Raw genomic sequence first — 127,929 nt, 5'->3', positions numbered from 1 at the left:
TAGTTATTTTGAATATTCAAAGACATAAACGACGAATATGTATATAAACGAAGGAAGGAAAGTCATTTAAAGCAGTGAATCGTTAATATTTAGAATAGTTTGTTTTAATATAAGTACAAAGTATTCTCTGCTTTAACCTAACCTAACCTAACCTAACCTAACCTAAGTTTTTAAGTAAGGTCCTTTAGAGAAAATCTTTGAACTACGATAAATAAAAACTTGGAATGTCGAATAGATTACTACGTCATAGATAAACACGACTGTTCCTCATTTATAACTCTCCTATACCAACTATTCTCTGCTTTAATAAAAAAATATATTAATGATTCACTGCTTTAAATGATTTTCCTTTGTTCATACATATACTATTTTACATACACATTAGTAATTTATGCCCGATACCGTGTGTTCCGCCAATAATTGTAGTCAAAGGGTATGTCCTTGACAATATAAATTTAATGAAAATTCTTACCATGTACATGGTGTCCAATAATTACGTATAATTTGTAAGATTTATTTTGTTAATAACTTTTTAATGAACAGTGAGCGACGGCTAAAACTTGTTGCCTGTTACTCAGAAAGGTTACCTCTATAACATATGTCAAGGTCATTGACATTTGCGGGTGCTGACCATAAGTGAATATTTACCGAACAAAGTTCTTTAATAGATTTTTCCAAGATCTCGCCGAAAGAATCTAAAAATTCATGCATCCGTCATCGATGGCCTTATGTTTCGTGCCTAAATCCCTAGCATGTATAACGCGAGGAAGAAGGATACCGTTGAGCGGACGAATAGCGCGTGGAGCAAATGCACAAGGGACGGACATCGCGACGAACATGAAGAAACGTAATGATAGGCAACAGGACAGTAAGAGCGAGAAGAAGAAGAAGTCTAGGCCACTAGTGGTGAAAGCTCCCTCTCTTCCTCCCCCTTTTCGCCGTCTCGCTTTCCCTCTGCTTCTCTTTCTCTCGCTCTCTCGCTCTCTCGCTCTTACTGATTCATTCAGCACAGTTGCCTCTGTACGAGGCTCCTTTGCGGAGGTGGAAGCAAAACAACTCGAGTGGCCCTGAACTCCATAATGGCAGCGGTCCATTTTTTCTTCTATTGCACACTTTTCCGCGCATTGTTCGATGGGAAAAGGAGAGAAAGAGAGAGGGAGAGAGAGGAGTGGAGGAAGGGAGGGAATAAGACTTTTATCCAGTCTGTACTTCTTCCGTTCATCCTGCTGACCAACTTTAGCGCGAGTTCGTCTTGCTTCGCCCTTGCCTCGCTGATGGTCTAATCTTTTTGACCCTTTTTCTACTTTTTATCTCAATCCTTTCTCAATCTCGCGCTTATCGAGTCTTTATGAAAATAACGTTTTCGTTGACGAGGGCTGTTTTCAACTTACGCGTGTAAATATATTTTCTAGTTTATTTCGCCGCTCTTTTTTACTCGTGTGTGTGTGTGTGTGTGTGTGTGTGTGTGTGTGTGTGTAATATTATCTTTAATGCGTCGAATACTAGCGAAATCTTTGCTACATGGTTTACACACTGTTCAATTTGGAACGGAATTTGTATATCGAAGGATATCTTGTAAATGATTTCAAATTAGTGTCCAAATCTCGAGATTTTAGCGATTAAAATCGTTCCGGTTCGCGCCCTCAAAGTACGCTTCTTCAATCGTCGTTTCTCGATGACGATACGGATGAGCCGCGAGGCGCATTTGCATGCGTAACATTTCCATGCCAAAAGGGGAGGTTCCAGGGAGACGGGGTTAACTTTGCACAGTTAGTCACCGTCCACTGCCGTGGCTTCGGAGGTTGATGACATCTTTCCTCTTCTCTCCGTTTCGCTTCCTCTTGTTCGTGTATCCGCCCGCTTCTCTTTCCTCCGAGGCAGCTCCGAAAGCCGTCTCGTACGCAGGCGAAGCAAATCGGTCTCGTCGCTTGGCGTCAGCCTCGTTTAAATTTGCTCCGCAGAATGACTCCTCGAACCATTGTCGTTCGTCTTTAAATACTTTTAAATGGGACAGTCTGCGGGATAATGAAGCATTAAGGCACATGCGGAACAAAACGCCCGTTCAGTTTGATTTGCAGTAACGCTCTGAACGACATCTTGGGAACAACTTTCGTGAAACAGTCTTCACGAGCGAACCGAAATATAATATATGACGTACAGTCTCGTCTCGAGCTGTTCGAAACGCGAGGAAAGAAATAACGCGATTCGGTGGCCACGAAAGAGAAACGCGGGTAATTTTATCGAGTAACATCAAAATCGTGAGTACCGCTCGACAATTTATTGCTCCCCTTCGCGTCGTCCCAACCCCATTAGCCTGCTCTCTCTGGCCCGCGTCCGTACTCACCTCCTCCTCCTTTTCTCGTTTTCTTTGTTCCCCTACGGACTCGGTGCCGCTCCCTATCTATGCCCGATCACGCTGCCCGACGAGAAAAGTCGTATCGTTGCATGTTTGAAGAAGGTGCTATAGAGAGACGCTATACATCGGTTGTTGCTGCTACTGTTGCTGTTGCTGGTGCTACAGCTAGTCTACCTGCCGATGTCGATACCGACGTGATGATGCCAAATGCCGGTACCGATGCCGATGCCGGTACCGATGATGCTGATACCGATACCGATGCCGCCGCAAGAGCAGATATGCACTCTCCTCCTCGGAGTGCGCGCATGGTAAACAAAAACTCCGAGTCTGGCGACGTTGTCGGTTCTTCCCGCTTCGCGGGTCCAGGGACTTCCTCCCATTGGCCACTGCCGGATTTTTGTCCCTCTCTTTCGCTCAGCCTCACCCTCCCGCCTCATCCGCCCTTCCTCCTCCCTCGCCTCTCGCTGCATCGTTCCCTCTACTCCCTTCATCCACCTGCTACCGCTCTCGAAACGGCCGTACGGTTGTAAGCGGGGCGCGAGGGACAGAACGGAGTCGGGAGAGAGGACGGGAGCGAAGTAGTAGCGGGGAAAAGGGGTTTGCTGCGCTACGGACGGAGGAGACGGGGAGGAGGATAGCGAAGGAGGGAGGCACACAGGAATTCTCTCCCTCCCCTACTTTTCACCCGGTTTGCGGCGCATCGTCTCCGGCGCGCGCGCACGCACACACGTATGCATACGTATATATTATACGCAGCACACATTTATACATTCCAAGTCAGAGTAGTGCACGCATGCACGTGCGTGAGGCGATACACTCTTGCCTCGCGTGTCCTCTGCAACATGGACCGCACTGTGTGTGCATGGAAGTAACGCACGCGTGTGACCAACATGTGCACAAATTCATAGACGTACACAGATTGGTTCCACTGCGTCTCTCCCCGTTTCTTCTGCTCTCTCCTCTTTCTCTCGCATTGCTTTCCTTCTTTCTGAACCATCGTTCAGCATCTCTCTACCTCCTTGTCCTCCTTCTCTGCGGCGATCTCTCATCCCTCCATCCCTTCTTCTTTCCCCACTCTTTTACCTCATCTCGCGGCAGCAAGCACTCCCTCGCTAACCTACCGTACACTTTTGTATGCTTAAATTGGGTTGCGTTCTACACTCGCGCTTGGAGCGTTAACCGAATCCTTAATTACTATTCTGATTGCGTTTCACTGGGGGGAGGGGGGGATATCCCGATATCTCCCGGGTGGTGGTCCATCTTTTCACCCTTTTCTCCGTGGTATCTCGTTCCCCGAGAATTTTCACAGGAAGCTCTACAATGTCGTCAAACTCTCTCTCTCTCTCTCTCTTGCACGCGCGCGCGCGCGTACACGTGTATGTATAATAGTAATGATGAAATAGCTTTTTGCATCGGGAGCCATTTGATTTTTTCAATTACACACAACTGTTTTCGAATAGTAATCAAATGGTTTCAGCGACGTCCTGATTGTTACTATTTAAATTTATTTAAATCGCAACTGTTGAAATGTAGCAGTGAAATAACATACACTAGCTTTCGAAATGTCAAGTATTGTTTTCATGTATGGAAAGTCCAAGAGAGTTCAAGGCCCGATAAGACCTTACGCGCGAGTATGTTGTTCAGTGCGCGATTACAAGAATGATTACGCGGTATAACGCACGAATCTCCGCTTTTTATCATGAAACATCGTAAAACTAGCACGAGCCGAGAGCGATAGTTTTAGATTTATTATAGTGTGCGAGTCGACGGCGACGATTCACGTGTAACACATCCACATCCCATCCTTTCTCAAGTGGAATGTATCTTTGAAAAGAGCACTTTTGCGCTCACGCTTCGCAGTTTTTAGCGATCTTAGTCTCGCAACTCGAAGACTAGGATCATGATAACTCGTCATCTTTGATTTGACGGAAATCCCTTCTCTCAGGCGTTTCAGCGTAATGTAAGTATGTATGTTTACATAGTAAGTTCGCATAGATATTTGCGAAATATTCACGATGTAAAATTGTGACGCGCCGTTGCGCCGGCTCGACAATAGAGTGCCCGCTTCCCTTTGAAGCGACTTCGATGCGGAGTACCCTCCAGGAGTCCCCCGTCTTGATTTAAATGCGTGCGAGGACTTTGGTAGCGCGGCGCGTGCACTTGTATGCGTGTTACTAGAATAGCAATGCCAAGTTATTTTCAGGTGACACTTTGGAGAGGAGGATTCGTGCAGCGTAGTGTCACTCATAGACGTTTGCTCGCCGCGCGCGCACGGAGACATTTCTGTTTAAAAATGTCCTCTCATCATCTCTAATCGGAGACATTTCTTTACGGATCGTACAACCCTCAGAGACAAAGGATCGCACTTTTACATCAACGAATGCTCTTCAAGTTGAAGACATCATCCAGCAGCATCTTCATCTCATTGGTCATTGTTAAACGCAGCAAATTAACGAAATCGCATTCTTCCAGCTTTTAAGACTTACGTTCATCCAAATGCTTTGTTGAACGCTGGTTGGAACGATTGATCGAATCAGTCCATCTTGTTTCTTTTGCACAATTTCCTGAACGTGCATCGGAAATCATCGCGATACTATAATATGTGCGCGCGTGCGCACATTTACAGTTACGACACATGGACGGTGTGTTTACGGATGGACATTGAGACTGCGTCTCGCGTATACCGTGATCAAAAGCGGAAAAATATTTTACAAAACATTTCGCTTTTTGATCCCACGCGAAAAGGGGAACGAGTGCACACACAAACGCAGCGCAACGCAATGGGAGCAACAAGCGCAACGCGATTCAGGCACACAAGTATACCGTGGACCTGTTGCGCGCGTCATTCATTTCAGTACTGATTCGGTCAACGTCTGTTAAACCAGCAATCAGTCGGCGCACTGTCGATAAAGTTGACAGATATTAACGAGAATCAACGGGTATCAACGATGCGCCTGTAATCATTTCCGATCAGTGAAAAACGCAACGGATAACGACGACTAATTGTTGCACCGCTGTTACGCGATGCAACAATTTCGTTCACGCATCCAATCGGATTGCTTGGTCTTTACGACTCGCACGATGAACGAAAAGAAAGAGTTTATGGGTTTAGGCTGCTGATTATGTGGCGTCGAAATAGAATCAGTTAGACGATTGATTCGTGCGCGCAAACCTTAGACGCAGATTTTCCAAGTATCTCGAAAGGAATTTGACATCTTGAACCCCGTACTATGACGAGAAGGAAGACTATGCAGAGTATCGGAAGGTTTGGCAGTGGCTCATGGTCAGGCAATTTGAGAAAGAAAGTGCTACGAGATGGCGGATTGCCAGAGAGAGAGAGGGCTATATCCGTGACATTTTTCCATGAACTCCTTGCACGTAGCTTCCGTTAAAATGCCGAAATAAAACTGTAATTTCACAAGCTTGAGAAACCCGTTGCCGTGTCCGAATATCGCGAAGGAACGTTGCTAAAACGATGACGGATCATGCGTGAGTCACAAGAGTGACAATTAGCGGACGGAAACGACTTGGTTCACCAACGGAATTCATCGGGATACGTGAATTTCGGTAAAACCGATCGAGAGGCAAGTTGGCGTGGCGAAAGGGACAAACGGAAGGAAGAATCGTTTAATTCGCACGCTCCGCGCCCGGATATGTAAATTTAATAACGGCAATTTGGTGCGCGGGTGCACACACTTCTCGTGGCGCGCGAGGGACAGTTTACGTGTGCCGCCTGTGCATTATGCATACGTATTGTATACACCTGTTGCCCCAAATCACGGTTCGCCTCTCGCGGCAACCTAATACCGCATAATTGCGCTTTGAACGCGAACAAAGCGACGGGGCGGCGATGGCGACGTCGTGCAACGCTATGCAGCACGCGCGCGCGCGCGCGACCAAGCCAGACGGAAAAGGGTGAGAGTGCGCGAGAGAAACATAACTTTAAATTATCCTCCTCATGCGTTATTAATGAGGCTCATTTTCGCGAAACGCCTCTCCGCGCGCCAGACATTAAAATTCAAATTGTCATTAATTAACGCGACGCGCGCTCGCGCTCGTTCGCGAGGCTCGTTTTCCGATTTGCAGCAACGCGACGCAACATCCCTCCTGAACGAGTTGAGCGAGTTCAATGCGTATAGTACGCGCATAGGAAATCTACGCGTCAAGTACCACCGATCGATACTTTGAAGCGGATTAGCTCGCACCAAACGTGAAGGGCATGCCGACGTTTGGTGGCGTCCGACGAGCCGCGCGAATAACGAGTACACGCGTGAATGACGAATATGCCCGAAAACTTGGTCGGCTGTAGCCGACGTTTCACTCGCCGCCGATCTCACTTTAATTACAAGCGCAAAGCTTCCGCCTAATTGCGGCCTTCCGCGGGCGAGTAACCGACCGCTTACGATTAGCGCGGTGTCCTCGTCGCGATTCCAAGAGAGAGTTTATAACTAGCTCGCGAGAGGAAAATGAGAAAGCGCGCCGATCGACTAAGCTTCCGTCGAAATACGATGAAAACGTGCCGTTAAACCACGCCTCCTCATCCCGTACGATGCAACTTTTTGTCTCTTATCCGCGATCCGTGCTAAAAAATATCAGGGGGCAAAAAGAGGGAGAGATAGAGGAGAGAAGAATGTAGAAAGATGAGAAAAAGGAGAGACGCAGAAATGAAATGACAAAGAAAGAAAGAGTTTCCGCGAGTAGGTACCTCGGGGATTTTTGCCAATTGAGAATATAATATTCCTTGGATCGATCGTGAATTCGTGATCGACCGGCGACGGATAACCGATCCGCGATCCGAGACGCAACGCAATCGCGTCGACGGGCGTAACGCGCGCTTCGCATCGCGCTCTCGATTCGCAGCTCGCCGAAAGATATATCGCCCGCATGGAAAAGAGAGACGAGAGAAAGGAGCAAAGAGGAAAGAGAGGCGGTAAAGTTGGCTGGCAAGTCTTAGGAGCCGGTATTCGGACGTATGCGTGCATGCGCGCGAGCGAGCGAGCGTGTGCGCGCGACTATCTAGAATCTGGATGATGGCAGTGAGCTTGACCGAGTGGCGCTTCGCGAGGCCGGCCGACGCCCTTCCTCCTGCTTGCCCGCTCTTTGCTCTCTCTCTCTCTCTCTCTCTCTCTCTCTGTCTTTTTTTCCGCAATCTACCTACCTACAAACAACGCACTCGGCCATTCGCGATAGCATCCACACCTGAGTCCGAGCGCCATTACATTTCCCTACAGTTTGCCCGCGAACGTCCTCAGGCTGCCACCGCATCGGGTGAAGGAACCGACGCACCGCCGGCAAAGTCACGTCGCCGCGAGCAATGTTAGAGCCGCTCGCGCACACACGGAAGCATCGGCTTCATTCGCGCAGCTACCGAGAAAGAAAGAGAGAGAGAGAGAGGGCGCAGGAAAATCACTTTTCTTTTTTCAAGCTCCTTGAACCGGTATCCGGATGGTTACGTCGATTAGTCCTTTGACTCGCGCTTAAAACTTGACTAGAATCGACTCTATTTGATACCACGTGCCACATTTAGTAGTATTGGGTTGGCCAAAAAGTAATTGCGTTTTTTTTTATATAAATAAAAGGCGAATTTTTCATGGGAAACAAAAACTTTATTAAACAATATATTGTCCATTTTGTTTGATTATCTTTTGCCATTTTTCAGGCAACTTCATGATTCCGCGCTCAAAAAAGTTCTTATCTTTTTCAGCAAAAAACAATTCCAACAACGATTTTATATCCTCATCAGCAGTAAAGGTTTTACCATTCAAGGCGTTTTGCAAAGAACGAAACAAATGGCAATCTGATGGTGCCAGGTCTGGCGAATATGGTGGATGTGGTAACACATCCCATCCAAGCTGCAACAATTTTTCACGAGTGACCAAACTTGTACGTGGTCTAGCGTTATCATGGTGAAACACAACACCTTTGCGATTCACCAATTCTCGACGTTTCTGTTTGATGGCATCGTTTAATTTATCCAGTTGACGACAGTATACGTCTGAATTAATGGTTTGATTCCTTGAAAGCAGCTCAAAATACACAATACCTTTAAAGTCCCACCAGACTGACAGCATAATCTTTCTTTGGTGAATATCTGCTTTTCAAGTGCTTTCAGCAGGTTCATCACGCTTGCTCCACGATCTTTTTCGTTTGACGTTGTTGTAGACGATCCATTTTTCGTCGCCTGTTATCATACGTCTCAAAAATGGATCATTTTCCTCACGTTTCAAAAGAGAATCGCAGATGTCAATACGCTTAGTGAGATGAATTTCTTTGAGCTCATGTGGTACCCAAATATTGAGCTTACTAATGTATCCAAGTCGTTTTGAATGGTTTTCAACACTCGATTTCGATATGTTAAGATTCTCGGCAATCTCTTGTGTCGTTAAACGCCGATTCGAATCGATCAGTGCCTTTATTTTGTCATCATCAATTTCGATTGGCCTTCCTGAGCGTGGTGCATCTTTCACATTAAAATCTGCAGATCGAAATTTAGTAAACCAATTTTGACACTGCCGCAGTTTTAAAGCATCTTCGCCATATACATCAGATAACTTTTTATGAGCTTGCACATCTTTTTTCCCTTTTCGGAAGTAATAAAACAAAATATGAGGAAAATGTTCTTTTTGATTTTCCATTTTGAAATCGACGGCAAACAAACAATTGTTAACGAAATCGTGTACTTTCTTTTTGTAAAACAAGCTTGAACTGTGAGTTGTTAACCTACATAATGAATTTGCGGTTTAGAATGAAATTAGTTACATTTCAAGACATGTATGTCCATCTATTGGAAAAAACGCAATTACTTTTTGGCCAACCCAATATAAGCAGATTTGATAAAATTTAGTAATTCTTTTAGTACATCTTTTACTTTGATTACGTCGTGTCGTTATTTCATTATTGCCACATACGGATTACCGAGTAAAATTGTTTCTTGAAGGTAAAGGAGCAACAAGGAGGCCGCAAGTTTTCTTTGAAAAGTCTCTCGTGTCATACATCGTGAAAGATGATTAATATTCCAGCAGAAATGCAACGCTTTACCGTGCATGTGTACCAAGCGTCTCGGAAGGGTTAATTGTCCGGCGGCGCGCGTCCGTTTCGCATCCTTCGTGCGCGATGGCCGTACGATTAACTCTCGCGAGGCCTCGCGAGCCCGCGCGATCAGGCGGATACGCTCCTCTGGTATTTAGAACGTTCGGTTTACGCTGTAAAACCGTGGGTGGAGCCAATTCTCTTCCGGCTGAGATTAGTCCGACGACGACAACGACGTCTCCCCGTGCACCAATGGGTCGCCGGAGATTTAAGATCGTGGCGCGAGATATTCCGAGATCTTGGATTGCATTCCGACAAATCGATCCTCAATCGTTTGCATGCGGATTCTTTTCGGAAGAAGAGTTTTCGTATTTTGGACAAGCTTTTAATTACGTGTTTTCTTTCACGAGCAGATTAATCGCGATTCCAAACGATTAATCGGGGAGACAATTACAGCTGATATTCTTTCATACGCATACTTTGAATGAGGGAATTTATTACATTTGAGACCGCAATTAGGTTGCAACGTGACAAGCAAGTACTACCACGCGAATTGGACGGATAGTCGTCCGCTCCGCATCCTTGCAAGGACATGCCCTTCGGGGATCCCGCGGGCGGTGCCGCGAACAGGCCGGCGCGAGGCGCGAGGCGCTCGAGGATGGAAATTACAGCGAGTTCATTAACCATCGGTTACGCGCGCGCTTACGCACGCGATCCAACCCAGGCTCCGCGATCTGTTTCTCGGGAATCGAATGAAAAAAAGGCAGAAAAAAAGACACCGATAAGGGAAGACGAAGGCGCTACCGAGAGAGAGAGAGGGAGAAGAGAAAATTCAGACAGAGACGCTGCTTCGCGAGCACCATGAGGGGATATACAAGCGGGAAAATGAACGGACGCACACATGCGAAGCGTGCTGTAATCTAGGCGGCGAATACTCAGCCGTCCGTGTCGCGTCCGCCCGTTCTCCGGTGAATTTTTCCCGCTCCCTTTCTCCCGAGAGTTCTCCTCATCCCCCATCCCGGCCATCCATCTCTTTTCCTTCCTCCCTCTCTCCTTCCCCGCGCTGCCTCGCGGGTAGATCGGACTTTTTCTCTTTGCCAACCGCCACGCCGTAACCGTCGTAATTAGTAGCTATCCCGGTTTAAACGTCCGCGCAGAACTCGCGTGTGCGCGTACGCGCGTACGTACATGTGCCAGTGCAGTCGCTCGCGTTACCGTAGGGGAAAAGCAGCGGCGGCGGCGGCGGCGGTGGCGGCGGCGGCGGCAGCGGTGCGGGACATGGGAGGAGAATCGACTTACGACGAGGGTGACGGCGGGAGTGCAGGATGGACAACAGGGGGTAGCGGTGCAAACCGCACGCTGCCGTTGGTGCATAACTATACGCTTATTGCACTATTTTGCACCATGAGCCGATACACGTGTGCACCTTACCCCCGCTTCTTGCCGTGCACCGCCTCGTGCCCCTTCCGTGCTTCTTCCGTGACCGCTCGCCGCGATCAAACGGACGGGGGCCACGGGGGGCAAGAAATCGACAGACGCTCAAACAGCAGGGAGAAGGGATGAACATTGCCGAGTGGCATCGGGGAGAAGGAGTAGCTCGCACCAGGAGAAGCTCATCTCCTGGTCGAAAGATCAACAGGCGTTAACGCGCGTCGAGGACGCGTGCATGCGATTTGCCAAACGAGGCGATGGCAGGATGGATGACGCGATGGCAAAAGGGGCAGGAAGTAAGAGGAAGAAGGCTACTACTCCGTGCTCTTTACTCTGCATGCGCGTTACGCTCGCTATCCTCGAGTGGCTCGAATGCGATACTTGCTCGATGGTTTTGAATAGATAAGGTTGCTCATCGCGCGACATAATGAGAGAGAGTGAGAGAGAGACGAGAAGATCGTAGCGGAGAAAGACGCGTTACGATATCGGGAATACGCGATCCAAGTAATGTATTAGGAGTGTGATTTAGTTTTGAGGGTTTTGCAACAGATGGCTGTAGTGTCAGTTTGTTCCAATAGCTGTTTCCGATAACTGTTGTTTCTTAGTCTTGACATTATCCATCACATTTAGTAGCATTATAGCAATAGATGCAATAACAGTCGTGTTTGTATCATCGTAAAAATGCAACTTCCGAAACAGCATTTTCGACATGCGTTGCTTTTGTTTTTTAATCAAAAGAAAACTGCGGCTGACGGTTATAGAATTCTTGTGGAAACTTATGGTGATTCTGCCCCATCAATTAAGACGCGTGAATACTGGTTTAGACGCTTTAAAAGTGCTGATACTGATGCGAAGGACAAAGTACGCTCGGGACAACCAAGAAAGCTTGAAAATGCAGATTTGCAAGCATTATTGCACGAAAATCCAACAGAATCCACTTCAGAACTTGCCAGAGCATTAAATGTTGCTCGTACAACATTTACATGAAATGGGAAAAATTCAGAAAGAAGGGAAATGGGTTCGACATCAATTATCGGAAAGTGCCATTTGAACATTTGCATTTCGTTGATCGCCAGGCAAAAAAAGAAGAGTCTTTTGTCTCGGATTGTTACTGGGGATGAAAAGTGGATCTATTTTGATAATCCGAAACGCAGAAAATCATGGGTGGATCCAGGCGAACCATCAACATCCACTCCGAGACGCAATATTCACGGTTGAAAAGTAATGCTCTGTATTTGGTGGGATAGTGTACTATGAGCTGTTAAATCCGCATGAGACTGTCACGGCTGATCGTTATCGACGCCAATTGTACAAGTTGAAGCAAGCATTGGACGAAAAACGAGCACCAATTGCGAGTAAACGACGGAAAGTGATTCTTCTTCGTGACAACGCTCGACCTCACGTTGCGTTATCAGTGAAAGAAACACCATTAGAGCTTGAATGGGAAGTCTTACCGCACCGCGCGTATTCTCCGGACATTGCTCGATGCGATTATTATTTGTTCCGGTGGATGCAACACGCTTTAGAGGATACACACTTTGATAATTTGGAAGAAGTGCGAAAATTCGTCGACGAGTGGATGAACTGAAAAGAAGAGTGATTTTATCGTGGTGGAATCGATCTCTTGCCAGAAAGATGGGAAAAAGTTATAGAAAAGGAAGGAAAATATTTTGATTAAGGTATTCATTCATTATCATATTTAAACACATGCGTTTTTGAGCAAAGAAAACCCTCAAAACTAAATCACACCCCTAATACGACACGTTGATCCGCCAGGGTCCAGTCCAGACTCTTTCGGTAGACGTCGATCGAAAAATTGTTCGAGGAACAATTTCTTAGAGAAGACGGAGCAACGATTGACGACCGCTCTCTGCCGATTATCGTATCCCCGAAAAGAGATCCTCTCCTCGTGGCGAGTAGCAGAGTGGCGCACGTCGTTCTCCGCACTGTCGTGACTACTCTCCGATTAGTGGCGCGTGAAACACTCGAAATGTTTGGGAACGGAGCTCGGAAATGCGAATGCCGCCGTATCGTAACGAGCGACGGAGATTCGCGGCCGCTCAAAATCTTTGCACGAGAGCGAACGGACGGCCTCGAGAGATAACGGCTTATTCTTGTAGCTACTCGCAGCGCGGGCAGCATCGACGCCCGATTGCACAAGTTCATTAAACTCGGTAGGCGTGCCCGGAGCTAAGGCCAGATGACCGAAGCGTGCTAGATTTGACGTTGCATCGATGATCGGGGCGAATCGACGTTACCGAGAGACATCTTTCGCGGGAGCGTTTAGCGGCGTCGCGCGGTTCGCGCGAAACGAGTATAGGAGAAAGTAGGAATACGAGACACCCATTATATGCATCTGACCTATAAAATTAAACGCTTGGCAAAGCTGATTTATTTCAGCGATCCGACAACTATGCACACTCTTCCACTCGGATAGAATAATCGCTCGTTTAAGGGTGATTGTTGAACCACGTAGAGATGCGATGCGAATACTCTCTCCCCCTCTCTCGCTGATAAATGTATCCTGTTGCCCGTAAACTCTGTCATTTTCCGATCCGATTCTTGTTTAAATTTCATCATGCTCGAACAAATCACTCCCGCACCGCTCCTAATTTCATTGATCTCAGCGGCGAGTGCTTGCGCGCGCACACACCTTTTTGATAATCGGAAAAAAAAAGAAACGGCGAAATACGCGCGTAACTCGATTCCGTCTCGCCGAGATAGAAACTTATCTCGCGATACTCGTACGGGAGCTCAATCACCGTTCAATCACGACCCGCGGTCGATGGTTAATAATTTTCCATAGTAATATTCCGCGCGCGATAACTCTCTCGTCGCCGTTGGATAACGCTATCTCAATTCTAGGACCTAGTGGAGCGTACTGCCGGCAATTGGATATACACGTATAAAAAGCCGTGACCGCGTGTCTGCGTGCACACACCTCGCTGCTCGAGCGAGTGCGGCGCCGTGTCCGTGTCACGGACGCGTGTATGCATCCAGGATGACCGATCGTCGGCGTTTCTTTTCTTGCGCTCGCTTAACCGGCTCGCTATCCTGCACACCGGCACACCCGCCAACGAGTACCCGCTGGTACCCGGCTATTACTAGACCCAAGTCCCCTCCCCCGTGCACTCGTGCACTGGACGTGAATGATCGCGAATACCGAGCGAGATCCTCAAGGATGTCCGTTGCGCGCGAGCGCGGAAAATTGGAACGGACCGATGTAGGAAAGATCCGCCGCGATCACGAATCTTGTCTCGGATGTTGCAGTCGAAGTCGTAGAGTTTCATCGGAAAACGTAGGTAAGCTCAAAGGTATAAACAGTGTACATCTCGACATCTGATTATCTGGATTAAGGATCAAACGTATCCGTCGGCCAAGTCCAGTTATTTCTAACGCTATGTCAGTTCGCCCGCATCCGCACCGCGGATCATCAAATACTCTGAGAATCCCTCGCCATTGCCAACATTTTCTCAGGCATGCAGAAGGCGGCGAGGTAAACTGTTTTCCGTGTCGAAGCCGATTTCTACAGAAGGGAAGGCGAGACACCTTCGTCGTAACAGCAATTGATTTAATTGCAAATAATTCTCCGTTCCTCTCGCGGTGGAAAATGTCACCATTTACGCTCGAGCACTTCTGGCGAAAGGATACGCTTATCGTCTCTTTCCGCAATTATTTCCTGTCTAGAAAATTACTTTGCGCGTTTCGAACAAGCATAGATGAGCAATTATTTTTATCGTCGATTACTGGAAAAATTGTTTGGAAAAATTATCCGCAGAATGCGTCCGGAAAATCCGGACCCTGTATCGATTCAGGCACTGAATCGCTGTACGTGTACGTGCACTGTGTGTGTAATTGCAAAAATCATCTTTATTTCATATACATATGTATACACGTTGTGGTATCGTAAATGTATCGGATATCGAAGAGAGCATCGTTGTTGAACGATTACAATTGTCTCCTTTTCTTTCTTTTGCGTTCTTTAATCTAAAAGAGAGCGCGGAGACGTTGCGCAGAGTGGCCGTGTGGGTCCTCTCGCTGTGCTCCGCTCGGTCTCTCATAGATGACGGATGGGGACAGTTGCTGCATCGCCGTCGCTGCCAAGAATATCTCTCCGGTGACCACCCTTTCCCTCCTCTCCTTCCATCTTTATCTCGAAACGTCATTCTTCCGTCCTTCCCCGCGTGCCGTCGTTCCGTGCATCGTGCTTTCCTCTTCCTCTTCATCCTCTCCGCGCCGACGAACGTCTTTTCGTTTCGCGTTGCTCACCGTATCCTGCTGCCGCCACCGTCTTTACTGCTGCTGCTGCTGCTACTGCTGTTGGCAGAGTTTGTTAGCACGTCCCATAATCGCGTACGCGTATAATTGCGTATTTCTTGGTCACGAGTTGGTCAAGCGGAATTGATTGCTCTTTATGGACAGTTTCGGGACTTTGTACTTCGCAGGAATTTGAACCAGTCTGTAGCAGTGCTACGAACTGAGCAGATTGCGATTTAGTCAATGAAAATGCAAAGAGGCGAGGCAATTTCAATTTGCAATCCTCATAATAATAACGCTCATTTTGTGATTGACTTAAGGCTGTAATGGGAACAAACCAACGATTGGCGACGCTTAGTTATCTAAATGTGTAAATGAATACGTGTAAATTTCGTTGGAATAACCGACTTAGAAAATTGCTAATCAACGCGAGCGCAGCTCGCGGAAGGGAGTATACCGAAAGGCGTTTCACATCGAGGTGCGTCCGCCGCAGCATTAATAAGACGCCCTGGCTAGCGGCTCTCTACCCCGTATAGAAGCTGCTCTCCTGAATCTATATTGAGCGCTAGTACCATCTCTCTCCCTTCCCCCGTTCTCTCTCTTTCTCTCTCTCTCACTCTCTCTCTCTCTCTCTCGCGCGCGCGCGGTTACCATAGCCGGTCGAAGCTAACGGCTTCCCGATTTTTGTGGGATTTTATCAGGGAGCGGTAGTACGCCCGCCGATGCGTACACGCGGGAGCTTACACGCGGAAAGAGAGGCAGAATAAGAACGGTGAGCAAGAAAAAAAGAAAACGAGCGGAACAAGGTAAAAGAGAGTAAAGGGGGGAGCACAGTGCGCGGCGACTCGAAAACAAGAATCTGTGCGGCTATTGCGGCTTCCGTTATGCCGATGCTGCTGTCGACGACACGACGACGAAATCGAATACTAGCTCGAACCGGTTTCAAACTCACTCGTATAAAACGAATCACGTGCTTTTTGAGACGAACGCTTTGCCGCCCTCTTTTCGAATCGCGAAGCACCGGACCTCGATCGGATCGATCCGACTCGACAAATCTAACTCGACAAATCGTCTATGCACGCGTATCAAGATGACTTCTTTGTCATTCATTATCATCCAGACGAAAGTACTTTATAATCGTTCAATATTTTTCAAATGTTAGTACGTGCCATCGATTCCACGAGAGATTATAGGTTTGCTACGGGATGGATGAAAAATACCGGCGCGAAATGCCGGACGAGCGGCTACGCCAGAATTAACGGAACGCCGATAGATAGAGTTGGTAAGACACACTCGGGTGATTACCCCAATTATTATATATAAGTTCCGCGAGTCGAGATGCATGCGAGGCCGTTTATTAAAGGAAATATCTATCGCGATCACGCGCGAAAGCCGGTCCTCCTCTATCAATGGTGCGGATAGACGAGCATGTGTGTGTGCGTGTGTGTGCGTATGGCTGTCCGTCCGTTTTCGCGCGCAATCACGCTTCGTCGACGCGGTCGGTAGCTGGCAGTAAGTCATTTCGACGACGGGCCGCGCCGGGCTTTCTACGTAATTACCGCTATTGATCTCGGCGCATTAACGCCGGAAAAATGCCGGGTGTATATTACGTCGGGGCTCTGGTCCGCCCTGTTTCTCGCGTGCCGGATACTGCCGTCGAACGATTTGCGTTCAGAAATCGTAAGCAAGATCGAAATCTCGAGTACTCGAACGATAATATGATCGTCGACCTCTTTTGATTTTCATTCTCTTGCATCGGTGAGTAATCAAGTAACCCGTCACCCGTTTGACGAAACGAAAGAGTATATTCTGTACATCGTATGATCACGTCGCTTTGAGATATGCGTATGCTGGATCCGACATTGGGTGCACAGTAAAAAATAAAATGTTAATTTTAACATTTTTGGCATGTCCCAGAAAGTCCACTCTAAATTTTAAGTTAAAGTAACTCATTCGTCATATGTTACTTCTTGACAAACTAGAAATGTTAAGTAATTACCACAATACTTTACATTTATTTTTGTTATTGCAACTTTAAGTGTAATGTAAAAATAACATACAAAGTAATTGAAAACTACATGGAAGAGAAGTTACAATAACTCATCAGAAAAGTTGATAGAACATTTTCGTTCATACAATATGAACATTTACTTTTTATGTTATATTAACACATGGTAGTAATTATTTCAACTTAAATTATTTTTGATAGAAACATTAAATTTTAGTAAATTTGATTATTTTATATGTCAAAGTTCATGATTATTTGAAGATTTACTTTAACTTCTTTTAGAATGTTAAACTAACTTTGTGACATGTTGATTGTTTAAAATTATTGTGTTCAAAGCATTTCAAATAATATTCCATTTCTAAGAGACATACACAAAATGCTAAGTTATGAAGTTAACATTAATGTAACATATAAAATTGTTATAAAAATAATAACATATCAGTTGTATGTTAATTTTACATTGAAGTAGTAATCAAAACATGGCAACACAAAAAAATTTTAACATATGGACGCACAATTTTTAACGGTGTGTAACGTCACGCGCTCGTGTGATCTCTCCTCGAGAGGGTGAGATCGACGATAATCGACGATCGATGCTAGGTTCATCATCGGGGCGGTGCAGTATCATCCTCTTTGCGTACACACACACACGCAAGGTACGCAAACTGCGCGAGCGAGAGAAATTCTCTTGCCGGATGACGCTCCTCGCCTAAGCAACGCTCCAGATAATGATGCTGCGCATTGGTCCGCGCTACCACGCGGCGGTTGCCCGGACGCTTCCGCTGCAGCGCGGCGCGCCGTTACACGCACCCGGATTAAACTGAACGCGCGATGCGCTCGTATGCGTGCCACGTTATATGCGTACGCACCTCTAGATGTCCGAACTGACGTACCCGTAATCACGGCAATTACGTACACGAGGCCGGCCACGAGAGCCTCTTTGCTCCTTTTCTTCTTGTCCCTTCCGCCGCGAGTGACCACCGATCGTTTACCTTCGCGCGTTTTAATTATCGTAGCTCAAGCTTGCTCCGGAATTTCTTTCGTACTCTTCGACATCGGGAGTAGCCAAGACCTGCCTTTATAGATACAAAAGCCACGCGCGCGCGCGCGCGTGTGTCCAATATATCGCCACATCAATCTCGATAGCTTCAAATCTCGTTTTATGCTTCGTGCGTACGCGTTTAGAAGAAACAGCACTTGTGAGAAAATGCGTGCATAGCAGCACGAGAATGCGTCGCGAGCGAACCACTAAGAATAGTCCGACGTAGTTGAACCTGATTGCGGACTTAATAAGCGGTATTATGCAATCAGCGCTGGAACGAAGTAAAAATGCATGAATATTAAGGAACGCGCAATCGTAGGAGAAAATTAACGGTATCTCTGCACCTTAATCACGTCGCGGTTAGCAAACGTGCTCGAAATGAGGCGATGCGCGTTCGCGCAATAAATGAACAATGATTCATCCCTCGCGCGTTTGTAATAATCTAATTGACTTTTGCCCCCGCGAGAACCAAGTGGAGCATTAATAACGCTCGACAAAAACTCGGGCGGATAATGACGCCGTGTAATTGATATTCAAATAAAATGATGGTTAATAAAATCACGAGAGAGCCTCGTTGAGTGTGACCGTACGGTCAATTGATATTAAAATTGCGTTTCGCGTCGTCTGTTTGTAAAAGGAAAAAAGAGAAGGGGGAGGGCCGGGAGGGCCAATCGCCACGACGCAAACGCGGTAACCATTACGACGCGATATTACGATATTCGTGTAATCATTTCAGTTATACGCGTTACGCGGATACTCTTTCTCTCTCAACTCATCCGCTCACACTCTTATTTCGCAGCCCACGATTTTCCGGCACGCGGGGGTTATCGTCGTTTTGCTTTCTCCCCTTTTACACAATGTTACTTTTCACTAGCACACGCTTTAAATTCGTTCCGCGCCGGACCCGGCGAAACCGTTCCCGAGAGGTTCGTTCGTGGAGTCAAAAAACTCGCGAAAGAGCCGTGCCAAGCGAGGTCGGAGTCGGTGCAAGACACACGTGGCCCAGACGGGACGCAGACACGCGAAGCCGAAGGAGTCTAACCCGGCCCGTAGTTGGCCGTGCTTTCAACTTTATAACGTACCACACCGTACTTTTATGAAGAAGAAACGAAAATGTGTAATGTGCCATTTCCTCGCTGCGTTTGACATTAGAAACAACGTACCAGCACTTTTACGAGATGTCTGCTCCATTTCTCGGGGGATAAAGTGTATGGTCAATCTCGATCGATCGAGGAGAATCAGAAAACCAGCGAGGGAGAGCACTTGCTCACTAGAGAAGAGTATCGTATCGTCGATTTTAATGATCATTACTTGGCGTGGGCACACTGGAGATTGCACGTTGAATTATCAGTCACAGCGCATAATTATAACAGCGCGCAGAAACGCTAATACCTTTTATCCGGTAATAAGTTTGGAGTCATTGCACACACTGTCCCCACACTGTTATTACTGCCCTCGAGATCTATGTTGTGACCAATAATGAAATTCCGCGCTGCATTCCGTAAACGTTATCGAACAATTGCGCGCAGATATAATGACTTTTATCGAGGAAGCATCTTTATCGATAACGTGTTCCGGGCGAGAAAGAACCTCCGCGGATTGAATTTCTCAAGTCTTTGAAAATCAGGTTACTTGAAAAATATACTCACAAGAGAGCGACATTAAAGGAGTAATCATTGTTGTCTCTCGCGCGAATGATAAAACGCGAATGTATCAATGTTACACAATGTTATACTCGAGCGTTTATCGTGAGATGTAGAAAATGTGGTGGTTCGCTGCGACGCGAACGTGTTCAGAAGAATCAAATTATTTCATGAGGAGCAGTAAGTAAGAGGAGGCCCCTCGAGAAGCGAGACAGTCCTTTAACGCAGCTTTCGCGAGCATTTTCGGTGCGTTGCGAATGATGGAATGGCACGGGAATCAAGCGAGAAGAAGAAAAGAAAAAGGAGCGCGAGAGCAAATTCGGGCAATACACACTTTGCGCGAAATAACTCGCTTCGCCTCCCGATTCATCCCACTCCGGGAGCAACCCTCACCATTGCCACCGCCGCAACCCTCAGACCCGCTCCCGCTCCCGCTCTCGCTCCTGTTCCCGCTTCCGTTCCCGTCCTGGTCCTCGTCCCTCGCCGCTGAGCCCTCCGCCCGCCGTCACCGCCACCGCCACCGCCACTCTACCACCGTCGTCGTCTACCCCACTTTCGTACCTCCACCAATGTATTCCTGGCGTTTCGCACTGCAAGGTCAACAAACTTCTCCCCGATAAAAAATAAATGAAACGCAGAACTGTTTGAAATTGTAACAGTGGTAACCCGGAGGAGGGGTGGGATTGCTCCCAATAACTTTAAAGAGGTACGATTCCTTCGGGTCTCTCTCTCTCTCTCTCTCTCCCCCTTCTCATCCGAAAATCCGACGGAGTGGCCAGTTTTCTCCTCTTTTTTTCGGCCAAGCTTGCCGGGCGACGAAAATCCATTCTAAAAACTTATTGCCAGAGGGGAATTTAAGTATCGTTTCGTTTAGGCGGAGCTGTAAATTCGTCACTATATTGGACATTGACAGCTGCTAAATCCGCCATTTAAATTTATGTAACACGTCGGCGATTAATCATATTACCTACAATATGCCGCTCACGCATCGACAACGGCCGACATGCAGTTTCTTCATTGCGATCGATCCAAATACAACGAACGTTTATGGTTGTCGGATACGAGCCATTGCCCTTTCTTTGATCTCTCGTAATAAGTGCGACCGTTTAATTGCCCATAATCGAATACGTCAATTGCTGGAGAAATCTCCTCAATATTATCCAGGATGTATAGAATCGTGCGACTCGTAAATTGTAAACGTCGCACCGTTGTTGCCATAATCAGCGTGATTTGATTTTGCTTTCATTTCTGACATATAACAAATTGCCATTAAAAATGTCTCGAAACTGCGTGATCTTACACGCGTAATCCTCATGTACCAGATCATCATTGCTCGTTCGTGAATGGCATCGATCCGAGTAGGTACTCGATTCGATCAAAACAGCGATAAGAGCTCACCGCGCGATTTTTTAATTGGAGGATCGAGCGCAAAGATCGAGTACAAGAGTTGTCATGGGAATTTTCGTGCTTAGATTTACATCGTACACGCAACGTGACATTAGCGTGTACGAAATACGCTGCTGTAAAAAGTCACCATTAGCGTCACGCTACAGACACGTTACACTGGACCAGCGTGGTTTTCGCGCTTTCGTAACACGTTTCATTAACTACGCCCCGACTTGCGAAAATGACGGAATTTGTTTGTTGTTTCGCACGTAACCGATTCGAATGCGATAGCGACATGGCGAGCGCACGCGGAATTGCCGCCGCAGCTTCTTGCAAAGATTCGCGCAAAAACCTCGCGGAATCTAAGCCCTATCGGAAATTGCTATTATCCTGGATCCGCTAACGCCAACGTTAACGCGATATTTCTAGACCGGATTTAACGGCGTAACTGGGAGAATAGGAGCTCGAGAGAGAGAGAGAGAGAGAGAGAGAGAGAGAGAGAGAGAGAGAGAGAGAGAGAGAGAGAGAGAGAGAGTCGGGAGTCGGGGAGTGAGGAGGGTGAAGCGAAAAAAGTAAAAAGGTGCACGCGACGTGGCGATGCGCACGGAGAAGGATATTGCGCCGGACCAAACCGCAATCCATCGACCATTACTCGTCCCATCCTGCCCCGATCTCGATCGGTTTACCCGTTCGATCTAATTTCTCGGCGAGGCAAATGATCTCCGACGGCCGGTTGGGTGTTCGTCTCAAGAGCAGCTAGCGCTGTGGATAGTCTCGCTCGCCGTAAAACTGACATTTTCGCGCAGGCTCTCGCGCACCACGACGGAACCGAAACTCGTGCAGGGAGAGCAGGTCCGCGCGGTCGGCAAATCGGCGAGAAAAATCGGCGTATCGCTCCGGCGATTAGCCGGCGCTAGGCGTTAACGCCGCTGCATGGAGAGAGCAGGTTTGGCGGGGCCACGATGCGCGGCGAAGAGGAAAGAGAAGAGTGAGGAGGGAATGAGGGGAAGCAACAAAGACGGACAGATCGGGCGCGAGAGAGAAGGAGAGGAGCGGTCCCGGCAAACAAGAAGCGAGCCGCGATGCATTCGCTCTACTCGCTAGATATAAATACGCGACAGAAAAGAGAAAGAGAAGAAGAAGAGAAAGGGCAAGGAACCAACAACCACGCCTGCACCGGCAGCTACTGGCTAACGACACCGACACCGACACGCACACGCAGCCACTCATTGTGATAAAGCAGAAGAAGGCTGGAAGAAGCATGGAAGCTGCGTGCACGTGTGTGAGAAAGGAAGAAAGAAGGATATGGCGCGAGAGAAAGAGAAAGAGCGGGAGAAAAAGAGGTGCGCGCAAGCTGCTGCTGCTGCGAGTTCGTTCATGCGCTCATCCGTGCGTTACGAGTTGGGACGAATGTGGTCGAGTCTCTCCATCCCTCTCTTTCCCAAAGACACGACCAAAATATTGCATCGTCGGATAAATATAGGCGGCCGCGCACCGCGTGCAGTTACACCAACCCTAACGCGTACTTTTCTCTTCTCGCGCCTCGCTCTCGTCGGCCGTTTTCGGCCGGCTACCACTATGTACGCATCCGAGAAGAGGCGCGACTCTCGCTGCCGCGCATTCCTATCGCACGGCTTCTCTTTCCGTCGCTCTCTTCTCCTCCTGCCGCGCAAAACGATCGTTAAATCCGTTCTCCGCTCGTGGCCGAGAACTTGGTGATGATGATGATCGCCGTGTAGTTTGCACGCGATGCGCGATTTTCTCGAAAATCGGTCCTTTTCCTAGATCCTAGTCCTTTTCTTCTTCACATTTCTCGACGTTTGCAGGCCCTTGTAACATCGTGCCTTTGAATCGGTATCTTTGGATCGTCGACCGACGGCGACGACGAGACGGCAGGTGGAATTGACACATTGCCACTGCCACGTTCCGATTCATCTATGCTACAAAGAAATAACGAGGCGCAAACTCGAATCTCTCGCTCGACCCCTAGCTTGTGACTCTTCGAGCGGTTATCTCGCGACGCGTTATAGCACGCGATAAGTTGTCAGTAATCGGGTCAGTACAACGACGCATTGTAAAGCGTCGAACGAGACCGTCTTCTTTACGGCTCGTGACTTATCGCTCGTGTCCGCGGTTCGATGCGCGTACGAACGTACGCGTATTTCTACATAAGCTGAAAAGAAATTCACGTGGACCCGTACGAGTAGCAACCTCATGTGCATCGTCACGAGCGCAAACCTTTAGCACGCGGCCATGTCCGTTCCCTCTCGCGCGCGCTTTGTTTTCGCGCGGCGCGCGTCGCGAGAGCGAGCACGTGGCTGTGCAGCCGCGGGCATAGTCAGTGAAAATCATCGTGCGCGGACATTGGATGGCGGGAAACGTGCGTGATAGCTGCCGACTCGTTCCGGAGGAAGGGGGAGGCAAAGGGGAGGAGAAGGAGGAGACCCTAATCAACCCAGCGCGTGAACCTAACTCCACGCAAAAAGGGGGTGGGAATAGAAGGTGGCGAAGGAGAGGGAGGAGGTGGTTGAGGAGATGGGGTAAAGGGGACGAGGAGGAGAAGAGGCGGTGGGTGCGCTATGCCAGCGATCGGCGGCGGAACCGGGGACAGAGAGCGGAGACGGTTATCGCGGAAGTTCGGCAATTATAGGTGCCGAGTCGTCGTCGTTTTTTCCTTCTTCTTCTTTTTTCTTCCCTTTTTTTTCGACGAGTGATATTGATTTGGGAGAGGCAGTTCGTATTCGCGGCACGAGCGTACCTCGCGACTCGCGGAGGCGACGCCGCCGCCGGCGCGATGCATCACGGCGCAGCGCGCATCGAGGGGCACGACGTCGCCCGCTGGGGGGAACCGGCATGGGGTAAGGGCCAGGACGACGGTGGGACGGTGCGAGAGCCGGGAGAGGAGAAACGATCGGACGGTTTCCCCGTTGCACGCACGTCGGTCATTCCCCTACACCGAAAAGCCGCCCCACCTCACGACCCTCGTTCCCCGACGGCGTGGAACGTACCCCTACTGTACCCTTTCGTCGTAGGTAACTTCCTCGCTTCGCCTCCTCCCAATTCCTCCCCTTTCCCTTGCACCGCCGTCGGACCGTCGCTGGACGTCTCGTTCTCCACCACCGCCACCGCCACTACTGCCACCACCATCAACCTCGTCTCGCGCCAGGAACGAACGTCGTCTTTCGGTTGCCCGCGATTGTGCTCTCAATTTCGCGGGTGATTAAAATGGCAAGACTTCGAGCAGTTTCTCGAATCGGAGAACTCGATACCCAGAGATTGGTACTCGAAGATTCAAAGTTTACGCTTGGCATGACCTCAGGTATCCCCATGTACGTATGGCTAGTCAAACGCGACCCTTCCAGAAGTTGTAACGCCTTTGCGAGTCAGATCGCAGCAGAGATCCGCGATCAATGGTCAATCGTTATCACTCTTTGGGAGTGATTTCTCTTCTATCTAAATTCGCACTGAAGCGGTTCTTGAGATTCTCTCGTTAGTCCTTAGTACCTTTTGCCGCGTTCACCGTAAGACGTACTTTGTCAAACTAAAAAATCGACAAATCGTACGATCACCGGTACGATTGCACTGGAAAATTAAGAGCGCGAGAATTACAGGCCCGTAACACAAAACCGTTGGGCGTAATCGCAGGAGTGGAACGTGTCGCATACATTGTTCAGATTTCGACTCGAGTGTCGAGTGGATCAGTTTTATTCCCCCCGGCAATGTATCATCTTGACGGATCAGACAAATTGGAGTCGCAAAGCGAGAGACGCGTGCGGCGTCGCTCTCGTGAGCGTAGCCGCCCCTGCAACATCGCGTCTCCGCCGTCTGCCGCCGTCGCTACCGTCGCTGCCGTCGCTGCCGCCGCCACCACCACCATCAGCAACACCGCCACTACCATCACCGCCGCCACCACCCCGCCAACGCCACCACTACCACCTTCACCACCACCACCACTACCACTACCATCATCACTATCACCATATCACCGCCGCTCGTTCCACACGACACCTTCTCCGCTCTCGCCGTTCTCTCTCTCTCTTTCTCTCCCGATACTCTCTCCATCCCAAACCCAAACCAGTCCAGAAATCCCCACCCGGTTTGCGCGTGCACCGCGACGACGGAAGTGCGGCAACGCTGCAGAGCGCTCGCCAGTGTCTCGGTCTTGGCGAGTTACTCGGGGGGGCTCAGGCCGAGTCTACCGAGATTGTGTCCACCGGTGCGGGTAACCCGAAAGCGAGTGTGGCGAGGATTAAAATCGCGGGCCGCTTTCCGGCATGTGAGACCGTCTCGCTGCTGCCTGAAGGCCATACGGGAACGCACGAGAGACGGTGCGTAAACGATAAGAAAAGTTTCACGGTCGCGAGTCGAGAAGAGGAGGCACCAGAGGTGAGACGGAAGAGGAAAAAGAGCAGCAACGGCAGCAGAAGCCAGGAAAGAAAAGAGAAGAGGAGGAGATTGCTCGAGGAAGAGGAGGAGAAGGAGGAGAACGCATCGTCGCCGCGCGGTAGACGCAGCAAGAGGAGGAAAACCAGCCGACGAGACGGGCGCCGCGCGCTCGCACGTTGCCGCGCCGCGCTTTAACTATATCGCACCGCACGCGCGCCGTGATCCGCGTACGACGCGCGCGTGAGGAGGAATCACGGCACGTACGATATTACGTATTTATATGTATACACGGTGACCCGCGTGCGGAGATAATACAGTGTAAATGGCGCTCTCGGCGCAAAACCAGTCGACGTCGTACGTGAACTTGTACTATTCGATCGTCCAGCGCGCGGCGACGCGCTACTTTAAGGAATACTACAATTCCGGTGAGTAATACCCCTGTATGCACCCTGTACATACACACGGCCCGCGTTACCGCACGAGGAATCGCACGCGGCGTGCGAGCGAGCGTGCATCGAGACGAGTCGCGTTTAACTGCGCTCCCCCTGCACACCCCCTTGTCCCTCCCCGCTGCGTCATCTCGTTTATACTTGCCCTCTCGTCACCCACCCGCGAACATCGTCCCCGTGCACCGGCTGGCCACCTGCGTCCAGCACGTTTTGTCAAAACGCGATATCACGTCGCGCGCGATTTCGAATTTTCCCGCCGACCGCCCTTCTCCCGGTCTCGGCCTTCGTTTCCCCGTCGCGCTTCGCTCCAACAGACGTCTCTTCCCTCTTCCCGTCTTTCCGTTGCCTCGAGATCGACTTACCATGCCGATCACGTTGGCCTCTTGGAGATGTCGCAAACGCGGAAAATTAATTCGTTAATTTTACGAGCAAGGTAAACGTCGTACAGTATCGACACTCTGCGGACGATCATACGTGCGTACTTTTTAGCTCTGCGCTCATTGCGTCTTTCTTTCGCGTGTTCCATCTGTCTGAACGTTCCCTTTTTTCCTCTTTTATCCATTTTTTCTTCCCTTTCAATAATCACCGAGACAACCACAGGCGCGCAAGGCGGGCAAGATGTAACCGGCGACCGCGGCAAAAGTGTTATTCCGACTGCGATTAACTGTCGGCTGGACACGTGTTCCGTACGAAATTCGCGTGTGTCTGCGGTCCAACTGCTGGACAGGACTTGGTTGACGAGGACGAGTGTTTAACATGGTCGGAGACTGAAAAACAGTGGAGGAGTAGAGAAAGAAGGAAAGGGAAAATGTGATACGTAGGGTCAGACTAGAGACTGCTGTCAAGTAGGGAAAATATCAACGAGACATTGTGGAAGGCATTGTCGTGTTATCGGTCATTGTGCGGCACACGAAATTTCTCGACAGAGGGCAGAAACAGAGCGAGAAAAATCGCATGCTTGTCCTCCGCGATACTACCAAGCGAAAGCAGCAAGAGTACGTTAAAGACGCGGCAGGAGAAACGGGAATAATACGGCATAAATCTTACTAGAAGCGAGAAAGGGAGAAAAAGATAGCATTAACAAAATATGATAAAGTAACATGGTAAAAGTACGATGTATAAAGATATATAAGAAGCGATAAACGAGAACCTGACTGGTACAGACTGGCCGGCGTGATAGGCGGGATGCCGTGCCGCACACGTGAATGAAAACGTTAGAAATCATAACGTGATCAAGATGATTATGGAACCAATACCAGAGAAAAAAAGATTTAACGTTACCGACTGTAGTGGGATTTTTATTCATTGCGAATATTTTGCCGTTTGGAAAACAAACGTACAAGTTAAAATCGATTTGACGTATCATAATGTATAGCGACCGTCGCATAATTTACATGTGCACCAGCGATATCGTTTTCCCAAAGAAAGACGAAAAGAGAGTTGCGTGATGATGCGCGAGCGCAATCGCGTAATATCTGCCACGCCGTTTGGGTCATCTAATCGGCCCTCGAATTATCTCGGCGAGTAAAGTGACGAAACGCGCAGAGCGATAACAGTTTTCGGGCCATCCTCGTTCGACCGTTTCGGTAATCTTCTCGCAGATTTGCCCCATCCTAAGCAAACTCGATCCAAAGGGAGACAACCGAATCGTTTGGTTGATTGATCTTGTTTACGACTGAACAAGCACGAACCCACGATGAATATCTCCTTCGATTATGCAGTCGCACTTGCCGCGATGCACGTCTGCGACGGAGCGGCGTACCGATCCGATCCCGAGGCGCGTTCCTGGTCAAGGTGAGGCCGTCGTCGGCCGAGGACTCTCTCGTGATCGTGCTCTTTGTGACCGAGAGATACAACGCCAGCGACCGCGTAAGCGCGTCTACGGTTGCAGCGGCAGTTGCGCTAGCTCTAGCCGCCTGGAACGACAACGAAGGAAAAAGCTGATGACGGCAACGACCACGCTCGTCCGATCGTCCCGCGATCGACGGAATCGATTTCCTCTCGACTCCAGTTTTTCTTCAATTCGCGATCTGTGTCACTTGCCGATATTATTCTTATCGGTGTCTAAAAGATGGAAATGTACTTACTCCTCCGCGAGGAGAAGTAATTAGCGCGACAGTTCAATGCTAGCGAAAATGTGAGGACACCTCGTTCAAAGGGCGCGTACACGCGATGCCACTTTCAGAGTCTCGGCGAAAAACTCCTCGCACGACGGGGGTTGTGTCCCCGTGAGAAAGAAATATATTTAAATGTGTTTTCGAATACCGATAAAGGTTTTTGCATTTTTAACATATTTAGTTAGTAAACTTACACGTCTTACGAATTTCATTACTATCCGTCTCGCGAATCACGAGCGATGGTCCAAGTGATTCCCATTAATGTCTTTGCAACGTACTCGTATTATCGAAAATTTCATTTTGAAACACGGATAATCAGGACAAAACGATACTAAATAGCATTTAGTTGGAGATTTAGATTTGATTGAACCAAATTGATAATTATAACAAATCTATAGCCGCGCTAAAATATGCCAACAAATTGATGGACGATTGATGGAAAAGGGTTCCGTCGATAGTAACATCGATATCTTTAATGTCGACGATAATTGTTACGTTGTCCTAATGATTGCGTGAACATGTACATGTTAATCGGCCGATACACCTGGTATCGCGTTTAGTACCGCGATCATAATCGCGTGCTATCGTTCTATTCTATGCGGCGTTTACGCAGCATGGCTTATGCCGGGGAAATCAGCGTGCTTCTCCACGATTAACTGACTCGTAAAACAGTCATCGAAGTGTGGCGGAGTTACTCGCCGAGAGTACTGGCGTGATTATTTCCGTTATCGTTGCGCAAGCACGGATTCCAAATTCCTCGTGATTCGACTCGTCCTCGATCATTTCGATCGTCCAACCGCGGATTTTGAGACAGACACGGAAACGGCCTTTCTCTCGAACAATAATGCAACGTTCCGGGCGTAATCCCCCGCAAAGCTCCAGCGATGTACACGCTGTTATGACGGCAGTGTGCAGTTACGGGACGACATGACGCTCCAAGATCTAAGATCTCTCTCGGATAGAGTTTTACACAAAGTGCAAGTTGTAAAAGACGCTTGTAAATATTTGTATACGCGTCTCTCCGTGAGCCAACGTTTCAATTGGAGAACACGAGTTAGCGTGTGCGCGTTTATGTGCCAGGATTCAACCTTGACTCGATTCTCTCGGATAGAGCGATCGATCTCGCCGCGAGAGATGTAAAATGCACGAAATCTGAATGTTGCATTAAAATATATCGTCCGTATCGTGTGCTTGACGGCGCGTTTACCTGGGATTTCCAATTACAACGCTCAACACACGCACGCACGAATGCGCGGCACGAGAAAATACATTGTACAAAGATTGCGATTGTCCACCAAAGGCATCTCATAGCACGAATCACGCGGCTGATGGGTATGAGTCATTTTTATTGAATAACGAGAAGGGGGCTGCCGACGAGCGCAGCGTCGCGCGCGCATTCGGAAAATAAACCGCGAGTCGGCGAGTTTATCGTTTGACTCCGGGCGATAAAAGAGCGATCATTGCTCCGTATCATTCGTAATGTAAGAATTAATGCGGGCGAACGAGCTCGCGTATGCAGAAAATCCACGATCAAAACCGATTTCACCCGGCGCGGCGTAGACGTGCAATAATTTTACGCAGCGTTCCGCCTTCCATTCTCGTACAAATTGTGCGTTAACATTTCGGCAGAACGTGACAAGACTCGTGGTTAATTTCGGAGTCGCGACGTCCGTTCTGGCCGTTTCTGGCTTAAGCAAACTGCAAGTGCAGTCGACGAAAATTGGCTCGCGTCATTCTCGCTAGAATGGATTTCTGAAAATTGTACATGTTTATATTCCGTTATCTTCACGAGACCACGTCAGACTAACAAACTGTACATTAGCGATTCACCTATGAAACAATTGGCGATTTATTTGCGACATCCGGTTTGCTATTTTGAAATGCTCGTTCAAACATGCGAGCAGATATCGCAATAATTGAATAGGTATACGTAAATGTGTAAGTGCACAGCCGAGCTTCCAAACTCCATAAACCGTGTACTAATGGTCCAGTGAATGCAGTGAAAAAAAATGTTACAGGGGGTACTCGCGCGCGATTCGTGGTGTCGTCTTGCGTGGTATCATCATCGACTGTTTCGTAACTTGTTCGCTTAAGCGATTAATATCGCGGTACGCGGTACAACGAGATCGCGCGTAGAGCGCAATGGATGCATTCAAACGAAGCGTTTTGAATCGCATTTTCATTGTCGTCAGATTCGATCGCGAATTCTCTCTGTGGCGACAGGGCGCATCGGTATCACGCGCGCTCACAATGTTTGCGCAAATCCACGTCAGGGTCTTGGACGCGAGTGCGCCAATTGTTTTATAAGGTAGAAATAATACACCCTCGCTTCGCGCGAGTGCGTTCCGTCAAAAATATCGCGGTAACAATAGCGAAAGAAAAAAAGAGGACAAAAAAGGAAAAATAAAAAAGAGAGAGAGAGAGAGAAAAGAAAAAAGGTACATTCGACGTTTCGACTTCGTCAATGCGTGCACTGCGCCTCTCGAGCTAACAGCGGGGTGGGTGTTTCGTTTCTGTCTATTTTTCTGAAAACAAACATTCGATCTGACGAGCTGAATAACGCCAATGGAACACTAGGAAAGGACCACTCGTTTCTGGAGCACTCTTCGGAGCGCCATCGCGGAAAGTTATGTTTTTGTTGCACCCGTTTCGTGTTTTGCCACCCCCGCGCTCACATCCATCGTACGAGGGGAGGTGCCTCGAACGGCTCGATAGGAATATCGGCCGCAGGTATTTCCTCTGACATTCGATAAATAGCGGCCGGTATTTGTTCTCGCAAACGAATAATGCCCGGGGCCCCTTCCCATCTTTCGAGTACCGCATTTGAAATTCTTACCTTTCAATCCACGGTCTCATTGTCTCGTAGAGACCTGCCGTGTGCGCGGAAATTGCGGAAATCTAAATCTATACGGATGCGAGACTCGATTAACGAGCGCTAACGTATTCGCATAACATATTGCTGGAGGTAAAAGTCTCCTTGTCCAGTGATATCTTTGTCATCGGAGCGTCGTGTCTCCGATAGATCGACGTGATTGCCGAGTCAGATCAAAGTGCTTGGAACGGCCGATCGATAAGGTACAATCGCGACAAAGCAAGAGTCAATCTTCGTCTCTTCGTATTTGCAAAAGCGCATTGTCGAATCGCAGACGATCCTCATGAAAACTACGTCATCGTGAGTTTCGCCTGCAGCCATAATTACCGCTCGTCCTTTCGCTCACGCGAATTCATAAATTGACGAGTAATGTCGCTTAAATGTCGCGGCGGATGCCATGTGGAAGGAGAAGGAGAAAATTTGTTTATCGATATAACGTGGTATGTAGCACCGTACGTAGTGTGTACGGGATGATTTGACGAGAGACGCTTTGTTTTAGGCGCAGATGCAGATGCAGATTTGCGCGCAAAGTGTGCCGCGCGAATTCAGTCGGCCAATGCAAAACTCGTCTAATACTCGGCAGATCGGGTTTTCTCCTTCGAGATATTTTCTTTTATTGTACGCATATCGCAGACAGCGCCTTCACTTTGAGCCCACAAAGTCGCTTTCACCTGTTCAATTAAGTCCGCACTTTCGATCAAAGACACTCTAGTTGTATCGTAATTTTGCCAGCGTGAAACAGAGGAGGCCAGCCGTTTTCTTCCTCACTCGATTTTGTCTTTTCTCCAGTCTGATTTACGACACGACGTTAAGGCCGGCCGGAAGTCGCGGGGCGATTCGCGCGGAGCTAATCGCTCCGATTCCCGGAGTCGTTATGACGCCAGGCGTTATTCAGTTGGTTCGAATTCTCGCTCGTCGTTGACTGGAGGACCGATCACTTTGCGACGCACAAAGATCGCCAATGACTTCCCACCTTTTTCCTCGACGTAGCTTACCCCTGTGCGTGGTCGGACTGTGTGGTGTCGCAATGCTCAGACACTGCAGTCGACGAGCAGTCGATCGTAAAATGGCCAAATCAAAATTCGCTTGATGTCTAATTGTTAGTGCCACTACGAAAACAGATAAATAAACGCAAATAATAGATAGCGTCAATAGCGACGATTGGCGCAAGAGTTGACTTTGTTGCACACTTTCCTTTGCAGCTTCGGAAATTGATCTCATCGCGATTATACCGGTTTCGGATCCCCGTGGCGCGAGGCAAGTTTTTCGATTGTTTCCACGTCGAGCGTGGCGTCAATTCCCACCTCTCGGCGAGGAATCGACGGGATCGACCCGGCGCGACTTAAATCTGCGAGCCGCCCGCGGCAGGAAAAATCTTTAAAAATGCTAGCCCCGACGAAAAAAGCGCGCATGTGCAGCCACGAGCCATCTCCTCCTCTGGCTCCTCTCCCTCGCTTCCTACCGTGCCGATGCGCTATAGTTTCCATGGCTTGGCTTTACGCGTTTCTCGCAGCCAAAACAAATCGTAAAGACGTCCCCGCCGGGACGCAATCTCATGCTCGTTACCGAAAAATCAATGATATCAGATATCGGCACCTACGGCCGTTTGTCAAATGCAGAGTCGCCAAATTTGCTCAAAAATCTTGATGCCGTTCCTTTTTTTCTTTTCCTTCACATCTTAATTTCATTCCCGCGCGTATAATATTTCGATATTTTGTTTTGATAATTACTTGTTCCATTTTTCTCTCTTTCACTCGTACGCAGCCGTACGCGAATGTAATTTCTACCAAGATTTCTTTCCGATTTCTGTTGACACAAGTGTCGTGCGCGAGTCTATCCATGTGTCTCTCGATATCCATGCCTCAACTCCAAGTGAGACATTGATACCGAGGGAAATGTTGACTCACCCGAAGCAACGTAATGCTAACTAGAAAAGGTGCTACGGGAAAAAGTATTTTTATCCGAGATTATTTTAATCGGACGTCCCTCTTTCTTCTTCTCTCGGGCTTGGCGCGCCAGTCTCGTTCGCGAATGAGACGCGTTTTCCGCGCGACAATTATACTGTCAATCGAAAACCGCTTGTAACAGTCGTCGCAGTGGCGCGCTGGGACTTGCGACTCGTCCTAAGAACTCGAGCGATAAACCGGTCGCGACCAACAAAACAACGTCATTCAGTAGGGTTTCCTCTTCACCCCCTTATCGATATATGCACTCCTTGCTCCAACTGTACATATGCATAGTAATGCGATAATTTGCGCAATTTGCTCGAGCAAGTGCCACTAGATTTTTACTCGTTTGCTCGTCGACCGACACGCAAGGTGTGCGTCGAATCTCGAGCAAATTTTTCGATAAAATTCCTTTCTGGTGGAGAAATGGAAAGTTGACGCGATCTTTTAGCGATACGTCGTTGTTGTTCTTTACGTGATTTATGAAGCATAACGCGCATCTCATAAATTCACCGTCGCGATCTTACGACTGCTTAGTTGGCAAAGTTATAAGTGGGTCTCTCTCTCTCTCTCTCTATTAAAGCTTGGTTAGACTACGATGGAACTTGGAAGTTTGTATCAACGCTTATCGATGTTTATCCGCGCGAATACAAGGGAAATCGAAAGAACAACCCGGAGAGATTTCTTCAATGCAATTTATCATTAAGAACACTCGGTTACTTCTTCAACGACCTGACGCCGGAAAAGATTCTCGGGCAGGAAACTAATTTCTACTTTTGTTTCTTCGTTCTTAGAGTGTTAATCCTTCGTTCGAATTTAATGATTGGCTGCAGCTGAATCATCAAGCTGGTAATCGTGCATTACTGCCGTTGGTGTTGTCGTCACAGTTGTTATTGGGCAATTCGTTATGACAAAGTTGTATCGATTATGTAGACACGACTAACGTTCTTCTGCACCACGATCCTGAGTGTCGAATCAAATGCTGCTGAACGGATTAGTCAAGGATATTTTTATATTGACGTACTTTACTGATCGTTGCAAACGAACCGCGCGCAAAATACAAATTGAGTGACGAATCTGTCTGGCGAATAAAACAGCACGTAGAAAGTTGACGTAATTAGCCCGATAAGAGGAGGAATGCCTCGCGATATTGCATAACGTAAATTCCATAATCGCGGGGCGACTCGAGTCGTCTTATTCCGCGCGACATAATTGTGCGCGATAATTCAGATTGGGCGAGAGTCTCACATGTTTCAAATAACATAACGTGGCAGAGTTTAATTAAGAATCCCGCGTGATATGATTATCTTTTTTTTAGCCTCTTATTTTCGATTAATTATAGCCGTGCATCCGTCTTTTTATGTTAGCTGTACATTTCAACAAATTAACGAGCGCGAGAAAGAACGGATCGAAAAACGGACGTGCGATTGCATAAGAATCTTTGTCTTACTCGATCAATCAAGGGCGCAGTTTCTCAAGGATTCGGGATTTCAAGAAAGCAGACAACATGTCGAAACGACGTGAACCATACGTCTTATCGCCAAGGAACTGTAACGAAACCGTGTTCCACGTACTTCATTGGAGTTGTAAAGAAAAATCAACATATCGCTACTTAAAAATCAAGGTTAACAATAATTTGCGCTTTAGTATTAGTCAATTGCAATACTTACACAAGTAGAGTCGGTACCACGCCAGTATCAAGTACACTGCTAGAAAGAAAGACAATTTTCATGGTCGGTCAGGTGTTTTATTAGTTATCAGTAATCCGTATCACGTGCGTATTCCGTACGCTTTATATATGAGATTATCAGCACGATGTGCGATTCACAGGCTCGACCTGCATAACAGCGGTTGAACTTGTGAAGCGTGAACCGGACGTGTCTGATCATGCGTGACTAGGAACGTGGTCCGATTCGATATTCTGGAACACGTATTCTAGAATCCCAAAGAGACGTACCATCATCGATTCGATCGCAATTACAAATAAATATACCGATATCCTTAACTGTAATTAGATCCGCAATGCTCACCCGCGAAATTCAAATTTGCCTTGAGCGAACACTGTCTCGTGTTTTAGAAGTGCGATTTGTCCCAGTTATGTTTTTATCACTGCTTATTTGAGTGGTATAATAGAATACGATAATAAGATTAGCTCTCTTGCTTTACGGATGAAAGATCAATGTACAAATGAAACGTACAATGAAATGTACTTTCTACCTTTGTGAAAACGCGAGAATATGCTCATCGTGTTTGCATTGACATAATCGGAAATCCCCTTTTGTATTGTCTGCTTTCAGATACTGGCGCGCCTTACGTACTGTACAAAGATAACATGGAGAGACCCCAGGGTCAATGGGGCCCGGGGCCGGGATCTCTCCAGGACGGCGGACTGTACCCGCAGCAGCAGCAGCAGCAGCAGCAGCAACAACAGCAGCAGCAGCAACAACAACAACAGCAGCAGCAGCAGCAGCAACAGGGTTCGTCCTCGTCAGGAAGCCCGCAGCAGGCCTGCGGTCCTCCGGTCGAGGGCAACGAAAGCGGTCCTCCGCCCTCGTTAGCCTCGCCCGTGCCCTCGCCATATCCTTCGGCGCCTCCCGAGCCTCAATCACTGACTCCACCAGATGACGACATACAGTCGAGTCAGGCTACGTCCCAACAGCAACAACAGCAGCAGCAGCAGCAGCAGCAAACGCAACAACAGGTTCAGCAGCAGCAACAACAGCAACAACAGCAGCAAGTTCAGCAGCAAACTCAGCAACAGCAAACGCAACAGCAAGATCACTCGCCGCAGCAACAATTGACTCCGCACGCTGATGTAGACCGCAGCGACTGTTTTCCCGGTGCTGGAGAGCTGCAACAATATCCGCAACACTACTTCAAAGAGGCCCGGCCGCACCCCTCACCATCCGTACCACCTCACATGCTCACTCCCGGTGGATTCTCCGCGCTGCACTACCTCAAGCAACCCGGGGTGATGCTGACGTCCCTCGGCCAAGGTGACGGCGGGCCCAGTCTGGACACGCATCAGTACGCGAGCCCGGGCGCGCCGAACATGACGACTGGACTGCCCGACATCGTGCAGCAGAGTGGCAAGTCCAAGGCCGGTAACAGCGATCTCCGGCTGTTCAAGTGCTTGACCTGCGGCAAAGACTTTAAGCAGAAATCGACTCTGCTGCAGCACGAGCGGATCCACACGGACAGTCGGCCGTACGGGTGTCCGGAGTGCGGCAAGCGGTTCCGGCAACAATCTCATCTCACGCAGCACCTGCGCATACACGCGAACGAGAAGCCATACGCTTGCGTGTACTGCGAACGCACGTTCCGGCAGCGTGCCATCCTCAACCAGCATCTGCGCATCCACTCGGGTGAGAAGCCATACCAATGTCCGGAGTGCGGAAAACACTTCCGTCAGAAGGCGATCCTGAATCAGCACGTCCGCACACACCAAGGCGAGCATTTCTCTCTGCCTCCCAGACTCCCCAGAGGGCGTCCACCACAACCACACACTGACCCACCCACCGGTTCTCACTCATTACTATCGCAACCACCGTCGCAACCGCTGTCTCCGTCGGCATCATCGCCATCGCCGTCACCCTAATGATCACGCTCATTACCGCCGGCGGTACAATAACCCGCATACTAACGACTCGATTCTCATCCGTTCGTACCAGTGGCGGATCTACGGCATATTCGGCAAGCCTTCAATTAAACGACCACTTTGAACGCTGAATTGAGGCGGTTTTACCACGAATCCACCACTGGTCCGTACTCGTGACTCTCTCACCAGCCTATCGGAACGCATTTCAAAATTTTCGAGTGGTTCGATAGTGGATCTGATTCGTCGGAGACCGGTGTCACCGCGCGCGCGCGGCTTCGCCGCTAAGGCCAACCGAAGGGTAAGGACGGTTGAGCTGGACGCGAGAACGCTGGTGAGCTGTGAGATAGAGCAATTCCCCGCTCCTGATCCGCTGCGATCCGATTCATCATTCTCTCTCTTTCTCTTTGTTAATTAACCCTTTAGCGACTTTGCCCTCGAATAACTCTAGTTTCTCGCGTATTGCTTCATCAAGGTAAATCTTGGTATCTATCGCAAATTACATTGAGACTAGTGGACTTCTTCTCACACCATCCATCCGCTGTTGCTATTAACCTTTAGGGAGATAGGAATAAATTGGGTTATGGGTCATAGTAACTCTTCCCAACAGCACAAAGGTCCAAAAGACTAATGGCGTCTGAACGGGATCGGGATATCTCCCAGACATCTTTCGGACGTTTGTGCTGTCACGGTATCCGAGCAAACGCTCAGCTCGCGCTGCAATAATCGGTTTGCACGTTAGTTAGATTTTGCCTCGTCACGGAATCGTAGAATCCGGGCTACTACTAACGTTCCTCTCGCTCATTCCACACCGTGGAATACCGCCGATCAACGCAGGCCGTTCTCTCGTTATAGATGTGAGCCCGCATCTCATCTTCAAGAACGGAATGACACCGACGCTCTGGCCGCAGGATGTTCCCTTCCCGCCCGAGGAGGGTAAGGAAGAGGTGGCGTCGACGTTTGGCGACACGGACACGCAGTCGGGCGCGTTTAGTCCGGCGCCGGACGCCAATTCCATCCAGTATCCCGCTTACTTCAAGGACCCGAAAGGCGCTAATCACGCGGTTTTTGGCGCGGGTGGCTCGGGCAGCTTTGGCGCCCTGCAGTACATCAAGCAGCAGGGCGGCACCAAGTGCCTGCCCGACGTGATACAGCACGGACGTTCGGCCGGCATGCCGCTGTACGTGCGCTGCCCGATCTGTCAGAAGGAGTTCAAGCAAAAGTCCACGTTGTTGCAACACGGATGCATACACATCGAATCGCGGCCGTATCCGTGCCCGGAGTGCGGCAAACGATTTCGGCAACAGTCCCATCTCACGCAGCACCTGCGCATCCACACGAACGAGAAGCCGTATGGCTGCGTGTACTGCGGGCGCAACTTCCGCCAGCGCACGATCCTCAATCAGCATCTGCGCATCCACACCGGGGAGAAGCCGTACAAGTGCCAGCAGTGCGGCAAGGACTTTCGCCAAAAGGCGATCCTGGACCAGCACACGCGCACCCATCAGGGTGACCGGCCGTTCTGCTGTCCAATGCCGAATTGCAGGCGGCGTTTCGCCACCGAGCCCGAAGTGAAGAAGCACATTGATAATCACATGAACCCGCACGCGGCTAAGGTGCGCCGAAATTCGAGCGGTGACACGAAGCCGCCTGGCACGCCGGCGGGTCTCGGCCCGGTGCCCGTGCCGCGCGGTCTCACGCCCACCGTCGTCAAGCCGGAGCTGTACTTCCCGCAGTGTTACGCGCCCGCATTCAATCACCAGCCGCCAGTGTCCACCGCGCAGTTCCCCGGTGCTCAAGCGAACGGCGTGTCTGGCGTGACCGGTGAATTCAAGCCGCCAACCGGTCTGCCGCCGCAGTGACTAACCGTCCATCCTGCCGCCTACTAGCAAGCAGGAATCCCCGCGCTGAGATTTCAGCGTTGTTTCGGAGGCCCGGCCGCATTGGAGGCCGACGACGACACCGCCGTCGCTGCCGCCGCCGCCGTCGCATCGGGCACTGCCACCGCCGCCGCCGCTGCCGTCGCTGCCGCCGCCGCTGCCGCGGTTTCCCGATGTGGCCAGCAGCCGATCCAGCAACACTACCCGTGACATTTATCATGGTGCATTTACTATAGAGTCTCCCTTGTTCTCGTTGTTTCGTAAATCGCTCGCTCCTCTTGTTGCCATTGCCGCACGGCAGCTGGTCGGCCAGCTTGACGGTGAGAACGCTGGTGGGTTTCGTCGCGCGACTCGCCAACTCGAACAACGCGAACGTCGCGGCGAGGGTACGCCGCGAGAACAAACTCACTGCTTCCTTTTATCTCTTCCTAGATTGTAGCTGTTTACGTTAGCTGCAACGTGGACGGAGGGTACTGAGCGGCGTTCAAAAGAAATCAGAGATTGTTTGGTCACTTGCTTCTTTCCTCGACTCTTGCGCTGTTCGGCAAGTAAAGAGACCGCAACCGCCTTTTCTCCTGCACGCGGTGACGATTGCGGTGAGGACCGCAACGACGGCGACGGAAGGCGCGCCGTCTCTCGCGTATATTCAATGCGGAAAGATGATATCCCAAGTTGAGATCGCGTCACGTCGGTCTTGGGCATCTTAGGCATCTTAGGTATCGGTCACTCGTGACTCGTGAACGAGTTTGTAACAAGTTTGTGATACACGTTTTCTCCTTTGCGGCGCGAACCGTCCAACGATCATCATCGGATGACGTTGGTTACATCTCCGCGATCGTACGTTGCTCCTGGCGATAACGCATTATAGGATCGATATCCCTTAGGGTAGCACGGAACCGTGTATTTTTGACGGCATTTCATCCTCCCTCTCCGTTCATTCTCTTTGATGAATCCAGTACCGGTGCATACGCGCGAATACCGATTCCTCGTGTGAGTCATGCGACCCGAAAACCCGCCGATCCCGCGTAAAGGAGAAGAGTGGTCGCGGAAAGCTCGCAAAAGCTTCGTCCGTCGCTCTCACCGTCGAGCTTCCCGCTAGCTGAACCGAAAGTGATCAACGAAGAGTTTCGTCCGTTTCTCCGTTATTCTGTTTTTTTTTTGCAATTGATCGGTTGTCTACCAATTATATTGCATCTATTCACGCGTTTGTTTAATGGACGAGCGAATAGCGGGAGAAATTGGAGCGCGTGCTTCTGAAAAGGGGCAAATTCGGAAAAATTGACGGGGAACTCTCCTCTCGGAGTGAGTTCCTTCGAGTACGTGCACGCGCTATCCGCGGCGCCGCCATTCGAAACGCCGTATAGTATCGCCAACGGGTTGAAGATGTTCGATTTCGACCAGACTAAAATGAGATTGTGATATGATATATTTAACTTGCCTATGTTTTAAAAGTTTCGCGAAAGAGATAAGAAGGGTGATAAGAGGAAAAAGGATAGAGGGAAAGATATCATTGTGCTTCTTGAGGGGAGCGCTTGCACGACCACGAGAAGAACGCCTGTAAATATGTAAAGCTGTTCACTCGAAACGAAGAAGAAGAGGAAAAGGAAAAGGAAGAAGAGGGTGCAGAGGAAGAAGAAGCAAGAGGAAAATACAACGGAGAAAGGTGACGTATGCGAGTGCGTGCGAATGAGGCCGAGTGTGAATGAGACGAAAGAAAAAAGGTATGACTGAGCGGGTGAGCCAGGAGGTGGCGGAGAATACAGGAGGGAGGGGGTTGTAAAGAAAGAGTGGTTAGAAAAGGAAGGAAGGAGTTATGACGAGCGGAAAAAGAGGAAGATACGAGAGATTATAGGTGGAATTTAGGAGGACGACGTATCCTCCCACTGAGCCATAGCTTTCGGTAGATCGAGTCGACGACGACGACGACGACGACGAAGACGACGACGACGACGACGACGTATCGCAATAGCGCTGAGAGATGGGAGGGATGTGGTGGTTGACACGACTCTTGTATACTATAGTAATATTAAATGTATATTTATACGACAGGTTAGATTTATATTCTAACTATAATGACGATATTTTGAGTCGGTTTTAAAATCAGATTGGTGCTGATAAAAAGAAACTAGGTAAGCGAGTACGTAAGGAAGAAAAAGAAAAGAAACGAGGAGGGAACGTGGAAGAAGGCTGAGACATCGTAGAGATTAGCGTTTAAGTAGGATAGGTGATATAGTGTAGTAGCTCAAGGTGAAGAAAAGACTTTGAAAGGACCGCTCGTACCTCGGGGTCCGCTCACACATCTCGGAGAATTATCATCGTCACTCTTAAGAAAAAGAAAAGAAAAAAAAAGAAGAGAAAAGTTCGGAAGGGGAGAAGGAAATACTTTGTGGCAATACTTGAATAAAGCTGGAGAAGAGAAGGTGGAGGCGAGGGGACGAAGGCTTCGACGCGTACTAGAGATTAATCTTTGAAAATTTCTATATTAAGACGTGTGATCTCTCTAATTAGTGTACATTACGTCACGAGACGCGTTATAGCATAGTTATACGATTACGTACGTATTAGGCGTTCTACACAGTTAGTCTTTTATCTGATTTTAGAGACACAGAGATCTGAAGATGATAATTGTGCGGCCATATTCTCTGTGGCCTGTTTGTAGTGCCTCGGAATTGCTGCTCGTGCGGCAGCGATTTGACCGTAATTTAGGAAGGTATACTATATTATATATCGAGGAACCGCAATTATCGATACTCTTCAGTGCATATAGTACTGGAAAAAAAAATACGAGGAAACGGGGAGTCGCGTTAACAAAACGCTTCGTTAAATTATACTAACGAAAGGAAATCTACTTGTAATCTCGCGTGAGAGAACGAAACGACGACGGCGATATAATCGTGGTGGTTGTTTATCGTTGTTTTTGTTGTTCTTAATTATTTAGTTTCTTCCTCTCGTTCGTTACGTAAAAAACGTCAAGGTACGAAGAAAAAAAAAAGAAAAAGGAAGGCAGAAAGGAGAAGACGGGGAAAATATCGAACGCCGAGGATGGCAGGGTCCCTTCCGGTGGCCCCGTTCGTAATATTCACGAGTATTATTACTGACGTTAAAATCACTCTTTTGCATTTACCTACGTGCCCTTTTTAGGATATACTTTTAATCGTTCTTGCGGCGAAGAGAAAAAAGCGCAAGCAAACTCGTTAGATATTAAACGCTCCTCCTGCTCGAGTCGTACTCGAAACACATCGATTTCCGTATGCCTTCGTACGTACACGTGTGTTTGCACGAGAACCAAATACTTTAACTGTACTCGCGCGTTATTACGTTTCGCTGATGGAGACTTTCCGCGGTAGACGCGAAGTCCGATTCGCTTTAATGTCGTATCGGAAGGGGGGGATTTTCGAAACTGTCGATTGTCTCGCTTTTCTTATATCAGGATCATTTATTTCACCGAGACTGAGATAACCGAGATAATTGAGATCTCGTGACTCTCGACCGTTTGCCGTGTTTAAAATATCGCGCGGGGAATTCGCAACATCTCGCAATGTTTGAAACGATCGTTTATGACGTCGCTCGTGCACGGACATTGAAAGACTGCAGATACTGAACCAATCGTTAGCATATGTCTTTTTGAGATCTCCGCTTTAAGAGAGACAGGTTTTCGTACATTTTCATACAGGATTGTAACGTAACCGAAAGAAATGGACATTTCTTTCCTTCTTTTTCGTTTTTGTTGCTGTATAATCAACTGTTTTTTAATCGCACTGTAGTCGATTCTCAACTCGTACGACGGTAGTAATAATAGTAGTAGTAGTAGTAGTGGTAGTAGCTAGTAGCAATACGCCGGTAGTTCAAGTTTTCCTGTCAACATTTGTCCTCATTTACATGTTTCACTCGTTAAGACGGAATATTTTTACCGATCAGATAAGTGCCAATGTCCGGAATATGTGTGCTTCTCTCGTTTTCCGTGAATAATATATATCAGCCATGTTTTACTCTTTATCTTATCAATAATTCGATAAATATCGAAGCAATATAATGCATCTCTTTTTTTTCAAAAATAATTGTGACACAAATGTTTGCGACGCAAGCAGATTCGAGAAACTATCGAATCCGTTTGCATTGACGTTACAAATTTATTCCTGTAAAGAATATTAATCTTGCTTAATGTGACGTATGCATTTTGCAAAGTTATCTCGAGATTCCTTTTATGAAGCATTCCTATGCGAATACAATGTATTTCTTGCAAATGCCCCTTTTTTTCTTCTTTTTCTTTTTGGGCAGGCAACTTGCGGTTACACGTGTTCTTCGTCCAAAAATTGTTAATTGTTGTTTGCATGTACCTCACGAGACACGAAGATGTCATCCTGACCATTAATTTGTAACGCAAAGTTTATTTCCAAAGCGTTCCTTGATGTTTATTGCAAATTAATTTATTTATTACTGCTACTACATGTGTTTTCTGGGAAAAAGCAGAGGAATCGCGATAAAACAAGAAAGGAGCATGTGACAATATCTAGGATCTTGTACACGGCTCGGTTCATTGTACTTTTAGTCGAATTCGATATTTCGTGATAGCGAAACTCAGTTACACACGGTAGAGTTTGAAGAGAGGAGATGTGCACGCACAAATACACACATTTCCCGACGTGATCTTTTTTTCCCTCCAATTAGTCAGGACGTTATACATACGTATATCGGAGCAAGTTGGATTTCGACTACGTTTGAAAATCGTACAAGAACATGAAGCGTAAAGAAGATGATGACTGTTGTAAACAATGTGTAGATAAAAGGCAGATATTTGTTTTCATTATTATTATTATATATTATTATTATTATTGCTATTTTTACTCGACATGATTGTATCATTTCATATCTTATTACTATATTATTTTATTACTATTGATATTATATTACTATATTATATATATATATTATTATTATTATTATTATTATTATTAATTATTAAGTTTACAAGATATCGCGTACATATATGGTGCATTTTTCTAGTTAGTGTATTATTTTAGAGTTTGGATCACCTCTGTTTTTATTACGTAATACCCTATCGACTGTACGAATTTTTCTCACTCCGTTTTTATATCCGACATTACAGGAATCTCCTTTTTTTGTACACTGTTATCGATTATTACTGCTTATGCTTATTATAATCTAATCTCGCAGTCACAAAATCCGCCGTGTGATATAATAATACGTATACTCGATTGTCGCGAAGAAGAAGAAAAAGCGACGCCAGATTGGTGTTTTTAATCTTTTATATATATATAAATATGAATATTTTATATACATATTGCAAGAGAGATATGTAATTGTACTTTGCAAAGAGGAAGGCTCAGAGCTGTTTTCTGGTCGAATGATGTTACTCTTTATCTTAAGTTGTATACGCGCGAGACCGCGAAACTTGTCGCGAGAACGGCTGCAAAGCAGGGGCCGCGGGATCTGTACAAAAGATTCGATGCAACTGAATATCACCCCGGGTAATTGAAGAATATCAAAAAAGGCGTCAAACAACCTAATATTTCAAAGTATTTGTCAATCTTTCAGTTATCGATAGGAAAGATTAAAGAGTGCTAAAAGCTCTCGATGCTTTCCTGTCCTCGAAACATTAGCTATCGAAACTCGCCATCCGGCTGCCTCTGTACGAAACTGGTCGAGTGGTCAGACGACAATGTCGGAACCTTGCGCGGTGCCATTTCGATCGACGAGAAGAGAAAGGAAGAAAGAAGGAGAAGGAGAGAGCGAGCAAAATGTTCTATTAAGCGATATACCGTAATAACGCCTGCTAACTACGAACAGCATCCGCTTAATTTACACATTGGATCTTACTTTGGAATTGAAAACGCGTTAGTCGGACTGGAATGTCGCGATCATTTTGCATACTTGCTCGTCGATCGATCTACTATTTTGCGACAACGACTGTCGTCTATCACCTCGACGTCCGCAGCCTTGTCTTCTTTACATTCGTTTTCACTTGTTGCGTTTCGCATTGTCGGCAACGATGATGAAGATGAGGATTCTATAGGAATCCAGTCTAATCGGTTTTCATATGGACGCACATGCAAAGACATCCGTAAAATGAATAATTCGAAAATCTTTTTGGTTGTCCGATCGTTTGCAAAAATGGACTTGGCCAGACTCTATACGTTTCGCTAATGGTTAGTTCATGTAATAGAATCCACGGAAATCACGGGATAAGAACTCGCGACGAGTCTCGCGGTGTAAAGGCGCGATTCGTTTATCCGTATACGTAAAAGACAAAACAGCTATCTTGTTTCTCTTTTATCCTTCCTCTTTATATCTGTTTTCCTCTTTTATAGTCGGATGTGTGCTTTCAAAGTATGGAGAGAGGCAACGCGCTTATACAGGCTGCGTCACCCTCGTCGTTCACAGAATGCTCAACATAGATTAGGTTTAAGCTTTATATATTACCTAATGATACGATGTAATGTAAATTATTGTTTTCCCCTTCTTTTCTCGTAAGACTCAGGGCACGCGCCTCCAGACGGGCCGTGCCCCGTCGACAGGGTGGCGCATCCGACGTTCCGTACGTAGTTTCATTTTGTTTGTTTGTTTCTTTTTTTTTCATTTTTTGAAAATGTCCGAGTCCACAAGGAGGTGGATGGATTGAAGGAAATTGACGGGAACTCGTGTTCTATTTTACATTAAATGGCTATTAATTATTTTGTTTCATCTCTCTCATTTTGCTGCTACAAAAGTCTGGGTCGAACTCGCACCAATCGAACTGGTGACTTGACTTGGATACGAGGATAATCCCACTTGACTCTAGATGTTGATGTCGTTGCATCTGATTCCGAAAGCGATTACTTTGACTACTCATGAGAAATCGAATGACTTTAATTCAATGCACCGGAAACACGAGGGGGCAGAAAATAGTGGAAAAGCCCTAAATCGGTCCTGGATGAAAATAATTGGAGACAGAGTTTTACGAAGCGCGTTAGCGGACAATTTCCTTCAATCAATCAATTCTCTGTTAGGAGAGACAGAGAGAGAGAGAAAGAGAGAGATCGTTTGCGAATCTCCGAGAACGTTGATTCACACGGACGGAACGATACCGCGAATGGTACCGGTATTGGGTTGCGTTTTCCCGTCACGTGAGATCTCGCTTTCAAAATTTAGCTTTAAAATGAAAGAAGAAAAATCCTCGGATGAGCGGACGCCGACGCAGGTGCAATACGTTTCGCAGATGCGCACAAGTATACTTAGGAACGTGCGACGATGCGTCGAGAATGTCAGAATATGTGAATTAAACGGTGCCGTTTAACGCGGGTGGCGTGGCGTGGCGTGAAGCCACTTGCCTCGCGTGCTCACGCGAGTCCGTTAATACCGGAAACTCGGCCCGTGTTCCGTAACGTGCGAATTACCTCGCCGGCAACAGACCGCTAAGATTAAAGGGAAATGACGTTTGGTATACGAATTTCCAATCGGAAACTGAGCAGTGCCACTCGGGAATCTTTCGTTTACGTTTATTCTTTGTTAATTTGGACGACGTGCAATCATCGGGGAGAGAATGACGTTTTCGACGCACTCGCGCGCGTCGCCCCGCGCGTGTCTTATTTATATAGATTGAAATATATATATATGTATACACATGTGCACACGCAACTCGCGCACGATCGCAATTGTAAAAGAATCAGAGATCACACGGTGCCCAGCACTGTGCATGCATGTACCATTATTTACAAGTATATACGGCGGCACAGCAGCGAAATACTGCGCCAGGATCGACCTTGCCTCGTTTCTCGTCGTTTCGCATGCAAATTTATTCGCGGCGTAACTCCCCTAATTATATTGCCGTTGGTATTACCTCTTGATTCATGCTTGACGATACGATAAATTGTCGAGTACGACAATGTTGTACCTTTTGGCAAGACGCACACCCCCCGAAGACGAACTCGCGGTACTCGCCGTCGAGTATCAACGTCAGTTGAGTAGAGCCGAGTGTAGCCCACCTCTGTCGAAGTAACTGCCAACAACGTTTACGTTTCTCCTTTGTTTTTCGTGTCGTGTCGTGTCGTGTCGTGTCGTTTCAGTTTTAATTGCGTGAAATTACGTAGCCAAGTTGTCGCGAAGCGCTTGTCAGAGCGCTCTCGTCGCGCGTCGTACGCAAACGATTGACTCGGTTCTGGCTCTGGACGCAGGATTCCTCGCTGCACCGCGAATGGATGCAACGTTATGGCGGAACCAGGTTCCTAATAGTAATTTAGGGAGCGGGAAGAGTGAAAGAAATCACAATTCGTCTCATATATTTTGTGACTGACGAGTGTCTCGGCGGCGCGGGTCCGATTCTGTTTGCGAGCCGACGTTTCACACAGTTTCCCAAAGATATACATCATCGCGCATAATCCTTTATGCATGTACCGCTCTTTCTTCCTCATCTCTTTTCTCCGATGCGACGCACACAGTTTTCAGCTTCCCGTCTTCCATTTCTCCTCCATCCTCGTCCTCTCGATCTACACGAGCTCTCTTCTCGTAGTGTTGTACCTTTTGCACAAGTATACATTTTATTAATCGACAAGTGTGTGTGTGAAGTGGGTGGTTCGTCGCGAAACGGACCGCGTCTGTACCCCGAGCGTGTTCTGTTTTTCATTTTCACTTTTTTATACGAATAAAATTTACAGATAAACCAGTGTAAGGCGCATGTCTTAAACGCAACCCTCATTATTTTCCGTTACGCTCTAGTCCTTGTGGTGTTTACTGAGAGATTAATCACCCTCCACGTTCGCGAGTAATGCAATTTTTACTTTGATATCGTTGCAATGTCACATCCTTTTTCGATAAGTTAAATGCGCCAAAGAGAGCTAAAGGTGGCCGCTCCCAAGTATCAAAGAATCTTGACGTTGACGCAAAGTAAAAGCGCGCTGGCGCTCTTGCGTTTCAGACTTGCATAACTTTGGCGTTGCACTTTCGGTTTCATCGACATTTTCCATTTCGTCAAATTAGAGAAAGTGGCGCAATAAAAATTTACAATGTCTCAGTAAGCATCGTCGCTACTTAATTATTGCTTTGTTTCAGCTTCGTATTGTTTCTCTTGGTCCGCATTCCGAGCGCGTTTTTTAATTATCTTGTCAACTTGTCCGTTTATTTTCGATACTTTGTCTTTGTTTTTTTTTTCACTTGTTTTCAAGATCAGTTTTCAAGATAAAGATGCACGACACACGTCAACCCTTGTCAGACCTATTCTTACGATCAACAAATTTCAGAATTATCAGAATCTTATTCCAACTGTCTGAGCGATAAATATTGGGTTGGCCAAAAAGTAATTGCGTTTTTTTTTATATAAATAAAAGGCGAATTTTTCATGGGAAACAAAAGCTTTATTAAACAATACATTGTCCATTTTGTTTGATTATCTTTTGCCATTTTTCAGGCAACTTCATGATTTCGCGCTCAAAAAAGTTCTTATCTTTTTCAGCAAAAAACAATTAAAACAACGATTTCATATCCTCGTCAGCAGTAAAGGTTTTACCATTCAAGGCGTTTTGCAAAGAACGAAACAAATGGTAATCTGATGGTGCCAGGTCTGGCGAATATGGTGGATGTGGTAACACGTCCCATCCAAGCTGCAACAATTTTTCACGAGTGACCAAACTTGTACGTGGTCTAGCGTTATCATGGTGAAACACAACACCTTTGCGATTCACCAATTCTCGACGTTTCTGTTTGATGGCATCGTTTAATTTATCCAGTTGACGACAGTATACGTCTGAATTAATGGTTTGATTCCTTGCAAGCAGCTCAAAATACACAATACCTTTAAAGTCCCACCAGACTGACAGCATAATCTTTCTTTGGTGAATATCTGCTTTTCAAGTGCTTTCAGCAGGTTCATCACGCTTGCTCCACCATCTTTTTCGTTTGACGTTGTTGTAGACGATCCATTTTTCGTCGCCTGTTATCATACGTCTCAAAAATCGATCATTTTCCTCACGTTTCAAAAGAGAATCGCAGATGTCAATACGCTTAGTGAGATGAATTTCTTTGAGCTCATGTCGTACCCAAATATCGAGCTTACTAATGTATCCAAGTCGTTTTGAATGGTTTTCAACACTCGATTTCGATATGTTAAGATTCTCGGCAATCTCTCGTGTCGTTAAACGCCGATTCGAATCGATCAGTGCCTTTATTTTGTCATCATCAATTTCGATTGGCCTTCCTGAGCGTGGTGCATCTTTCACATTAAAATCTGCAGATCGAAATTTAGTAAACCAATTTTGACACTGCCGCAGTTGTAAAGCATCTTCGCCATATACATGACATAACTTTTTATGAGCTTGCACAGCGTTTTTCCCTTTTCGGAAGTAATAAAAGAAAATATGAGGAAAATGTTCTTTTTGATTTTCCATTTTGAAATCGACGGCAAACAAACAATCGTTAACGAAATCGTGTACTTTCTTTTTGTAAAACAAGCTTGAACTGTGAGTTGTTAACCTACATAATGAATTTGCGGTTTAGAATGAAGCTAGTTACATTTCAAGCATGTATGTCCATCTATTGGAAAAAAACGCAATTACTTTTTGGCCAACCCAATATATACGCACGATCTTAAAGCAGTTGACACGGGAAAACTTGTCCCTTGTAATTGCATTTTCGGTCGAAAGTATGTTTTATACGAGCAACGAGAGTTGTGATGAAAGCTGTATACTTTTGATGTCGTAGAGAGATCTCGCATCTATTATTATATTGTACCATCCTTCCGACGTGTGGTCGAAATTTTAAGTCAGGCAACTGGAGATTGTCACAAATTTTCACCGACGCGATTCGACGCTTTTATCGGCTTTTATTGGATCTCTGACGCGCGGAGAATAAATTTCGCACACGATCGTAAATTTGAGCGTTCGACCGACCGACCATCGGAAGCAGTCCGTCTCGTGCGGCGCGTTGCAACCAGTTTTGCACGGACACGTTGGATCACGGCTGCTCGCTTGTCAGAACGCACTTGTCGGCGGAAGCAGCAGCAGCAGCGGCAACCGGAGCAATAGCAGCAGCAGCAAGCGAGACTTGATTTGGATTATTTGCAATGCATTTTACAAAGCGCGCTTATGATAGGCGCGGCAGTACGCGCGCGTGCTCTCTCTCTCTCTCTCTCTTTCCTCTTCCCTCCCTGCCCGCTAAACTCGATCAGATCCTGTAGAATCATATGTTAAAACCTTGCTCCTGTGTACCATGTAGGTACACAGAAGCCACTTGCTCTCGTTTGCGCGAGCGTATAGTCTCCCAGTGGTTCTCGTTTTAGCGCCGATGGCAACGCTTAGTCGCCGGAAATGGACGACTTTTTCTCAGAATGTAGCAGCATCACTCATGTGTCAAAAAAAGAAAAATCGAATCGCGGATACGTTTCACATTTATTGGATTCACGTATTTATCTTCGAGTGTTATTAGTTGGCTAAAGCTGTTGTTATTGCTGTCGCTTTTATTTATCTCATCATTTTTTGGAATATAATAGAAAATAACTTGTTCTCGGAACGCCTAGAGTTTGATTCGTTAGAGCGTAGACACGCAAACATGGCGGTGTCCCGTGGTCGTTGGTGCCCGAAGGACCGAAAAGTTTGCCTGCGCATCTGCAAAAGGGTCGCAATGTGTATGAGAGATCGCTCGCTCGGCATTGCAGAGAAATAACGTCGTCACTTTTGTCTGCCAGCTTTTGCATTACTTTTCCCTGCACGCGGCAGCGAAAACGGAGCGTTTAAGTAGTTACTCGAAGAGAAGCAAGAGGCGATCATCTGAAGCGTACTTCAGCCTGGAGAACTGTTAAGCTATAATACATTCGATCGATGCACAAGTTTGAGTGAGCCTATAAACACACGAGAAAGAGAGGAACGGAGAAGCAGAGAGAAAGGGGAGGGAGGGGGAGAGAAAAAGAGAGAGAGAGAGAGCCGCACGCCACGTTTGAGAAACTCTGTCGCTGCGTAGACGTTGCCCGACTGCACTTGACTTTCCAACTTCACGACCACAGACCCGCGATACAAGTGAATCCCGCCTATATCAAGATGGTAAAAAGATGAAATTGAGTTAGTCAAGAAAGCTTGTACGGTCAAAGGAAAGAGGAGTTCGCTCGAGTTTACGCGTGACTCTGCGCTACGACAAACAGTCGAATTAATCGGAGAATGACGGAACGCTACATCTTCCAGGCAGGAAAGGATAATGTCGATATAAAGCGTCTACGCACCCACAGAAAAGATTTCTGGACTTAATGCTATTACTCTTTAATCTATCATAAAATAAGATCGCTATAGCGACAATCATATTTATTATTGAAAAGAAGCATATTTTAATCTTGAATAGAAAATTCGAAAATCTAGATTCAAATAATCTTCGTGCTATCTCATTCATTTTCTCAGAAGGATTTAGATACAAATTTCTAGCAAGTTCAAAATATTCTTGATTTCACAATATTGTCAGATCTAAAAGACATCTTATTCTATTCTTCTAAGAGAATTTGTAGAATCTGCACAAAACGGCCAATATTTATGTGTTGCAATCGAAAATCGGGAAAGTGTTTCTGTTATTTACAATGAATAAGTGCAAAAGATATGGAAATGTCTTATCTCGAATCTTATTTCTCAAGTAAGTATATTGTATATACTCACTTACATTTCCATATCTTTTAATATTTCTTGCATTGTAAATAACAGAAACACTTTCCCGATTTTCGATTGCAACACATAAATATTGGCCGTTTTATCGGAATAAAGAACGCAGAAGCGCCGAATCGACGAGCGACTGTGAGAAAATGATGCGTCGACATGGACAAAGCCTACTATAAAGTGGCGCTAATATCAAATTATTCTACATACAAGAATATATAAGCATAAATGTGTACATGTTACTCTTGTCTGAAGACAGTAAGACAATCTTATTTAATTCGAGAGAGAAGAATAGAAATTACTGATTTAAATAAAAAATTGTTTTATTTTCATATTTTTTATACTTGTAATACGATTAAATTAGTGAAGAATATTTTTCGTCTTGTTATCAGAAATCCTTTCTGAGGGTGCGTCGACTGGAGAGGAGTTTCGCCTCCTAGAGATTGCTTGGCTGCGTTTCTCATGCGGACCGTCGCCGTTTATCGACCTCGGACGAGAGACACGCCAGTCCTCGGGCGAGAGAATCGAGATGACGACGATTCGATTCGCACCATGCATCTCGGCCGGGATAGTTAATGCAATTATTGCCAAAAATGACGAGGAACGAGTTTACGCGGCTCACCCGATCGCCGTAGCATCTTAACCAGCCGCGTACGCGCCGAATCCGGTTAGACCGGTTCGGCGGGACGTTAGATTTTCGCGTGATCGCACTTTCGGTTTCTGAATATTGTGTCCTTGAATGGAGCCCCGCATCGCGATGCTTGTGGTGGTCGCGGTACGCGATGTGATGCAAGAACGAGTGCACCAAAAATTACAAAACATCTTGGTAGATTTTATTTGCCATCGCCGCCGCCGTCACTGCTGCAGCTATTGCCGTTACCGGTAATGCTGCAATTTATTTTTCAGTAGCGCGCACGAGGCACGCCACTGCAATCGAGAGTCTACCTCTTTGTCGTTGCAAGCAAATTTTACTGATATTAATATGAGAGTTTATAAACGCTCGTTACAACGCATCCGGGACGACATTCAATTCGTACAACGATATTCGTGTTTATTAATCTTTTACACATTTCTCCGACAAGCGATTCGATGCTCAATGATGAAGTATTTGACCGGCGACCAATCGACATTCGGAAATTATCAAAGAGAAGAAACGAGAGAGCGTCGGTTCGGTGCAGTCGGCGCGGGTTGCGCCGCGAAATGCAAGCGAGCGGGCCGAAGGACAAGGAGCAGCCGGGTATCGGAACGGCGCGAAGAATGATGGATCATCATGCATGCCCGAAAACCCGTTGGGACTCGGCGGAGATGAAGAATGTTGACCGGCGAAGAGAGAAGACTCCAGAGAGGGAGAGGGAGAGAGAGAGCCGGAGCCGCCGCCGCCACCGCTGCGCCACGGCGAAGCGACTCGCGGCGATATCAACGATCATGAAGCATGACTCGGACTCGACGTAACGTCTCTCGTGGCGGGATCCATATATTTTTTAGCCGCGATAAAAACTACGTTCGTCCCATGCGCGCGAGTCATCTCGCCCATCCTCGTCTATGTTCGACTGAAAAATCCCGGCCCCTCCCAGGAACTCCCTGACAACGGCAGCTGCGTTGAGGAGCTGCCTCGCGCATGCATTACATTACATTAATTACATTACACTAACGTGCATTACGTCTCTTTGTAACGTTAAAAATCCAAAACTCCAAACCCCGCGTGCAGAGTCATTTTCACGCCTTGGTGACACTGGGATCTGACCTCATCGAGATTAAGATTCGTCGGCGCCGGAGATAACCGCGCGCGACGGTAAAGAACATTTCACGCAACGACAATACGCGGTGGTCAAAGCCAAAGACTCGTTCATCGTCATTATCATCATCATCGTCGTCGTCATCATTGCTGCACGAGAACACGGACGGGGCCGAGAGGGCGAGAGGAGGACTCGTCGAGACCAGCGAAAGAAGAGAGAGGGAGGGAGAATTATGCGTTTGCTATATGGACCACGCGAAGCGAAAGTGAGACGGGGAGCGGAAGGAGGGGGAGGGGGGGGGGGCAAAATCTTGCGAACGGGCAAAGAGAGGAGGCGCGCCGGACGAGGGGTTCTGGGGGAGGAAGAAGGGAATCGCGCGAAGGAGAGAGACGAGATCCTCTCCTGGATCTCCGGCGTTGCTCGTAACTCGGAGCCAGGAGCGGTGGGAGAAACGCCCTTGACTCGGACTCGGTGGTTGGTGGGGGAGTGGGACCACGACGCGGCCTTGAGCCGGCCCGTCTCGTTCCCCACGACCAGCGTTTCTCAATCTTCTCGTGGGTCTCGTCTCTCGGAGGTCTACTGGCCAACACGGACCAACGACGCCGAACCACAAAGCACACGACAGACCACGTCAGGAAGGCAGGCCGTAGGAGAATGTCATGACGAGGATGCCAAGAAGAGACCATGATGCGAGAGATTTCTCGCAAAAGAACGATTCGACGTCGAACGAATCTGTTTTGTCCAAACGACGATGGCCAGATGAGAATAGCAGACAAAAATACATGAAATTTAACGACGTCGCGGGTTTTTTTCCCCGAGAGACGCCTGAAGAAACTCGTTGGCCAGACGAGATGAGACATTTCTCTCGTTATTACGTCATTGTTTTCGCGCGACATTACCCTGGTGCATCTCTCGAGGTCACTGTGTCACATTGTGCTCTTTGATGAAACTGCGTCATAGCACCGAGAGAGACGGGAAGGCGGGTACAGGTGAGCGCGACTGAACGACGTTACGTAGGTCAAGTACGCCAATGTACTTGAAACGCGTAAACCGAGAGTGAATTCCTCGGATATCCGGGTGGATGATCGGATAATTCACGCGGTACCGAAACAACCTAAACGAAATCCACGAAAACGTAACGTATTTTCTAAAATGTTAAGTTAGTACGTATGACGTACGTATGACGTCATACGTACTAAACTAACGTTCTCTCGAAACGACGGAGAAACGCTAAACGCATTTCGCGTGTGCGTAAACACGCGAGTCGCCGTGCAACGTGCAGCTGGTTCCCTCATGGCGGACGAGCCAACCCTGCCGAAGAGAACGGCATCAGTTTGCCGAAAACCTAATCACCGGCGGATCGCCAGTCGCGCGGGCATCTCTCTCGAAACGAGTCGGCGAGCAAAGGTGGGGTTCAAGGTTCACGAACTTGGCACGACGACCGTCGCGACGGCTCTTACGAGCGTGACGCGCTCACGACGAGAGGAGGAGAGCCCCTCACTCTCCCTCCCTTTGGGCCTCTTTCCCTCCGTGGCACTCTCGGCCACGTGAACGTGAAATTCCTCCTCAACAGAAAAGAGTGAGGGATCTTTGGGGAAAAAAACATTCCGATGCGCGCCGTCGATTGCGTTTGCGATACGTCCGAGTTTGCCGATCGAACACAACGCGACCGTAATTTAGAAATGGGAAATGGGACGTTTGCATTGACCTCGACATCGAGAAATCTACCCTCTTGTGTCCTCTTTTGTCCGAAAATCTTGGAGTGAAGCCATTAACATCGAAATCGGATAATTAACTAAAGAACCGAAAAATCATTACGTCGCTCCGTGGCAGGGAGAATGTACGGTCAGTACACTCGAAATTGCAACCGATTCGCGATCCGGAAGATGCGCGCGATCGAGGAAGTTGAGAACAAAACGCGTTTTGTCTGCCAGGGACGTCTATGAGGCAGAGGGAGGAACGTGGCACGTGATATCGTGGGAGAAAGAGAGGACAGCGCAAATGACGAAAGAGAGATCGGGTGGGAGTGAGGGGGTAGGCAGGCAATGTTACAACCCAATCGCGTTGACGTTTGATTTGCTTCAAGGGCAAGAAATCCCCCTTGCTCCGGTAGCCTGGTGAGCTTTTGGTGAATCTTTGACGTTGTGGGGCACCACGTACGCTGAATCCGCCACTGATCGAGGGCACCGAGAGTCCCATTGCCGCCGCCGCCACTCTCATCCATCGTGCACCACCGTCTCCCAGGGGCCTCCGTATACACGGTGCGCATCGGTGCGCGCGCGCGCCGCACCCTTTATACTTTATTTTGCCTCGGCGAAATACCCCCGGCTGACAGTTACTCCCTCAAACGAAATAAAAGGTACCCTCCCTCTCTCTGTCTCTTCCTCTCGTCTCCTCGGTCGCTCGCGCGCTCGCGCGCGCGCGTGGCTCCGAGGAAGTTCCTGCCACTTGGCCTACTACTCCACTCCACTCTCTTCGCTCCGATCGTCCGCCCGTTCGCGAACGAGCTACCGGGGCTTTTCTTTTTACGCGAGCCACTTCCTGCTCCCCGTGAACTTTGTTTTTCTTTCTTGTCCCGCGCGCGCGCCCTCCCTCGCGGTTCTTCCGTACCTTCTTTCTCTCTTTTCCCTTTTCTTGTTGCTCCACCCCGGGACCCAGTCACGGGGGATTATGCAACACATAACGGAGAAATCTAAACAAGCACGACGAAATTTGCCGGAATCAGACGGCCGTACCGGTCCACTCCCTCTTTCGCGTTTGTGCACATCTTGCTCCCACTCCCTTATTAAGAGCAACCTGCGGCTCTTGCTTCAGGTTGCCATCAAGGATCTTGTCAAATTCCGTTTCTCTCTCTCTCTCTCTCTCTTTGTCGAAAGACTACATTTGTAAAGTAACATCTTTTTACGACCGTCCGATAATGTCGCATACACACGCACACGTACAATAATGATTGAGTCTTCAATTTGGCAAAAGAAACGTTGCGTCTTGCTGAAGGGAAGGAAGGGAGGAGGGGGGAGCGCAGAAGCTCAAGATTCGAAGCAAATGAATATAATTGTCGCGATTCGCGGTCGTTCGCCACGGGACCAGGTAGCCTTCGTCTTCTCGGTGGTTACTACCACCGTCTGGCTGTTATGTACGAGTCGCTGGATCGAGCCAGGCGAAACGCGAAGGACTGCTATGCAAAGGACTCTCGCCGGCGGCGGCGTTTGCATACCAGTAGATTAGTTCGCCGGGGTCGCCGTGCAGTTTCGTCATCGACGCCGTCGTCGCCGTCGCCGTCGTCGTCTCACCCAATTCCGGACGGGATGAATAAACCAACAGCAACAGGTTAATCGCTCGCCGCTCGCAAAACGCGCCGCAAACGTTAATCGTTTTATTACTCCCCGTTACGCGCGCGCGTTTACCATAGTATCTCCAAGTTCGCGGCGCGGCCCCACGCGAAAATTGATACCGCCGCGCGTCGCATCGCGTCGGCGCCGCGTTATTATTTTAATCGAGCGATTCCACGTTTCTTTGTCGAGCCGCGCCGGGATCAGTTGTTGTTTGTTAAAGCGTAAATAATCGACGTATTGTCCGGAACGCTGCATTATTCGTATAACGTCACGGCAAATTTATCACGATATTTATCGGTTTTACCGATTTAATCCCCCCGGCCCGCGCGACGCGACGCGCAAATTTGCACGTTTCCAACGCATTTGCCAACTTGTTGCCCCATTTGTCGAGTATCACGATTCACGTCGAAAATGGCTCGAAATGGCCTGCATCAATTTCCGTTTTACGTAACCCGCCCCGCTTTCGAGAGATTCCGCGATCACGCGTTACGTTGAAAATGTCTGCAACGAGAAATCATCGTAAGCGGGTGCCTGCCACCGTCACAGTGCGCTGCACTGCGCACTCGTTGTTTACCCGTTGTTTTAAAACCGCGCAATTGTTTTGTTGTTACTTTGTTGTCGAATCATAGGATACCTGTGCTACGCCAATGAAACGCTCGGCGACCTTCGAATCGGAGTCTGACCGTTTTTGTGCATCGCGCCGAGGTAGCTCGAGGAGGGGCCTCTCCTCAAGGAGTGGAAATAAACTCGAGAGGAGATGCATGCAGGACCCGTGAGGAGAAACAGAGAGAGAGAGAGAGAGAGAGAGGAGAGCGAAGCAACATTCAGGGGGAGAAACGTGGTAGGAGGGTAACGACACTCTACAGAGTGATTCATAAGTCTGCTCGCTCGTGGGCAATGCTTTGGTGGCCGCGGTGCAAACCGACGCACGGTGCCACGACGACAAGTGCACGATCGACGATTTTTTTCCAGCGTTATTCTTGTTAAAACCTTTGCGTTAAGCGTTTTTAGGCATCCATCCTCGCGTTACAACGAAGGTATACGGATCTCGATCTACCGAGAGTGCGCATCCACGTACGTGTATTTCTTATACGTACGTGCAATGGATTGTTTACTGGTATTTTAAAAGTTAGATCAGGATAACGAGTACGATAATTGAGCGACGATACGTTACACGTTAAGGGGGGAGCCTGCTTTAGAACGCTGAAAATAAGGTATATTTTACGAATTGTTTTTGGAGAAACTATACAGCGGATCGTTATAAAACTTTGATGCATTTATTAGTACATGTTTAAAGATAAAAAAATTATTTTTTGATTTGAATATATCGCTCGTAGAGGTCGTCCTGGAGAAATCTTAGTGCAGCCGCGTCGCCGGCATTGCAAATTGGTGAGCATTCTCCTGCCTCCAAATTTCGTCTAAACTGAAAAATTGAAATATGTTCTCGTTATTTATGAATTCCCATCGTCGATGAACCAAAGAGAGAAGAAAAAAGTTGAAAAGTGCCAAAATGGTGGAGCTTAGAACACAAAAGTACGATTTTTAGGCAAAGTTTTTGAACTTTTTCATGCAAAAATAATTGTTTAACTTAATGTTTTTATGAATATTAAAGGTTTATCGACGATGGGAATTCATAAATAACGAGAACATATTTCAATTTTTCAGTTTGGATGAAATTTGGAGGCAGGAAAATGCTCACTAATTTACAATGCTGCACTAAGATGCCTCCAGGACGACTTCTACAAGCGATATATTCAAATAAAAAAATAATTTTTTTTATCTTTAAACATGTACTAATAAATGCATCAAAGTTTTATAACGATCCGCTGTATAGTTTCTCCAAAAAAATTCGTAAAATTATACCTTATTTTCAACGTTCTAAAGCAGGCTCCCCCCTTAAGTATCGTTCATGCAAAGTAATGGACTATCATTGAGCCGGAATCAATGCTCGCCTTATATCACGTGTATTGAGAAATACGTTCTTTCCTTTTCTCTTGTCAAATATGCTTTTCGGACGCGAAAAACCAGCGATTCTCGATTCGATTTAATTGCGTCAAATCTCTTGGTGTAAGCTAGGCGCTCGTCCGACTCTTTAGACTATCCTTTCACTGGATATAAAGCGATCTCTCGATGGAATTATACGTTTCGTGGGATAGGATATCGAGGAATATTTCTTTGCAGGAGGTGCACTTTGCATTGGTTACGAGCGCTCGCGGCAGACGAAACGAGCGCTCGTTTGGTATACGCATACGTTAATATAAATACGACATATATAATTTTTGTAAGAGTGTAGTACGCGCGATTACACAGAGAGTATAACGTATGAATACGAGGACAAAAAAATGTGATTGATGACCGATTAATACGTAGCGGTGCGTCATGATCTTGCAAGGAGAGTCTAGTTGCTCGATTCGACTCGAGGCAATTGATGCGCGAATGCGAAATTTCGAACAAGCGATTAATACCAGCGGAAAAACGTAGTCTCATTTGCACGTCTCACCTGCATTAAACGGAAACCAACCGACGTGTGCGTGCGTATGTATGATGTGTGTGTATGTGTGTGCGTTACAATCAAATATTCACATATATACGTACATTAGAGAATTTATCGATACCACACGAAAATCAGGCAGGAAAAGTCATGGTAAAGCTCTCTTTACGTTTAAATATCGCTGCAAGATATTATACACACAGGTATTTATATACGTATAAATATATTAGATTATCGCACAGGTGCTCCGAACGTTGCAGGCATCTTCCACGCTCTACCGAAGAATACGTAATTCAGTGTGACTTATAGAGAGAGGATATGAATAATAATATTATAATAATAACAATAATAATTATAATTAGCGATAGTAATAATAATAATAATAATAATTAGGTATAACATTTACATTTTAATGACTGTTTTCGAGTCGTTCCAACGTATGTCGACAAATATAGGACAAAGTGAAAACAAGTGACAATCCTGAAAGATGATTTTGGAACAAGCCGGAAACAATTTTAACGACAGGATAATAGCGTCGTTATTTTGTTTTACCTCATCGTCGTTCGTTTCATTTATTCGTCCGCGTTAAGTTTCTTTGTACAGTACATACTTGGTTCTCGGTAAGAAAAACGCATCAAAGACTTGAATTCGTGCGAAATTCCACGCGAAATATGTTGAATTGGACTCTCTTCTCTCATCGAACGAGTTACGTTACGAGAGCGTTTTCATTGGAGACATCACTTTGCTCATTGTTTCCGAAGTGATCTTAAATCGCTCTTTAGTGTGGATTGCTCGACTTTTAAGCGCGCCGCAATGTTCTTCATCTTTTCCGATAAGATGATTTCCCTCGTGAAATTGCACGCGTTACGCGCAACACGCGTAACGCTTAATCAAAATGTTATACGTATTACATTATATATTAATAAGCAATGAGAGAATGAGAGCGGAGACGCGCTTGTACGACACATCGACTGATTAGAGTTTCGTTCTCCCAACTGTCCATTTCGAGCGAGCGTGAGCGAGAACTTTCTCAGCTTTAGTTGAGAGACAAGTTGCACTTGTCGACTTGGATGACCGTTTCTCGTGTCCCGTGACTTGAGCGTGTTGCATCCGCAATGGTTACGAGACAATCGAGCGTGCATCAAGAGTGCATCGTAAAAAACAAATGTTTATACTTACATATAAGTATGTATGCGCGCGCCACGAGGCGACCGAGTACTGAAACGCGCGCAGAGAGGATTACGCAATTGTGCGTTGGAACGTTATTATCGCTATTTTCGTATACCGGACATGCGGAACCAATTAAACTGTACTGTCCGGTCTCACGATTTCATCGACCGAGATCAGCGGATTGGTGGTGCATTATTAATGTCATAATGCGCGTCGCAATACTGTGTCGTCCTCGTGCACGTTTTCTCGGTATACGCTAAACGATTAAACAAATGGGAATCACTAGTGTGTATATAAAGGACCACGGGTTCTTTAATTTTACAATTTTTAAGAGCGAGAGAGAGAGAGAGAGGAAGAGAAAGCGACGAATGTCTGTCAGAGAATAATTAGTAATAATAACGATAATTCACTTTGCGTATCTCTCGTTGCGCGCCTAGTAGACTGCAAACAGTAGTCGTTGTTCGAAAGTCCGTACGTCGTGTTTTCCGAGCACGAGCAGGAAGTGTATAGTGTTTAATTGCCGCAAGTCCACGCATCGACGGAACTTTTGCGTCGCTTTCCGGACAAAAGAGAGGAAGCTTGAAAATCCCACGAGACAGAACCAAAGGTATCGCGCGGATGCGGGATTACCTTCGGTAATCGTACGCGAGTAATCGTCGCTCGTCTGACACGGAAAAGCGATGGAAAAGTCGTTGGTGCTGTACAACACAGATATACTCCGCATACCTTGTTATTCAGCAGCAGTTGAACAGATGAATATGATTTATCGCAGAGAACCGTAGTACCACAAGTGAAACCGTTCTAAGTATATTTGTTATACACGCATATTGTTACCATTGCCACGTGAAAGCAATTATTAACTCCATAGCCTGGGCCATTGTTAAAGACGAACGAGAGCTCGAGACTGTTTCTTGAAGCAGGATTGCAGACTAGATGTTCCTTCTTGTTTTCTTTTATAACCATCATTGCGCGATTAGGTATTTCCGAGGAGTTTTAGGAGAAAAAAAACTCGAAAAAGATGGAGAATACGAACAATAAAAAATATTTGACTTATCGACATTTAACGAGTTTTGTTCTCGCAGAAAATTGTCAGATGTAATTTTCGAGTTGAATTGTTGATTGGGATAAGCCTGCTTTCCTATTACGTCTTCCCGACTTGTGGTTTGATTTTTTAACGACATTCAATCGGCACGCAATCCTACATCGAGGAAGGAAAACGTTTGCGAGAAAGCGCGAGACAAGTTTATTGTAATAGCCGCCGATTACTCCGTAACAATGGCAACGCCCGTACGTACGAAGTCTGTAATCGAAATGCTTTATATTTTTACACCGAACGAAGCAGTATATAACGTACAATAAAACAATAAAACATGTCCTTCCATACATGCAACCTCAAGATGACAGATGTTAAATTTTTATTTTTACAACAGCCCACTATCACTTCCGATATCTGAGCTATATTTGAGCGTATATATAATTATAGTTGAGACTATTAATTAGGATATATTAAAGTCGGCTAGATTCATTTTAATCGACTCACAGTTTTGCGATTTCTACACGAATGATCGTCTATTGTAATATACGCATCATACGCGATACGTAAAAATGTATACAGACATACACACACATTAGTGATATTGCCATATGCGACGACACGTTTTGCAATCATTAATTCACACGGCAAGTCTGGAAAATGTTAATTTCCTCTACGAAAACGCTCTTTGGAAATTGTGAAACGAGTTGGAACTGCACACATTCTGTCCAAATACACGTAATTAGCGTTCTATTCGTCCGTTGCCACAGCACCGATATTGTACAGTGACGTTAGTTTAATTATATCCGGAAATCGTGCGAGATTCACGCGTCCCAAATGCGAAGAAAAATCAAAAGGAAGAGAAGGAAAGAAAGGTACCAAAAGCGAACCACGAACGCCGATGCGTTTACGTATCTCTATGATCGACGCACGTTGTACATACGTATGTATTTATTAAAAGTTATATAGATGTACGCGAATGTGCACACACGTACACATTTACGCAAATGTTTCCACCGTGCCGAACGTGATTTCTTTGTCCTTTGTCATTTTCGAGATTCGAGATATATCTTCTTGATCCATCTTGGTCCACGTGAGCTAAAGTCAAACGAATAGATCTCGCACGCGCGACGGCCCTCGAAATAAATAACGTTGACGATGATCGATCGTGCGATCAAGATTTTTGCTCGGATAAACTTGGCGAGAGGAAACAGCTGGACACGTTTGCGCGACTCGAGTGAGGAATAATGAAATTGTTTCATCAAACACGCATCAAAATGAGGGAGAAAGAGAAACGGAATAGATAGACGGAAGATCTATCGAGTATCTTGAAGATACGCTGATTACGCGCGCAATCTTGCGTGACAACGTTCTTTAATCGAATGATTGCACCATTTCGCCATTTGATTTGATGCAACAAATTTCAAGATGCCTTCCACTTGGCTCTTCATATCCCTCGTCAATAAATAACACCAGGTCCGGTTAATTTCCTCCGAAAAATAAATAGTTAGCCGGTACCGTTAAACACGGTAAACGTTTGCGTAACAACGTGTCCTTCCATCACTTGCCTCTTTATCATCGTTATCATCCGATCGATCGACTTGTAATTTCTTTTGTAAAAGTAGTTTTTTCATCGACGGAATACCGTGCGTTCGGTTTCTGCTGTAGTTCAGATGTTATCAAATTTCCTTTAAATGATTGTTACAGATACAGACTGCGCCAGAAGAAACGTGCACGTCTTTTTGCGATTGCACATTCCTTGAAGCAAGGTTTTACACAGTTATTACGAGAAGAAGAATTATTTAACATGTAACATGTCAAGAAGTTGTGCAGAAAATGAAGCAAGTGTCGAGAACTAAATCAAATCTCGTCTTTTAATTTCTCAACTCTGTTCCTTGAACGTAAACTCGACTTTATCACCTACGACGATTATTTTAAGCTTTGATCGACAATTTTCCAAGCGTATGTAGGTGGAAGAAACGCGTGTCTCTTCTGATGCAGTCTATGTGTGCGAGATTTGATATTACAAGACGAGATGAGAGAAAGAGAGAGTGAGAGAGAGAGAGAATTTAAGCGTAGTGACAAAGACTACACAAACGAATCAATTGAGATGCACGTTTTTTTAAAACGCCTCCGATACATCGTAAGAACAACCGTACTTGCTCGTACGTGAAAGTATACGTATCCGAAAAAAAGGGAACTTTAATGTATCTTCAATTTGCCAAATCGCGACGGAATTTTCTTCAAACGCGAAACGCTCTTCGTCGCGTTTCCTCTAAACGGGAAATTGTTTTCCGGTGGTGTGAGCCGGTGGAAACGGGGTAAGAATGCGTCGAATCTACGAGTGTGCAGAAACCAAAAATGGGGACTGATATACCAGGGGTATAAGTGCGCGTCGGGTCGCGAGCCTGGAATTAATAATCAAAATTAAAATGACTGGCGAAACTTGTGATTTACTATTTTATAAAATCGACACGGTACGTCCTTAGGTATATTATGATTAATGTAAAGAACGAATCGAGGAAAATTCCCTTGTGAGAGAGCATGAGTATATAAAGTAAAAGGATTTTTCGACATTGTCGTCTGTTTTTCATCGTATTCCCCTATCCGAGCGATCGAAACCATCAAGACAGTATCCTTTCGTTTGAGGATTTCTCGTTATACGTTTCGCGCCATGTCAAAGTCAGTTTTAGAATTTATATTTTTTAGAATTTTAGAATTATAATATTATTAGCCAGTAGCGAATAAACTGTCGAGCGTTACGAGTCACCGGAAAAGAGTGAAATAAAAGAACGTTACTCGGAGAAACGAAGGAGAAAAAAGGTACATACCACACGCTTACTGGGAAAAAAATACAAATGTGTACTTCAAGACGTCTTGATGCAAAAGCTGATGAGTGTTTTACGTGTATTAAAATGTTCCCTTTTAATCCTATTAAGACTTACAAAATATTATAAGTATTATACTTGACTTGTATATATACATATGTGATAAAAAGAAAAAAATATATATATATATCTCTATATATACATCTTGTTCTTGTATGTAAAATTTATATTCGTGACCTGTTTCTCAAGAGAGCACGTGACATGACACGTGCGCCATAAGTTAATTCGCATAATGATATATACTGGTATATTTGTCAAAATTTTAATGATAATCGATAAGAATTACAAGTGTGAAAATTTACAAATAAAAATTTTATATATTTACAGAAAAATATACTTTTGCCTGTTTATTTTTACAATTTGGCTGTTACAGTTTTCATTCAATTTCTAACTTAGCTTTAAATAATATGGGAAAACGAATGTCTGTACGCGCGTGTGTGTGTGCGCGTGCGTGTATGCGTGTAAAGAACTTTTAATGTTTATGCAAAATACAAATAGGTTGCAACTTCACGTTTGTTGTTTCGTGCATCAATTTCAAACGGCGATCGCAGATTTTATTATCGAGTGGAATGAATGGCAGTCCGTTCCGTAGTTCCGCCACGAGACATAAATCCGTACGTGTCAATCAATTGATCAATTGAATCGTATAGATTGGCGTTGACGAAACAGTCGATCAGCAGCTACGGCGAGTAAGATGGCGAGGTAGAGTCGCCATTATTGGTCCCATCGACTTTGAGCGTGCTGAGCGTGAGACATTTAGCTTCCTAAACGTCCTTCACCATATCCAAGTCAGCGGAAGCCGTGTTAACGCTGGACAGGCTGCTGTCGCTCCAATCGGAGCACAGGTACTCTCGTAACGGACTTGGTACGTTAATCGGTATTCTACTTTGTACATCGTCTTGCCTCCTCGTGCCAGAAGTCGACTTGTTAGACGCGACGCCTCGTAGGATCTTCGAGGTATCGCGCTCGAGCGAGTGCTTGCTGCTTTCCCTCGGTTTTTCCTTCCTCGTCTCGTACAGGTCGTTCTCTTTATCGTGCCTCTTTTTCGGAGAACGATGCAGAGATTTTTTCGTCACTGCGTCCTTGGCGTTGTTTGCGTTCGGAATGATCATGTCGTCACGGTTATCCTGCGCAACTGTTTCCTTGTCGCCCGTAACTGTAACGGCGTAAAGTAAACGATAAATTAAAAACCCGAGCAAGAATTTCATTTCAGCGCGATGCGAAAGACTACGGAGTCATTACCTTGATTTTGACAAGATTCGAACATGATGTCGTGCGACGATTCCCCGTCGAGCTCCAAGCTGACGAGCTTTAGGGCCACCGAATCCCTGACGGGCACGTTTTCCTCCGACAGAGCGTGCTCCGCAGGCACCGAGGAGACGTCCGACAAGTCGTGCCAGGATTTGTTGGAACGATCGGAGATGCTCGAAGTGGGGGACGAGCACACGAAACCCGTGTGGATCGCCGATATTTGCGGACTGGCGTTCTCCTCGTTCGCACGCGCTTTGCTCAACGCTTTCAATTGCTCCGCAACTTGTGCTTGTAACTCTCTACAGCGCAAACAACGATAAAATATACAGAATATCAGGTTGGGCTAATGGCCGGTCGAGTACGCGATCTCGATTCACAGATTCACTCTGAAGGATAGTACTAACTTTATCGTGTCCTGATACTTGACGATTAACGTTTCTTGGTAAGAGGACAACTGCGAGAGTTTGTCCCTCTCGATCGTCAGATATTGATTGCTGATGTAATTCTTTCGCGCGAGCTCCGTTTGCTTGGCCAGTTCCGTTCTCAGGCCCGAGATCAGCTCGTCCGACAATTCGTCTCTCTTAACTTGTCGCCTGAGTGCCGTTAGCTCGTCTTTAGCCGTCCGAGTCGCATCCTCCAACTGTTGCGTAAGCGTCTTTATCTCCATCTCTAAATCTGCCCGTCTCTGATTCGCTCCCTTCAGGTCGACGTCGCGCCTCTGGATTTGGCTGGTGCACAATTCAAACAGCACAACGTAGAAATTAAGTCTCGGGTATTCGATTATATTGTACACATAACAACACACCTGTGCAATTTTTCTCGTTCCGCTGTCCACGATTCGCACATGGCCTTCATCTTTTTGCTCGACTCCTTGAGCTGGATCGTACTAGTCTGCAATTTCATTTCTAAATCCTACAGAAATGAACATGATGATGCATTAAAAGTGGCGAAAATATCGCTTGAAAGGCGCCTCAAGGATAGAACGCGCAACGAAACACAGAAAAATCTGAATGGGACAACTGTACCCCAAGTTCAAGAGGTCTTCCAGAGTCTACAGGCATCTTCGACAGTATCCGTTCCATTTCAGTGAAGATTTCACAAGTTCTCTTGTCGTTCTTAACTAAATCTTTCAACTCCTTTATTAAAAAGCTTAGTGTACGCACTGGATTAAATTCGGCAAATCTGTCGGCACTGTCGGCCATATCGGGATGCTGTATAGCACGATCCTGGACCAGAACGGGCACGCAGCATGGCATTTTTGAATTATCGCCCGACTTCTTTTGACAAGACGCCCTTTTAGATGAAACTGATGGATCCATATGCTTAGCACACTAAATACAAACAAATGCTTGACCACCAGGTGTACATTAAAGACACACTCGTATATATCAGTAGCGAACAAGACTGCGCAGAAATAAAAGTACAACACTTACACTGTGCGAACTCGCTTGCTGTCTTTTATCGCCTACATTTTGCCTCGTCTCTTTGTCCTCGCGGTGTTTAGCAGACATCGATGATGATTGTGTCATGTATAATAAATTCTGTTTCGCAAAGACGCGACCCCAACTTTGCGGAGCCTCACCGTTATTTATCATGGATCTCTTTTTATCAATTTTCTGTCCATGGCCAGAACTCACTGTAGGTGAAGTACGCTTCTGTCCCTTTGCCTTGTCGTCCCGTTTTACCGTGACTTCTACAACATCGCCTTGACCGAGTAACACAATCTCCTTGGAAGCATTCACTGTTACACGCTAGAAAGCAAAGTAAGGAACAGTTATTTTGAGAAAATTTAGCGTGCAAAAGTGCATCGTCAAAAGTTGTAAAACCTTATGTTCCCTGTCATGTGTCTTCGAGGTCTGACAGTTTCTCAAATTTTTAGGTAGAGCAGTTGTCGTGTCACATGATGTATTCGTTTTGCTACTCATTGCGTTACATCGAACGTTTGTACATGTTTCCGTAAATGCTGCACATGTCTTTACAAAATACTACAAAAATTGAAAAAAGAAATGCACGATAATATATTAAAGATACGTTTATCTCTACTTTCTGACGGTTATGTTGACATAATATGCACCAGACACGTACATGGCTATAGCAGAATCCTAACCTAACTTCTCAAGCACAATCAAACATTTTTATTTAAAGTGGTTTTTGACAAAAGAAAATGGAGGCAAATAAAAATAGAAATAACGAGACAGCTATGACGCTAAAAAATAAAAACGGTCTCATTCATTCTTAAGTCATACTGCTTTAACGTAAAAAGTTTTTTTGCTACGCTACCGAGTCATACCACTTGAAAAATAAAACTGACTGATCCGACATTGTGTCATACTACTTCATTTTTCCGACGAGGACAGCGGAGGCCCCTAGCGGAGTTTCTTGAATGTAAGTTTCTCAGCGCGCGGTGTAACTAGAGTACCTCTTATATATGGCGAATTGAAGAGCCAATCAAAAATCGATCATCCTTTTAAAAATTAGTTGCAAAACATTCCGCTACGAGCCTCCACTATCCATGTTGGGTAAAGTCACTAGATAGATAAAGTACCGCAATCGTCCGCCATTTTAATTCCAACTACACGGTGTTTTCATCACAATTATGTTCTCTTCACATCTATCACAATATGTAACCTTTCTCAATGGAGATACAACGCAACGCTGCTTCGTAAAATTGCACTTAGTGTGTTGATAAGTTGCATGTTTGCACTAAATACACTTCCAATGCCATTTTTATTCCACGTATTTTATCACGGATTGCGGTACTTTATCAATCTAGTGACTTTATGTTTGAGTAGAGAGTCTCTATTTAGAAATGAGACAAGAGGTCTGTTCTTTTTAGCTGCACTGCTGAACTAGTGCAATACGTTAAAGTGAGACAAGTATATTTTTTCTCACTCTAACTTATTGCACCAGTTCAGCAGTGCAGCTAAAAAGAATAGACCTAAGAATACAACTCAGGCCGTGTTCCAAAATTCACTGCCAGCGCTGAAACTCTATAGTTTATGTCACGTATATGTACACCACAGTATAATGATATACAGTAGGGACAAAGAGCGTCGGCACCTTTGATCTTTTTCAGCCGATCCGCCATGTCTTCGGGCGGCAAGTAGCGTATCAATAATATTAGAAACCACCGCTATTAGCAAATATTTTTAATGTGTTTTCTTTAAAAAAATTACATATTTTATAAATACATAAGTAATGCATACCTTTCTTTCTCTTTTGGAAAGCGCGAAAAAATGATATATTATCACTGTGAATCATTGTGAAAACAATTTTGCACCGCACACACTCGATGTATTCTCTTAGACATTGTTTTTAACAAAAGCATAAAACAAACAATACAATACAATATGCGAATTTTTATGTTTGGTTATGTTTCTCTATCTATATGTGATCACAGTTACGGAAATAATGTGCGTCTTTACTTTGAACGGGATTGGAAGCCGCCCAAGAACATGGCCGCTTGGGATGCGCAAGCAAATCTGCGCGGCTGACTCGAAAACGGGTGCTTGTCCCTACTGTATATCCTTATACTGTGATGTATGTACACTGACCGGCAATGAATCGTTTCGCAAATGGCGGAGCATGTCCTACGTTGCCCGACACTCTAGCGTATAACGCAGCGGCGGTAAATGGCGGCCGATCGCCGAATTTATCGACGATGGTAACTGATCGCCTCGTATGATCATGAGCAGCGAAAGAAATATCATTCCGTCGATAACGACATGTGTGTATCAGAAGGCGGAAAAAAATATGAATTGAATCATTTCCAATGATATATTGGTTTTAAATACTTTTAGTGATCAAAGTTATGCGAATGAAAGTGTTCTTTCGTCAAATATATTGGTGGTCCCGAAAAGGACCGTTTGTAATTAGCTGTAGTGCAGCAAAAAAAGAGATCGCACGTCGTATTCCTTGTTCCGTGCAAACGGTGCGCAAATGGATTAAACGTTAGCAAGAACAAGGGAAGAAGGGTGTTATGGATAAACGGAAAAATAATAGAAGAGGACGAGTGTCAAATGCTGAACAAGATCTTTTATTGCTCTACCAGGTAGATAACAACCCTTTTCTTTCGGTATCAGAAACTGTAACTCGGTTAAATTTACCATGTTCGGAACGGACTGCGCGACGCCGATTACAAGAAGCAAATGTGCATTGCTATAGGCCTGCCCGAAAGTTTTGTTTAACTGATGTGCATCGCGACAACCGTATTGCGTTTGCATTGCAGCAAATAAATACAGCTTTACCGGAGGATTGGGAGCGTACTATTTGGACAGACGAAAAAGTATTTTGTTCGACAGTTGATCGACGTTTACATGTGTGGAGATCCGTTGACTCTAATCGTCTAGATCCAAAATATGTTGTTCCTCGCGATCGGAGTGGGCGTGTCACTTGTGGTATGTGGGGCTGGATCAGTGCACACGGTCCAGGTGAACTAGTCGAAGTGTCGCCGCGTATGAATGCTCTGGAATATGTAGATATTCTGGAAAACGTGTTGCTCCCGAGCGTTCGCTCTATCTACCCAGAAGAGGATATGCCGACATTTCGACTTGTTCAGGATAACAGTGCTGTCCATACTTCTAGGATAATGCAGGAGTGGTTCGCACAACATCCGCAGATTGAAGTTCTCGAGTGGCCACCGAAATCCCCGGATCTTAATTTAATAGAAAATGTATGGGCAGAAATTGTAAATTCGTGGAATCCTGCTCATGAGAGAACTAAAGCAGCTCTGATTGCACACGCGAAGGACGCATGGGAGAATCTTCGACGTAAACCGCAATTTTTCCAAAATCTTCACGATTCCATTAATACCCGTTTGCAACAAGTTGTTGCACGAAATGGATACTGGACGGACTATTGAGGTGATCTAGTTGATTACAAACGGTCCTTTTCAGACCCATCAAGTATTTAAAACCAATATATCATTGGAAATGATTCAATTCATATTTTTTTCCGCCTTCTGATACACACATGTCGTTATCGACGGAATGATATTTCTTTCGCTGCTCATGATCATACGAGGCGATCAGTTACCATCGTCGATAAATTCGGTGATCGGCCGCCATCTACCGCCGCTGCGTTATACGCTAGAGTGCCGGGCAACGTAGGACATGCTCCGCCATTTGCGAAACGATTCATTGCCGGTCAGTGTGCACTATAGCTTTTCAGCGCTGGCAGTGAATTTTGGAACACGGCCTCAATGTCGAGTCAGACGGAGCTTTATCTTTCAAGTAGTACGATCTAGTACTGCGAGTCCAGCAATGTGTTTATTTCCGATAGCAGATAACTCGACGGCTGATTGGAAATCCTTTTACGGATAAATAATATTGCTCATTATGCAATGAGAGTTGGATAATTTCTTTTTGTTTTTAAATGGTATTCACAGTGGACTCACAGCAATGTTATGTCTTTTTCATTTTCAGATAAAATGGCTCGATGACGGACCAATCGTGCGGTTCCGTTATTAATTGAAAACGTGTATGTAACGCAGTTGCGAATATCGTTTGTGATTGCGAGTGTAAATGTAACGCAGCTAAAGGCTCAATTAACGATACGAGTGTTTAACTGCGAGCTTTCTCCGATGCCGCGAGAATCTAACGCGCGTGGCAACGTTACCTCTCGACGAGTGCTTGGGTGATACGTGATCATCGAGTCGGTTCTTTCGGCGGAGCGGGGGGGGGGGGCGGTATTTGAGTTGACGTTCGTCCGTGGTGCGTGGCTGCCGTTTCGTTCTTGTAAACGCAATGTTTGGATTCATCGATACAATCGTTTTTTTCCGCACGATCGATTAGCGTACTCACTCGCGCTCGGTATCTCCGTAGCGACACGGCGATCGCGCGGCACACCGTTCCCCTCAAAATCCGCGGGTATCGCGTGATTTTCGTCGGAATACGAAAAGTATGGACACATCGCCGTTGCACGGTAAGCATACCGTACCCGCTGCCATTAGACCGCCTTGTGCGTGCGTACTCTACGTTTTCAAAATACCGCTCGGCGATCGGCGAGCATTATTGAACGTTCGTATCGATTCCGCCGCATTTTCCGCGCCAACGCTGTAAGATCGAACGGGGCGTACCGTATCACATTTTCCGTCGATCGCCGTCAAGTGTTTGATTGCAATAACTTTTATGAATGTACGTACCGTTGACTTACCGTGCTTGGTTAGAAGTTTCGCCACATTTGAGAATCGGCATTACCGAAATGACGAAACTGGATGAAACCGGTTGAACTGGTGCAATACTCCGCGACGAAGTCTCGCTGTACTTTAGGTTATGGTAGTCTTTATAAATACGCGCCTACGCCTGCAGATATTGTCAGCTTGTCGTAAAATGATCTTTTTTTCTGCAAAACAGAAAGCTGCTGGATTTAGTAGAAAATATCGGACAATCTTGGGCATTTCACCATGGAACGATCGGCGGACGCGCTTCAGACGCGAGTCCTCGAAGTTGAAGAGATATCCACCGACGTCGATGCACAGGCAACTCACACGACGCCAGTCGTTGCCGATCACCGTGTAAGAGTCGCTGCGGAGGACGGACAGGAGTTGCCAGACACGTGTGCACCATCGCCGGAACTGCCTACGTCAGTCGCGGGTGCTCCCTTGCATATCAGAGTGGAATCCACAGCTAAAGGCCATGCGGACGTAAGTCGTGGTGAATCCGAGCCAGGCAAGCCGAACGCAACGACAGCCGGCGTACAGAAACAACCTGAGATCTGTGAACGCGTCAGGGAGAAAGAGGCGACGAGTCAGTCGCAACGTTTGTGCTCCGAGGAAGACCAAAGCCTAAATGTGATAACTGTATCTAAAGTAGTGGAAGTGGACAAGGAGGCTGCTCTGGAGAGTAATCGTAACGTAGTAGATGTAGATGAATTCGACGCTGCGGCCAGGCAGTATCCAATTACGGTAGACAAGTTCGAACTGGGCGACCATTCCGGGGGCCAGACTCGCAACGCGCGTGAATCAGTTAAGGAAACAATCAGGGAAATACACAATAATGATAGTAGCCAGAATAGCTCGATAGTAATGGACGCTGAACTGAGCAAGTTAGTACAAGAAGAAGAGGCGGTGGTCGTAGTGGTAGAGACCATACCGGTTATAACGGACGCGACAGCGAACGACTACATCGTCACCGTGGACGAGAAGGACTCCGGCAAAGAGTGCGATCATGGGACCGCAGTCGGTTTGCAGGAGAAATCCGACCAAGGGGACAACGAGATCGAGCTGCTCGATTACAGCCAGGAGAACGATGGCACTATAATAGAAGTGACGGAAATTATAGACGCTCCGATCGTGGAAGAGTGCGAGCAACGGGATAACGAGGACTGCACGGAGAGCGAGAAGCACGATGCGGCAGCTGTCAAGATAATCGACGGGAAAATCGCGATTGACAAAGGTATAAATGGCGAGAATGGTGAATCAAACGTGGCTGGTGACGAGGATAATAACATCACTATTATTATAGATAAGAAGATTGTAATCACGGAGAACGATGGTTTGGAAGCTACGAGAGACGCGCCCGAGATTGGAGACACTCGTGAAAATACTGTTCGCGAGGCGGTTGACGATTCTGAACGAGAGACTACGCCTACCCGCGACTCGTCCGCGACGGACCCGTCGACGAAGAAGAGAAGCGTCATCCAAGACATTTTTGACGACTGGGGCGTCGAGAATACGGACGAAGACGTGCAATCGCCATCGAAGGTACACGACTCGGTGGAAATCGAGCTGAAGAGTCTGCTGGACGAAACGAAGTCGGATCAGACTGTCAAGATCGAATCGTTCGCCGCTATTCGAGACGAGGTTTCTTCGAGGAATGTGGATCGCGTCGCGGACGAAGACGCGACTGGTAAGAAGGACGCGGCGAAGCAGTCGACTGAACGAGCGGAGAATCAAAAGACGAAGAAGCCGACCGATCGAGAGACGGGTTCGGCCGTCAAGAGTGAAAAGAATTCACCTGGTCATCCGGTGGCTGGCAAGTCCTCTCGTGGCGCGGAAACGCGCGCGTTAAACTCGACGCCGCAGTCGCATGCCATTTCGAAAAATCACTCTCGGCATTTGACCAGTCAGATAGCATCGCCGGCGGAGGTAACGGAAGTGCTGAAACAGCGTCTTCGCGAGAAACAGAAGACCGTCGTGGACGCACCGCGCGGACCGGACATATTCTTCGTGAAGAAATTAACGCAAAGGCTGTCCAGTAGACTGGCGGGCAACCCGAAGAATCCGGTCTCGGGACTCGCCGGGTCGCAGCAAGCCACCCCACCTGCTCACTCCTCGTCTTCCTCTCTCTCTTCCGCATCTGTACAACCAACGGCGGATAATTGTGACAAGAAAACGACGGAGACCAGCAAGGGCGGCAGTTCCGACAACAAGGAATTGCTGGCTATTCTAGAGGGCGACGTTGATCCCGACTGGTCCGTTTTGAACCCTCCGGCACTCACGGAGGAGGCGAAATCTCCCTCGTCGAACGTGGAGCCCGCTCACAGTGGTCCACCAAAGCTCGATCCGTTGCTCGAACGAGAATTGGCGTTGAAGCAGTTGCTCGAATTGCCGGTCAAAAAGACTCCATTGCGAAAGAGGAAGACTTTTCAACCGGCACCCGGCAAAGCTAAAGACGCTGTTACAAAAAGTTCGCTCGACACACAATCGAAAGAGGAGATTGTCAATGTGGATGTGCTGGGGAGTGAAGAAGCGCCAGCGAATCCAGAATCGGCCGAGGCCAGGTTGTGCTCGACACCACCTCGTAAACACACGGAGGATCGCAACGATCGGATGGCTGAACTGGTGGTGATGCGGGCAGAGGAGTCGAGATCGGGTAGGAAGCGTAAGCCTACCGAGAAAGCGAGGGAACACGAGCAGAACACGATGAAACGGCAGAAGGTATACAGGGGTAAGGTTTCGATGGATAAGAGGCAGGAGGGCAATCTTGAAGGCAGCGCGATGGTGAAGATGGTCGTGATGAAGAACGAGGTGAAAACTGACGATGCAAATAATGTAACAACGACGAAGAAGGAAGCGACGGACAAGGAACTGGAAGATAGGACGGATCCGAGTGCCAATCAAGTGGACAGTTTCCTCGTGGAACGGTCGAAACAGAATCTCGTGAAGAAAGGGCCGATCGCTAAGAGAAAAGTGATGGTCAAGAGATTGCTGCGTCAGAAAATGCCGACCAACGCGAAACCCGTTCAATTAAAGACGAAGTTGAGCGCTTCGAAGAAATCAGCCTCAAAGGTGATCGCCAAGCCGCAAAAGCGAACGTCCGAGGGCGCGTCCGGTGACGCGAAGCCGAAGAAGAAGAGCATCAACGAGATAGACAAGTTACTGCAGGACGAGGGTGTTGTGAATTTGTTGTACGACGTGGAGCAGCCGACGAAGAAGCGTCTGGTACCCATCACGAAGTCACGAGCGAAAGTAATGGACTTGCAGAAGGTGCAGCGCGAATTGAAGATTCGCAAGAAGCTGGTTCGCAACGCCGTGCTACGGCTGCGCACGTCGACGACTGCGGGCGTGACGAAAGTGTCACCGAGATCCAAGAGAACGGCGGTTCAGCCGGCTGACGTTCAGTTGGACAGGAAGGTGGGCGAACAGGCCGTATCGCCGAAAACCCCCAACAGTGCGACGTCACCCACGGAGTTTATACTCCCGGCGAAGATCCGCAATGCGGCCGATGCGTCGATCATCGTCAGGAGACACTCGTCGAGCTCGTTCTCGAGCGCGTCCGGTAGCCCGAGAGTCAGTGTCGACTCACCCGCGGAGAGGCCTTTCGCGGACACCGGCAAACCGGACGACGGGACGGCTCACTCTTTGCGATCTGCCAAAAAGAGACGAAATTCGCAAGATGAGAAGATGAACAACGCAAAGAGGACCAAGAAGAGGAGGTCTGACACCGACGACGGCACCGGTAACGCTGATACGATCAATACCCTCGAAATTGGTACGGCTACCAGCGATACCGTGACCAGCGACGTGGAGGAGAAAGTCACTGTCGCTGCGCGTCCTGGCAAGAAGTCAGACGTGAAGAAACTGGACAAGACTGTCAAGCAGGAAAATGTTTCCACGCTCGAGGACAACGTTTCGAGTAAAGTCACGACCAGGTCGTCGAATGGTGCGGTAACACCGGGGAAAGTGACGGCGAAGAGCAGACGGGCTGTAAAGAGTAAAGTGACATTTGCCAGGGCAAATGATCCCGACAATGCCGAGGAATCTTCCAAGGAGGAGGACGAATTGTCGGTCTGCCTCGCCGAAGCGGCCACCGCTCTTTCGGTCGTCAGCGCCCGGTCTGGTAATGTCACAGTTACGCGAAAAAGCAAAGGTAATGTTGAAAACGTCCGCACGTTTCTGTAAAAAGTTAACTTGACGATGCAATCTGATGTACGTTAAATGTTATGCAGCAAACGCAAGCACCGCAAAGACCGACCTGGACAGTAAAAAAGCGAAGACAGAAGCGCAAAATCAGTTCAGCAACAAGGAGATAAACGTACGTCGGCACGGTAATCTTGTACAGTTGATACTCACGCCATCCTCTTCGACGAAAGTGAGAAACGCTCTTACGCTGCAAGTAAGTGACTTCACGCACGCTGAGATTCCTCGTTCCCGTCCCGTTAAACGAGATACGTCTTTATTGCCATTGTCGTTATTGTTATAGGTGATGCAAGAGTTCAGGGAGGCTCTGTCGATATTGAAGAGGGACGACGAGTGCAGAGTAGTACTGCTGACCTCCACAGGCACGAGCTTCTGCGAGGGTCTCGATCTGTCGATGTTGTTGCACGCGAACAAAGAGGAACGACGGTCCGTCGCTCAAGAGCTGGCGCATGCCGTCAAGTACGCGTCTAACGTATCCGCGAGCGAGATTCGTTGACCGTTTACCGCAGTTTATACTGATGACCGTCCGCCCGTTATTTCAGGGACTTTATCAAAAGCCTGGCCACCTTCAACAAGCCGATAGTTGCTGGAGTGCAAGGTGCTGCAATCGGACTCGGAGTGACCATGTTACCTCTCTTCGACCTTGTAATTGCCAGCGATAAAGCGACATTTTGCACCCCTTACGGGAAACTAGGACAAATCGCGGAGGGAGCCGCCGTTTTCACTCTCTCGCATATACTGGGCAGTGCAATCGTAAGTCTCGAGCACAATTTCGTCACGTCGGATTCAATTGGAAAATAATTGCAAGTTAAAGATGACGTATGTGTATTTTAACAGACGAGCGAACTTTTATTGAGTGGAAGAACCTTGACAGCAAGCGAAGCATTAAGAGCTGGTCTCGTTACTCGAGTTCTATGGCCTGATCGGTTTCAAGTAGAATTATTACCATCCTTGCGGGCTATGGGCGATCAGTCATCACAAGTAAGTTGCACGTACGCGGCAATAAGCTTTAGCCTTTAATACCTACTTTAATAACAAATTTTTTCAAGTGCACGCTCTAGGTATTAGATCGCGTCGAAGGAATTTTGTTACGTTGTCAACAATTTCTCTCTTGTTCTTCACAAACGATAACAGTACGCCATGTAAGCAGGCCCAGAGTAGAGCAATTCTTGCACATTTACTCGTATCGTATTCTTAAAGATGCAGAAATGTCTCTCCGGGCACGTGCACCTGTAATACGTCGAGTACAGGTCAGCCCGTATGTAGCCGCAAAACTCTAAAGCCTCGCACATCCGCTTCTGCGTTAAAAATAACGGACATTCGGTGAATAACGTGTTGGCGGGTTAAAAAGAATATTACGTAGTTGAGACGATACTTTTCTACGATTATCCCGAAAAAAGTGAAAGAGCGAGTTTCTCTCAGCGCATCGAGAGAATGCAAAACGTACCCTGACACACTTGAACACTTGAACGAGTCCGCTCTCCGCGTACGTGTACCTTTGCAGTTTCCAGTAATGCGTTTGCGGACACGCGCAGTTCACCGTCACGTTATACGGTATTATGTAATTATTGCTCGTGTCACCTTCCCCGTGCACTGTCGCTGCCTCTTGTCTATGCGCGCACGTTTCCAGTTCCGCTACCTGCGTGCAAAACTATGAAAAAGATGCGATGACATTAGAAATACGAAAGAACGGCGCTTCGCTACCTTAGCATCTCGATACCTTTGGTGTACCTTTAAAACGGATCTGTTATTGAGCGAGACAGTCGAGTTGTCGAGCGTTTTCGTCCATTGCCACGGGCATTCTCTGCCGTTGGCACAGTGGCAAAGTCTCTCCGTTAAACTGGGCATCCAAAACCGATCGTGAACCACGTTGCACACTTCGTGAGGCGCGCAGTGATGCAGATCGCTCTCCCCCTCGACCTGTCTCAACGAATTCAAGCAACGTTTGTCATTCGTTGTCGTTTACGACGGAGCATCGAGTATCTACGCGATATACAATCTCGTATACAAACTCCATTCGTGTACTTGAATGTAACGTTGTTGGCTTTACTGCTGATCGTGGTGTACACGCCGACACTCGCGCCTACCGTGCAAACCAAGAGACAGATCCTGACGATCATGTTTACGGCCACGTACGCGTGTTAGATTCGACTGCTACAGGCAAAATCGATGTTAACGCGAGCGACAATAATGCTAATACGCATTCCCGATTCCACGCGTTTGCTCCCACACATGACTCGTAATTACGAAACTTGTTAATATTCATGACGTTACGCTGTTGTCTGCGCTCGTGGCGACGTGGCACATGAAAAATCAAAATGCTAAGAAGGAGTGCATTCTTTCGACGATGTGGCAACGCAAACGTCGCAAGAAATCCACGTTTAGCGCACATTCGGGACAGGAGATTACGAAGATATCTGCACGCGCGCGTCTGCAATTGCATTCGTCTCGTGCCACCAGCTCGGCGTGTGCTTTCTGACAGAAAGTTATTTTTCTAGTCCATGGAGGCAACAAAGGCCCTATTACGTCACAGCTTACGGAAAAAGTTGGACGCTGCGCTTGAATCAGAGACGTATCTATTGATTCAGCATTGGTGTTCCACGGAGTGCCAGACTGCTATAAAAGCTTACATTGATGGGAAAATTCAATAAACGACGGTAAGCATTTTTCAATGGGCGCTAAGATATTAATTACTCGATTAAGGGGATGCTGGAGTTGCTAGTGAACTATTTTTTCACTATAGCGATGGTAATTGTAGTTTCGAAAATTCTCTTTATTGCTTGTGCAGAATAAAAAATCCTTTTCCACAAATGAAGTATAGATAGAAAGTCCGCTCTACAGGACTTTATATTCAAAATGGAAAAAAGTTAGAAAAGACAAATGCAAGTTTTTAACTTTTTTCCATTTTGAATATAAAGTCCTGTAGAGCGGACTTTCTTTCTATCTATACTTCATTTGTGGAAAAGGAGTTTTTATTCTGCACAAGCAATAAAGAGAATTTTCGAAACTGCAATTACCATCGCTATAGTGAAAAAATAGTTCACTAGCAACTCCAGCTGCCCCTTAAGAAGAAAAGATATTTATTAGGCCGTAAGTAATCGTTATTATAACTGCTAATTGCTCGTGGACGTTAATTTCAGTGCAAATACTACTGATACTTCTGAGTTGACCTTGCAAGATGCGCTAGAAATTGAAAGTGATGACGAGTGTGTGAATATGAGCACGTGATATCATAATGAAGATTCTACTTATGATGTAACATTCTATGTCTCAATACGCACGTTTACCCTATATTTTATTTAGATATATAAGATATAAAGATTAAGTCACAAAAAAGATGAATTATTTTACTATTAGATTATTTAGAGATAAATCTATGATGCGTAAATTTGAATATATACACACAAACATCGTGTATATGAACATGTATGTATATATATGTGGATATATATACTTGTACATATATATATAGACACGCATATACACACACAACACACATACATCTTTCCACATCATGTTGTCCACATATTGCTAAACTGAAATAAAGATACATCCATTGTACCTTGCATTTCCGATAGTCGTTTATTCAAATTTACTTATAAATTTACAGCAGCGTTTTGCGATTGTTTAGAACGAGAAATTGCACACGAGCAAACTTCAAGGCTCACGAGTGTCAAAGTCGGGAAACCTATTTTCTCTTTAGCCTTTATGTGAAACGGTCGGTCTATCTTTACGCGGCGTATACCTTTGCAAAATTGACAAGTATCTGAAAAAAATGGCAGTGCCAACAATCCCGTGCACGTACGAATTTTCCAAAGGCCACGGCACCGGCGTGGCGGAGGCGCTTGGAAATTGGGGCTTCTCTAACAGAGTGTGCAATGCCGGCGACGAGCTGCGACGTCTGAAGTGTCTCTTTGCGGAGATGGATTCCTTGTGAGGAACAACAATTAATTAGCTGACGCTGACGCTGATAAAATCGACAGAAGAGTAAACGATGAATTAATTCCAGACGCGGCAATGACAAATCGGCAATGTGCGTTAAGTACGACCGCAGATACGATCCCGAGGCATGGCACGTTAGACCCAGTCCCGACGAGTGTAAGCCGGCGTGGACGTTCCCCGTAAACAGACCCCTCATCACTTATTGCTCGACCGCGACGATCATGAAGCTTGCAAGTCCAAGTCTCGTCGAGTTGGCGGACGATATACCTGGTCGCAGTTATGTCCAGCAGAGCGTACGTCTCTCCAAATTGTTTCTTTGCTCCAACGCGAGCTAGTTCTACTATTGGGTTGGCCAAAAAGTAATTGCGTTTTTTTCCAATAGATGGACATACATGTCTTGAAATGTAACTAACTTCATTCTAAACCGCAAATTCATTATGTAGCTTAACAACTCACAGTTCAAGCTTGTTTTACAAAAAGAAAGTACACGATTTCGTTAACGATTGTTTGTTTGCCGTCGATTTCAAAATGGAAAATCAAAAAGAACATTTTCCTCATATTTTCTTTTATTACTTCCGAAAAGGGAAAAACGCTGTGCAAGCTCATAAAAAGTTATGTCATGTATATGGCGAAGATGCTTTGCAACTGCGGCAGTGTCAAAATTGGTTTACTAAATTTCGATCTCGAGATTTTAATGTGAAAGATGCACCACGCTCAGGAAGGCCAATCGAAATTGATGATGACAAAATAAAGGCACTGATCGATTCGAATCGGCGTTTAACGACACGAGAGATTGCCGAGAATCTTAACATATCGAAATCGAGTGTTGAAAACCATTCAAAACGACTTGGATACATTAGTAAGCTCGATATTTGGGTAGCACATGAGCTCAAAGAAATTCATCTCACTAAGCGTATTGACATCTGCGATTCTCTTTTGAAACGTGAGGAAAATGATCGATTTTTGAGACGTATGATAACAGGCGACGAAAAATGGATCGTCTACAACAACGTCAAACGAAAAAGATCGTGGAGCAAGCGTGATGAACCTGCTGAAAGCACTTGAAAAGCAGATATTCACCAAAGAAAGATTATGCTGTCAGTCTGGTGGGACTTTAAAGGTATTGTGTATTTTGAGCTGCTTGCAAGGAATCAAACCATTAATTCAGACGTATACTGTCGTCAACTGGATAAATTAAACGATGCCATCAAACAGAAACGTCGAGAATTGGTGAATCGCAAAGGTGTTGTGTTTCACCATGATAACGCTAGACCACGTACAAGTTTTGTCACTCGTGAAAAATTGTTGCAGCTTGGATGGGACGTGTTACCACATCCACCATATTCGCCAGACCCGGCACCATCAGATTACCATTTGTTTGGTTCTTTGCAAAACGCCTTGAATGGTAAAACCTTTACTGCTGATGAGGATATGAAATCGTTGTTGGAATTGTTTTTTGCTGAAAAAGATAAGAACTTTTTTGAGCGCGGAATCATGAAGTTGCCTGAAAAATGGCAAAAGATAATCAAACAAAATGGACAATATATTGTTTAATAAAGTTTTTGTTTCCCATGAAAAATTCGCCTTTTATTTATATAAAAAAAACGCAATTACTTTTTGGCCAACCCAATAGCTACTCTCTCTAAAATTGTTTTGCGCTTTAGATATTCCATGAGATTGATGCGTGGATTTAATTTCAGACGTCCAAGTGGTACCGCCGAGGTGCAGACTGTTGTCAGCAACCCAGCTGTTTAGCCCCGCAATGTCCCGTGCAGTACTGTCGTAAAGGCTAACTTGTAAATTTTAGACACGGTATTTCTCCTTGAATATTCCGAAATGTCACGATACACATCTACGTCAGATAAATCGATACGTGTAGAAAAAAGGGAATAGACGATAGAGGGGAGGAAATGATGAATTGACAAACAACGACATCCGAGAGCAGAGAGCAGTGAGGTTGTTCAATTTATTTCTCAAACGTCTTTACAAACACACACAGTGTCGTCCGAGTCTTTTGCGCATTGCGTGAGAACAATTATACAATTATCGTATTATCGGTGGAGCGAGTAACTTCAACCTGACTGATACTGCGAGGTTTTTCAACGTTTGCGCGTGACCGATGGAGAAGATCTCTAGCTGCTAGCGTTTACAACAATTTACATTAATCCGAATTCCTTACGTGGAGAAACTGATTTATTTGCTAAAGTAGTAGCGGTTCACGAAATCCTCGACAAGGAGCTCGCACATAAGAAAAAAGCTTTCCCTCGAACTTTTTACGTTTTACGCGAGAGGATGCGAAACCGAAGAAGCGAGGGTGTGAATCGTGTCGGGATATAATTATACACGAGATATGAAGATTGCGGGAGAATGAGACGTACGAATTCACGCGAGTCAATATAATAACGTATACGCTTACATACGCGAGTTATGAAAAATATACTTGTACGATACCCTAAGCAAGTAAAATATTATATCATGTACACATCGTAATTATAATTGTAATCGTAAGTATATAAATTATAAGACTAGATAGAGGATATCGGAGAGAAACCTTATCTATCTCTACAGCCGATACAGATCGAGTGTGGTTCGAGTAACAACTGGTAAGCTAGTTGTCTTAACGCAGTGACGATGCGGCACAACGACGGCTGAAAGCGTACTGGCAAGAAGAAGAGCGCATTGTATTTCGCTGACGTCCGTTTAGCGTTTCTTTTCAAGGTGCATCCTTTTCCTAAGTCGGACATAACACTGAAATTCGGACAGCAGGCATGTTAGCGTGTTTTCTTTTTACGGCGATCGAGATGCAACGTATATCTTTAATATTATCATTTAAAGTATCATTATTTATGGCTGTTGAATCGAATTGAATTACCCTTGAGTATATAATCTGTCAGCAAAGTCGGCACTGCTGGGCTGTCCTCGCTAATGGCCTTCAATACTAAAAGTAAACGTCGTTAATATTTAATCATATTATCATATTAATTTAATAAAGAGGTAAAGTTTGTTCCATTGTTCGGGGTAATCTCAGAAACTACTAAACCGATTTGAAAAAATCTTTCACTGGTGGATAGCTTAGATCTTCCTGAGTAACATAGGCTATGTGCAATCGTCTTGCAGCTTCTAAAAATGTGCGCATCGTAAAAAAATACGTTCTTTATGCTTTATATTTTCCAAATATACCGAGCGCCAGCTAGTATTTAATATTTTAAAAACGGCAAATGTGCCGTCAAAGTACTCACTTTTGATGAGTACTTGCAAGGCTTGATTGTCTGGCGGACCGCTGTCTGTATGATATGGAATAACAGTCGTCAGGTACTGCAACGAGGAAAAGATTCATGCTGGTTTTTCTCAGTTTTTCGAGACTTCTTCGCGCACTGCGAGGAAACGTCCTACGTGCACGCGTTTTAAACGTGTAATTTGACGCGATAACGACGGTGTGCGTTACCTTTGGCTCCTGCAGGGACCTGTGTTGCGGCAGGGGACTGGTGCCGCTCTGCATTTGAGTCCTCTTCTTCGTGACGTGATGCTGCCTGCGTCGATTCTGCACGGCCAACAATAACGAGATGAACTGGTTCTTCAGCTCCTTCTCGTATTCCAGCTCGTCCCTGAGCGCGAGCTCGGCGATCAGCGTTTCGCTCAACGCCGCGACCAACGACTCCATCTCGCCAAACAGTTCGGTCAGCTGGCTGGAGGAGAGTTGCTTCAGTTCTAAGAGAGAGAGAGAAAGAGAGAGATGCATTTTCGCTTTTTAACAATTGAAATTTCCAGTGACTGATCGCAAGAGACGCAAGTCCGAGCATACTCTTTTCGTGAAGCGGTGATCCAAGCACCTCTCTACTTCTTTCCAGGGCCTCGTCGCTGTCGAGCATAGAACCCTCGGAGTCCGGTGATCTTTCCATCGACGGACTTTCCTGCGGGCAAGAAGACGCGACGCCGTCAGTCGCGCTCGTTTCGCGTGGTAAACCGCGTAAATCGAGTAAAGGAGTATATCCGAGATTACCTGCATTATGTCATCTATCTCACGGAGGACCTCCTCGGCGGTCTTCAGCGGCTCCTCCGGACTGTGCGTGTCGGTGCTGCTGGATAAGATCAAAGCATGCATGTCCAGATCTGTCGCAACCGCCTCGTCTTCGCTACTTAAATCTTCTAGCTCGGGTCTACAGCGAAAAGAAGGAAAGCGAATATTGAATTTACGAGAGCGCTAACGAGAGCTGCCGGTCCAAGCGGAAACGGAGAATTCGCGTTTAAGCGCGCCGACAACGAGCAAAATTATTACAATCTACCTCTCCGTTGGAACGGGTACTTCGTTCAGGTTCAAAGCGGGCATGTGCATCTTCCTGGCGTAGGATTTGCTCCAGTCGATCGGCAATATGTTGCCGAAAGTTCCGGTGATCGTCCACCACATCCTGCAAGTTGAGTTAAGTGCTCGTTACATCTTTGCGATCGCTTATTACGTCATCGAAATTTCTACACGCAGAGCGAGAGAGAGAGAAACGCAGAGATCAGTCTTTGCGTGACTCATATCCCTTCAGGAAATCAAGGCGTCTTGCATTCATATGTCATCGGGTTTTTTCTCGCTCGTTTATCCTCTTCCAGCGAGAAAACGACGTGTTTATAATATTCTTTTATTATATTTTTTATATTTATATTTATTATATTTTTTTATTATATTGCCCTAAACTTGGCAGTTTAGTTTCAACCGTACGATCGACCAAAGCGGCCGATTCTCCGTCGCTCGAGTCTACGTTTTCTAGGACGCCACGTGAATCACTGGAGGCTGTGGGCGTTTCCTGCGCGTAGTACGTTTGCGTTGCATAGATAAGACGTTTAATCATGTGCAAACAGAACGTGAGCCGACCATGTTTTCCGGAGGAAGTGATTTTTCACGCAAACAACAGGCGAAACAATTCGCGAATTTGCGAACAATGTGTTGTCGTGGGAGTTTCGATGCGAAACAGAGTCGAAACTCTCGGCGCGATGTAACGGCATTGTTCCGAAATCTCTCGTCGATTCCTCATTGTCGAGAGCCCTTCGCTAAAAAAATGTAATCTTTGGAGATCTGTGCCTCGACCGCTTCGTCGTCGTGACGAGAGACGCGAGAAGATATATATCCTTCAGGGGGTGGGAAGGGGTTACATCGAAAAACGATTTTCGATTAAAATAAAATAAATGCATAATTTCCCGTATAAATTTAGCCGCCGCGAGGAACACCGTGGGCAGTCGCCGCTATCTGAAGCGCGTGCGCGCCGATATTGACGTTCGTCCCCTATTCGGAGGGTGGTATATGGCTCGATACGAAGGAAGAAGCAAAACACAGAAATTAAATTCTCATGCCACGCGTCTCGATACCGAAACATCGATCAAAACCGGACGATCCGGGCTTTGAAATGAAACGACGCGACGCGTGTCGAATCACGTACGTGATTCGAAGTTTCCGCGAAACGTGGAGAATTCGGCGGCAGGCGGAAAAATCTCGTCGTGCCGCTGGCCTCGCGCTAGAAAGCGTTGTTGGGACGTTACGTGGAAATTGCATTCGAAAGGCGTTGAATCGCAAAACGTATTGCCGCGGAATGCAAGCGCTTTGCGAGCGGCGCGTGCACTCGCATCGCCACGGCGACTTTGTCGCAATCGTGGGTCGATGACCTCATTAGTCGGCGGAATGGAGGACGTGCCATTTGGATGCTCGTGCCCACCCCCTTCGTCACCGAGCGCCCTTTACTAATGTCGTGTTGGGTCGATGTTTAAATCGCTCGTTTTGGGAAGGTTACGGATTATACGATAGAAAATCGGACTTGGCAACATCCGTTATTAATTTAATTAATAGCAATTAATTTATTAATTAGCATTTCACCGATTGCATCTCTTTTCGTTCACGTCGTTTATTTCTCTGAAAAACTCGCTTAATTGGTGATACTTTTTTCCCCAAGATGCATTACGCGATACTCGCATGATATGCGCGAATCGATGTACGCAAATAATCGTATTATTTCGAGCAGTTGGTAATTCTGGGCGACGATGAACAATTACATACGTAGATGCAATGCGCATGGCTCGAATGCCGACGAAGATTGATGCAGCGGCGCGTGCAATGTTGCGTCTACATGATTACATCTCGCGCATCTGCGGTAGAATATAATCTTGCGTGAAAAGTAACGAACCGATAGAATCAACGAAAACCCCGTAGCAGTGGACGGTCTTTCATTGGAGAATGTGAATTTAAGCCTGCCGCGGCTGGTTGCGCGCAGAAGAGACAATTTCGCGCTTCGCTGAATTTCACCTGCTCCTCGCTGCTGCTCGGTTACGCTCGTTACGGCACGCAGCTTTGCCGCGTCCGCGATTATAATTTGCACCCTATGTCGAAAATATTTTCCAATGCCAGGGTCGTCTCTATCGTAGCATAAGAGTCTTGTAACTCTCGATGATGAGGAAAATTCCGTAAAATCGTTTTGCCAAATACTCGGGGCCGCTTTGACCAAACGGTTAATTTAATCGTTGATTAACTTGCAGGGCGACCAACATAAAATTTAGATTTTTATATACGAGAATTTATATTAATATTATTATTAGAGATTTTTATGTTAGTCGCCCTGCAAGTCGCTCGACGAATTAAATTGATCGGAGTCTGGGTCGAAGTGGTCCTCAATGTCAAAGTTCAAATTTACAAACGCTTGAATTTGACTGGCCTCTCGCGTGGCGAATCTAACCAATCATCTTCTTCCGTTATGCCGTGAATTATGCCACGCGCTAGATACATAAATTTTTACTCAAACTTGAAACTAAACACAACTCGAGACGTCGAGACGTGCCTGCATCAGCGAGTTTCGAGATATGTGACGTGGTTGCCATGGAACTGGTTGTCGTACCATGTTTGGAGATGTACATACATACGCGCGAGCTCGCGATATATAGGTTAACTGATAAGCGTGAAAGATTGATCGGAGAGAAATTTAGCGTATCGATGCTACCCGTATGGGAGACATTAAAGATCGACTGCGCACGTAACATCGTAATAAGAAAAATAATAGGTGAGACAAATATTTCTTGCTAACGTATCGTTATCGAGTTGGCAATGGATTTAGACCTCGGTCTTACGAGGCGAGGTTCGAGCCAAAAATATTTCGCGATATCGATTAACGAATTGCAAGTATCAAAGATGGCCGCGCGACCTTTCGATATCCCGTTGTAATTTTTCGTCGACACGAGTCTCGTTCATTTTCTCGGAAAGATGATTCACGACAGACTCGCTATGTCTCGTTTCGTGCACTTTTGACACTGTGAAATTCCGATCAATCTCAATCGATGACTGAAACCGAGGCGCGCGCGCGCGCGCAAGTGTAGTAAAACGCTTTTTTCAATAATTTCTCTCTCGTGGAACGGCTCGGGGACCGGACGAGCGGCTACTCGGAAGAGAAAGCCGCGAAGCGTGCGGTAAACATCGCGTGGAGAGTAGCGACGGTGTCGGCACACTTCTTTACTGGAAAATCGATCGCTTGCGTCGGGTGGGTCACGTCAGGAAACTCCATTTCTTTCGTGTGTAAGAGGCGAAAAATAACTAGGAGACTGCCTTAGATCTGAACTCGAACTCTCCGGGATCCCTGGTTCACACGCCTAGGTCTTAGGCTGTACGGCCAATACTCCTACTGTTGTGATCAACTTGTTTTCATTCCGATCCTCTATACGACCTGTCAGTCTCGACTATCTTTCCAGATCTTACAGCTCGGCCAGCCTGACATTACATTCGTCCCCGAATGTCTCCAAATCGTCGGTTCACTCCACTTGCGTCCCTCCCAACCTCCATTTTTGGTTCACTCTTCTGAGTCCCTCCCAACATCCATTTTTGGTTCACTCTTCTGAGTCCCTCCCAACCTTCATGTTGGTTCACTCCTTTGAGTCCTTCCCAATCTCTATGTTGGTTTACTCTTCTGAGTCCTTCCCAATCTCCATGTTGGTTCACTCTTCTGAGTCCGTCCCGACCTCCATGTTCAGGCTTCACTACCGGCCAGCTGCTTCTCAACTCCCTCCTCTTCGACGGGTAGCGGATGAATCTCAACTGTCTTCGAGGGGTAGCGGATTTTATCCCACTTCTGAATTGTAAGAGACGAAAAATAACTAGGAGACTGCCTTAGATTTGAACTCGAACTCTCCGGGATCCCTGGTTCACACGCCTAGATCTTAGGCTGTACGGCCAATAATCCTACTGTTGTGATCAACTTGTTTTCATTCCGATCCTCTATACGACCTGTCAGTCTCGACTATCTTTCCAGATCTTACAGCTCGGCCAGCCTGACATTACATTCGTCCCCGAATGTCTCCAAATCGTCGGTTCACTCCACTTGAGTCCCTCCCAACCTCCATTTTTGGTTCACTCTTCTGAGTCCCTCCCAACATCCATTTTTGGTTCACTCTTCTGAGTCCCTCCCAACCTTCATGTTGGTTCACTCCTTTGAGTCCTTCCCAATCTCTATGTTGGTTCACTCTTCTGAGTCCTTCCCAATCTCCATGTTGGTTCACTCTTCTGAGTCCGTCCCGACCTCCATGTTCAGGCTTCACTACCGGCCAGCTGCTTCTCAACTCCCTCCTCTTCGACGGGTAGCGGATGAATCTCAACTGTCTTCGAGGGGTAGCGGATTGTATCCCACTTCTGAATTGTAAGAGGCGAAAAATAACTAGGAGACTGCTTTAGATCTGAACTCGAACTCTCCGGGATCCCTGGTTCACACGCCTAGGTCTTAGGCTGTACGGCCAATAATACTCCTACTGTTGTGATCAACTTGTTTTCATTCCGATCCTCTATACGACCTGTCAGTCTCGACTATCTTTCCAGATCTTACAGCTCGGCCAGCCTGACATTACATTCGTCCCCGAATGTCTCCAAATCGTCGGTTCACTCCACTTGAGTCCCTCCCAACCTCCATTTTTGGTTCACTCTTCTGAGTCCCTCCCAACATCCATTTTTGGTTCACTCTTCTGAGTCCCTCCCAACCTTCATGTTGGTTCACTCCTTTGAGTCCTTCCCAATCTCTATGTTGGTTCACTCTTCTGAGTCCTTCCCAATCTCCATGTTGGTTCACTCTTCTGAGTCCGTCCCGACCTCCATGTTCAGGCTTCACTACCGGCCAGCTGCTTCTCAACTCCCTCCTCTTCGACGGGTAGCGGATGAATCTCAACTGTCTTCGAGGGGTAGCGGATTGTATCCCACTTCTGAATTGTAAGAGGCGAAAAATAACTAGGAGACTGCTTTAGATCTGAACTCGAACTCTCCGGGATCCCTGGTTCACACGCCTAGGTCTTAGGCTGTACGGCCAATAATACTCCTACTGTTGTGATCAACTTGTTTTCATTCTGATCCTCTATACGACCTGTCAGTCTCGACTATCTTTCCAGATCTTACATGTGAAAAAATCTCCGCGCGAGATTTTTCCACCATCCATGACGATTAACCATGGTCGGCTATGTAATGATCGAGAGCAGAAATTTTCGGTGGCACGCGTGACGAGTACTGCACCCGCATGCTCCCGTTTCGCTATTACGCGTATATCACGTATCTCGAGGTATTAGCAACCAACAACGACTAACGGTAAGCGATAAGTGATTATTTCCGCGGCGGGGATCGCCGCGCGCGAAAGAGCGGAGCCGGGATCGGCAAGACGCAAAAACGTCGATCTCGATGCGCGCCACGCAGGCACGCACGCGATTTCTTTTCGGGTGAGCGACGCCCACGTAAGAAACGGGTTAACATTTGTTTTATTTCATATTTAATCCGATCCAGCAGAAGGAACCAGACCGGTAATCGAGTCCTCGTTGGTTCAACGTAACCGTCAACGTAAACTGCGGTAATAGGGTTAATTTAGGTCGATTAAGATAATTGCGACAATGGGACGAACGTGCGCGGCGTTGCGACAGTTTTCAACGATAAAACTAGCTCGATCAATGATCTCGTCGATTAATATGTGAAAATAAAATCTGCTAAGCTATAGTACTTCGCTTTCCTCTTTTAACTTCTATATCACTCAAGTATATTATAACTTACAGGTCTCATTTTAAAATATAGGGTATCTCACACTACCTTATTATATTATACAGGGTGTCGACTTTTGACTATAATATATAGGGTGTCCGATTTTAAGTGACCCACCCGAAAAACTTGTATCTCTGTTTCGAGAAAAATTTGATACGATAAAGTAAACGTTACTACAAAATGTGTGAAATCACAACAAAATTACCTTTTTAAAAAAAGGTATAAAACTAGCTCGATCAACGATCTCGTCGATTAATATCATCGAGTTGGCGTTCACGAAGTATTTATTTGATTTTGCCACAGGCAGTCAAATATATAAACGATGATAACGACTCTCTCGCTTGTTTGTCATTGATAATGATTGTTATGAATTTAGGGAACATGGCGAAGCGTTGCGCAAATGACGACTTACTGGCACTCATTCATAATCTCCTCCTGCGTTCGCACCTGCACCGGCGCCAGCGATTCCACGTCGGTGCCGTAATCGCGGAAGCAAGACGTAATCTTCTCATCGAACGTGTTGACGAGGTCCTCGAGGCTGCCGCTGAATGGGCTAAACGTGCCTTCCTGGAGGATGTCGGTGCCGCTCTCGTGCGTCGTCGGCGGCTCGTTTGCGTTACAATTCTCCCCGAAACTCGCGTCCAGGCTCGCGTCCAATAATTGCTCTGCGAAAAATCAGGAAACGTTCAGGTACAGCATTCGCGTGATTCATTAATCTGCAGCATAACTCAGGAGTAGAAAATGGTCAGTTTTTTTGTTTTTTTTTTTCGTAAAACTCAAGTCCGTACGTCGCTTATGCGAGCGCCGATATCGCGGTGTCGTTTCATCGAAGGTGGACTCCGATCGAAATTTTAGCCCCTTGTAGCACGATCGTCGATATCGACGAGACGCAACGATGAACCGAGGTCGCGACGACTGGTGTCACGATATCGAGCGTTATCGGACGTGGCATCACTCCTCGTTGCTCGAATAAAAATGCACACACGGTTCTCGATATATCTCGTTTACTTTTCGTTTAAATCCTCAGTCTGTTACGTATAAATAATATAAAGGACAATTGTATCGCCTTGTTAACGCCACGATCGATTGCACGGGACAGCTGACCTATTAATAAAACGCTTCGCCGCGAATGTTGAAATTGAGATTAACACATTTATTTTTCCATTTCGTTTTAGCGAGAAAATCTACGTCGCGACGCGCCGTTTTCCACGATCGAGAACGAAACGACGAGCCTCTCTTCTCTCTTTCGATTAAATTGCGATGAGAATTAATGGAGCATGGCTCGTTGATGAAATCGGCTGGTCGCAATGGGAAATCGAGAGTATCGACAGGTAAATAAATTTATGGATAATTTTATTTAAGCGTCGCTCGATCGCGTGAACGACTTTGCGGCGAAATAAGCGGTGAAGAAATTTCAAGGAATTCCTCGGTGTAAAGTTGTAAGCGGTGACGATTCCTCGGACGCGCCAACGCGACCAAACGACGAAAATAAATTGCTGCGCGAAGAAGTAAGGCCACCGGGCCGGTCCAAATTGAATAAACCCAGCTTTTCGTTGCTTCCCTTTCCGTTTTGTTGCTTGCCTAGAGGCGCAGGTAGAGAAATCCGAGCGCGGTGAACGAGCTAAACGGCAACCCGTCCCCGAAATTCCTCCGGCTGGGCCTCGTTGCGCAAACCACGGGAGACTCGCGATACCTGAGGAATCTGGAGAGCCCGGGTAAGGGTATCGTATTTTTGTCTCTTTTCTCTCTTCCGCTCTTTCACCCCTTCATCTCAAGGATCAGCGAGAAACTTGAGTTTACTTAGAAAAACAGTTCGGCTATCCGACTATCACGCGTACGTGTCGCGCGATCGAGATAAATAATAAAAAAAATACCCGCGGCAGAACTCGCAGCTGACTCGGAGAGCGTAGCGTTCTCGGCACAGCTATTGCCGTATTCGGCGGTGTATCGATTAAATGAGAAGCGACGCGTCGCACCTGTCAGGAGATTCATGTTCTTGAGACTGGCAGTGTCCTCCTCCTCGAAGCGCGCGAGGGGTGCCTCGAACTTTAGCTCGGCGATCTTGCCTGCCATGTCCCTCATTATTGAGCGCGAAGGGATGCCGGGCGCGACGGGAGAATCCGGCGTCGTGGCCGTGTCGCTCCGCGCTTTCCCGAGGCCGCGCACTTCGTCCGCTCTTATCCGACGACGAGGTCCCGCGGAATCAGATTGATGCTGCGACGGTGACGCGGCCGAGCATCAACGAGGAGCGACCACGCGCACACGCGCACTCACACACACGCGCGCACCTCGACTCGACAGACCCCGCGAGAACGGTCGTTCGTCCGCACGCGCGAGCCAACTGAAACCGACTGACGCAGAAGGGGCTAGTCCTCGTCGTTGCTCTTCAGTGGTCGTGTGGTGAGGTGATGGAGGCGATGGTGGGGTCGATGGTGGGTTATCGTAGTGGGTGCACTGGTGGCGACAGTGGTGGTGGAAGATGATCGTGCGTTACTATGGCAACCTCTGCCTGAGCACGCTGATGTCACGAATCATATATATCTCTCTCTTTCTTTCTCTCGCGTTTTCTTCGTGAACAGGGCTTCGGACCAAGGGCCATGGGCCCTAGAGTCCCGCAGGTCTACGTGCCCATTTGTTAAGCTTGCAGTTTCGATCCTATTTAGATCACCTTGCGCTCCATTGTGGTTCTGCGAAGCTTTCGGCCAGCTCTGACTTCTCTCTGATTTTACAATTTTACCATGCGACGTAATTTTGAGCGTTTAAAACGGACAGATGAATGCGGATTGCGGATTCCGTTGAAATTTCGCAATCCAATTTTGCATTCATCTTGATGAAAGCCAGAAAGTCGTTAAGCTAAACTTGCCCAATAGTAACGGAATTAAAGCGGACAAGGGGGAATCAAAGAGACCAAGGATTCCTTTAATGAAAAGTTTATAAATTGAAAACTGCATCACCGCATTGTTGATGTAATCAAAACGCGTTTCGTCGCTTGCCTGATAAAACATCGTCAAGTTTGTGAAGCGACTAAAGGCAACGAGATGTCGCTATGAAATGTACAACATCAATGTTGGAGGAAGCAGTGCGAATATCAGCAATAAAATCAATCTTTTGAAAGAGGTGGATGCCAGCATTCTTTCTTCTATTCTCGTCCGTCTCTTACAAGGCTATTTATTGTCAGTTATAAACACGTGAAGAAAATTTAAACAGACTTGCTCACCAGGTAACGATTGAAACGATACGGCTGATGGGAAATATCCGCAAGAAGGAAAGAATGATCTGATGAGCAACAGTCGCACATTGCGAGCATAGTTCCTACATTTCCATATGGTGGTATACAGAAAAATCGATAATAAACTCGGTGCTCATGTGGCGATGTATTGCTTACGCGAACAATAATATCAAACATCAAAGATATGAGATGGTGTGAAAGAAATAATTGATCAATTAATTTCATTGCAACGAAAATATTTACTCGGACATGCTAGCTAACGAAACAGACTCATATTGAATAAATATCGATTCACGGAATAATATATAGCTCTTTGAGTAGTCGGTTCCACGTCGCTTACAGTTGTTGAAATTCTATTGAAAATATCTCGTCCGTGACGAATACATTTAGTCACGGATAGCTTTCGAATTGCGCTTTAATAAACATTAAATCAATAATTATAACGATATTTGCGATGTAACACAACTGAATTTATACAGGAGGAATAACGGAATCAGAAATTAAAATTCTCCGCAATTCAGCGCAAGAAAATATTCTAATAGACTTGTAAAACTCCACCCATCGGGGCGTGCCAATAAACGTTCGTGTCAATCGGGTTGGTTTAGTGCCGTACAAAAAGTATTCCATCGTTAGACGTTGCATAAAATAACAAGGCAATTTGCATCCAGCAAAGTTCGAAAAAACGCGTGATCTAATTTCCTTGACGAAGCGACGGTTATAAATAATCGTAATGTTTTGCGCCGCTAGGGCGAGGAATTAGCATTGTAACGTACACCGTTAAAAATTGTGCGTCCATATGTTAAAAGTTTCTTGTGTTGCCATGTTTTGATTACTACTTCAATGTAAAATTAACATACAACTGATATGTTATTATTTTTATAACAATTTTATATGTTACATTAATGTTAACTTCATAACTTAACATTTTGTGTATGTCTCTTAGAAATGGAATATTATTTGAAATGCTTTTAACACAATAATTTTAAACAATCAACATGTCACAAAGTCAGTTTAACATTCTAAAAGAAGTTAAAGTAAATCTTCAAATAATCATGAACTTTGACGTATAAAATAATCAAATTTACTAAAATTAAATGTTTCTATCAAAAATAATTTAAGTTGAAATAAGTACTATCATGTGTTAATATAACATAAAAAGTAAATGTTCATATTGTATGAACGAAAATGTTCTATCAACTTTTCTGATGAGTCATTGTAACTTCTCTTCCATGTAGTTTTCAATTACTTTGTATGTTATTTTTACATCACACTTAAAGTTGCAATAACAAAAATAAATGTAAAGTATTGTGTTAATTACTTAACATTTCTAGTTTGTCAAGAAGTAACATATGACGAATGAGTTACTTTAACTTAAAATTTAGAGTGGACTTTCTGGGACATGCAAAAAATGTTAAAATTAATATTTTATTTTTTACTGTGTACGTGTGTCCGGACACACGGAGTTTGCGCTTTTATTACATCTTTTTCAGTATCTCGTAAAATTACAGACATGACGTAACAACGTGATTGACGTGCAGCCAACGTAATTATTTATTCTGCTAACGTATCCGATATCAGTTTCCGCGATGAAAAATGAAATTCTCCACTTCCGCGTTGCAGGTTTCCCCAACGGCGTGCAATCTTCGCGACAATCCGTTATTCGTCCTTATCGGTGTATTATTGAGGATTTTCAATACACGTTACGTACGCAAAATAGCACTTTATCGCTACGATGCGCGCAACCTCAGGCAAACAGTAAGTGTGCACGTGTGTAGGCGGTTGCACTGTAGGCTACACAGAAAGAAAGACAACAGATGAGGGATTGTAGTCAGCCTTGGCATCACACCTCTCGTAATATAAGCCGCTTTGTCAACGGCGGACAACGCCGTTTTAATGAAAATTACGCGCGAGCGATATCCTCTACGAGATAGATCGCCGGCATTTTTTTTTATAATTGATTGATCAATTGACACCTGCAGGCTGGAAAATCGATATCGGAGACGTTAAACGTCAATTCCTAATTATGCAATTTGCACGTGTCGATAATTGCGATGCGAGGATAGCATTCATGCAATCACTTCGAGATAATGTGTCGAGACGTACGAATTTGAAACGATTCATAATGGTCGCTGCAAGTGACAACTTTATAACGATCGCACAAAGTACGGGCTTGACTCGTGTAGCAAAACGATCGAGGGCGAATAAAAGATTGTACGGATAAAAATGAAGGAAACATTTGCAGCACATAGTTAACATTCGACTCTAAAACCGGATTGCTACATTATGTGCTGTAGTGTTTCCCAGATTGGACTTTTCCAATCCCTCCCTCCCTGTAAATGTGAGACGATTAACTGTCATTAATCAATAATCGTCATTTTAATTATTATAAGAGATATTACAAACGCTCTGGTGATTCTTTTATATATATTTATCTAATAAGATAGTAATATTTATTTGAAATCTTATTACGGGCCAATTAATCGCGTATAATAATTACATTCCGCTTACGTTCACCTATGTATTTTTTTCGCGCAAACGTGTCCTGCAACATTAGTTAAATTTGCGTAAAAGTTTCAACAAAGTGCGGCTGTTTCAATGCATTCACCTCACTTTGCACAATCCTTTTTCTCTCGTGTCGTGTGTGCTGATACATTTATCGATAACATGATACATTTGTTAGCAGTGCTATCAAACTAATTGCGTACAAATGCGTATGAGCGCAGATTCTCATGAGGGGATGAACAGGCCTGCTTGAACAAATTGTAGAGAAATCTGTGCTGCTCATACCGCTGAAACAAAGGAGGAAATTGGATGATTAACGATAGTTTAAGCGTTAACGTAATAACGTGTTCAAGTGAGTCCATGTATTGGCCATTCCATCGTGTATTCTGTCGTAAAAGATTCATAGCAATTTTACGTTTCAACGATTTCGCGAGCGTGATCTCGTGACGATACGCGGGATAAACAATTTCAAGTATTTTCAAGGCTCGCGTCTAACGGCTAGGTGTCCCGTATAGAATCACGCGATTTACTGTTTCTTAAGAAAGAAATCTGATACAGTACAAATTGTGCAACTGATCGCATATCGGATCGTATTGTTGCAAACGTCGCAATGTACGTGTAGTAAACGTGCTCGTGCGAGCGAGTGCGGCCATTAATTAAGCGTTGTCACTGATTTGCTTCGTCGGGTGATTCAAGATAACACTGCACCGATCAAACGCATTCCACCATTCAGCATTGATCGCAAAGTGAATTCCTCCCGCTCGAAAATTTAATTTTAGAATTTCAGTAACGTAAGCGAGAAATATATCAATTTGTAAGAGGTGAAAAATAACTAGGAGACTGCCTTAGATCTGAACTCGAACTCTCCGGGATCCCTGGTTCACACGCCTAGGTCTTAAGCTGTACGGCCAATACTCCTACTGTTGTGATCAACTTGTTTTCATTCCGATCCTCTATACGACCTGTCAGTCTCGACTATCTTTCCAGATCTTACAGTTCGACCAGCCTGACATTACATTCATCCCCGAATGTCTCCAAATCGTCGGTTCACTCCACTTGAGTCCCTCCCAACCTCCATTTTTGGTTCACTCTTCTAAGTCCCTCCCAACCTCCATGTTGGTTCACTCCTCTGAGTCCTTCCCAATCTCCATGTTGGTTCACTCCTCTGAGTCCGTCCCGACCTCCATGTTCAGGCTTCACTACTGGCCAGCTGCTTCTCAACTCCCTCCTCTCCGAGGGGTAGCGGATTTTATCCCACTTCTGAATTGTAAGAGGCGAAAAATAACTAGGAGACTGCCTTAAATTTGAACTCGAACTCTCCGGGATCCCTGGTTCACACGCCTAGGTCTTAGGCTGTACGGCCAATACTCCTACTGTTGTGATCAACTTGTTTTCATTCCGATCCTCTATACGACCTGTCAGTCTCGACTATCTTTCCAGATCTTACAGCTCGGCCAGCCTGACATTACATTCGTCCCCGAATGTCTCCAAATCGTCGGTTCACTCCACTTGAGTCCCTCCCAACCTCCATTTTTGGTTCACTCCTCTGAGTCCTTCCCAATCTCCATGTTGGTTCACTCCTTTGAGTCCTTCCCAATCTCCATGTTGGTTCACTCTTCTGAGTCCGTCCCGACCTCCATGTTCAGGCTTCACTACTGGCCAGCTGCTTCTCAACTCCCTCCTCTCCGAGGGGTAGCGGATTTTATCCCACTTCTGAATTGTAAGAGGCGAAAAATAACTAGGAGACTGCCTTAAATTTGAACTCGAACTCTCCGGGATCCCTGGTTCACACGCCTAGGTCTTAGGCTGTACGGCCAATACTCCTACTGTTGTGATCAACTTGTTTTCATTCCGATCCTCTATACGACCTGTCAGTCTCGACTATCTTTCCAGATCTTACAAATTTCTCTTGGGTAAAGTTTCACGAGTTTTGCGAGCATGAATTTGCGAGCGGTTACATTGTGCCACAATTGCGTCCGTTGGGATGCCGCAATAGATTCAGTCAACGTTGGGTTACGCGCGTACACGGGATAGCTCGATCCTAAGCGTCTCATACACTAGAAGGGAACCCATTACTGATGGCCACGGATCTCACTTCCTAATGAAATTTAATGGAAAAATAGACCAGGGGGGTCTCGTTCGCGGACGTGTCGCTGGGTAGTAATGGTCCTCGTACTTCTCTCGCACAGTACGCAGTAGCTGGTCGGACGTGTTAAAGGGGACGGAACGCTTGCATCTTTCGGTGAAGCTCGACGTGTGCAGATTTCTGCAGCAGGTACGTGAAGAACGTGGCGGGTGACAACCGGCGAGGCAGGGGGCGAGGGGGTAGCTTTTGGCTGTAACGTTCAACGAGACTCGAGGTTCCGATTTATTTCTGGCACGTTTTCGTGCCACACGCTTGTAGGCCTTTCGGCGATTTTGCACGCGCTTCTTCAGCCGTCTTGTCGGCTCCCGAGGTTGACTGCATGTTGGAATAATCCAGAAACGTAAGCGCTAATGTGCGATTTTAAATCAGGAATTGCGAGGATAAAGAGGAACTCTTTTAGAAGCAGAAACGGAAAAAATTTGATTTGAGAATTACGAGATTGCGGAATCATTTTAAGATACAAAGAACGATTTTTGACTCTTTTCCTAACAATTCCTAAAAATAGTAGCCATGCATAATGCAATCGAACATCGTGATTGAATAAATCTCGACAGCAAACGCGCGACATGCAAATATTGCTGCTAAACTGACAACTCGAGCACAATTGATTCAATCAGATTCAATTCTCGTGCATTAACGATCAATTGAGCACCAATGTGCCGCAACATAATCATGATACCGATGTAATATTAAAGGTGGCTGAATGCCACTCAATGTGAAAAACTCCAAATTTTTTCTTTGTGGACCTTTTGTAAATTTCAAGCTTAGTTATATATTAACGTGCATTGATGTGCCATCTCAAACGATGGTCGCTTATCTCAGCCAATGTCCGAGCAATACATCGTTTTGGAAAAGTGCAATAATTGTGCCGTGCACCAATGATCATTTCCGATAATAATGCATTCGACGCGACGCATCATTCAGATCAGACACGAGTGCTGTTTCGTCCAACGGTCTCGATTCGTGTGTCGATCGCGATCGCGGACGTTTTCGGGATGATCATTGATGATTGCAAACGCGTGCACAAATCTGTACACGTACAATGAAACGCGCGGAGGTAGAACGGACCTTGCGGGGAGCAACAGAAGCGGAACGAGTCCGTCTAGATTTTCCGCAGGTAAAATCAAACAGGCATTGCATACTTTGTTCTGATGCAATGCGCGCGCGTGTGCATATCTCTCGTGATACGCGACGAATGCAAATAATGCGTTCATCGCCGAATTAATTCGGACGATTTCACACGTTTAGCAATTTTCCCTTTATATTTATATCCCTATCTTGCTCTTCGATTGGTACTTTGTATTGATGTAAACACATTAGATCGCAACAAAGTTGTATGATATACCGAAAACGTGCGCTGCCTTTCACATTACGAGCATTCATATAGCTTTTCTTCATAAGGAAATCAGTGGACTATGCGATAAGAAAAATTATGATATAGATGTTTCTGTTCAGTGCGTTCTCATGGCGTTAAACGTTAATCCGTTCGACAAAGAAACCGAATAGCTGCGAAATAATAAAGATTGCCTTTTTCTAATTGGCGTCCATTTACAAGCATGCAACAATAATCGTGTCACTTTGAAAAGAAGAAACGGATTCGTTTGGTCCACGTATGTGTTTTTCTTCCTCATAAATGTCTGTGTCGTTTGCGCGTTTACATGGTCGCGTCAGAATCTTTAGTAAACAGTTTAATTCTCGCGGCTTGCGTACACGCAGTCTTAACATCAATATTAGCTCGCAAAATAATCTTTTAATGAGATCGACTTGACAGACCTAACGGCCGTTGCAAGACGTAATTCTCGGATTATAATGATATTCTGATGTCGGGAATCGTTGAAACTTCTTTTCTTGAATTAATCAAAGCTAAAGGATACGCCAGTAAATTAAAAATAAAACTCCAGAGAATTCATTAACGGTCTCACGCATTGCGAGTGAGTTGACTGATTAGTTAAATTGACTTGTTGTACGTTGCACACGTCGGATTTTTCTTGAAAATAATCTCTAATGCGTTACGCGAGATAATCGAGTCTCACGAAGGATCATGTTGCATAGTCGAGGACAACTTGTCAGCCATGTTGATGTGTATCATTAAATCCGATACTTTAAAATGGTTTTGCGAATTTTTGCTTGAAGGAAAGTGGTGCAGAGACATTGGATACTTCAAAGACATTGGAATCTTGAAATCCTTTATTAATGTTTATTTGTCAATTATCTATTTTCTTCTGTTTTTTCAGAGATTCGCTACCATTCGACGCAACCATCTCAGGCCATCTCAGAGAGAATATGGTAATTAAAATCCTGTTAAGGAGCAAACGAGATCCGTGTTGGTATGATTCAATCTTCCCCCACGTTCGAGAAATATGCAAATGCACATTTTTATCGCGTAAACGGAGAGATGTCTGATTGTTCCCTTTTATGCGTACCTGAAAGTGTCCCACTTTCGCCAAAGTGTTGTCTGTCTAATGAACGGTGTGAGTGCGCGTTCGATAGTAACAGATATCAAGAACACGACAATCATGTAAATCGCTCGCTCAAGGCCACAGCAAGTTACCTCTGAGCAGGTCTTTGAAACTGATTGTCAAATCGTGCAGTCCGATCGCGAGATCGCGGGACGAGCTGCATGAGGGACCTGTTCCTCATTAACAGCCGAAAGTGCGCCAAGTAAATCGCATTCATGGGCGCGCGCCTTCGAGTCGCGACCTTCCCAATCATTCGTTACAGACCGATGAAAACTAAAATTGGTCATTCCCATTCCGGGAACGCATACGATTATTTTTATCGAACACCACAATCCCAGCTAATCGGCAAGCATTTTCGCGACATTATTTTCTTTTATAATCTATTACGATCTAAAACGTTTAACGGATGTGGGCGATAAAGAACAGCACTCGCATTGAATGATCTAATTATTGATGCATTCGATAATACGCCTGTATACAGGGTGTTTCCTAAGTAAGTAGACAAACTTAAGGAGGATATTCCTTGGCTTATTTTAAGAAGAAAAGGTCATATAAACATATGTCCTAAACTGCTTTGTTTTCCAAAAAAAAGTACATCACTGTTTTCGTTCACTTTTCGTTTATTATAGAACAGTTTGTGTTATTGCAAATGAAACAAATGAAAAACAATAGTAACCAAAAAGAAAAATTATAACGAAAAAGAAAATAGTAACTAAAAAGAAAAATAATAACATCACAGTAACTGCTGAAAATGTCCACCTGCAGCCATGATACTGCAGTGCTGTACTTTTTTTGGAAAACAAAGCAGTTTAGGACATATGTTTATATGACCTTTTCTTCTTAAAATAACCCAAGGAATATCCTCCTTAAGCTTGTCTACTTACTTAGGAAACACCCTGTATACGCGATACATATAGGTATCGAGGAACGATCGAGTTAACAAAAGACTCAGCTATGCCATTATTTATCTTATATTTATTAGCATGCGAACGTCAAGCACATTTTCCCCAAATAATAAATTATTCGAAATAACTCGACGAAAATTTACGCCGGTCCCCTAAGAAGCACTCAAGGTGGTCGGGTTACACGGCTCACCCTGTATTTCACTTTTTATCGCTCCACTATAAATCTTCTAAAGGTTTCTACAAAGGTTGAGCAATTGGTATCGTACGACGTTCACCTGAGCGTCGAACGCGGAAACCGCTTAGAAAATATTCGTTAAGAACTCGTTACTACCGTATCCGGCTCGAAAGGATGAAAGGAACCCTCGGCAGGCTATTCATATATAATATATTCATTGTCGATCGTTTAATCGATCGGTTTGCTTATCGAATGTCGCGATTCAAGGACGCACGGTACCGCGGCCGTTTAATCACGATCGCGCTGATACACGGTCTGTATCGGGATGCTTCGTAATTCTCTTGCCACACCTCCGCGCAATTCAAATTACGTCGGTAGACTGCATTATACGGTATATTATACTTGGATGTTGCCTGCTTCAAGAAATTTATCATTTACGCAGAAATGACGATTTGCCGATTACAAGTGTATTTATATGACTAAAATGTAAAATATTGTTTCTTCTGTGAAGCACGTGCTTCATCTTTCATATTATACTTTGTACACAGGTAATCCAGAGATATCGTTGCAGTGCTTTCTCTCATTTATCGGATAATTGACGAATAACGATAGAATAATTGATCATATGGGACAAGGATAGTCTTAATCTTGAACTGTGTGATCCTTGCGATCGATGTTCAAGGTGCCACGTCCCATTTCGGACACGACCACGCGGTAACGACGCTCGTCGACGGCCTTCGCGTCGACGGGAATGACCAATCTTTGGCATGTCCCGTTCTCATTGTTAAACAACGTTAGCGCACAATACTATAAAAAATCGGTCAGTGCAGGACACATTCTATTATATCTACGCTAAACCGGTTCTAGCTTTTTAATGCAAATTAACAATTTATCGTAATAATTTACTAGCAATCGTACGCGATCATTACAATTCGCGCGTTTAAAATTCAAACGCTACACGAACGACGGATATTTTTTATTCGCTCGGTGGACATACAAAACGTCGATCCGGCATCGACGAGACCGAACGTGATCGGGTCACCCGATTGTATAAATTCGATTTCCATGCTTTGTTCTGAGAGGAACGTGCGCGCGTGCAAACGCAAGATAAATATTGACCTCCCGTCAATTCAATCGCTTTTCCATGTCAGCTAATGCGTCGTGTAATGTAACGAGCGCATTCGAGCGTTAAAACTACATGGCTGCCATCAGTTAGTTAACTTTGTAAGCGATATTGCTTGAACACTAATTAGCTCGTTATTTTCTCCAATATACTGCATACTGACGTCTCGCCTGGAAATGAAAATCGTTTTCCATGTTTGCATGTAACGAGCATTCAGATGCGTACAAACGCAAACTCAACACGAGCACGTTTCACGAAATATTTGATCACGTATGACATACATGAAATGACGCACTGAGATGCAACCTGAGATTCTACCGGATCCTAGCCGCGAGGTCGTTTCACATGCTCATCGTTAAATTTCACGTGTGTTCCAACGATATAAACGCAAGTTCACGACAATGCAAATGGATCATCGCAGAGATAATTTCGAAACTTCGATTTACTTTCAACCTGGCATTCGGAACCTTACTCGACCCCATGCTCCTTTTTCTCTCGCCATGCAATGTTCCTGAACTGCTGGAGATGTAGAAGCAATGTAAAAACGCAAATCCAGTTTACTGCGAGATGAACTGTTGCAGAATTGTACGAAGCTGCGGAATAATTACGCGGTGGTCGTCGCGGTCGGTCCAAGGCGTATTAGATATCCTTCGATATTGAAATGTAAACGTGACGGAGGCGTTACCAATCTGAAGTATCCTAAACTCTCATATCTGCCTGCCCCTGAACCCGTAAGAACGCCTTTTGCTGCTACTGCGAGCGTATATAAGGCAGACGGCGTTCTATCACAATGCGCAGTGTTAGATTACCACCTCGACGAGGTCGAGACAGGCCGAGCATCGCGTTCTCGGCGCGCTTAGAGCTTTACACAGTTGTTGCCCGTAATTCACACGCACTCGGTACTTCTCGCCTCATCGAACGAACCGAAAGAACCGACTGCGATCGCGAGTCCACGGTGCAGCTTGTCGTTATTATAAATAAATAAACACCATGGAGAACGTACGCGTGTCAAATTTGATTGACGCATCGACGCGCATCGACAGCGACAAGACCAGCGCTACTAGTTTCGTGAAAGATGTGCCAAAGATCACGAGATACTCGGTAAGAAATTAGACTAGGGACGCGGGGCAGGGGTTTAACGTCCATATTTTTAATGCAAAAACATCGTTCTTCTTCGTTTTACTCTTTTTCTTCTTAACGTAGGGTGAACATTCATCCGGGATCACTCATCTGCGTAACGCGTCGACAATTTCGCTGCATAAAAATTATCGCGCTTTCAGTCTCTGATTCCAATTCATTGGGCCCTCCATTCGGTGACCCTCTTCTTCAAAGCGAATAGATCTTTGCGGGAGGATGGGATACGTTTCGCTCTTTGCCTTGGCTGGTCACTGCGATACACGAGCAAACGCGCTCTAACGCGATGATCTAATCATTTTCTCACGACAATTGTAGGGCGTCACACAGTTATCATTATGCAGATTATTAATTATGCTGAAAGGGGGAACTGTACTACGTAAGAACACTTTGTGCGTAAGGATACGCTACCCTTGACGTGACATAACATGATGACGAAGAAGATATAACCGGAGTGCATTTTTTAACGAAAACGCATAATATTAATATAATGCGTAATATTTCCTACATGCTGCTCTTATCTTTATCGTGAACGAATATTATGAGCACAGTAAATATTATGGCAATTACATATGAAACGACTTTTCGCAGGCGGAAGGGATAAGCACATAATTGTGTAATAACTTCTAATACGAAGGTGTTGCGCACTAAATGCGAAATTCTTTTCTATTTTAAACACACGTTAGTTATAGATGTACATATATTTAATCGTTTTTGGTTTCTCAGATCCCCTTTACAAATCGTTTGTGCTCGCAAGCGATTTCATCGGCTCTCATAAATCACTACCCAGAAGTAGATCAATGACGAATTAGCGCCGGGTGGCGTTGACCGCGCAACACGACCGGTCATGTGTTGAAGATGCCTCAAATGAGGATGCTTCAACGCGCTTCAAACGCTTGATGTCAATCGATTAACCGGAATCAATCCAATGCAACATCCATAAAATTTCCGAATTATTTAATTTCGATAATCAATTCGATAATTTGCAAGGTTCCATGCAAAGGATCCTGAATTTGCGCTTTGCATTGCTCAACGCGTACTTAATAATTTATTTTAGCGAGTTACAAACATTCCAAGATACCAAGATACGGGTAGTTTTAATTAAAACGTCAAGACGTATTCACTATTTTTCCGTATAGCAATTCTAAAGCAAAATTAATTTTTGTTTCCAAGATCCTTAATTTAGCAATGCTGTTATCTGTTAGTTGGCCGATTCGGCGGACGGGTCGAACGGTGGAATGGATTATCACATCGAGATAATTAACAAGGACGATAAACTGAGGGTGTTGAAATTCTTGAGACGATTCTTCTTCCGGGATGAACCGCTCAATCAAAGTATCCAGTTGATCCCGGAGGGTGAGGACAGCACTTGCTGGGAACTGGAGGATTATTGCAGTAACGCATCCTTTGAAAACAACCTGAGTCTGAAGGCGGTCTCGGCGAATGGTACCATCGTTGGAGTCTCACTTAACGGTAAAGTCGTAACGTTGTTTTATTCGCCCGAACCTTTTATTTGTTTAATGGATCACGAAAACGTGCGTCCAAATCACATTTGATTGATATGTTTTGGTCACAGATTTTTGGATATTTACGATGAAAAATACCGAGATACATATTAAGATTAATACACATATACATTGACATTAATGTACGCAAAAAATAAATATATGCATATTTTGCGGTTAAGTGGACGCGAAAATTACCGGTTAATGTGAAATAAAATCGCGTATGCAGACGAGTGCATGCGCGGAGGTAACTGAAGAAATGTAACGGTACAGTACGATGTTACGTAAAGTGGTAATATATATCTCAAAGTCCCGTGAGTTATTATATCCGATACCGGTTGCAATTCAAAGTAAGATAATTACATATAGATTCCTGATAAACATGTATCCATTGCGATTTGAATACAGATTTACATGACTAATGACATGAACGAATGACACGAGTGGCGTAAGGTGACGAATGTTATATACATACATATCTTCATAATAAAAAGTAACAGTATTCAAATACAGAAATAAAATAATAATAATACTTTACCGGTAAATAATTATCGGTAAAAAAAAGAGGAGAGGTTCACATAACACGAGGGAGCGGAGCAATATATCCCGTTACCAAACTGGAAGGACGGCCGTATCGTTTACAGTTCAGAAAGTGGTTTGATCCTTCTTCGACAAGAGTCGAATTTTATAAAAAAAAAAACAGTTTTATGCGATTCACAATGTTAATAGAGGAAGAACGGTACTATTTCCGTTCTAAATCGTGGGAACGCCGCAATTAAGAAACGAATAAAAAGGAAATAAAAACGTTAAATCATTCGTTCACGATTGTACTGAAAGATCTATAATCATAATACACACACACGCGCGCGTGCGCGCGCATGCTGTTCGTCATGCTCTTATATAGTTCAGTTAATTCAGTTCGTAGCTTGCTTGCTAATTAATAGTCATCGTTAGTAATATGCTAATGCATCGTAAAATGCGTAGCTGCACATAAATGTTACATATATATATATATAATATATGCATAATTATCTACTAAAACAATTTCTCGACTTGATTCTTCTCGCACGAGCGTTAAAATTCAAGCAGGATCGAAAAAAAAGAAAACTGTTACGTTCAAAGTCGATCACGAATAAACTAAATTAAACGTGACACGAAAAATGATTTATGTGACCGAAAGCAATCTTTTAATTAATTATTACAGCGAATAATTCAGTTTATAATTAAATAGCGGAACCAATAACGGCAATTCCCAAGTGATATAAATGTGCGTGTATATGTATCATTTATCGTTAAACTGAATCAATATATTATTTCGTGTCGTAAAGAGATTTGTACTTTTTTTTTTATTAAATTTCCTCTTGACCGCAGGTAAAATGGGCCCTCCGCCAGTCGAGGAACCAGAATACATACGTTCATGCAAAAACGCAAAATTTAAGGAGATACTGAAGCTGCTGCACTACATAGACAAAAACGTGAACGTGGGCGAACGATTTCGGGATTTGAGCGTTTTGGAAATTAGAATAATTTCAGTGGATACAAATTGGAGGGGAAAGGGTATCGCGAAAGGTCTTATAGACAAATCTATGTGAGTATTACATCGGTTACACATTCCGATACGGGAATGTGAGATTAAGTCTCGCTTACGCGATACTGAGTGACTGAGTTTGTTTTTCGTCTGTTACAGGGAAGTTGCGAAGGCGCAAGGATTTCATTACGTCAGGGCAGACTGCACGTCTCAGTTCTCCGGTAAGCTCTGTGCACGAATGGGTTTTAACGCCATATACGAACTCGATTACAAGGATTATGTGGAGGAGGATGGGAAGCAAATATTCTCACCCGCGTTTCCACACACCACGGCCGTCACGTATATGAAACAGTTGTGAGGATCGAACAGTTTCATACGTATATGTATATGATGCCGTATATATATGTATATATATATATTATTTAAAGAATGCGATTTCCTCTCATGTATGTGATATTATGTATGAAATACATCGCAAAGAGTGTAATGTATAATTAATAATTAAATAATTAAAATAAAATAAAACAATATAATGTATAATTATTACAGAATAATTGTTGTATTATAAACGTAAAATTATAAAAAATAAAATGTTTTACAGCGGAAAAAGAAGTCGGGGCAAGATATCTATCAGCAAAATCAAGAACACCGATGTTTAGAATAATCGATCTTTTAATCGAGTCTCTGATAACATGTTTACTATTTCTTACTGTTTTCAGCCAGATACTCTTCGAGATCCTCCACAGAGTTGAGATCCTGTATGGTTCTACGTTGATCGTTGTGTCTAGCCTGTGCCGCGTCTCGAATCTGCTGATACTTCATTTTCACGCGATCGTTTTGCAATATCGTGAGCCTGCTCACTCTCCAAGAATGAAACATGAAAAAAATTTGTGTCATGCCCAATCCCAAAAACAGAAGAGATATTATAAGCCCAAAGTATCCGCTCGGTTTTACATTCGGTGGTGGCGGCCACGGTCCTCCCGCTCTGCGTACCTCGTATTCCCATTGACTCCCGTACTGCCTACGGACAACATGTCGCATTTGGTCATTTCATGTCTTTCCTATTATTATTATTTCCTATTGTTTACAGTCAATGTGACATTTTACCTGTTCCATGCGGTGTGTGTGGAAGGATTGTACCTACTGTACTTTAGGTTAAAATCATACTCTCGTCTTGTACTTTCTTTTCCCAGAGTGGAGTAAGCTTCGTTCAGCTTTGTAAACTCAACATGACTGTGCTTTCCACAGACATCAGGATGTAGCTGTGAACAAGTGAGAAATTGCACACATTATGAGTTAAGAACGTAGAGTAGCAAGAATGGAATAACCAGTGGAATATTATTTATCAATTTTCATGATTTATTGTACATATTGTTATAGAGGATATTTATATCCTTAATTAAACCAAGCTATATAGAGCACCAGCATCCTCCGTCACGCGGGCTTCGCCCGCAATATTATGTGTAGAATTAAATAAAAACACATTTTACCCCTTCTCACCTGTTAGGGGTGGAATTTCGGAAAACCCACCCTTAGTGAGCACCTACGTGATAATAGGAATATACCCTTAAAATTTCAAGTCGATAGGTGCAGTGGTTCGGGCTGCACGTTGATGAGTGAGTGGTATTTGGCTTATATATATTAGGGGTGTGATTTAGTTTTGAGGGTTTTTTTGTTCAAAAACGCATGTATTTAAATATGATAATGAATGAATACCTTAATCAAAGTATTTTCCTTCGTTTTCTATAACTTTTTCCCATCTTTCTGGCAACAGATGGATTCCACCACGATAAAATCACTCTTCTTTTCAGTTCATCCATTCGTCGACGAATTTTCGCACTTCTTCGAAATTATGAAAGTGTGTATCCTCTAAAGCGTGTTGCATCCACCGGAACAAATAATAATCGCATGAAGCAATGTCCGGAGAAGACTTCCCATTCAAGCTCTAATAGTGTTTCTTTCACTGATAACGCAACGTCAGGTCGAGCGTTGTCACGAAGAAGAATCACTTTCCATCGTTTACTCGCAATTGGTGCTCGTTTTTGGTCCAATGCTTGCTTCAACTTGTACAATTGGTGTCGATAACGGTCAGCCGTGACAGTCTCATGCGGATTTAACAGCTCATAGTACACTATCCCACCAAATACAGAGCATTACTTTTCAACCGTCAATATTGCGTCTCGGAGTGGATGTTGATGGTTCGCCTGGATCCACCCATGATTTTCTGCGTTTGGATTATCAAAATAGATCCACTTTTCATCCCCAGTAACAATCCGAGACAAAAGACTCTTCTTTTTTTGCCTGGCGATCAACGAAATGCAAATGTTCAACCGGTTCGCAATGGCACTTTCCGATAATTCATGTCGAACCCATTTCCCTTCTTTCTGAATTTTTCCCATTTCATGTAAATGTTGTACGAGCAACATTTAATGCTCTGGCAAGTTCTGAAGTGGATTCTGTTGGATTTTCGTGCAATAATGCTTGCAAATCTGCATTTTCAAGCTTTCTTGGTTGTCCCGAGCGTTCTTTGTCCTTCACATCAGTATCAGCACTTTTAAAGCGTCTAAACCAGTATTCACACGTCTTAATTGATGGGGCAGAATCACCATAAGTCTCCACAAGAATTTTATAACCCTCAGCCGCAGTTTTCTTTTGATTAAAAAACAAAAGCAACGCATGTCGAAAATGCTGTTTCGGAAGTTGCATTTTTACGATGATATAAACACGACTGTTACTGCATCTATTGCTATAATGCTACTAAATGTGATGGATAATGTCAAGACTGTAAGAAACAACGGTTATCGGAAACAGCTATTGGAACAAACTGACACTACAGCCATCTGTTGCAAACCCTCAAAACTAAATCACACTCCTAATATATAGATTACATACTTGTTTCGATAATCTGATGAAAGCTTGTTTAATCTCTTTCTGCGACGCATCAGGTGAAACGTTTAAGATCTCGTAATAATTCTGTTGGCACCTTTAAAAGAAATGTTCTACATTGGGAGCATTAGATTAATTCTCTTTGATAACACCGCGTTATATCTTCTGTTCTCAATTTGAGATAATTATAATTAAATAATAATAAATAATAAGAACAATAGAAAAAAATGTAGGAACATGAAATATTGTAAAAAGAGATATAAAAGAGATCAATTTACTTTTACAAAATTGACAAAGCAGCTAGAAAAATAGATAAGATTCTAACCTCTGAGTCCCATGATGCCGGATTATACAATAGGCTTCCGACTTGCAAACTCGAAGGAATTGTGCCATCGTTTAGCAGCGAGAAATAATGCGTGTGCGTGCGTATCTCTTAACGGGACAATCATTTCGGAAAACTGAAACATTTTGCGTACTCACGACTCACACGTCAAACGAACACTGTTATTTATTATACAGCACAGATAACATACTTTCCACCACTTAAAACTGAAAACCAGTCATTCAATCGTGCTATTTAAGACTACGCATTTATTTTACTTCGAAGTATAAAGTTTTCCAATACATTATCAAGTAGTGTCAATTTAAAAATTAAATGTCTCTGTCATTCTCAATGAAAAACAGTGGAGGTGAAAAAAAGTGGAGGATTCCTGGCGGAGTTTTTGATAACCCGTTAACCAAAAGCCTCAAGAAATCCCAATAGATGGCGCAACGTCCTCCAATTTGGGCCGCGCCACCAGTTTCACATGGAACAAATGGACATGGATCAGATGCACTTTTTATTGTCGAGTAGTACAATCGACAGCGGATTAGAAATCAATTTATACTTTTATTTGATCATGCACTTTATAATATTATCTACATATATATTATATCATAGATAATCGATTATATGTTTCCTGTATTTGCAATATCATTATAGTTCGAGCAAACCCCGCTACGAAGCTCCACTATCCTCACCTGCGACTCTCGATTGGCTGTTAACAGTTGTTTACGTTAAGAAATCGTGGTTTAAAAGTTGACGCGACACGGGCGGTAAGACTCGGGCGATTCGTAGCATTTATGAGTGCCTACGATTCCCAGGTGCTGCAGCGAGTTCCACGATGGTGCGATATGCCGCTCTCAAGGGATTGTACGACCTGGAGAAGACGATCGGCAGCGGTGGCTTCGCCAAAGTCAAGCTGGCGACTCACGCCGCTACCGGCGAGAAGGTTGCCATCAAGATCATGGAAAAGACAACGTTGGGTGTAAGCGACATTCCAGAGCTATCTCGGTGGTTATTCTCGGAGGATAGTACTTGAAATTTTACTGCAACTTCCGCCAGGTTGCTGCTCGGCTTCCAACAGGGCTCTCTACCTCGACCTGTGTAGAAATCTGTTTAACGTGCTTGTTTCAGGAAGACCTACCGAGAGTAAAACTCGAGGTGGAGGCACTCAAGACACTGCTGCACCAACACATCTGTAAGTTGTACCAAGTGATCGAGACAGAGAGTCATTATTTTATGGTGATGGAGTATTGTTCCGGCGGAGAGCTGTTTGACCACATAGGTAATGCACAGAGCATGGTTTATAAATTATAACTACTTTTTGTCACGTGCAAGTAGCAAGTGGCTCAACGATGCGTCTCTTTCCTTACAGTTGAGAAAAACAGACTATTGGAGGCTGATTCCCGCAAGTTCTTCCGTCAGATAGTTTCCGCTGTGGCGTACATGCACAGCTTGGGATACGCTCATCGAGATTTAAAGCCTGTAACTATGTTTCCCATATTTTTCAATATTTCTAGTTAATTGATTAATTATTTATATTTCTTTAATTTTTAATTTATGTAATTGTTTGCTAATTATTTATTTAATTATTTGCACTCTTGACAGGAGAACGTTTTGCTGGATAAAGATGAGAACTTGAAATTGATTGACTTTGGCCTGTGCGCCAAGCCCAAGACTGGAATGCAAGCTCATTTGTACACCTCTTGCGGTTCCCCCACGTATGCCGCACCGGAGCTCATAATGGGAAAGAAATATCTAGGTAGAATCTGGATTCTTTACGCATTTGCGACAATATACATTTATTTATTTGGAATTTATTTGCAGGCTCGGAAGTGGACATTTGGAGCATGGGAGTTCTCCTTTACGCCTTGCTCTGTGGCTTCTTGCCCTTCGACGACAGTAACTTGGAAAGTTTATACAAAAAGATACTTGTAAGTTCTCGATTATTTCGTCTTATTTTCGTGCAAAATTTTCGCATAAAATTGTCGTCGTTTCAGAGCGGCAAGTACGAGGAACCGCACTGGTTGTCCACTAATAGTAAACTGTTAATCAGATCGATGTTGCAAATCGACCCAGCAAAGAGAATCACCATTCACGAACTGTGTCGTCATCCGTGGATCACAAATGGCTCTCCGAGGCCCGTCTCGTTCGTTCAGAAAACGAAAGTGAGCATCTCGATCACAGTGACAGTAATCGATCTTATGCATGGCTTGAATAATTAACGAATTTTATTTTATCTATAACACCTAGTTCGAGAAAGACGACGAGGTATTGAGCACCATGTGCGCCATTTGCGGCGAGAGTAACACCGACATATGGAAGAAACTTGTACAGAGCGACAGGACCGATTACAGAACGGCCACTTATTTGTTGCTGCTTGACAGAAAATTACGCGGGTTCTCGTTAAAAGTGACGCCAGTAACGAAGTCGCATCTTAAGCAAGAAATGGTAAGTCGGACATCATCTTCCTCGTCTTCCTTTGCACGTAATCTACACGCTTAATCGTATTTGATCTCATTGTCACGTAGAACGGTGCGGGTGTCGAACAATGCGAAGCAGCGATCAGCAATTTTGTAACTAAGCTCGACCAGTCGCCGAAGCTTAAAACGAATCTCAGGCGGTCTCCCGTGGTTGACGTCACCTATGATGTTCTGCCGAAGGCAAGCGACGAGACTAACTTCACGGCGCCATGCGTACCGGTACGAAAGAGATTGCGAAGCAGAGAGCCGGATGATACATCATCGCCAGGTAGATATTTATGTAATCGCGATTACGGCAGTCGAAATCTTTTGCTATCATTGTTTCCTCGGGAAAAAAGACCTCCGTAGTCTTTGTGGATTTGAAAATTTTTATATTGTGAATAAAGAATGCACGTTTTCCGTCTAACTGTTTATCGTATGTAACCGCAATTAGGCTTGCGGTAGATTTTCTAGAGTTTACTTTTAATTGGGTGGTGCCAGCACCACCTAATTAGAAACTTTAATGGAAGTTTCCGACTGTCATAAATTACGGTAGTCGCGCGAAAAGCGGATAATTACCTCACGAAGAGCGGTGACTCGCTAACAAACGCAATTTGGCCTCTTGGCGGTCGCCACGTACAACAACTAAGAGCCCTAAAACTCTTTGGAAGACGTGCGATTCCTCAAGCAGCTCTACATATGAATCTTTCGCTGCCTGAAACAGTGTTAAACTTTTCTGTAATTTCATGTACTCACCTTGACGTGGTAATGAACCATAGATATTAAAATTGTTGACGTGTTTGCAATTTTTTTAAATAATTTTATTACAGTTCCGGCGAAAAGGCCGCCTGAAAAAAATAAATCAGCTACTCCGACGCAGACCTCGACGCCAGACTCCAGGTAACTTTGCGGGTTGTTCAATACGGTTAATTTAAACCGCAATACATATATCCATTAATAATAATAATAATTAATAATAACTGAAATAATATTCTAATCGCCGAGCAAGTAATATACTTCAATAAAGTTTTTAATCGACTTCTTCGGCATATCCTGATGTTAAGATAAATTTTCAATGTACTGCGTGCTAACTAACGCTAGACTTGAAAACCGCAGTATTTCCTATAGAGAGTGAGATTTCACTCCAACATATAGGAATATAATTTTTTTTTTAATTAATAATTAATAATAATGCACACGGAAATGCACGATACTTTTAGAACGGTACACGAGTCCACGCCTGGCAGTGCGAGGAAAGTTATAATGGGTTTGGAGCGAGGATTGAACCGGGTGCGATACGTTCTCACCCCGAAGAGAAGAGTGAAAAACGAGAACGCGGATCCCGACGAGCCAAACGTGCTGTCGGGAAAGGTACGATTTCAGGATAAATTGCGTGACAATCGTTATTGCAAAAACACCAATAAAATCTTGTTCCTTTCTTCAAGAGTCTCTCCAACGTGTCCGCGACGTGCAGCGGTTGTCCGAAGTACGTTCTCTCGAAGCTGCGAAGGGCACTTCGGCAGAAGGGTATAATGTGCCGTCAGAAGGGGTAATTATAATTTTGCATCATTAACAATGTCTGCTCGCCCCGACACCGAGGATCGTCATCGTGCTTCTTTGCAGGTTCATCTTGCAAGGGGAAACCGAGGAGTCCTTCTCGGAAGACAAGAAGAGCTCCTCGAAATCCATCTCTTCTCAAAACTCCTGCTCCTTCGAGCTCGAGGTTTGCCTCTTGGAGATTGGCTCGAACGATAAGCGATTGGTTGGCATCCGCCGGAAGAGACTGAAGGGGGACGCGTGGGTCTACAAACGCGTCTGCGAGGAGATCCTCGCGCTGACGGCGGGAGACATCACAACGGATTCGGAAGGTTCCTCCGAATCCAAGTGTCCCATTTGAGAGATAGCCTCCTGCGTGCGTATCCTGATTGGTGCTCCCGAAAAAAATTCCCGAAAATATTCCTGACAACATTCCTGAAAATACTCCTGAGGTACGCAAATCACGACTCTTTCGCACTCCGATGACGAGAAACGTTTGCATGCACCTTGATCTCTTAGCCGTGTAAGGATACGAGGATTTACGTTAAAGCGACCACACATGTGCAACGGATAGTGTAAGACTTAAGGATATCATGCAATCTTTAAATATATTAAAGTGCTAAACGCAACTGACGCGTAGAGAGATTATTTCTGTAATAACGTGTATTTATTTTACCCGTAGAGACCTCTCTTGATTAGTCACGTGTATAGTTTTGCCTCTGTAAAATAAATGTACCCTACAGCGAAATAATCTCTCTGTGCGCTGAAAGTTAAAAAATATCCCAGAGCTACGCATAGAGATCGCCTACAATAGAGATCATCTGCAATAAGTGAGGTGAGATTGAAAAAAAATTAAATTTACACTCTATGCGTTTCTCCTTATAACCACTCCTATATATTTGTTCATTGTTTATACTCGAAATAAAAACGATACATCGATTAAAGCAATCTAAACTTTCCATCTGTCGTATTGTGGGTAGAAGTATGTCATTCAGTTGTCTCTCAATCAAATTTCAATCCACTTTTCTAAACTGAACGGAAAACATTGGTTTTTTTTTTAATTTCATGCGCGATACGAACGATATCGATCTTGGGAATGTTGCCCGACCAAAGGGCTGGCCGATCGACTGTGGACCAGCACAAAGAAGTTTTCCGTACACTTGGAGCGCGCTCGCTCTAGCCCTTTTCTGGACAGAATATGTAAAGCTCAATTTCGCGTTTATACCGCGGATATAAAGTATCGCGGCCCGTTTGAACCGGGCCGCATCCTCGCCGCTAGTCGGTATAGAGGTATATGGACAGGCGAAGATGTAAAATCACCACAAATCGATCAGCATAAAGCGGTGCCGCGCGCGTTCACTTCACTCTTGCTTTGTGGGCAAGGCGAGCCGACCTTTTATGTATCTCTGCCCGCTCAATAATCGCTCCGGGTACTTTCCCCGTAGGTATCCGTCCCGCGTGCAAACCCATCTCGAAACGCAGTTCGATCGGCCAACCAGCCACGGTCCTTTTTTTTTTCCTTTCTTTTTTTCTTTCGCCGCTACCGAATCGGTACCGGTGCGAGACAAAGCCCGATTGCCGCCGCGGTTTACCTCGCCGCCGCGTTCTCGCAGTGCGCATGCTCAAAAAATGTACCGATTGCCCGCAGAGGCGCAATATGGCGGCTGGATGACGACGATACGAAGTATTAGGTGTGTGATTTAGTTTTGAGGGTTTTTTTTGCTCAAAAACGCATGTATTAGGTTGGTGCAAATGAAATGGCCGTTTTTCTTATTTTCAACTTCTCACCTTTGTAGTTCACCTTTCTTCCGCGCCGACAGCGCTGTATGTATACTATATCAAAAGTACATTTCCCGCGCGTGAATTTGTATACATAATCTGACTTTTTTAGTAGGATAGTGGTTGTTAAAATTCATGTTTATGTCAAGATGGAAAATAAGGAAATTCGAATAATTTCTTTGTACGAGTTCAAACTCGGTCATAGTGCGGCCCTGGCAACGTGAAATATTAATACGGCTTTCGGCGAAGGTTCCGCGAATGAAAGAAGAACGAGGCGTTGGTTTGAAAAGTTTCGATCTGGAGACACAAACCTTGACAATTTGCCTCGTGGACATGCACCTTTCGTCATTGATGACATTATTTTAAAGGACATGATCGAAGTGGATCCGACATTAACAGTTCGAGAGGTTGCAGAAAGGCTCAATGTTCATCACTCAACTGTCGTCAGACATTTACGAAGGCTGGGAAAAGTGAAGAAGTTGGATAAATGGTTTCCCATGAATTGACGGAGAGAGACAAAATAAGACGTTTAGAAACCTGCATTTCTTTGCTTTCCCGGCATAATAATGATGGAATATTGCACAGAATTGCGACGTGCGATGAAAAATGGATATTATATAATAACCGTCGACGATCTGCACAGTGGCTGAATGTGAATGAGCTCCAAAACGTATGCCAAAGCCGAACCTTCATCCCAAAAAGATTATGGTTTCAGTATGGTGGTCAAGTAAGGGAATCGTGCATTATTCATTTAACAAACAAGGTGAGGCTATAAACGCTGATAAATACTGTCAGGAAATTGACGTTATGTATGCAAACCTGTGCGCTCAACAGCCAGCATTGGTCAATAGACATGGTGTATTGTTACTTCACGATAATGCTAGGCCACACGTTGCAAAAAAGACCATAAAAAAATTATCCAAGTTAAACATCGAAGTTCTCCCTCATCCTCCTTATTCTCCAGATATTTCACCGACTGATTATTATTTGTTCAAACATTTGGATGGGTTTCTAACTGGAAAAGTTTTCCAAGAAGAAAAGCGTGTAAAAGATGCATTCCATGAGTTCATCGGCTCTCGTTCTTCAGATTTTTTTAAACATGGTATTGATACACTTGTATCGCGTTGGAACAAATGCATTGAAATAGATGGAGACTATTTTGATTAATATAGTAAGTGTTAAGTTTGTCAAATAAAGCTTTAAAGTTCAAATTCAAAAACGGCCATTTCATTTGCACTAACCTAATATTTAAATATGATAATGAATGAATACCTTAATCAAAATATTTTCCTTCGTTTTCTATAACTTTTTCCCATCTTTCTGGCAAGAGATCGATTCCACCACGATAAAATCACTCTTCTTTTCAGTTCATCCATTCGTCGACGAAGTTTCGCACTTCTTCCAAATTATGAAAGTGCGTATCCTCTAAAGCGTGTTGCATCCACCGGAACAAATAATAATCGCATGAAGCAATGTCCGGAGAAGACTTCCCATTCAAGCTCTAATAGTGTTTCTTTCACTGATAACGCAACGTGAGGTCGAGCGTTGTCACGAAGAAGAATCACTTTCCGTCGTTTACTCGCAATTGGTGCTCATTTTTGGTCCAATGCTTGCTTCAACTTGTACAATTGGTGTCGATAACGATCAGCCGTGACAGTCTCATGCGGATTTAACAGCTCATAGTACACTATCCCACCAAATACAGAGCATTACTTTTCAACCGTGAATATTGCGTCTCGGAGTGGATGTTGATGGTTCGCCTGGATCCACCCATGATTTTCTGCGTTTCGGATTATCAAAATAGATCCACTTTTCATCCCCAGTAACAATCCGAGACAAAAGACTCTTCTTTTTTTGCCTGGCGATCAACGAAATGCAAATGTTCAACCGGTTCGCAATGGCACTTTCCGATAATTCATGTCGAACCCATTTCCCTTCTTTCTGAATTTTTCCCATTTCATGTAAATGTTGTACGAGCAACATGTAATGCTCTGGCAAGTTCTGAAGTGGATTTTATTGGATTTTCGTGCAATAATGCTTGCAAATCTGCATTTTCAAGCTTTCTTGGTTGTCCCGAGCGTTCTTTGTTCTTCACATCAATATCACCACTTTTAAAGCGTCTAAACCAGTATTCACACGTCTTAATTGATGGGGCAGAATCACCATAAGTCTCCACAAGAATTTTATAACCCTCAGCCGCAGTTTTCTTTTGATTAAAAAACAAAAGCAACGCATGTCGAAAATGCTGTTTCGGAAGTTGCATTTTTACGATGATATAAACACGACTGTTATTGCATCTATTGCTATAATGCTACTAAATGTGATGGATAATGTCAAGACTGTAAGAAACAACAGTTATCGGAAAGAGCTATTGGAACAAACTGACACTACAGCCATCTGTTGCAAAACCCTCAAAACTAAATCACACTCCTAATAGTACCATCGGTTTCTTTTTCGACTTTTCGCGGGAGCGTTCGAGGCGAGATGAGTCCGAAGAAAGTACAGTAGGTACGAGAGAACGGCTCTCTGCAAAAGCAAAAGAAGGAAAAAACGAAGTATTTTAACGGCGGCAACGAGCCTCCTTCGCGAAATTAATAAAATGAATCCGGAACCGGAAACGATACGCGATAGAGTCCCGTACGGACGGCACTCGCCGCTCACGCGGGATGTAAGTTTCCAACTCGCTCGAATATAAATTACAATTAATTGCGACGTAATACATGCGTGCGCGTTTACGCTGGCTCGTTGCGATCGTCGTTTATCGCTTTAGCCAACAGAATAAAAGAGAGCGCGATAAGAATGTACATATGCATCTAATTTACACGTATTTAATATCACTTTATTGGTATATCTATACGTATCGGCGCGTACTCCGCGACGTAATTTAACACGAAATTATTTCTAGCATGATCATAGACATATGCTGTACCTTTTCGTATACAGCGTAGGCAATAAAATACTAATCAAGGTACCTGTTGAATGCAAATTAATCGCGAGATGCTCATTAAGGCTGAAATAAATTTCGCGGCGTACGAAAATGAAGCGTTAAAGAGGGAGAGAGAAGGAGAGTACGGCCGGCGAGGATAAACGTTACTGCCCGCACGTACTGTCTCGTTCTCGCCCGATGTATCGGTTGTCCGACACCGGTTCGTACCAATTACCGTATGGCCGGCGGTTAATTAAGGATTGAGGCAATGAGGCCCGGCAATACAGTTTCCGCGATAATGATTATCTGCGACGGTAATTGAGCGCGCTGTTATACGCCGCGACGAGGAGCGAAAAAAAATAGAGAGAGAGGATAGGACGCAAGAGGCGTTTCAGGCAATAAGAGGTAACAAGTTGTGCCGTCCGGATTACGTGTCGGATTAAAGACACGTAAGATTTTCTATATGTATATTTCGCATTTTTGTCACATTCAAGTCGAGTACCCCGGTCGTAAAATTATCCGTTTGTGCGTTTAAAAGGTCCTGCGGACGGAAAAGAGAGAGAGAGAGAGAGGAGCAGAGGCGCGTCCTCTCCTCGGCGATGAAGACGCACGGTAACAACGGCGGCGGCGCGAATCTTACCGAGCCGAGGAAGAGGGAAGTTCTTATAGCAGCTTGGACTACTTCGAGTCAGGCGAGCTCGCGAGCGAGACGCGTTACCGCGAGGTAAGTGTAAGCGTGTGTACAAAGCCGCGCATATACGACGAAGAGGAGGCAAGGGTGGCACGCGCGGCCCGCTTCTATCGCTTCCGGGCATCAGCGTGCTCGCGAGCCGCGGCTAATTGCTCTTTAATGCAAGCGAGCGAGCGGGCACGTTGCTTTTTCTTGTAGGTACGTCTACGAGGAAAAGCCTAGCCTCGACAACATTGTTAACGACGAAAACGGCAGCGTTAGCGAATTTTTTTATAAGATATTGGGTCGTCCGGAAAGTTCGTGCCGATTTTGAAGGAAAATTCAAAGGCAACATTTTTTTATGTCGATAAATATTTATTGTCTTATGTATGCACCGTTTTGTTTCACAACCTTTGTCCATCTTTCACGCAACTGGAAGATTTCATTCTCCCAGAACTTCTTAGGTTTCTCGGCGAAAAACTCCTCAAGGTGGTTTTTTATGTCGATCAAAGAGTTGAAGTTCTTGCCGCTAAGAGAATTTTGCAAAGACCTAAATAAGTGAAAGTCTGAAGGTGCAATGTCTGGTGAATACGGTGGGTGAGGTAGCACATCCCAGCCAAACTCCAACAATTTTTGTCGGGTAGTCAAAGAAACATGAGGTCTGGCATTGTCCTGATGGAAACACGATGGGAACACGACGCCCTTCCTATTAGCTAATTCTGGACTTTTTTCCTGAATCGCTGTCTTTAATTCGTCCAGTTGCGAGCAGTACTTATCTGCATTTATCGTTTGGTTGTGTGGTAGGAGCTCATAATATAGGATTCCTTTCCAATCCCACCAGACACAGAGCATGACTTTTTTTGGATGAAGGCCGGCTTTCGGAGTGGTTAATGCTGATTCATTTCGCTTACCCCAGGATCTTTTTCGTTCTACATTGTTGTAAATGATCCATTTTTCGTCACCCGTCACTAATTGCTTCAAAAATGGTACGTTTTCGTTGCGCTTGTACAGCGAGTCGCAGATGGAAATGCGATCCATTAAATTTTTTTCGGCTAAATTATGCGGAACCCATACATCATAGCGACTTACGTAACCAAGCTTCACTACATGATCGTGGACAGTGGTTTTCGATATTTTCAGTATCTCTGTTAATTCACGTGTCGTGTAGCGCGGGTTATTCTCGATCAGTGTCTTGATTTGGTCATCATCAGTAGTAGAGGGTCTGCCCGAGCGTTCTTGGTCTTTAAGGTTAAAATCACCAGCTCTAAACTTAGCGAACCACTTACGTACGGTTCTTTCAGCTAAAGCGCCTTCTCCGTAAACAGAACATATCGAATTTGTTGCTTGTGAGGCATTTTTGCCTTTCCGGTAATAGAAAAGCATCAAGTGTCTAAAATGTTCTTTGTTTTCTTCCATCTTCAAAAGAGTACAAAACTGACACGAATCAATTTATCTGAAACAACTTTTTTCCTAAAGATGCGTTGAAATGTCACCTTTAAGCATGTGTATATAAATCGTATGTTTTCAATAACGTTGATATATTCAGACATGTTCCAACGCCATCTATTAAAAATCGGCACGAACTTTCCGGACGACCCAATAGTTTCGCGTTTGCTGCTGCCGAAATCAGTGTCACGGGACAGAAATTTTTATACGAAATCATTCGGCAAATTATTATACCTGATTTAATTGCGTTCATCTCGCGGCTCCATTCGCGACGATTCTAACGTTGAAAAACTTGCTCTCTTAGCCGTGGCGAAACAATATGTTCGTCGCGCTGCGAGTGAAAGTACGACTGCGGTAGTTTGTTGCAGTTTCTGGGTATGCTGGATAAAAATCACGTATCCCCGAGAGTACGCGGGTTTCTTCCGAGTTTCGTATAATTTTGACGATTATTCCGCGCATCCGTGCATCGTGCACCGTACACAATCACTCGTGATATTTCTGCTCGACCTGAAGTCCCGTACACGTCGTGCGGGACGACCGGGAAACGCTAATCATCCGGCCTGCTTGGCTATCCTTTTGACCCTTTTTTCCCTGTTTATTCGCGGGAGGAAAGGGCGCGTTGCTGACAAAAATAAAGGGCAGAAAGCCCCGGATTCGTCGAGGCATGACCAACGCGTCCACCAGAAGCTCATACATATGTACGCGGCTCGGATGCGGCCAGTGGCGCGAGCAACCCTCCTCCTCTTCCTTCTTCTGCCGTTCCTCCCTCTTCCCTGGGACCAGCTCTCGCGGGCGAGTCCCTCCGGAAAAATGAATATGCAGCCGTCCGCTGGAGGGTATTATTTTATAAAATTTACTATGCCGTACTTGCGCATTATCCACCCTCCTGACAACCACCACCGCCGCCAAATTTCCCGCACTAACGTAAAGGTCTAAGACACTTTTTTTTAAGTGAATAAAACTTTATTTCAATCGTACATCACATACACGTACATCTTTGAAGAGTATTATACATATCAGAATACAAAAAGAGAGGTGCATGTTACAAAGTTTCCTCAAAAATTCAATTGCACCCTCACGTAATTGTGTAGTCAACTTAAACATGCAAAGTCTTAAAAACAAATTTGAACACGTGAGATGAAGGATCAAAACACATTTTGTAAAAATATTCATACAAACGTTTTTAAGCAAAGACGTAAAGAACCTCACGCAGTGTTCTCGTCGTAGGGAAGAAATCTATTTATAGACTTTACGCGATCCCCGTCGCTGTTTTCGTAATTTGTACCTTTGGCGTCTTCCTCACCCCACCTGTTCCATAACGCGCCTTCCGGTCGTACCTCAAGGGTGGTCGTGCTTCAAGCCGGGTCTAATTGCGATGTCGTTCGCCAGCGTAACCGTGTTCGGTTTTGCCTCTCTCCCGCGCGCGAGAGGCGCGGGGCTGCTCTGACGCTTCTATAAAATTGTAGCCCCCTGTCGTCGTAGAGGAAGCGAAACATTAAATCGGCTCCGGTCGACGGGGGCGGGCTTGTTTCGGTGGGTGCGTCTGAGATTTCCTGTGTGGACTGTGTGGATGCTAGGAAGGATGGTTTCCTATGGTAAAGGGTGCGTCCTCGTGTGTGTCCACGTATCGAACGTAGAACGTAGTTCCGGTAGAACGTCAAATAATCTGCCTGCTTTTTCTCCATACGAACACGAATATAGGTCGTATCGTTGACTCGTCCTCTTTGCGCCGAATAGGATATAAACGTAGTTTACGTGTACGCGTGCGTACATAAATCTTTTTTACTCGGTTCCGTCGCAGCAAAATTGCAGAGTGCACGCGCGATACATTCCATCGTTCGCCAGCCGCTCGCCGCGCTCTTTCGCGCGCCATTATCGCGATATCTGGAGAACTTTATCATTAATGCAGCAGTAGCACCGCATTAGCGGGAATTTGTATATAATGGTGCTACGTACACATGTAATATACGCCGGGCTGTCCGTAGGTAACGGCGTTATCACGAGGTACGGACCAATAGCCGCAATTGTATGGAAATATGTATCTATGAATGAAGACACTTTCGTTTATGAAACCAGATACTTACCGTACCGGACACCGGGCGTTGTAACATCCTGCTATTATGTGTCCTTACCTACGTATTCGTTCTCTCTCTTCCCCATCTTTTTTCTCCCTTCGTCCGGTCCTCGCCGAAGCCCACCTTCAACGTGCGCTCGCGTAGATATTATATTGCGTTGCGTTATCGTATCAATGTATATAATTCCGCCGCGATTGTGTCGTGAATCTCTCGTGCGTTTTTCGCAAGAGACGCGATATCGCATCCGTCGCTTTTGCGAATCGCGCAACTGCTTCCTCAAAATTGCAAGTACCTCTTGCCTTATGCAGCCATCGGCGAGTAATTCTTGTAATTAGCACGTGGACTCATCGTTGCAATGACGCTGTCAGAATAATATTCGAATAATTCAAGTCTGGTTTTGAGGTCACGAAGGGCCCTCACGATATACGTCCGTCTCACGCGCAACCCTTTCGAGGAGGAAGAAACTGGCTAGCAGATATAGTTGGTAGGGAAAGGAGAGAACGAGGCTGAATGCGCCGACTGTGACGCTTTCCGGTCAGGTGCCGCCCTGACAATCCTCCTCCTTCCAATTTCCACGTCGAGATCCGCTCGGGCTCGTTCACTCGTCTTCATCCTGCCTGCTTCACCTTTCGTTATCCTTCGTCCACCGCCAGCGAGAAAAATCAACGGAAAAGAATCGTTTTCGACAATGACCAGGAAATGACGACAACGTGATATTGGCGTTTTCCCTCTTGGGTAGAGCAAACGAAGGAGACGTCATCTCGTATCGACGCCACGCGTAATAATTAGATGACGGCTTCGATTCCCGATTACGTCATTGGCGTTTCACGAGATTCATCTCGCATACGCCACGTTATTGCAACGAGCGTTTTAACGCTCCCGTTTCGTTGGTCAGCGAGATCGTATCTGCTCGGTTAATACCAGGATGAAGACAGGCTGTATGGCGCTTCTTTTCTGTTTACCGCATTATTACTCCGCGTCGCGTAATTATCGCGCTGTCTCGGCAGGCCATTGTCACAATGGACGTCCGGAGTTTCCCTACGATTATCGTACCGAAAATCTCTCCGTGGCCGAGCTCCTCATCGACTTCCTGCCGGCGATGGACGATGATTATTTGTCGCAACGGCGCACGGTAGACGCGCGTGTTAAAATCAACCCAATCTTCTATTGTCTGTTCTATTCGGAACCCGTAATCAGAAATAATGGCGAAATAACGTGACATGGGCACACGTGTCACAAAATAAATCTATCCTCTATCAAGGCCCAAAGTAACGTTCAAAGAAATTTGAAAAATCGTTGGCGAGTTGATAACCGGACAATCGAGTCCACTGTTATAAAAAAAGGCACCGCTCGTATATTTCTTGTGTTATGTCACGATTACAAGTCGCTATCCTTTCGCTATTATAATATTATCGTCGGGACAGTAATCTGCTCTTTGATCGAGATTGTCGCCATCCTCGTAATTACGATTGCAGATATTTCGTTTGAATTCTAAAGAAGTAATTTTCGCGCTCGTGCCCCTGTCGGACTGGTCGATTAAAATAAAACAGCAAGTCGTCCTACGTTAGCATACAAATAACATGCGTTTCACAACATCATCATCGAGTCACCGTCAACGTCCACGATACGATCGGTATCGCTAATTAATCCCGCGCTGCTTCGTCTCGCGCGACGCATCACGATTTCCTACGGTTTCCTGTTTTGTTGGAACGTCGTTGTTTTTCATTCTGCGGCGGATGACTGTGCCACGACATGTACCACTCTCTGCATTAATCTTCTCACAGGTCTCTCAATTAATAATTAGTAAAACCCAAACGAGTGCAGCACTTTCGAAATTGTCTTTCTCGACTTTGGGACATCGCTCGTGTATCCACGAGTAAAGTCGAGTTAATCAATTTGATTCTCCATTCTCTCCTCGGACGCAACTGGTAGAGTACCGTTCCCCGCCAGGTTTGCCAGGCCTTATCATATCGCGAGCACGATAATCTTGAACGGTCGGGGCCGGGGTCCGTAGTTTCTCCGCGCGATTATCCTACCGAAAAATCTCTCGCGCGCACGCCGGCCAGCCGGGGCTGGTCGTCGTCGACTTCCTGTGCCCGCCGGTGGACAATGACCAGCACTTGCCGCAACGGCAGAGAGCGGCGGGGCCAGAGACGCGCTCCTCCTAATATCTGTTCAGCCGATCTAGTTTGCGGAAGCCGCCGTTATTGTGGCACGAGTATGCGTATGTGTGCGTGTATGCGCGACGTGCACACACGGTCCTGTCCACGTACACAGGGTGTATCAGGAAACGATCATCACGCGATTTCAGCATTCCGCAATTCGCGCCGGGTGCAAATTGCTCCGGACGCCATGCCGGATACATCGCCGGCAGTTTATTCGCGACGGCTTCGAGAAAAAGAAGAGAGAGACGGAGGAATCGACGGATGACGCGTTTGACATCTCGGCCGATCGACATCGATGTCTCCCGATCGGCGTGGAGATTCGCACACACCCCGTATGAACCGAAGCATCAGGTACGCGCGTACGCGTATCGGCGTGTGCGTGTGCGTCGGCGGAACGAAGAGAGAAACCCCCCGACGTGGCGTGGCGGTATGGCGTGGTACTGCGAGGGATGAGGTGGAGAAGGAGGACGAGGAGGAGGAACACCTCCGGAGAGCCACTCTGGAAGGAGGATATGATGGCTCGTGGCGTTATGCTCCGCGAGCTGTTATGCTCCTCGGGCACCACCGGACCATAAGCGAGGCTACTTCGCTCCGGCGCAACAGCCACGCCACGTTTCTCGTTACATCGACGCATCGGCGTCGGCCGAATAAAGTTCTTGGCTCGTGCACGGGGATCCTTTCGTCGCAAAGTCACAGAGTATCCCCGCGAGAGCCTTCCTACACGATTTCAATAATATCCGTGTCGTCGGTTCAACACTATCAATCGTCTGTAAATGTCTTTGTTCATTGTCGATTGTCCAGTTGTTTCTTGCTAGTCCTCGAAGCGAAAGGAAGATGATGATACATACATCATATCGATAGAGAAAACTTTGGAAATCTTGGAGAGAGTAATCTAGCCTTCAAGCAGTTGAACCACTCTCTTTGCGTATATGTGTGTATATGAATAATCATAAATGTATAACGATTGCGCGAACGATGTCGCAACCGTAGGAAAAAGAATTGTCTTCTTCCTATTGTTAGGCACGCAATCACGAACAACGTGTCGTTATCGTGTGCGATGTGTATGCATATACGTGGCGCAACGTTGCGCGTGCGACGCTCATCCGATTTCTCGACGCCGCCTTCACCGGATGCGGGCGCCAATGTATCTAGGCACGAGCCACTCGAGGCTGCATGTGCCACGCCACGAGCGATCGCCGATAAATCACCATTTTTTTTCGATAATTTCACTACCGCGATAGTTTTGCTAGACATGCGCGTAAGGGTGGCGCATTGTTGAATTTTCTGTACATTTTCCAACGTGTACAGAGTCCCCGATCCTTGACCACTTGTCTCGACTATCCTGCATCCTGCGAAACGATTCAATGGAAATTCCTCATGTACCATGTGACATCCACGTGACATCATCGTTAGATGTCTCGGTGTCTAAATTGCAACCCTAATGTAAATCTAAAATGAGGAAAAGCTGGATGATCGTGAATCTTGTGTGTAGCAGCTTACTCTCGGGACTCGTCTTTCTTTCGAGGGACTTTACTCGCGCTGCCCCTTGCCTGCCGCCGTCACGCTACGCGTAATTCCCGGCGGAGTCGGACGCCAATGGATCTAGGCACGAGCCACAATGTGCCTCGCAGTCTCTGACCCGCAGTTCCTCTCTTGGAGCTACGGTCCTTTAAGAAGGTGGAGGAGCGCGACGGGGGCCCCATAGGAGACGGCGTGGAGGTGGCGGAGGAAGAAGAGGCGGTATGACCGACCGAAGGGGGTGGCGGCGACAGGGGGAAGCCGGTTGGCGTTCAGCATGCGTAAGGAGCTCCCGGGGCATTATGCTCGCGGGCCCCGCGCGAGGCCGGGCTCAAACGAACGAATAAGAAAGTAGTTAAAGCCTCGAAGCGGTGGAGACGGCGACGGAGGCTTTCGGAGGTGCAAGAGGACAAGGGGGAAAAAAGAGGGAGAGTAGGGGATCCGCTTGCCACGCGCTGCCTCCTCTTTTTCCCTCGCCTTAACTTCCTCCTTCGCCCTTCTGCCCCTTTGCCCTCCGCCACCCTCAACCGCCTCCTCCCTCGCTCCTCCTTTGCCATCCACCTCTCGGGCGATCATCTTCCGTGCCGCAATATGTAACAACGACTCGTCACACTCTGCTTGCCGGCGCGCAAGATAATTGCCCTCATTATAGTTATTTAAAAAGCACACCGCGTGCGCGCGAACGCGCGCCGTCGCCGCCGCCTCTTCTTGCGGTGCGATCCTGCCGCCCGATATAAAGACGCTTGACGGAGCGCGAATTAATCACGGAGGAAAAATAAAACGCTCCTGGTCGAGGGCCCCTGAGTTTTGCGTACGGGGGACAGAACTTTCACGAGGCACTAAGTAACAAGTCGGACTTGAAAAGAAGCTATCGTTTGGAGTAACGGTTAATTTATCGCGCTTTTTGTTGCCGTTCAAACTATCCTCGGCTAATGATTCTCGTTGAATCAGCAATTTTGCGAAAAGGGCACGTTGACGAAGGAAAGATGATATTTCGGGGAATCTCGGAATAGCCGGCATCCTCCGCCTGGGCTTCGCGATGTCGTTAGTTTTTAACCAGCAGCCAAAGGAGGTAGGGATGTTCCTGATTTTCTGGTCTGGTTGGGATTATGAGTGTTGCAACGCGCGGCGAACGTTGCTATTTCAGATACAAAGTGCCGGAATGCGCGTTTATTAGCAGTCGCGGGCTTTAATGCACGGCGGCGAATCGGCGTGCTGTATTTGTACAGCGAGTACCGTTTCAAACTAACGGTCAACGCACGAGAGAAAACCTCGGGGTAGGCGATAATTAAGCCACCGTCCTTAGCCAACCGTCTCCAGATTAATCTCGAATCTTAATCTTAAGTCTCGGGCGAAATTGAGCGAACCATTTTGAAATGTCGCGGGACCTCTATCGCGCTAACGATATATAATAGGAATGTCAAGTATCCATTTTCTCACGGCGTTTCTCTTGCGATGCTACGCCGAAGGATCATCGCGCATCGTCAGTAACGCGCGTTGCGATGCGGAACGCGTGTCCGATGATAAATGGCGAGTGTCGAATTAAAGCGAGCGCGATAAATCCCACTGATATTTTTGGTACGTTGGGAACCGATAAAGGCCGACAACGCGTCCGCAATATCTGCACCGGTTCTGTGCTTTCTAAATACGTTTGCCGCTCATCGAGCAGCAGATTTACGTTCGTGCGAGCATTAAACGTATTGGATCGACGACGACAGATCCATATTCATTCGTGGCTGCATCCAGCGCGCCGGAAACCGACAGTCGGAAACGGTAACTTGCACATCGAGATTCTGCGTTTTTGTTCAGATTCTGCTCGATCGTCTTGCTTGGCGTGCAATTTTTCTCTGTATCCTATGAGCTTTCTCCTTATGGCTCGCGTACGCTTAATAATCGCTTTTTGATAACTCGCGTTATCGCGCCGCTGGAACATTAAACCAGTCATCCATGGTAAATCGCTAATCCTTTATTCGTTTCTCAGGTAGAGCTTCTTTAACGATCATGTCTTTCAATAAAATCATATGAAATTATAACGAATACATGCAAAAAGTTGACGCGCGCCATTTTTATGCGGTATCATGATTCACGCGGTCACTTTCGGTCGTGTTTCGTGTAGGCGAACCCCAGTACTCCTAATACACCGCCATTAATCCTTTATGAACACGAACTTTGAACTTCCGCGACGCATTTGTTTAACGTTCTC

At 45.6% G+C, this 127,929-nt stretch overlaps 9 protein-coding genes across 16 annotated transcripts; 5 read left to right on the top strand and 4 right to left on the bottom strand.

The window, feature by feature from the left end:
- The first annotated feature begins 25,120 nt into the window (after positions 1 to 25,120).
- On the top strand, positions 25,121 to 41,378 carry LOC105281556 (myeloid zinc finger 1). 2 transcript variants are annotated; one of them, XM_011342851.3, is made up of 3 exons: positions 25,121 to 25,963; positions 35,220 to 36,287; positions 37,373 to 41,378. In XM_011342851.3, exons 1-3 carry the CDS (start codon positions 25,861 to 25,863, stop codon positions 38,377 to 38,379), a joined length of 2,178 nt encoding a protein of 725 aa, XP_011341153.1. In that variant the 5' UTR covers positions 25,121 to 25,860; the 3' UTR covers positions 38,380 to 41,378. The 2 variants fall into 2 exon arrangements, with proteins under 2 accessions (XP_011341153.1, XP_011341152.1); XM_011342850.3 differs by having other exon boundaries at positions 35,220 to 36,371.
- A 22,522-nt stretch (positions 41,379 to 63,900) lies between these two features.
- Positions 63,901 to 67,244, bottom strand: LOC105281557. Of its 2 annotated transcripts, XM_011342853.3 has the most exons (8): positions 67,001 to 67,243; positions 66,742 to 66,900; positions 66,349 to 66,666; positions 65,941 to 66,246; positions 65,721 to 65,827; positions 65,320 to 65,643; positions 64,907 to 65,214; positions 63,901 to 64,820 (listed from the first exon to the last, which is right to left on the bottom strand). In XM_011342853.3, exons 2-8 carry the CDS (start codon positions 66,838 to 66,840, stop codon positions 64,429 to 64,431), a joined length of 1,854 nt encoding a protein of 617 aa, XP_011341155.2. In that variant the 5' UTR covers positions 66,841 to 66,900; positions 67,001 to 67,243; the 3' UTR covers positions 63,901 to 64,428. The 2 variants fall into 2 exon arrangements, with proteins under 2 accessions (XP_011341155.2, XP_011341156.2); XM_011342854.3 differs by having other exon boundaries at positions 66,079 to 66,246; positions 66,742 to 67,244.
- A 3,176-nt stretch (positions 67,245 to 70,420) lies between these two features.
- LOC105281562 lies at positions 70,421 to 78,836 on the top strand. Of its 3 annotated transcripts, XM_026973981.1 has the most exons (9): positions 70,421 to 70,837; positions 71,269 to 72,309; positions 72,379 to 75,225; positions 75,305 to 75,471; positions 75,559 to 75,734; positions 75,818 to 76,028; positions 76,113 to 76,256; positions 77,774 to 77,932; positions 78,416 to 78,836. In XM_026973981.1, exons 2-8 carry the CDS (start codon positions 71,319 to 71,321, stop codon positions 77,924 to 77,926), a joined length of 4,689 nt encoding a protein of 1,562 aa, XP_026829782.1. In that variant the 5' UTR covers positions 70,421 to 70,837; positions 71,269 to 71,318; the 3' UTR covers positions 77,927 to 77,932; positions 78,416 to 78,836. The 3 variants fall into 3 exon arrangements, with proteins under 3 accessions (XP_026829782.1, XP_026829779.1, XP_026829781.1); XM_026973978.1 differs by having other exon boundaries at positions 71,269 to 75,225; XM_026973980.1 differs by lacking the exon at positions 70,421 to 70,837 and adding an exon at positions 70,849 to 71,184 and having other exon boundaries at positions 71,269 to 75,225.
- On the bottom strand, positions 76,278 to 77,767 carry LOC105281561. The gene is made up of 4 exons (XM_026973982.1): positions 77,288 to 77,767; positions 77,007 to 77,195; positions 76,723 to 76,926; positions 76,278 to 76,573 (listed from the first exon to the last, which is right to left on the bottom strand). Exons 1-4 carry the CDS (start codon positions 77,393 to 77,395, stop codon positions 76,394 to 76,396), a joined length of 681 nt encoding a protein of 226 aa, XP_026829783.1. The 5' UTR covers positions 77,396 to 77,767; the 3' UTR covers positions 76,278 to 76,393.
- A 107-nt stretch (positions 78,837 to 78,943) lies between the features above and the next one.
- LOC105281560 lies at positions 78,944 to 81,759 on the top strand. Its single transcript, XM_011342857.3, has 3 exons — positions 78,944 to 79,208; positions 79,285 to 79,510; positions 80,918 to 81,759. The coding sequence occupies exons 1-3, from the start codon at positions 79,051 to 79,053 to the stop codon at positions 81,008 to 81,010; spliced, it is 477 nt and encodes a 158-aa protein (XP_011341159.1). The 5' UTR covers positions 78,944 to 79,050; the 3' UTR covers positions 81,011 to 81,759.
- Positions 81,152 to 91,608, bottom strand: LOC105281559 (fasciculation and elongation protein zeta-2). Of its 2 annotated transcripts, none has more exons than XM_011342855.3 (9): positions 91,212 to 91,607; positions 89,648 to 89,900; positions 83,501 to 83,623; positions 83,218 to 83,374; positions 83,020 to 83,128; positions 82,663 to 82,925; positions 82,457 to 82,532; positions 82,090 to 82,155; positions 81,152 to 81,965 (listed from the first exon to the last, which is right to left on the bottom strand). In XM_011342855.3, exons 1-9 carry the CDS (start codon positions 91,315 to 91,317, stop codon positions 81,949 to 81,951), a joined length of 1,170 nt encoding a protein of 389 aa, XP_011341157.1. In that variant the 5' UTR covers positions 91,318 to 91,607; the 3' UTR covers positions 81,152 to 81,948. The 2 variants fall into 2 exon arrangements, with proteins under 2 accessions (XP_011341157.1, XP_011341158.1); XM_011342856.3 differs by having other exon boundaries at positions 81,154 to 81,965; positions 83,218 to 83,296; positions 91,212 to 91,608.
- A 5,492-nt stretch (positions 91,609 to 97,100) lies between these two features.
- LOC105281564 (dopamine N-acetyltransferase) lies at positions 97,101 to 106,467 on the top strand. 3 transcript variants are annotated; one of them, XM_011342866.2, is made up of 5 exons: positions 97,101 to 97,241; positions 99,347 to 99,398; positions 104,114 to 104,381; positions 105,785 to 106,001; positions 106,101 to 106,467. In XM_011342866.2, exons 2-5 carry the CDS (start codon positions 99,396 to 99,398, stop codon positions 106,297 to 106,299), a joined length of 687 nt encoding a protein of 228 aa, XP_011341168.1. In that variant the 5' UTR covers positions 97,101 to 97,241; positions 99,347 to 99,395; the 3' UTR covers positions 106,300 to 106,467. The 3 variants fall into 3 exon arrangements, with proteins under 3 accessions (XP_011341168.1, XP_026829856.1, XP_011341167.1); XM_026974055.1 differs by lacking the exon at positions 99,347 to 99,398 and having other exon boundaries at positions 97,110 to 97,241; XM_011342865.3 differs by lacking the exons at positions 97,101 to 97,241; positions 99,347 to 99,398 and adding an exon at positions 102,557 to 102,875.
- Positions 106,468 to 106,595: 128 nt separating this feature from the next.
- On the bottom strand, positions 106,596 to 109,534 carry LOC105281566 (dnaJ homolog subfamily C member 4). The gene is made up of 5 exons (XM_011342869.3): positions 109,361 to 109,534; positions 109,153 to 109,285; positions 108,834 to 108,924; positions 107,049 to 107,203; positions 106,596 to 106,962 (listed from the first exon to the last, which is right to left on the bottom strand). Exons 2-5 carry the CDS (start codon positions 109,218 to 109,220, stop codon positions 106,641 to 106,643), a joined length of 636 nt encoding a protein of 211 aa, XP_011341171.1. The 5' UTR covers positions 109,221 to 109,285; positions 109,361 to 109,534; the 3' UTR covers positions 106,596 to 106,640.
- A 456-nt stretch (positions 109,535 to 109,990) lies between these two features.
- On the top strand, positions 109,991 to 114,101 carry LOC105281565 (maternal embryonic leucine zipper kinase). Its single transcript, XM_011342868.3, has 12 exons — positions 109,991 to 110,134; positions 110,284 to 110,434; positions 110,525 to 110,634; positions 110,758 to 110,911; positions 110,977 to 111,083; positions 111,150 to 111,317; positions 111,403 to 111,600; positions 111,681 to 111,900; positions 112,442 to 112,511; positions 112,832 to 112,982; positions 113,057 to 113,160; positions 113,235 to 114,101. The coding sequence occupies exons 1-12, from the start codon at positions 109,991 to 109,993 to the stop codon at positions 113,506 to 113,508; spliced, it is 1,851 nt and encodes a 616-aa protein (XP_011341170.1). The 3' UTR covers positions 113,509 to 114,101.
- The last annotated feature ends 13,828 nt before the right edge of the window (positions 114,102 to 127,929 follow it).

The sequence above is a fragment of the Ooceraea biroi genome, chromosome 12 (genome assembly GCF_003672135.1).
Source record: "Ooceraea biroi isolate clonal line C1 chromosome 12, Obir_v5.4, whole genome shotgun sequence".
NCBI lineage: Eukaryota > Metazoa > Arthropoda > Insecta > Hymenoptera > Formicidae > Ooceraea > Ooceraea biroi.
Note: the sequence above shows the minus strand (reverse complement) of the source record. Positions and strands in the feature narration are given on the sequence as shown.

What these genes read in the sequence shown, in the direction of transcription:
- LOC105281564 (XM_011342865.3), top strand. Translation starts at nt 102,765, where the DNA reads ATGGAGAACGTACGCGTGTCAAATTTGATTGACGCATCGACGCGCATC. An exon ending in CAAAGATCACGAGATACTCG is followed by an intron (nt 102,876 to 104,113) that starts GTAAGAAATTAG and finishes GTTATCTGTTAG; the next exon opens with TTGGCCGATTCGGCGGACGG. An exon ending in GGTCTTATAGACAAATCTAT is followed by an intron (nt 106,002 to 106,100) that starts GTGAGTATTACA and finishes CGTCTGTTACAG; the next exon opens with GGAAGTTGCGAAGGCGCAAG.
- LOC105281557 (XM_011342853.3), bottom strand. Translation starts at nt 66,840, where the DNA reads ATGAGTAGCAAAACGAATACATCATGTGACACGACAACTGCTCTACCT. An exon ending in AGCAAGCGAGTTCGCACAGT is followed by an intron (nt 66,247 to 66,348) that starts GTAAGTGTTGTA and finishes GTTTGTATTTAG; the next exon opens with TGTGCTAAGCATATGGATCC. An exon ending in AAGTATCAGGACACGATAAA is followed by an intron (nt 65,215 to 65,319) that starts GTTAGTACTATC and finishes TTTGCGCTGTAG; the next exon opens with AGAGTTACAAGCACAAGTTG.
- LOC105281565 (XM_011342868.3), top strand. Translation starts at nt 109,991, where the DNA reads ATGGTGCGATATGCCGCTCTCAAGGGATTGTACGACCTGGAGAAGACG. An exon ending in CTCATCGAGATTTAAAGCCT is followed by an intron (nt 110,635 to 110,757) that starts GTAACTATGTTT and finishes CACTCTTGACAG; the next exon opens with GAGAACGTTTTGCTGGATAA. An exon ending in CGTTCGTTCAGAAAACGAAA is followed by an intron (nt 111,318 to 111,402) that starts GTGAGCATCTCG and finishes TATAACACCTAG; the next exon opens with TTCGAGAAAGACGACGAGGT.
- LOC105281556 (XM_011342850.3), top strand. Translation starts at nt 25,861, where the DNA reads ATGGCGCTCTCGGCGCAAAACCAGTCGACGTCGTACGTGAACTTGTAC. An exon ending in TAAGGAATACTACAATTCCG is followed by an intron (nt 25,964 to 35,219) that starts GTGAGTAATACC and finishes GTCTGCTTTCAG; the next exon opens with ATACTGGCGCGCCTTACGTA. An exon ending in GCACGTCCGCACACACCAAG is followed by an intron (nt 36,372 to 37,372) that starts GCGAGCATTTCT and finishes CTCTCGTTATAG; the next exon opens with ATGTGAGCCCGCATCTCATC.
- LOC105281562 (XM_026973978.1), top strand. Translation starts at nt 71,319, where the DNA reads ATGGAACGATCGGCGGACGCGCTTCAGACGCGAGTCCTCGAAGTTGAA. An exon ending in GAAACGCTCTTACGCTGCAA is followed by an intron (nt 75,472 to 75,558) that starts GTAAGTGACTTC and finishes TTATTGTTATAG; the next exon opens with GTGATGCAAGAGTTCAGGGA. An exon ending in TGGGCGATCAGTCATCACAA is followed by an intron (nt 76,257 to 77,773) that starts GTAAGTTGCACG and finishes TTATTTTTCTAG; the next exon opens with TCCATGGAGGCAACAAAGGC.
- LOC105281560 (XM_011342857.3), top strand. Translation starts at nt 79,051, where the DNA reads ATGGCAGTGCCAACAATCCCGTGCACGTACGAATTTTCCAAAGGCCAC. An exon ending in TTTGCGGAGATGGATTCCTT is followed by an intron (nt 79,209 to 79,284) that starts GTGAGGAACAAC and finishes AATTAATTCCAG; the next exon opens with ACGCGGCAATGACAAATCGG. An exon ending in GCAGTTATGTCCAGCAGAGC is followed by an intron (nt 79,511 to 80,917) that starts GTACGTCTCTCC and finishes ATTTAATTTCAG; the next exon opens with ACGTCCAAGTGGTACCGCCG.
- LOC105281559 (XM_011342855.3), bottom strand. Translation starts at nt 91,317, where the DNA reads ATGAGGGACATGGCAGGCAAGATCGCCGAGCTAAAGTTCGAGGCACCC. An exon ending in AGATAGATGACATAATGCAG is followed by an intron (nt 83,129 to 83,217) that starts GTAATCTCGGAT and finishes TCTTGCCCGCAG; the next exon opens with GAAAGTCCGTCGATGGAAAG. An exon ending in GGTCCCTGCAGGAGCCAAAG is followed by an intron (nt 82,533 to 82,662) that starts GTAACGCACACC and finishes TCCTCGTTGCAG; the next exon opens with TACCTGACGACTGTTATTCC.
- LOC105281561 (XM_026973982.1), bottom strand. Translation starts at nt 77,395, where the DNA reads ATGATCGTCAGGATCTGTCTCTTGGTTTGCACGGTAGGCGCGAGTGTC. An exon ending in CATTCAAGTACACGAATGGA is followed by an intron (nt 77,196 to 77,287) that starts GTTTGTATACGA and finishes TCGTTGAGACAG; the next exon opens with GTCGAGGGGGAGAGCGATCT. An exon ending in ATAACAGATCCGTTTTAAAG is followed by an intron (nt 76,927 to 77,006) that starts GTACACCAAAGG and finishes TCTTTTTCATAG; the next exon opens with TTTTGCACGCAGGTAGCGGA.
- LOC105281566 (XM_011342869.3), bottom strand. Translation starts at nt 109,220, where the DNA reads ATGGCACAATTCCTTCGAGTTTGCAAGTCGGAAGCCTATTGTATAATC. An exon ending in CGGCATCATGGGACTCAGAG is followed by an intron (nt 108,925 to 109,152) that starts GTTAGAATCTTA and finishes TTTCTTTTAAAG; the next exon opens with GTGCCAACAGAATTATTACG. An exon ending in ACACACACCGCATGGAACAG is followed by an intron (nt 106,963 to 107,048) that starts GTAAAATGTCAC and finishes TGTTGTCCGTAG; the next exon opens with GCAGTACGGGAGTCAATGGG.